General features: G+C 25.6%; 10 protein-coding genes across 21 annotated transcripts; 5 read left to right on the top strand and 5 right to left on the bottom strand.

Annotated features, from left to right (window-relative positions):
• The first annotated feature begins 12,921 nt into the window (after positions 1-12,921).
• On the top strand, positions 12,922-46,201 carry LOC112604059 (protein goliath-like). Of its 4 annotated transcripts, none has more exons than XR_003115199.1 (8): positions 12,922-13,051; positions 26,933-27,050; positions 28,186-28,257; positions 29,450-29,629; positions 37,052-37,171; positions 37,454-37,697; positions 39,905-40,116; positions 45,807-46,201. XR_003115199.1 is itself a non-coding variant. In XM_025352926.1 (7 exons), the coding sequence occupies exons 1-7, from the start codon at positions 12,960-12,962 to the stop codon at positions 45,869-45,871; spliced, it is 891 nt and encodes a 296-aa protein (XP_025208711.1). In that variant the 5' UTR covers positions 12,922-12,959; the 3' UTR covers positions 45,872-46,201. The 4 variants fall into 4 exon arrangements, 2 of the variants coding, with proteins under 2 accessions (XP_025208711.1, XP_025208712.1); XR_003115198.1 differs by having other exon boundaries at positions 39,902-40,116; XM_025352926.1 differs by lacking the exon at positions 39,905-40,116.
• Positions 45,728-49,890, bottom strand: LOC112604058 (NADH dehydrogenase [ubiquinone] 1 alpha subcomplex subunit 9, mitochondrial). The gene is made up of 8 exons (XM_025352925.1): positions 49,710-49,890; positions 49,434-49,645; positions 49,056-49,349; positions 48,617-48,750; positions 46,865-47,026; positions 46,597-46,789; positions 46,311-46,525; positions 45,728-45,867 (listed from the first exon to the last, which is right to left on the bottom strand). The coding sequence occupies exons 1-7, from the start codon at positions 49,747-49,749 to the stop codon at positions 46,325-46,327; spliced, it is 1,236 nt and encodes a 411-aa protein (XP_025208710.1). The 5' UTR covers positions 49,750-49,890; the 3' UTR covers positions 45,728-45,867; positions 46,311-46,324.
• Positions 49,891-50,074: 184 nt separating this feature from the next.
• Positions 50,075-51,082, top strand: LOC112604043 (40S ribosomal protein S25). The gene is made up of 4 exons (XM_025352903.1): positions 50,075-50,187; positions 50,533-50,625; positions 50,709-50,892; positions 50,957-51,082. Exons 1-4 carry the CDS (start codon positions 50,185-50,187, stop codon positions 51,025-51,027), a joined length of 351 nt encoding a protein of 116 aa, XP_025208688.1. The 5' UTR covers positions 50,075-50,184; the 3' UTR covers positions 51,028-51,082.
• Positions 51,083-54,680: 3,598 nt separating this feature from the next.
• Positions 54,681-60,245, bottom strand: LOC112604040 (protein sex-lethal-like). The gene is made up of 5 exons (XM_025352899.1): positions 60,111-60,245; positions 58,608-58,783; positions 58,423-58,536; positions 57,721-57,878; positions 54,681-54,998 (listed from the first exon to the last, which is right to left on the bottom strand). Exons 1-5 carry the CDS (start codon positions 60,243-60,245, stop codon positions 54,793-54,795), a joined length of 789 nt encoding a protein of 262 aa, XP_025208684.1. The 3' UTR covers positions 54,681-54,792.
• A 4,896-nt stretch (positions 60,246-65,141) lies between these two features.
• LOC112604041 lies at positions 65,142-67,113 on the bottom strand. The gene is made up of 4 exons (XM_025352900.1): positions 66,893-67,113; positions 66,198-66,370; positions 65,925-66,130; positions 65,142-65,223 (listed from the first exon to the last, which is right to left on the bottom strand). Exons 1-3 carry the CDS (start codon positions 66,965-66,967, stop codon positions 65,941-65,943), a joined length of 438 nt encoding a protein of 145 aa, XP_025208685.1. The 5' UTR covers positions 66,968-67,113; the 3' UTR covers positions 65,142-65,223; positions 65,925-65,940.
• A 1,840-nt stretch (positions 67,114-68,953) lies between these two features.
• LOC112604035 (40S ribosomal protein S2) lies at positions 68,954-70,735 on the top strand. Its single transcript, XM_025352894.1, has 6 exons — positions 68,954-69,085; positions 69,271-69,477; positions 69,603-69,720; positions 70,055-70,218; positions 70,290-70,449; positions 70,518-70,735. The coding sequence occupies exons 2-6, from the start codon at positions 69,277-69,279 to the stop codon at positions 70,670-70,672; spliced, it is 798 nt and encodes a 265-aa protein (XP_025208679.1). The 5' UTR covers positions 68,954-69,085; positions 69,271-69,276; the 3' UTR covers positions 70,673-70,735.
• A 2,244-nt stretch (positions 70,736-72,979) lies between these two features.
• LOC112604030 (E3 ubiquitin-protein ligase RNF8-like) lies at positions 72,980-81,602 on the bottom strand. 4 transcript variants are annotated; one of them, XM_025352889.1, is made up of 9 exons: positions 81,245-81,601; positions 80,875-81,098; positions 79,842-79,976; positions 79,683-79,778; positions 79,402-79,616; positions 78,607-78,829; positions 78,288-78,520; positions 73,567-73,630; positions 72,980-73,055 (listed from the first exon to the last, which is right to left on the bottom strand). In XM_025352889.1, the coding sequence occupies exons 2-8, from the start codon at positions 80,984-80,986 to the stop codon at positions 73,613-73,615; spliced, it is 1,032 nt and encodes a 343-aa protein (XP_025208674.1). In that variant the 5' UTR covers positions 80,987-81,098; positions 81,245-81,601; the 3' UTR covers positions 72,980-73,055; positions 73,567-73,612. The 4 variants fall into 4 exon arrangements, with proteins under 4 accessions (XP_025208674.1, XP_025208673.1, XP_025208670.1 ...); XM_025352888.1 differs by lacking the exon at positions 72,980-73,055 and having other exon boundaries at positions 73,296-73,630; positions 81,245-81,600; XM_025352885.1 differs by lacking the exons at positions 72,980-73,055; positions 73,567-73,630 and adding an exon at positions 74,464-74,820 and having other exon boundaries at positions 78,289-78,520; positions 79,683-79,776; positions 79,840-79,976; positions 81,245-81,598.
• A 350-nt stretch (positions 81,603-81,952) lies between these two features.
• LOC112604029 (coiled-coil domain-containing protein 186-like) lies at positions 81,953-83,947 on the top strand. The gene has a single exon (XM_025352884.1). It carries the CDS (start codon positions 82,347-82,349, stop codon positions 83,868-83,870), a length of 1,524 nt encoding a protein of 507 aa, XP_025208669.1. The 5' UTR covers positions 81,953-82,346; the 3' UTR covers positions 83,871-83,947.
• A 2,792-nt stretch (positions 83,948-86,739) lies between these two features.
• Positions 86,740-93,272, bottom strand: LOC112604034 (E3 ubiquitin-protein ligase RNF8-like). Its single transcript, XM_025352893.1, has 9 exons — positions 92,585-93,272; positions 92,397-92,507; positions 90,878-91,032; positions 89,367-89,451; positions 88,801-88,917; positions 88,670-88,739; positions 88,487-88,605; positions 87,972-88,170; positions 86,740-87,152 (listed from the first exon to the last, which is right to left on the bottom strand). Exons 1-9 carry the CDS (start codon positions 92,705-92,707, stop codon positions 86,959-86,961), a joined length of 1,173 nt encoding a protein of 390 aa, XP_025208678.1. The 5' UTR covers positions 92,708-93,272; the 3' UTR covers positions 86,740-86,958.
• Positions 93,273-98,896: 5,624 nt separating this feature from the next.
• LOC112604046 lies at positions 98,897-106,994 on the top strand. Of its 6 annotated transcripts, none has more exons than XM_025352909.1 (7): positions 98,897-99,129; positions 104,278-104,388; positions 104,999-105,109; positions 105,198-105,412; positions 105,496-105,528; positions 105,617-105,737; positions 106,894-106,994. In XM_025352909.1, the coding sequence occupies exons 3-7, from the start codon at positions 105,052-105,054 to the stop codon at positions 106,932-106,934; spliced, it is 468 nt and encodes a 155-aa protein (XP_025208694.1). In that variant the 5' UTR covers positions 98,897-99,129; positions 104,278-104,388; positions 104,999-105,051; the 3' UTR covers positions 106,935-106,994. The 6 variants fall into 6 exon arrangements, with proteins under 6 accessions (XP_025208694.1, XP_025208697.1, XP_025208695.1 ...); XM_025352910.1 differs by having other exon boundaries at positions 98,899-99,129; positions 105,617-105,722; XM_025352912.1 differs by lacking the exon at positions 105,496-105,528.
• The last annotated feature ends 5,665 nt before the right edge of the window (positions 106,995-112,659 follow it).

The raw sequence follows: 112,659 nt of genomic DNA, 5'->3' as shown, positions 1-112,659 counted from the left end.
TCGTTTTGTTTACCTTGTAAATAGTGGAAAATCTATTCATTAAATGGCCAGATATATGCCATTATTCAGTAACTGAACAAAGTCATTTGATAACACGGATTATAAGATATATTTTGTGTAGCACTGTAAAATATTTACCAATTATTATCGTATTTATGCCGTGTTGTTATCATATAATTGTTAAGGACACTTTTTCAATATTTTATTGTTAATGTTCAAATTATTTTACACATTTGCTTCCTGCGTCATTAGTGTAGTTTTATTCAATGTTAACATGTAAAATTATGTAACAAGGTTAAAATAAATCCATGTCTCTTGTATTCAAGTGACCATTAATGGAACTCAATTTCTATAAAATCCACCTATGGCTAGCTATGCGATAGCCCGAACATCATGCTGTTTCCTTTATGGCCATTCACGGGCTTATAGCTGAGAACACCACTGTTACCTTTAATAACCATAATGTTACTTATATAACCAATTAAAAGAAAGCAAGTGTTAAATACGTAATCCGAACGAAGTACACCACCCTGGCCATAGATGGGGTATTGGCCATAGGTGGCGACATCACCCTATTATTATTTAAAACAAAATCAGTTATCGAATGAAGTGACCATTTCCTTCGTCGAGTAAGATAAAATAAAATAATGTGAAAATCTTTGTTTAGAGGTGTCCGTTAAGGGAGGTTTCAATGTATTAACTAAAATGATGGCCCTCCCCTCCACGAATACTCTTGACAGAATGACGTTGACGTTGTATATTTATAAATAGCATTTTACTTGATCTTACTAACACTGACGATTCGAACCACTACGCGAACAAATTGTACAAACGGCCCTTTATTCATGCTACACTTGTGTGTTCCATACATTTTAATGAACCAAATTCAAATTGGTTTGCTTTCGTTGTTTAATATAAGTGCACTTTAATGCTACTACTGTTAACGCTGAAACTAATGTGTTAAATATATTTTTTTAAATGTGTAGAAATTAATAATTAGAAATGTCTCTATTTTTTAAACTAATATTAGCTAGATATACTCATCGTTTTAATAAATTATTAGAACAATATGTCCATTTTTTGATGAAATTTAGTTAGCTCCCGTGTCGCAACTACCGGGTGTGCCGTGGGCACTTCACATGGACCTCCGTGTTTTAAAGTATTCCATCTGTAGTTTAAATTTTATACTTTTATAACTTACATTAAGGTACTTATTATATAACCTAATGTAAATTTACTGTGTCTTTATTAATCTGAGAAAGAAACATTATTTTCCATAATAATAATTATTACCAGTAATTGTCCAATGCGATTTTCTAAGAAGCCGAATTATTTAAACGATAAAATTGTATTATTAAAATTATACATATTTAATCACAAACCACGATTATTTTCAATATTGTGGTTACTAATACTATTATCCATTGATCTATTAAGTATAAATTCCTTGTTATCATCAAATTGAACATAATTATCATAATGTGATCACTAAAAAAAGTAAAATAGAAACCTAACAGATTTAATTTTTAATAATTAATATTAGAACAAATAATTTTAAATTAAAATATAATTTTTAAAATAAATGTAATTTTATTTTTATTAATAACATGATATTCAACAATTTTTAGTTTCTAGAAAAATTGTAAAAAGATCAATTTTTGTTCTGTTAATACTTCCCTCCTCCTTCCCAATATGGGTAATAAATAAATCCTTATTAAACAATCTGAAAAAAAATTTACTTACCTATTATCTATTTATTTAGTAAAACTATTGAAATTGAACTATAAACATATAATAAAAAATTTAATTAATTTATGATTGGTAGTCGATAAATTTAAAAAGTTTCACTTAGTGAATTAAAGATTATTAAAATTTAAGATAACTTTAAAAAATGTGTGATTCTTTATTACAAAGTAAAAAAAATAAAAGTCACTTTTTTCATTTTTTAATAAAAAAATAATCAATATAAGTGTTGTATAATTATACATGTATAGTTAATAAGTTAATTTGTAAATTATAATGACTGGTTAGTAGTTGATTAAAGTTCCCCTATTATTCTCTTTTGCTCGGGCCCCTGAATATGTAATTGCAGCACTGTTTATAGCCTCTCGCCCTTGTAAATTTATAGCTCTATGTAAAATTATAGGGCATTGCGTCCAGTTATCATAAGTAATGAAAATAAGACGACGGAAAATAAAACAATTTCCATTTTCTTTAGAGATAAAGTACACTGAAAATTTGATCTCCTATAAAATTACTGTTTTGTTTCATGATGTCTTTTACCTTCAGGATACAGATATATTTTAATTCAAAAGAATTATAAGTACTTTTATAAATTTGATAATTTTACTAAACATTTTTTCCATAATAAACTAGGTACTTAGATTGTTTTTTTTATGCATAAATTATATTATAATTAAGCATAGGATTAAATAAGATCTGTTGGAAAGGACTAGAATACAATTTATTTATATTATTACCTGTATACAGTAAAATTTACACATTTAAATATTATTATTTATTTTTAATTACATTTTACAATATACAAAAGTAACAAATTAAAAATACTTAGGCATACAATAATTTGTTGTAGTTTAGTTTTCAAAATATTTTTGATAATATTTACTATCATCTGATAAGTGATTATTGAAAATTTTAATAACGTAATATTTTCTATTATCATACAATATATTTTACATCTTGGTATTAGAGTAAATTTAGTGAATTTAAGTGATTACACGCAGCTTATCCTGGACTATTCCATATAGCCACAATCTCCAATATAACTCTGTATATAATAATTTATACGTAAATAAATAACTTAATAAGGCAGTGATTATCCTATGCTCTATAACTAATTATACATTTTTAACTTTATAAAAGCTATATAATATCTTATGTTTTAATTATTTCACTTTACATTACAAATATTATATGGATATAAGTATTATTATAGAGGTCGGATTTTTATGATTTTACATATTTGTTTCTAGTTAAATGAGAGTGAAATATATTTACGACCCATGAAGCACAGAATTCATAGAAATAATTTTATTTTTCATAAAGAGCATATTATATTAGGAATTAGAGAATATTCCTAGGAATAATCAATATGTTAAATTATATTTGAGAATAAAAAACAATATTTTTATTTTTGTAAATATTTTTTCAAATAAAATAATTAATGATTATATTACATATTATTTTTATTTATCATGTATACACTAATTAATTTTTATTGCAAACAAAATACTATAAAATAGATTTAAAAGAATATTAAGAGAATATAATATTGCTTGTTTTTAATGATGTAAAAACATCATATTTAAAAGATTTTAAGAGAAATAAATTCGACCTCTAGTTTTAATTTATAGTACGATAAAACTACAATATAATATGTTATTCATATTAACATTAAATATTAAAAATCTATTTATATTGACTTCACAGATAATAGTTGTGTTTCTTTTTGTTCTATTTGAATATTATTATTTATATTGATAAACTATGTTTTACTAAGCAAAGTCACCTTAAGTACACGAGTATTAATAAATGACTTTGCTAACTGTACATTGTACATATCATAAATTACCTACCTACTATATGAAATACTTTGTAATTTTGATATCAATACTTATGTATACCTATAGGATATAAGTATATAACCTGACCGTCCATTTAACACCTAACCATTTAAATATTTTTTTTGATATATATACAATGTAATCACGATTTTAGGTAACACTAAATATTTCAGCCAAATATACAAAAATATCACTTAAAAAAATTTGATATTCAAATAGGTATTTAATATTTTTATTCATAATTTGATGTCTAAAAATGTATCATAAAAATTAAAAACATCCATGTTGTATTGTGAGCATGTGTAAGCCGAAAATGTTAAAAATTTCACAAAATGTGTATTTTAATACTTTTTAGATCCCCCTTCTGAAAAAAACTTAGTTTAACACTAGGTCATCCGTTTGAAATATTTAGTGTCACCTGAGATTGCGATCAATTTGTATACTCATTAGGTAGATATTATAAATTTAAATTTACAGCTGTTTTAATTATTAATTATTATATTTTTATTGGTTGATACAAGAATATAACAGGGATTTAAAATAGTATTTGCATGTTATTTATTAACAGTTAAATGAATATTTTAATAAAAAGGTTTTATTTATTTTAATATAGCTAGATTTATTCTTCATATTATATAGTTTTCTTAGAAATTATTTTACTCTAAATCTCATGTCGACCAGAAATTTTGAACATTACAGTATAGATACAGTCGATTTATTAGTGTTAATTGGTAATACAAACATAATAGATTTAAAACCACATAATAAAATGAAGGATTCTGTTTATAATACGGAAACGATTATTGGATTTCGAATGTGCCAAAAGGTCGGCCGTCTTGTAAACAAATTTGTATCTCCATACGAATATTAACGATAAATTTATGTTTAAAATATATGTAGTATCATACAAATATTTAATTCATCTTTATGTACGTTTTAATTAAAACCTGTTAGACTTAATTTTCGTTGAGTATCTTCTTTTTATTAATATACATTAATTTATACATGATGCTGTGTAATATTATTGGTTAAGTCTTAAAATTAAATAAATTAATTATCATTTAGGTATTATCCCAGAACAAATATAATACTCAGTACTAAGCTGATGTTGATACATAATATGTGTTTACTGTTAAATTTATGCTACATAACTACTGATAATGTTAATCTAAATTTATTTTTAAAGCACTATGTTAAATTGATTTTGCACATCAAATTTATTATTTCATAACAACTAGTAAAATAATTTTTTTTTTTTTTATTAATATATACTCATAAATTAAGTATAAAACTATGTATTTTAGTTAAAAATTGTGAAAAAACATTTACGATAGTAAAAATATATATTTTAAAATAAATTGTTTTTATAAAGAATGAAAACCCTTATTGTCTTGAACATCTTTATAAACTTAAATAAATATAATCGTATATATTGTTTTTTACAATAATAATACATTTTAGTAGATTAAAAGTTATAATGTAATGTTTAAGATAGGTAAATAATTTATGTCACTAACATAAATTAGTGTATTTTACACAATTATCGACTACTTTCGTGCTTATAATACTAATCGGATATCAAACACAATGTTTTACGAAACTTTTGGCTGCTCCCCATTGCCAAGGTTTTGTTTGTAGTGCCAAGCAATCTATTTTCGTATTTTATTATTTTGTACCAAACGAAATAAAGCGGACAGAAAAATAATTTAAATTGTGTTAACAAAATAAAAACCGAAAAACGAGGTCGGCTACTAAAATTTTACACATCTCTGCAGGAAGTCTAAGGTCATAACCTTAAAATAATAATAATCGAAAAAAAATATTTATCTTTTTATTTTTATTTTATTTATCTATTCTCTAAAAATATTAATAAACCTTCGTAAATGTTTTGTTCACTTATTAATTTAATTATATTATTAATGCTTTATTAATGTTCTCCTAGAGTAAACATAATTTCAATCGTTATCATTTTCGTATAGATTTCGTTTTATTTACAAATTATTATAGTTAGGTAAAACATTGTTTGAAAAATATTCTTTTTAATTCTTATGAATAACTTGAATTTTGTCCTCAGTTAAGTTACGTTAGATAAAACCAAAGGTGCATCTTATTTTATACAGTTATTTCCATGCAAATAGAACAAATTAACTCATAAACAAATCATTAAATTTAAAACAGAGATAATAATCTCTTTTGTTTAAAGCTCGTAGCTTACATTTCATACGAAGTCGACAATTTTAATACTCTATACTCTTAAAACCAAATCTGTTTCAATAGTTTGTAATCTAATTGACACATTTCTAAATATTATAAATAGTCAGAGATAGTTTTAAATTAGTAATAATTATATGATAAAATACAAAATTATTGTACAATGTTGGCCTCAATGAATTACATCAGGTTGCATTTAGCAAGTACGCAGAATATATATTTGAATCATGCTATATTATCTATAATATTCCTATCGCATTTAGTTTCTACGTTTAAATATTAGATCATTATTCGTTAGATTTTTCTTCTAAAAATACATATACATATAATATATATATTGTTTATAATCAGATAGATGATGCAAATTAATTAAGATGTGTAGAAATAAATTAATATATCGTATATAATAAAATATGTTAAGGTGAAAATCAAAAGGCTTACGGCTTAAAATTCTTTGTCGCCATCTAAAAACAAATAAGAAATAACTGAAATACTTTTTTTTTTTAATATTATGTGTAAGAAACTCTTTAAATTTAACTTCTAAAGTAATAGACCGATTTTGGTAATTATACTATTTAAGTCAATGGTATGTATATGCAAATTTCTTAATATTGAGAAATAGATAATCGTAAATAATTTATGGGGGCTTTATTCAAGCGTATACCTACGTATTTCTACCCCGATCTTTGCCCCATCAGTTGACTCTCGTATGACATTTCATAGTTTTATTCCGTAAATTTTGATGTTTACCTGCAGAATAAATAAATTTATGGATTATATTGAATTGATAAGTTTTTCAGAAAGTTTTTTGCAAAAAGAAATTTTAAATAAATAAATAGAACGATATGCATGAGGAAAAACATAAAACACGTTCAGTGCCATCTATTGTGGTGACAGTGTTCTGTGTGCATGTTACTATTTGGTTTTTAGTAACTATATAGGATTCAATTACAATATCCCATTACAATGGATTAAAAAAAAGTTTGTTGCTAATTATTACTAAGGTACAAAAATTCAACATTTGGTACATATATTTCAAATCTTTAGCTTTCCTCGTCGTAAACTTATGAAATATTTGTGCGTCAATACAATTTAACTAGTAAATTTCTTAAAAAATTAAATCTCTATAGCTTATTCTCTAGTTGCGATCCGAATTAATAATTGGCCAATTTTTTATAATATACAAATGTTTTAATTTTTAAGATATTTTTAACATAAATGTTCAGTTTATTTTAATTAATAATAATTATTATATTATTTATTAAATGTAAATATGAGAAATACGTAGCACGATGATTCATGATACCATGCAAATAAGGTATTAACTTTTAAAATAGTAATTACTAGGTAGTAATGAGATCGGTATGAAATAAACAAATTTTGGATAAAGGTTAACGTTTTATACAGGAAATTTTAACTGTCTCATCATGGTTTACCTTAAAGTTTATTTTATTAAACAGTCTTACACCATACTCATTTTAACTAATCAATCAAAATTGAGATGATTTAATTTTATTTAAAACTTTATTCCATAATTTTACACGTATACTATCGTCTATCAATTTTTTAACTATAGTCTAAAAATACTTCTATGAATCGTGAAAAATTGGTTAAATCAGATTATTTCATTATACCTATTTATTTTAGACTTAATTATTTTCAAATTTGCTATTTTTAATGCATATTGTTTAAGTATATGTGTATACCAGTGATGGGCAACTGGCGGCCCGCATACCTTTTGTATATGACCAATGCTACATTTTCATATTACTTTATACAATTTTAGCGTTTATCTGTATTTTTTTTTGATTATATATATTTTTTTGACACTAAAACATATTATTAATGTAAAAAATAAATGTTAATTGTAAATATTAAATTTTATTTACCTTTTGTTTTTATTTTTTGAAAGCATAATATAAATGTTGATAATTTGTTTGATTAAGTTTCTAATATTTTAAATTTGTACTTCAAGCCATATAATTTTATTTTATTTTAAGCTTCCTTGTCCTTTTTAAGGATATTATGTAATAAATATATGATTGTTGTTAATCAATAGTTAAAATTATACAAAATGGAAAATTATATTTTGAACATTCCAACAGTATGCCATACAACAAAATATCATAAATCTTTAATTTTTTTTTTTTTTTTTTATATCATAAAAAACATGTTAAATTTAACTATGCATGTTAGTCACTAGTATAACATATTTCAATATTTTATTAATTCTATAAAATAGGAAATTATTCTATATTTTAATCTACTCCATATAATACAGTTTTATATGATTAAGTTTATAATTCGTCAATATATTATATAAATATAAGTTATATATTATATATTACAGAATGTACATTAGTACATTATACGTTTAAACATCCATTAAATATCTTGATTTGGGGCTTCAAGGTGGCGATACCGGTTGTCTATCCGGCTTCCGCATAATATAATTTAATACAGCCGCATGTCTTTATAGCATAGTTAGAATAATCAAAATTTATTGTCTTTAGAGGGATCAAGATAATGTTATTATAACTAGGTAGTTATAGCATTACATATTATATTATTAAGGATATATATATATTTTTGTTATAATATTTTTATGTTATATGGCTAAATATACGTATACTTATTCTGTATTTTTACACGGTTTATTTTTACTCGACATAAGCATTCAAACACCATCATCTATATATTAAAATTCTAAAAATATCACATAGATATAAAGTTTATTATAATTTATATACATTAAGTTCTTACGTATTGTTTAGTGTGTTCTTAAAGATAAAGTAGTCAGAGGTAATTGTTATTTGAATTTCTACTCGAATGATAAAATTCAATTATTATTCATCGCCTGTTAGATTTTTTTTATTAAATATTATTATCGAACGAATCGTCCGAAAATATTCTTGTCGCGTTTTCTTTTGTCTTATACGTTACACAACAAATAATATTTATTCAATATACGGAACATAAATTTCAATTATATAATATGCGCAGTAAAATGGCAACAAAGATAATATCATCGCAGAACTATACACAAAGCGTAATGCGAACATTCATAAAACTATAAGAATTTAAAAACAAAAAGTACAAAACCATTATTTCTTTAGTAATTCCGTCATAATTTAAAATCAACATTTTTAATAATTTTTCATATTAATACTTGTTTGGTTGATTATTCAATATTCCAAAATATTTTATTTTTAAATATAAAAAAAAAAAAAAAAATGCATTAACTTTTTAAATAAATTATTAATGTAATATGTTTTTTGGGATTTTAGAAACATAATAATTCAAATCTGTAAACGACTTTAACTATGTACTTATTTTTTAAAACATAGTTATTCTGTGTATAATTATTGTATTCATTATATTTAATGTTATATGAGCATAGGTAAAAAAAAATGTTTGGAACTATGCACATAAAACTCGAGAGATATTGAGCTTAATTGCGTAAAATCAAAATTATAAAATAACTTCAGATGTTTGTTTATAGGTTTATAATAATAAAATCATACCTAATTTATTTCTTAAAAATAACAGTAAATGCTATAAACTTCTATTATTTTGTTTTAAATGGTATGTAAGTTCTTACGAAAGCATGTACATATTTTAAGCATTTTTTTTCTACAAAGTATATATACGTACAATATATTATCATATAGTATAATAAATTTATTAAAATTAACAATTTTACACAAACTTTACATTATTAGATATTTATTTTATTTTTTTATTTTTTATTTTTGAATTTCTCAGTTAATTTTAAAAATATGAAATATATATATTTTATTTTTATTAAATATTTACGATCCATAAAAAGATGAATTAAGACACTTAACTAAAAAAATATTTATTATTCATTAATCATCAATTATAATAACTAAATACATTTAAATGCATAACAATGTGTTTTATTGTCTATTTAGTAAACAAAATAAATCATAAATATTTATGTTAAATAAAAACACTAATTATGTCCTTTTTTTATATATATATATTCTATTTTTTTTTTAAACCAAATTATACAATAATGCTTATGGAGTATTGTATAAATTCAATAATGGTGTGTGTTAAAATTAAACCTTAGATCTTAATATATTTTAATTTATGCATTTTTTTTTTGTTTCATAACAGTTATATGCTTCTTAATATAATCATAATAAGTCAATTAAATACGTGTATGTAGAAAACGTTCAATGTAAAGAACAAACTGTTTTTATCTGTGAGTTACTGTAGAGTTCACAGCAAAATGCTTATCTGACAATTTACAAATCATAATTCGTTGCAATTCGATTTGCACGATTTATTTTACTGAAACCCACAGTCATGCCATGTTCTCTTTCTCAATAGGTAGTCTACATTGTTAGTGGACCATTGGAAAATTCTTATTCATATACATATCAGTAAACTGCAATTACTTTTACGTCATACTATAACCATTATTTATCACTAAAATAAATATATTTTTAGATACCTAATACCCATACTATTATAATGTGGAATATTTAAGTTAATTAAGAATTAAATTTACTTAATATTTAAATATTATCAGTTATACATATTGAAGTCTATATAGTCTTTTATAACAACTATTGGAACATATTTTAATGCTTTATTATAGTTATGGTCATGACAATGAACCTAACATATTTCATTTATATTTTGAAAAAAAATAATAAATTTAATGTGTTTTAACCACCTATAGGCTACAGCATAACTAAATATTTTGTAAATATATACAGCGGTATAAATAATAAATATTTATTACATTTTTTTGATTTATAATATCAAATTTGTTTAAAATTATATTTAGTCAAATCTGTTATGGCATTGGCGTGTTTATTATTCTAGTTATAAATATTTCTATTGTTGCGTGAACAACGATGCAGAATTTTCAAGTGAGTCTACTGATGTCAACATATTGATGTGATCAACGGACATGGTCACAATATATAGCTTGTAAAAATTATGCACGCGGTCAGTAAACTCTTATTCGGTTTATACAGTTCAAGCGTGAAAAATAAAAATAAATAAATATATTTCGATTTTCTGTTATTATGTTATTGTATTATATTCATAATTAGTTAATAGAAATACAATTTTTGAAGGGATATGTCAATTATTAATATCTGTTATCTTTTAAAATGTATTTAAAAAAAACGTTAATACGATTTTACGTAATCAATTACCCTAATAATTACCGATTAAAAATGATATCTTATTTAGAAGTTTTACTGTATATTGAAATAGGTTCTGCTAATCACGTCATATCTGTTTTATATTCTTAATAGTTTTCTAAGACACAAAGAAAACTGCCAAAGACTGTGAACAAAAATTTATGAAATAGGATTGTGATTACAACATAGATACACCGTACATATTTTTTAATAAAAATGTATTATTTAATTAGTTACGATTTAAATAATATAATAGGTAATCATATGATTGAAAAGTTAAAGAAGAAAATGACTTATTCAATATTTTTTCGAAACTTATTATCCAATTAATATTTATTTTTATTTTTTTCAACAAATTTAAAAACAAATACAACATACAAGTATAAGATTATAACATAAGAGTCATGAGGAGTTTATATGATTACTTAAATATTTTGTAACTCTTAAACTAATTTTACTGATCAAAAATATTTTCACAGAAAAATATATTTTAATGACTTATATATTCTTAGTCGTGTTCATGATGAAAAATAAGTATTACTTACTTAAATTAACTGGTTTAGTAAATAAGTTAATATCGATTTTTTAATTTTTTAATATTGTTTGATTTATAATTTTTACTGTTTGTATATCATGTATAACAAATAAATCTATTAAAAGAAACACTGACGTTGACAATAATGAAACTAAATTTAAGACGCCCTTAATTCAATTGACTTAATTTACACGAGTAAATCTCTGTGAAAATTCTAGTTTAAGCATCTTTTGGAACTTTCTAAGTGTGTATATTGGATAACAGTCTTTTGACAAAATGATTTGAACGAAAATTAAATTTTGAATGAAACATTAGATAGTAAATTGTAGCAATTCCATCTATTATTTTTAAACTTATGTTTGAATAAAAAGATACATTTTAAATAAACTATGAAGCTTTAATGATTAAATGGAGACATATTGACTGAAATGTTTGTAAAGTTATAACTTTTTTGTTGTTGGAGGATTTAGTGGAGTTAAATTAACAAAAATAGTTTAATGTATAAAGTAAAATGATTAATTTTTATCAATATCCCATTCATTCATATTTTTATTTTCGTTTAATCATTTATAAAGATTAAGGACAATGAAACTAAACGTAATATATCTAAGTTGTTTTTTACTTATTCATATTATGTACTCATTTATTTTATTTGTTCTAATTTTGAAAAATCTCGAATAAAACATTTTTATTTAGAATATATAAAATTATAATTATTTATTCTTAAATAAAAATGACTTCGTTTTGAAATGGATTTACTTTATTAAAACAAATTAAATATATCTTACTTTATTTATCACTTTAACTGTCTATTTCAAATATTGTCAGTTATAAACAGTTATCGACACGCACGAAATATCATTTCTCAACCATGCACGTGTTAAATCCCAAACCTAATAGAACTTGCAATTCTATACAAAATTGGTTAGGAGCAACATTAAAAATAAACATGAGTTCGCCGTGGTCCAGTAAAATACACATGCGTGATTATTACATGTTTACTACACGAATATTAGCCATGACCTACATCCAAACTACTATTTCGTTTTGGTTAGTTTGTTGTATTATCATTAGTCCTTTTGTTATCTAAAAAATTGAAAAGGTAAAATACAATAATAATATACATAGTGAGCCACCATATTGACCAGTGTTTTAGATATATGAGAAAATGATTAAATACTGTGGTACGCCCAGCTATATTCTGTAAATATTTAAGCAATAAAAATAATAAAAATTGATCAGACGACGTTGTCAAAAAGTTCTCTCTGTAACCTCTTAACGATTGGCAACTTCCATAGTTATTTAATTAAAATCTACAATCACCCCGGAACACTATACCTGAATTGAGTGTAGTACAATATTATACATATTAAATAACCTTGACTTTATTTTGTTGCAGGAAATATTAGTGCGGTTTTCACATATAAGTGGAAGGGCGAGGACATGGCCCGAATGCTGGATGACATGACCAGGAGGGTGATGGTAAAAATCACAATAGCCAGTCATTGCACCAGGCCATACGGTAACATTAACAGGTATTTATATAAAATTCTACTGAGTTATAGTATACTAATTGATTTTTTTTATCGTATATTATATACGATTCGTTATGAATTTTATTTTTGCTGTGTTAGTTACTATTGTTAACACGTAGAGACAACAAATATGATTTGTTACTAAAATGAATATCCTATTGAGTAAAATATATATATATATATAATATATGAGCCATGAGGTGCCTCTATCTAGTTAGCATTGATACTTGGTCTTATTATGTAAAATGTACAACAAATAATAATATTGTTTATCCTATACATTTCAATTTCTTACATAAAACTCAAGGATATTTTACTTTTTAATTTAATTGGGTAACTAAGAGCTACCAAATCAAAATTAATACTTAATTTTACGATTAAACAATTGTATCCATTATTTATATAAAAAAAACGGTTTATTTTCATCATATAGTTTTTGAAATTAAATACATAATTCAGGAAGTTTAAATTTTAATAAAGCCTAACTTTTCTCAAGAACGTTTTTCCTCTTAAAAAATATACCAATCAAAATCACAACATAATGTAATTCAACGGAAAACCTTTATACTTACTAAATTATTTATATATTATATTGGTTGAGTCATCGTGCAGTTTTTTTTTTCATTTTCCCACGATTCTATAGTACAAGAAAACGAAAAAATGCTATCGCTTATACGTTGTATCATAAGTATTTATATAACATATATTGATAAGGAAATTGTAGAGGATAATCAATAACAACTAAAAAGACACGTGCAACATTAATTTCAATCACAGATGAATAGAAAAAAAAATTAAACAATTGCGAGTTCTTGAACATATAGTGAATTTGACCATGTCAATTCACGCATCCAATTGTATCATAAACTAGTATTATTTTTTTAACTATATTTCGAATTTAATCAATTAAAAAGTAAATTTATATCGTGTACAAGTATAAAATAATCACTACCTATTATTTTTTTGTATCGTAAAGTACATGAAGTTTCAAAAATTACAAAACTCATTTTTATTTGTGTGTTAAATTATTTGTAATTATCATTAGATATTATAATTTTATTATCTCTCTAAGCTTAGCAAAAAATATATTTTTATTTAAAACAATTTTTAAGCTCTTAAGTTTTTAATGTTTAATCAAGTATGGTTATCGATTTCATTGATTTGAGCGTAAGATTTATATTTTACTGCTCTCAATAATTAAGTCAACATTATATTATATACATTAGTTAAAAATTGAAATTAAATATATTTCTTCGTCGACTATTTTTTAATTTACTAAATTATTTAATTATTTCTATGTATTTTAGCACGCTGTCAAACACAACGGATGTAGTTTTATTTTTATAAAATTGTATCAAAAATTTTTAAATTTTTAAATAGAGTTTTAGTTAATTATTACATTACATAAAAAATATTTTAGTTTCACAGAAGTTAAAATTTATGAAAATTTCAATACTGATTACCTATAATATTGATTTATTATTAGTTATCACTCTCCAATTTATTTTACTTAAAGATTACTCTTAGACCATAGTATGGAGATCGTGCTTTTTTTAAATCCTAATAGTGCGTTTAATATTTAGTGACTTAATATTATGAAATCATTTTTCTTTTTTATAATGTTTTATGCACGAAAAACAATGTTATTTATAGATATAAATAATAAACAATGTATAGATAATCTATACATAAATTAAGTTATATGTATATATTGTATTTACTTCTATCTTTAAAATGAATAAATAAAATTTAAAATAATAAATGAGTTAAACTGTATAAAATTAAAAATTAAAATGAAAAATATCAAGAAATTTGCTTTTACTGTAAATAGTAGGTTTTGAACGCACCTTGTCATAGATTATGTCACTGTAATGAATGTTGTACTACATTTTAATTCAGTGATAAAATATTGAATTATTGTATGCAAAAACAAGTTCTAAGCGATTCTCCGTCTCTACATCTAAGAATATTTTAAAATAAATTTATTATTATTATACTATAACATAAATAATTTATTGTTCTGTTAACAACATAGTATATTGAACTTGGCGCTATTTTTTGTCATAATGTTGCGTACATTAATATTATAGTATTGTTGTTAACTTATAACTAAAAAGTTTACTAAGCCAATAATTATAACTAGCTCAGCTAAAGTAAGATTGCGATATCCAAACGTTTACAAAAGTAATGGAATAATTTGAACCATATAATAAATGCAAAGGCAATATCGGGCACTAAAAGAAGTAGAACTATTTTCTTCAAAAATAAACAATCATTTTTTATTAAAACACAAAATATGAACACGGAATTATCTCTCACGTCAATATGCCGGTTTTCTCAAGTCATAAAAATACCGACTGACCGTGACAAAAGCACACACGTCATACACATTTAATTCTTATTATTCTATACCTATGTATATTATTTAATATATTTTATACATCACTATCTTTAGTATACATCAGTATTAATTAATAAACCATACAATGTTGTGTGCCTTGAAAATATCATCATCACCACTGCCACGTGCAATTTTTATGTTTCATTATAATTTACAGCTAACTTAAAAAAAACAACCTATGTACCTAAATTTAAAAAAAAAAAAACAGATAAAATCCATAAACTAGGTATTAAGAACTCTTTTTCATAAGAAATAATTGACATTTATTTAATTGTTTTATAAAAATAAAGTGTATCACATATTGACTAAGAAATAACTGAATAAATATTTTAAGTTCAAGTACAACTTCTTATAATACAATATTCCTATTCAACCGTTTACTGACGTAATTTGTTTAAGGGTTTGTCTAAAATCAATATTTATCTTCTTCGTCTGTCTAGCATATAATACATTAACAAATATATTCTATACTTCCACAGTTATAACTCTTTGGTTTATTTAAAAGCAGAAAGCCTAATTTTGTATAAAAAAAGAGAATTTTCTGTGCATTGATCGAATAGTTTTTTAATATTTTAATTTTTTTATCAAGATAATTAATTTATAATTTAACTTAATTTCTCTTATTTTTAAATTTGAACCATTAATAACTCATTGATATTTTATTTTTTTTATGAACAGTTTAAATACTATCAATAGATACTTAAGTAATATAATATCACATAGTAAGTTCACGTCTATACTTCGCGCGTTTAATGTTGTTCTATCTAAAATTAATAGAAATAATTTTGAGAGCTTTCTAAAGATTTTCGTATTTATTGAATATAATATACTATGATAACGCTTATATTAATGTATTACATAATTTGTTTATCACTACAATAGAAATAAATTGGTAGGGGAATTTAACATATTTATTTGTCAAAAATAGTATATATTAGTCAAGTGCTAAATTTATATGTTAAAAATAAAATTATTAATAAATAAATATAAAAATTATACCTAAATAATAAGTATACCAATGGCGCATCTGAAGTTTAATCAAAGATACCATTTAAACTGTATTAATATATCTAAATCTTGATATTCCTTCGATGTTTCACATTAATTAACTGAGATATACATAAAGTTATAACACACATTGGTTATAAATTAAAATGTTGACATTATAATGGATTTAAACCATCTTTTTTACTACCTTAGACATTTAAATTAGACCCTATCTAACTTTCTGCTATATTTCCACCGTACAATTGTTGTTCATTAATTTTTATATAACTATCATATATGTTATTGTTTAAAACTTATAAATTTTAAATCATTATGTATGCATATACCCCAGTATTTATTGTCTTGTTACGGTAGGTAAATAAGCAAAACAGTTTACTTTATTAAGTCCAAAATAATATAAGCAGTTAATTTTCAAAATACTTTTCATCAACATAATATTTTAATACCATCTAAACTTTTTATGTATAAACATTTTTTTGACGATGTATCAATATTTTACAACCATATAACTATCTATATAAACTATCTACTTTTTTTTACAAAATCGTGACATGAAGTAACACACATACTTATTATATTTCGACGAGTTAACATTATTTAATTTTTACGTTTTATTAATAATTTATATGATATAAAAATCACAAATACTATAGAATTTTTTTTTTATAGCTTATACTACTATGTTATACTCAGCTTTTGAGCCTTAAAGATTGTTAAATATGTGATAATATTAAATTTAATAATAGCCACATATTATTCGATCATCTAAAATGTTATTTGTTATTTAAATGTATTACAGGAATATTAATAATAGTTTTCTACAGAAATTTTAAAACTTTAATCCCTTATTCCAACTATGTTATGTAATATTTTAGAATTAGGATTTGGTGTTTTATATGTATAGTTATGAGACAAAACCCGTTCACATTTGTGTTTCGTTAAAAATATTATCTTTACTCATTGTCTTACCATGTATAGTTTATTATTATGTTATGTAATATTTATTATAGTATACCTACAAAATAACTATGATAATTCCGATAAATTTATAAACTTATAGAATACAACCAATGCTGTTTATATTATCACTTCAAAGCTGAACGACTGCTAAAAATAATAGGTACTTAATCAAATAATAAAATGTTTGAAAAAATCATTCACTCCGATATTAATATTCATGTAAAAATTTGTTTTAGATTTATAATGTTATGTATAATCGTTTTAATTTTTTTATTCGTACCTAAAATTCATTTATTTCATTCTTGATATTATATTAACATTTATATTCGTTCATTTGTCACTGTAGTTATTGACTACCAAGTGTCGTAAGATTTAAAAAATAATGCAACTCCAATCTTCTACGATGAACTGGTGAAAGTTTTAGAATATTTTTATTTCATTATATTACTGAATTAATTATTGTATTAAGAGTATACAAATATTTTTAGTTGACAAGTAATATAATAACCTAACAAAATACGATTTGAAAATAAACAAATACAAAATTTAATTAATATTGCACAATTTAAAGTTTTAAATATTCCGCATTATACTACCCAAAATTGTTTGAGAAAAATTAGCTTTAATATACAGTTAGTGAGAGTGTAATGGATGATGTAGAATCTCGTATGGTTGAGAGACAAGAATAATTAATGACATAAAAAAAGAAAAGGAATAAATAATACTATAATTGTAATGAGAAAAATATTATAAAATGATAAAAAAATAATTAAAAATAAAAATACTATGAAGTGCTATCGAATATTTTAATATTTAGTCATCGGTTCATCGCATTGATAATGTGATTACATGTGACATGTGATCTCCAATTTAAATTTATCGTTTCCAAATTTTCTTGGCACACAGAATTATCGCATATAATACGAATATTTGTATGTAACAGAATTCTAAATTTATATAATTATACGTAAGTATCTTAGGTATTATAAATACTAATTTATTTTCGTTCAGTAATACATTTAAAATATTATATTATCATTTAAATAGCATTTATATATATTATCTGTAGAAAGTCTATTGTCATCATTATAAACTGTTGTAATTCATACGAGTAGAAGCTTCAATCAACTATATTATGTGTACGTGAGTGTGTGTATTTATATGTGAACACCTTTTGAAGAAGTAAAAATGATTTGATTTTTTAACTTTGAGAGTAGTTATTACATTGACTTTCGCTTTTGACTAAATATTTATAATAGCATTTTCCTAATATTACATAATTTTCAAAATATTTTGGATCTTTTGTGGTATACGATAAAGGCATATGAAATTTTCTACATTCTTAAAATATCGAAAATATCTAAACAAATTTATATATATATATAAAAGTTTGAAATAAAATACATATTACCAATGTTCGTTAAACTCGCAAAAACTTATAAATTATTTTGAAGTTAAAAATTTTTCAAATTTTCAATTTTAATAGCCGAAGTTTAAAAATTAAATACAAAGCTCTTAATAAGTTTTCCTATTATAAACCATAAATTTAAAAATATAAAAAATAAATATCCATAATCTATTTTTATAAACATTTTAATTTTGAATTTGAACAAAATTTAATATTAAAATGAAAAATAATGATTTTAATTATTTTCTATCTTGAAGCTTTTTTATTTTACCTATATATTATTATTTTCCATACATAATACAATTATGTAATAAAATATTTAGGTATTATATTAGTCTTTTCATACCATTCTACCGTACATCGATATTGATTTAAAAATTAGTTAAAATAACATGTTATTAAAAGTATATAATATTATAATAACTATTAATAAAATAAATGAAAAAATAAATTAGACCTACCATTACTACTACAAGAAAAATAAATTATTAATAGCAATACAAATAAAATAACATTTCTTTTATAATACAAACATGGGCTGACATTCTCAGCTCAGAATCGTTTTAGTATACAATGAATAATTTATTATTTAATTCAAATTGAATGCGTCCATAGAGAGTATCCATCATATTTAACGAAAATTCCCTAGTTCTTATTTTTATTATTATTCTCACATAGGTATTTATAAGAAAACTATATAACTAAAACCAATTATTAGTAAGTTCAGAATTTCATTAAATTAACAAGAAATAACATAACTTATTTTGTCATATTTTATTATTAAATAACTTAATGTAAAATTTAATGAATTGATGTTTTTATAAGAATTTTTAATATATAACATAAATAATCTTTAAGAATTGTTGAAGAAATCCACTCATTGGTAAAATTTCCAAACGTTAATTTTCGTTTAGTCTCATCAGAGTTTTATTTTGGACATATTTAATAAATTAGATTTTTTAATATTTGGGAGACACCAAAAATTGAATACCAAATAACAAAAAGTCTTATCATTAAATAAAATTTTAGCATTTTGGTTTTTAAATTTAGTTTGAATTTCAAGAGTGGATGGAAATGGTGGAATCTGTTATTGCCAATATTAATGATTGAACATTTTACTGAGTAGAGAGAGAAAGTTGATGATTTAAATTCAAGTTAGTTTTTAAAACATAACTTTCCAACCTTTTAATATATTATTTTATTCCGAATTAATTGTTAATATGTGATCTATAAAAATTTAAATTGGAGTATATTAAAATGTATAAGCATTTTACAAAGCAAAAATAACTGTTTTTCTTTATTTGTTAATGAACATAATATATTTGTATTAAGTGTTTTATTTTCTATTTTATTAGATAAGAATAAGTTGTAGTTCAATGTATTATGCAATATATGAATACTATGTTATTCGTGTCATTAAGTCATTATGTATTATTAGTATTGATAATAATTATAAATACGTACCATTGGATATTATGTTCTATAATAAATGATACATTCTAAAAATAATGCGTAATTCAAGTATTAAAATAATTAAAATTAAATCCTAACTATCGAGTTATTTAATTTAAACTTAATAATTATATTTTTCTATACGTTTTGTTGAAATTGTAATAGGTATGTTGGTTAAATAAAAAAAATTATAATTTTTTATATCACTAGAAAAATATAAATAATATAATTTATTTTTTAATCGAGTGGCTTGCATTTAGATTTATGAATATCTATGTATTTGGATAGTGGTTGCTGTTATAATATTGATATGAGCAATTCCGTGCAATGAAAGTACACACATTTTTTAGAATTACATTTAAAAACTACGTAAGGACTATACTAAACTTGACTCCGCTAAGAAATGTTTTTGTTACAGTAGTAATTTGTAATACATAGGTTACCCAGAAATGAGTAGAACAAATACTCAATATTTGTTCATTTTTATATTCATTCCTTAGGTACAGTTTCAATAATTATTTCTAATATTTATAATATACAGCGCTGTTTTAAAAACATATAGATATTTTAACGTGGGATAAAAAATACAAAATTACAATTATAATTTATAATTTTAAAATTAAAAAAAAAACTATATTTAAGGATTATGGAACTGTTTACTATGATCGAATATAAATTTCATTGATTAGAACGTTTATTTAATAGGATTTATATATTTATCATATAGCATATGGATAAAAAAAGAAAATATTTCGATAAGCGGTGAGAGATAAAACCTGTCAATTTATAATTGTAATTTGTATTAAATACAATCCTAGCCTACCCCTTCTTCCCACTTAACAGGTACAATCCTAATAAATTAATTTTATATGTATACAACAGTTTTTGATTTATTTCACTAAATAATCAAATGAAATAATATTTTATTGCAATACTTTTATAATTATATAATTCTTCTACCTTTCATATTTCTTTTATAACCATTATTTTTATTCATTTATTCCTCATTTTTCATGTCGTATAATGTGTGTAAGTGTGTAAGTATTTATTTTGTACTTTAATAATTATTATTGATGTACGTTATCTTTTTTAAATAAATATCAACTACCTTAATAGTCAAATTATTAAATTATCGTGGATTTTTTTCTAATAAACTCATTTTACCATTTATGATAGGTAGATAATTAATTGTTTAAATATGTATTATACTTTAACTCATTAATAACTTCTATGATATAAAAAATAGGTTTCCCAAGTACGATTATAAAACTGATAAGAATAACGTAAAGTGCAAGGTCATAAGGTTAGTAGTATTCCGGAAGATCATAAACTAACTTACTCATTTGACATATCTAATTATTTCTATAAATCAACTAACTTATCAGGTGATTTTTTTTTTAACCTTAAACTTCTATACAAAAAAAACTTAGGCCCTAGGTTATAAAATCTATTATTTTAATTCCGGTATCTACATATTATGGCCCAACCCCATGTGGTTATAATACTGACATTCAGATGATAATAATAGTTTATAATTGTCAGTAAAAAAAATGTGGAAGTACGTTATGATAGTTTTGATATTGAAAAGTAACAATGAATAAACATGAATCATTTTATTAAAAAATTTAAGTACTAGACTGGATAAAAACTTGACTGTAATAAAAATTTTAAATCAAAATAGTAGTATCTATATAATAAATACAATTATAACAATTATAAAATAATTTAAAATAAGTTCATTAATTATAATAATAAAAAAACCATCATATTTACAAAATTCATTCGAAATTACATTTTTATCTCCATATATATAAAATTATGTATAACACAAAATTCATTTTAAACGATCATCCCTTGATTAATACCTATTCGTTTGGTTTAATTGTAATATTATATAAATATCTTACATGAAATTACTGATCTTATTGTCTATTAAATTATTAAAACAAAAATTATCGTATGATACTAAGGCTGCCCAAGTATTTACAATGTATATTTACTTTTATTTATTTATACCTACGTTAAAATGCGATAAGCAAATACATGTATATCTCGTTAATAATAAAACAAATGTTTACAACTTCAAGATAAGTACTTAGGTCTAAAAAAACAGTTTTTGGCAAAAACATTTAAAATGCGATTTTTAGCTCATGAACTTGTGGCACAAATTTTTTATATTATATTACATATATTTTAATATGCGTTTTACAATTTTACTTTTTTTTTCTTTGTTAGACTTTATTTTAAAATGCTATCTTAAAATATTTATTCAAAACCAACAAAAACGTGACTTTATTGTTTTTTTTTCTTTTCAAATAATTCCAATCTACGTATTATTTTTTTTGTTAAAATATTATATAATAATATTATCATTTCACTTTTTTTATGTATTGTTATATTTATATAACTCTCATATATAGAACAAAAACAATGAACACTAGATATTGTTTCGATTGCCTATGCGATTGTTATTAAGTTATAAGGTTTTGTAGTCGTTACTTATTTGTTGTTTTTATTATATTTTAGTGTCCATCCAGAGAAAATATTTGATGTTGGCACGTATATGTAAATTATTCCTACCTTCATCTGTATTAAACAAATACAAATTAAGATTAAAAAAACCTATAAAATAAATATGAATTATGGGTGTTTAACCTAACTATAACTATAATCTTAAATATTGATTATTTAAATATTTAAAAAATGTATTTTAAGTATCATTTAAAAATCAAAATTTGACTTAACAGAATTTTGAAGAAAAAAAAACTAGGCTTATAAATTAATTTATGTCATAAAACCGATTAATTTGAATTCTCGAGTTTATTTATATTTAAAAACAAAATTGTTTTATTGTATTTCTTTACCTTCTCTTCTAATTATTGTTAACGTTATCACATTGTTATTCCTCGCGTTAAACTGGTTTTAGATAATCATAAACAATTTTATGCGTTAAAATTTTTATGATGCCTATTCAGATACATTAATTTTCAATTTTATTTTAACGTTAAATATCAATGTCAAATAATAACGACAAAAACATTGAAAATCCTTACTTATGGTATACATAAATATAAACTTATTGTGATAAATTATAAAATATAATATAACAATATTATACAGTAATAACGACGAATTATTATAACATTATTATACAATTAATTATGTAATAGCAAAAAATATAGCTTTACTTCGTCTTAGAACAGAATAAAAATGCTTTTCGGATGGTCTATTTAGGAATATTAAACCATAAGTATAGACTATTCGAGCTGTGGTCCATTACACATAATATAATATTTGACCACTGGGCTCTGACCACGCTTAGAACACATTTATTTATCGTTGTTATCTAAAAGTTTCTATTTTGACATATTAATAATTATCATGATTGGTTATTAAACGTCGACAGTAATGCGCGGTCATTGCAATTATGGTTCAGTATAAAAGAGACAATGTCAAACACTGTCACCTCTAATGCTAATCGATTAAATTATTCGAACTTTAACCATGGAGTTTTAAAACTATTTTACAATAATAAATATGAATTTAACTCATTGTTCAGCCATTAAAATTAAGATAGATTTAATTAAGTTTTATACTGTTAAAGTACTGAATTCCAGATCAATTATCAACTGTTGACAATTAAAAATATAATAATATAAATATATATCTAATTTTTAAATAAAGAATTTTAGTTTTGACTATGTGTTAGTTTTGAGTCAAATTTAAAATTTAAAATTAAATAATACATATATATATATATATAGGTAATAAGTATATATCATATATACGTTGAGTTTACTATACACTTACTATTAATAAAATTTCCCAATGACAAATTGACAATTATTTAAATGTCAAAACTACTTTGAGTTAAGAAATTATATTAATTGTTAAATTGCAAAAATTACAGATTGAAAATATTATCAAAACACATGGGTTATAAAAATATATTATTTATCTATATGATACCAAATTATCAATTTATAAAGAGTTTCAAATTTAATATTGTATTCTCATAAGTAAGACCTAATAAAGATATATTTTTATAAATTAATAATTTTATTAATTATTAGTGGCTAAAATTTTTATTAAAAATGTGTATAGTTCATATATAGGTCATAAATCATAGATATACCAAGTTATATAGTGGTGAAGTATTAAAATTTTGAATGACAAACGTATCATGGTTTTTAGTAAAATGTAATATTTAACAATTTTAGTTGGAAATATATTTTAATATATAATTAATTTAATACCGTAAACAAAATTAATCAATAGTTAGATAGAAAATACTTCCAGAATAAAAGGCAAAGTGTTTAAAACCTAAAGTACCTCTATTTAAATTAAAAACTTCAATAGTTTAATACAACCTTTATATATTTTAAGTTTTAAACTACAATATTTTTACAATATTGATAATATTATTGTCAATTTACAGTTTGTGATGAAAGATATTCTATAAAGATACTAATTATTATCGTACACGCCTGATTATATAAGGCAGTTTAATATTAATAATGCTTGACGCGTTAAATGCGATAGACAGACATTTAAAAAAGAAAATAGACTACCTAAACTAGGACACACAAATTTTGATCAAACATAGCATACCAATATTAATAACCTTTTAAAAGTGCAAACATCGAACTCAATGACAAATCAATAATGTAATATCATTTAAGATTAAAATAATTTGCTTCTATTTTATTTTAATTTTTTTATATATAATTTTTTTGTAATTATTATTTTTATTTCTAATCAGAGTTGGTTTGATATTTTTTAAGTTAATTTTGTATTAGTTTATAAACTTTTAAAATATTCGAAAAAAAATAATAAATGCCAGATTAATTATAACATTTTAATAGAAGTATCTATTCAAATACTACAGCAAACGATATTAAAAAGTTGTTACTTATTACATCTTTGATAATCATTTATATTAAGCTGAAAAAAACTGAATAGTTTTATGGTAAAAGTTGTCAATATTAAAGTAATAATTATTTAAATTCGAAGTATCCTCATCCTAGCTTCTGGACTGAAATTCTCCGAAAAATGAACTCGATTAACAAAATAATGAATAATAAAAAAAATTAGCATTGATTTTTAGAATTCAAATAAACGGTTTTTTTATAATACAAAACTCTTTGGTATCAATATTCCTCGATAGTTATCTTAATAATTTTATTGCAATTCCGAGTTATAAACATATTTTTATCGATGAGTGCTGTAATGCCTGATGCAATATTAATACATTTTGAACTATTTGAATGATTTAGTTTACTGTAATTAAATATGTACCTAATAATATTAAGCTACAATAATTGGATAATGAATCAAATTAATAAATGGGCTATAATGAACTTGTAATTTGTCTATAAACATCAAATGGTACATAGATAGACTCTGACACGTGGTAAAAGGTAGCTACTACTAATAATGCTTTGATTAGAATTTGTTTAGGCTGCGATAATAAAACGACTATAATTTCACATTTTACTATTTTAACGTTATCCAATTCAAAATATCGTGTAAGGAAATTGAAATATTATTTTTAAATAATATAATATTCAATGACTGTGTATTATGGCTTTTGTCGTAGTATAACATTTTACACACGCTGTTTAATTATATTAGATACTTATTTATCTCAGAGTCTTACACTTATATTTATTAAAAACTTGATAGCAATACCGTACTAAAAATTTTAACTTTTTTAATGCATAATACATTCATTATTATAGTGAAAACCTAATTAGACGTATCTAATTATAAATGTTTCAATGATATTCAAAATCCAATACGTTAGTGTATCAAATTTCTATTCCTATAAATTAAAATTAATAAATCTTATGAACTAATTTGTAGCCCGTTTAATCATATTTTATTTTATTTTTACGTAAATCATATTTTTAGTTCATTTTTGATATTATACTCAAGTTGAAAAAAGTAATTAATTCTTTAGTAAATAGTAAGCATATGATGTTTCTTTTAAAATTTATAATTTTAAACTCAAATCATGTTAATTATTCTTATCTATGTACTGTTAATTATTACAACTTACAATAAGATTTACACACACTTTTTGAATTAATAGCTAATACACAATATTAAATAATATGTCTATTCTTATAACACTTTATAGACATTTTAATTTGTAAAATCATTTGATGAATTGAAATAAAATTCTATAATTATAATATAAACGTATTCAAATTTTTAATAGTTTCTCAAAAAAACTACATTTATCCATTTTTATTAAATAATTTTAAATTTTAAGCTGAATACAATATTATACGTTTAATAAACAGTATAAAATATTCAAACAAAAAAATAAAAATGTTTTTTTTTAGACTTTTATTATTTTTAAATACAAATATAAAAACGAATTCACTGATTAAACGGTTTTTAATCCACAAACCGTTATTTCATTACAATAAGCTATATAGGTAATTTCAACCATTTACATGGTCTATTTGTCAAAACAGTTGAATGATATTTAAAATTATACGTCCTGACTTAAATAAAATTCTTTATGCTTAAAATAATATTGTAATGACTTTATAAGTAATCAAGTTTATTGGTGAATATTATGAAACAAATAAAATATATTATTCATTTTTAATAAATAACGTAATCTGCATTTATTTTTCAGAACTTCAGTATTGTTCGTAAGCATATCTTTCATAGTGCTTATGGTCATATCATTGGCATGGCTTGTATTCTACTACATACAAAGGTTCCGATATATACACGCTAAAGACCAACTTTCGGTAAGTTATATCACTAAAATAAAATACAAATATATAATTTTTAAATGTTTTATATCCCTCGCTTAAAATACTAACTATTTGAATTTGATCAACTTACTAAGACGGTTATGTTAAACTTGTGCGTTTTGGTATAATGAATCAATAGTAAATTAACTATCTAATCTAAACTATTCTGAACACAATAAAAACAATTGCTTGAACTTTTCTTCGTTTGTTTTACACTTCATATCTTTTTATAATGCATAATGGGACAGCATAGTGAATAATATCAACTAAACTTGATTTTCAATCGATACGTATCTAAGAAATTATTAAGATAGATAATAGTTGAAGTTAAAGTTGAAACTTTTAAAAAACTGTTTTTTGTCTCAACAACATTATCCCGAGAAAAAATAAAACTAAATGAAAAAAACGTAACTGTAAAACTAATATAGGTATTAATCGCTTTATTTAGAATCTAAAAATTCGAATTGTAACTTATAATATTATTCAACAAGCAATGATTATTATCAATGTTGTTCGTTTAGGAGAAAACTTTTTAGTTTTTCTAAACTTAAACAAACATTGTGCAATGTGACGTGTACTGGTAGACGTAAATGTAAATGTGTGCGTATTATAATGATGTGTGTATTACTGTATGAGAGTAAAATAAAAATAATGTCGAATGTTTACAAAGACGAAACAAACCTATCCACTGAGAAATAAGGAAATGAAAGTAGAAGTACATTAAATACTCATTATAGCCGATCGACCAATGTATAAATTATTTTGAATGCGTTGTACAGAAGATCCGCGTGAAAATACTGGTACACCGTAAAACAACTCCCTATGCTATACGTCATTTTATAGGTAAATACGACAACATTTCGACAAGTTGATAAATTTTATTGTTGACAAAATTACAATGATTTGAAATAAATTTTATTCGATGAATATTCGACTTGATCTATTTATTATCGTCTACTTTCATTGTATATGCGTTATGTGCGATTATAAACTGCAACCAAATATACCTACACTTATATCAATAATATTCGAATAATCAATAAGTTTTTCAAATGTGTTACTGAACTATAAGATCTCTTAAAAATATTTACGAATAATAAAACACTTTTGTTTGTATTTTGGTTTCTAGAGACGATTATGTAATGCGGCCAAAAAAGCGTTGTCCAAGATACCTACCAAGCACATCAAAATGGATGACAAGGTAAAATTACATAAAATCACATAAACTATTTACGCGTACTGTTAGCTAAGATCATATTAGCTTTTATATTTATTTAACCAATAGATTCTTGGAACGAATTATGTAAATAATTTCTATATTTTGTTAATAAAACTAATACTTATGTATTCTCAGATAACCTGGTAAATGAACATAATATATATAACATAATAAATAATAATATATTCTGAGTATACGCCGTATACCATCTATTTATTTATAAGCTAGACAAATATATTGGTGAAAACGTTTAATAACATAAAACAAACTAAGTACGAGGTAAATCTTTACAAGTTATGAAAACAAGAACAAGATGAAAAGAAAAAACAGTTAGATATTAATATTTTGATTATTAAACTGTTAATGAATAAAGGTTATTGCCAATTACTACATTTTGAGCTATAAAATATCTATAATATAGTCTAAAAACTTTAAAGCCAATAAATTATTTGGCTTCATGAATTTTTTTTTTATTTATTTATTTGAAATTAAATGTTTTAGCATATTGCATGTTAATAAAAATCTACAAATACTTATTAACTTAATTAATAAATAATAACAATAACATTTTTAAATATTTGTTAAAAATATTAATCTTTATATAGAATGCCAAAATATTTTAAGACAATTCATCTAAATTTGATTTACAACATAATTGTACACATTATTTATGATAGTATAATAAGATATGCGGTAATAAACTTGTTAACAAACTATAAATATGAGATAGAAATATATAGTTGCGAAAATCCATTTGAAGCACACCATAAAAGTACCTATATAATTTTTTATTATATGTCAGCACATATCTTACCTGCATATATATGAAGTTAAATTACATTTTTATATTACTCTTTAATGGATAATGGATATATTGAATGATAGTTAAATGATAAATTTATAAAAAAAAAAAAACCTGAATGTTTAATATATGTACCCAACATTTTTTAGATTCATCAAAAATTATTTAAAAAAAATGTTTTACACTACATTTGTTGCAGTCGCAGCGCTACATCGTCTTACTTTTTATTAACCATTTTTTGTACGTCAAATTTAAAAATTGCAAACAATTAAAGTTTAAACAGCTATTAAATCACGAAATGTATAACTGAAAAATAGCATCTCGCCATCATATTAAAACAAATTATATTACTGAATTATTTATCGTTTTAAGGAGATCGTCGGTGACGGTGACTGTTGTGCAGTGTGCATTGAACCATACAGACCTTCTGAAGTAGTTCGGATATTACCATGCCGACATGAATTCCACAAAAGCTGTGTAGATCCTTGGCTGTTAGAGCACCGAACTTGCCCAATGTGCAAAATGGACATACTCAAACACTATGGGTTTTTGGTGAGTTACTAAATAAATTCGCATTACCATTACAGTACATATTTAAAATTTAAGTCCGAGAGCAGACATAAACGTAGATTTTGATGCGAGCTATAGCCCCCCTTTTCCCCCTTTTTAGCTATGCCACTGTCTGAAAGTACAGATAGTTATAGATTGTGATGAATAATTAATTACAGCGTACCTGTATTAGTGTATTACTATAAACGTATTATAATTATGCGCCTTTGTTACGTTTTAAGTCAAATATTCCTCAGTATAATTATTTAAACAAGAGCAATTCATTATCATTCAAAAACATTAAATTAAATTACAACGAAGTGTATAAAACTATAAAGTACCTATCTAACTATAGCTATTTAAAACACGTTTATCTGAAATTCGAGTCCACTCTCGTGTGACCGATTCCGTAAATAATATACCCATTAGAATTTCAGTGGTCACTGATCAATAAATATTAAAAGGTTTTTTTTCGTTATTTGCAACAATATTTCTACAAATGCTGTTGTTTAAAATTATTCATGTATATTGCACGATCAAAGATAATTTTTGATTGCACGTGCTACCCAAGTATATTAAATATTTTATGATTCGCTAATAATATAACCATTAATATAAACACTTAAATATTATATCCGTACATATTATTACTTGTATTTGAGTATATAGTCGTATAGAATTCTAATGTATAAAGTTATACGACTTGTAGAGCATCGGAATCAATTCTTCATTACAATTAGACAAAACGAATATTTTTTTTTTTTAATTTACACCAAACTATTGTTTGTCTTTGCGTACGATTTCATGTTGAATGCCACCTTATGAAACTTTCGAAACAAAAATTCTTCAACACGGTGATTATTATAAAAAAAAATATCATGGTTTAACATGAATACAGTACATACCAGTACCAGGCTTATATTGTTTTTATAACCATACACTGTATACTGTACATAATATATACAAAATAGGTATAATTCTATGTAATATATTTATATATAATTATATACATAATCATTTATAATATATATATTTACAATTTTCTAGTGTACTATAATATAAAATCAATAATCATGCGTGACGATTTCTACATCGATCAAACCCATTACTCTGCATAGTCTGCATTTATAATCACTTTTGTATAATGTACAAAACATTAAACTGAAAAAAAAATACGAATGAATAATGTATTTTCCTTTTTTAAGTAAAACAATGTGATCAAATATTAACGATAATCGTGACTTTAATGGGTTAGAAAAGTACAATTATATTAAAACAAACTTGGAGATAGTGTTGTAAAATAAACTTTTATAACACTCCGCTATCGCCCGTCATTTGTCTTGTAGCGTAGGTATGTGTCGTACCAATGATCGTCATAACTCATAACCATACACTTTCAAAAATGGTCATCGTCCAAATCTGCACAATTTGTCAAAAGCAAACCTTTTAATACTGCACACACTCATATATATATAAATAACGAACATAATTATCTGAAAAAACATTATCGCTTAAAACCGCACATCAGTTAATCATATTTAATTAAAATCAAAAAATCATAAGCAATGAAATTAATTTTGTAAAATGTTTGAAAACACTAGGATGTAAATTTATTCTGATCTGGGCATTATGTACTATACATACTTTATTTTATCTTATTACAGAAGTATTGAATTATTTTAATTCGCTATAAAAATTATAAGATTTTACATATTAAATTATTTTTACGACGATTTGTTTGATAACAATTAACAATAAATGCTTGATTTTTAACTGCCAATCAAATGTATGGGATTTTAAATTATCTACCTTCCAGATTTTCCTTTTCAACAATAGAATATATGTATGCAATATTGAACGGTCTATAAGACGTGTGGTTATGAATATTAAGTGTGCGGTTATGAACGCCCTGTCGATACGATTATAATGAGAATGTATACCTATACATGATTCCCCCGCATGTTTAACTAAATTTATGCTGCACAAATAAAATTAAATTGCATAAAATAACCCAATATTCTAAAAGATGAGTTCATTATTTTCTTTTTATAGCATAACGTACATAGTATAAACAACTTTAAATACATTTACGTCATTATTATTGTAGTTATACACGTTAAATTTTAATATGTTATTACAAAGTTTTAATTCGGGAATAACATCACTATTATAATATCATTAATGGTTATAAAAGATAATAATATAATTTTATAAAATAACAGTGATAAGATAGTATTAAAATATATTATGTAAATGTAATTATTTGTATTGTACATTATTAATTAAGTATGTTTACTATGAATATAATTAACTAAGATAACTTTGAAATGTTTCCTAAAAATAATATAATAATAAGTTAATACACGTACAAAAAAAATATTTCAAAATAATGAACATAGGTTTTATTAAAATAAGTTAAAATGATGAAAAACTCATCTTAATACTTAGGCATGTTAATCTTTAAAATAGGTAAGCTCTTTCGCTGAAGTTTAAATCTCGGAGACAAACTTCAGCTTTTGTAATTTCTTTGTGATACCTAACATAATATCTAGAATTATAGAAATAAATGATATAGTTATAACTTTAATAATTTTAGACAACATTTTATAGTTAACGATTATGAAAAAAACTATGAATTTATTAGATATATAATGTTTCAAATGTTCTTAGAATTTACTAATATCTTTATTAACAAAACTAATATTATGAGTTACTATTTTAACAGAATATTGAAAATAATATATAACAATAAATATTGATTAAAGAATAATATGATATGACGATATTAGTAACCTTGTATACTCATATTTATTATTTTATTATTGAGTCCTCACATGTTAAACCTACAAATTATATTTATTTTTTAAAATCTTAAAATTATAATTTTATAGTTTTGCTAAATTGCATCATAATTCAAACTTAAAAACGAGTATATAAACAAAAACCTTAATGGCTTGATATACAGGATAAATAGTTAACTATTATTACATAATAGGTATACATTTATTGAAAACTGAGTAAACAACCAGTAAACAAACTGGGTAAAAATAAACTCGTACCTGCTAAAATATCTTCAATATTTTTCAAAAATCACCTGTCATTTTTTCGTGAATTTATGATAACGACACTAAATATTTAAGATTACCTCTAAACTGTTTAATATAGACGATTAGGTTAGGTTAAGTTAAACGATTTTTCAATTATATATAACATTGATGCTTAATTTTATAATTGTTCACAATAGTTAATTCAAAATAAAAAAAACCCACCATATTAGTAGCTAAAAACATATGAATAAAAAATAATACATGCAATTTAAAATGATGTTTAAGATTATTACTTATAGTTTTTTGGACAAAATCGAAAAAGTTTAAACTATTTTAAAACTGATCGCCACTGATTACCTTGATCGAATTAAAAAAAACATCAATTACTAATCTTTAATAAGAATATATAATCAAAATCGCAGCAAAAAATGCCCATTTCATGAACTAAATACGCATATCATGATTTTATCGAAGCTATTTCATGAATATTCTATTTCTACGAAATAAATGTGACATATACGAGTACGTACAACGGCCTATTTTTAATAACCTCAATAAATTAATATCATCCATGAAAAATATGTTTCAAAAAAATCTGTAGGTGTTTAAGAAACAGTTCACTGTCAAAAATCGAATACATGGAGACACGTATTATTCTATATTATATTATGCGAATAAGATATTAGGCATTTACGCATGTAGAGATCGAAGGAAAACAAGTCGCAACTGTTAAAGTGAAGGTTGATTTTGTTGTGTTTACGATTCCTTTCATCTGCACAAATAACATCATATTATTCGAATAATCTTCTGCGAACCTTGGCATTCGTATAATAATATACATTGTACGTGTGCCGATGTGACTACACGTGTAATGTGCGTTGTGCGATAGGTAATGAAACATCATTGTAAATTTAGTCCATAACTGTAAAAAATGATGGAAAATATATGATGATAAATGGCTTTGATGTAATAAATGTAAACCAACCATCTTAACCGGGAATAAAAATTAAAAACGCTAATGGTGATCATGGTTAATACATTTAACGCGATTAATTAATATTTTACCTGCGTGTGTATACAAGCAGGGTACAAAATACCAGCGTAAAAAAATAAATAGATAGATAAAATATACTCTATTCTATATTCTTAATTAACAGTGACGTTGAACAATGATCAATGATAAAATCTATGCAAGTAGAAATTCAGAAGTGCGTTTATACATTATACCTAATAATATATATTACATTTTAGGGCATGTATATTATTATGAACGCTCGTGCGTGAAAGTTTTCAATGTAAAAACACGATAACTCACTTTGAAGATTTTGTACGAAAATTATCCGAGTATTATGATTATAATAGCTGGTTTCTTTTTTTACAAAGTGCTGTGAATACATTTGTAATTATCGATTTCGTATAATTAAACTATATTCACTATTATGCCGTCCATATAAAATACATACAACATTACATTACGCCCGTATTATTTGCAACACAGTTATCTATCCACTATTCCACTAAAAATATTTCTCTATATTATAATTCATATAGTTTTTTTTCAACAAATTAAGGACAAATAGAAGTATTATTTAACATAATATTTTGTGTATTAAGTTTCACAAAATCCTTTTTTTTTTATCTTAATACTTTTTGAGACATAAAAAATTATTTATTACCAATATGTTATACGACAACAGACTATGACATTTCGGGAAGAAATTTTTTTCAATTATCTATTGAAACAAGAAAATTTTAAAAAAAATGTTCCTATATAATAAATCAAGCTTTGCTAAGTTTCATTTTCTGGATGTAATAATTATTAATCTGTCAATTTAATATTTATCATAATTTACAGGTTTTAAATGGTAATGTTTAATATCGACTATTTTTTTTTTGTCTTCTTTGAAAAGATTATATCAATAACAACACCTACTTGATCAACTTGAAAGTGGATTTTTGTTTTTTCAATATTTCTGAGATTTATTTACATACACTTTTATCATATATTATAACAGTACTTATAATAATATGATGTACCTATACCAAACAAACAGTGTTTAATATTATTTATCTATTATAAAGTTATACAACTATATTTCAAATCTATTAAAATTATTTCTAGTAAAAATATTTGAAGGATTTTACTTATGGTAGTCGTGCAAGAAAATTAATATTACGGTCATTGGTACAGTACAATACTACAGTGTATTATATACGTATAATATATAATATACAGACACCATATATGTAGACTTATAAAATTTTTATTTAATAAAAGCTCTTTATAGTTATAGGTACCAATTAAGCAATTTAAACTGAAATTATGAATTATGAAGTAATATTAAGGCCAAAAAATAGTAAATAATTAATGTTGGAAGTTGGAACCTATGTAATTAGGATATATTGTTAATGTTTTTTATTATGACCAATTAGGTTAATGGAATAAAGTTATTTCATCAAAAAATTATAGAATTCTTTCAGCTATAATGAATTTTTATCTTTGGTTAGTTACTCATTATTAGTTAGCACGTCATACGACTATAGTAGGCATTAATGCGTATACGCCGTATACTTATACCTATATGGGTATAAGCTACTACAAACAATGATCAACTTATTATGACTCCGTTATTGTTACGAAATGTCCATTATTTATTGTGCCATAATGAGTATGCAATCGTAGAATTATTTTAAAATAAAATAAAAAAATCATTCAAATCAGTCAAAATATAAAAAAAAAATATTTCGTATAAATTAGATCAATATTTAAGTGAGTGCAAAAGTGCTCTTGATTTATTTTTATGTGATTAGCCTATATATTTTTATTTTTTTAATCATGATAACCCGTTTTTTATATTTAATTATTATGAAATCTATTAAGCATTATCATAGTTATTTATTATGAGGATTAACACAAAAAATAATAAAAATAAAAAATACTTACTGTTGTTAATCGCTATAAATCTATAATAAAAATCAGAATGTAATTACTTTTATCAAACGTAATCTATTTAATTATAACGTACAAGTGAAAAAATATATAGCTACAGAATAATGTCTAATAATTTATCGAATACCATCTAAGTAAATCAAATGTTTATTGTGACTATATAATATATATCTTTATTTAGTTGCCATTTGCCAATAGTGTGTATATTATACAATATGACAGTATGACAAAAAAGCTTTTCTGTTGAAATCTCAAGGAAAAATATATTATTTATGTTCTAATTGAATAGTGTAGTTTTAAAAAAAAATATCTTCAATACTGTTCAAAAATAAAGATAGATATGAATTTAAGTACCTTACAATTTTTATTGTTTTAAAATCATGAACACATTTTGTTGAACATAATATTCAAATATTTTTAGAATAGAAACTGCGCGTTAACTTAAATTTTATTCAAAATGAATACAAAAGAATTATAACTTTTAAATATTCACCAATTTCTCGCTTTATTTATAAATTAAAAATTAAAATCTTGAAAAGTGCAATCCATCGATTGTTTTTATATTTTGTTTGATTATTGTGTTTTAAAATATTTAGGTACAAACTGTTTATTATTATTGTTAAAATGCATTTATCTATCATATTACCACTTATAATTTTGTTATGTAACTCTTGTACCTAAGGGTTTTTCTTTAATATGATCAAGTGGAAAGATGACAGATGCAATAATTTATAAAATACTATATAACTCGTAACTTCGAAAACTGGTTGTAATTTAGTAATATATGTGTTGTTTTGGAATTAGAACCGAGGAGCGCGACGTGCGTATCCGAGAAGGTTGGGATAAAAATACGTTCATCACAATAAAATAGAATGTTCAATCGTATCATAAACACAGCGTTATATACCTATTGCCTATTAATATTGCATTATTATGTTAATCTTTATAATGTGAGAGTAACCTGTATGGGTCTATACATATATACACACCTGCACCTATTCGACTGCATACGAAACTGCACGCGTTTATATTTATTTAAATAATATAAGCGTTCATAATAAGATTTTGAGCAGTAAACAATATCTAACGGTCAATGCCCTATATATAATAATGCATATACAGTACACACGAGTGTACCGATAAATTAGATAGAAAATCTTCTAATACCGTTGTATTAGGTCGATATTTTATATCGTACAAAAAATTAATCACATCATAATATACAACGCGTATATTATGTATATGTAGTATTATAGTTTATAATGATATCCACTACGATGTATTATTATTATTATAGGAACACCTATCTACGCATCACGCCTGTGATATAGGCACCTAATAATATGTATATTTTTTATTCGAGTTTTTTAAATAACCATCGATGGAAAATCTTATTAATTGTGTGCGCTTGTGTGCGTGTGTGTTTAGTTCACAGGCAGTCAAGAGAGTTTCCTGCACGTAGAAGTCGAAGAGGTGACCAACGATTTCGACGTATACCAGTACGCACGTGGTCGGAGTTTCATGGACACGGCGCAAAACTCGAGAACGGTAAATATTGTGAAACAGACGTTCGGGCGCGGACGCGTCACATTTAAATAAACCCATAACGTGTTACCTAATAATAGCTATAGCTATATATAATAATATTATGACGTGTTCTATCGATATAAGATTAAAACCAAAAAAAAATATATATTTAAAGAACGAGAGAACTAGACATTTTTTGCAAACTCCCCCCCCCCCTCCAAAACAAAATAAAAAATTTGAAACTCGAATTCGAATTGACGTGTGGGTGTTTGTGCGTATGTGTGTGTGTGTATGTGTACGCAGATACCGGACGTGGCCGCGGTGGCAGTGGCCGCTGCGACGGCGGTCGTGTGCGAATCGCCCGACAGTAGGTCGTCGACGCCCGACGAACTGACGCCCGCGCTGGCCCAACTCAACGACGACGGCGGCGGCGGCGGCAACGGCAACGGCGACGGCAGTGGCGACGGCCGTACAGACGCCGCCGCCGTCGCCGCCACCACCAACTGTACAACGGTCGCCGCCGGCACCAACCGATCGACGTCATTCGGTGAGTACGCAGCTGAACGCGCGCGCTTTATTCGTACCTTTAACGCAGTGATGCTCCATCGATTTTTCTCAGCGTACGTACTTACTTATTGCTTACACGCGTTTGTGCCCGTCGAGTTTCCGACGACCACCATTGCGGAGGTAGATATATAATGTTGTACAGTTTTTTGTACTCGAGGTTCACAATCATATCGTATTGGGTGCGAAGGGCTGGGGGGGGGGGGGGGGGGGGGGGATACGTAGGGTGTTAAGTGACGTGAGTAAAAAAAAAAAAAAAAAATAATAATAAAAAAAACCTACGTCAAAAATTTGACAGAGCGCCGCCGCCTTTTTTTGCAGAGAAGAAACCTGCAAGTCTGATTGACGTCATTTAATAACATATGTATGGCATTTCCAGCGGCTACCAGCTATACTCGCATACATATATATATATATATACATTATACGCGTGTTATACTGTGAAAAATCATTTGAAATCGTCTATGTACGTCGCGTTACGGGTATAAAAAATACGCATAATGATATCGTCCCACTCAAACGAGATCCGAATTTTTCCGAGGCTTCGATCGCGAAACTCCCGCGACGGGACATCTTCCGGGTCGACGAATTATAATTTTTCTCGCGAATTACTCGAGTGGGAGGGGGGGGTATATTATATTATGTATACCTGCATCGCAGTCGCGCGGGCACCGGCGTATCCTGCACGATTTTTCAACACTCGGTGCGGTGATCTCGCGACGTGTGCTTATATATAATATTTACGTAGGTATAGAATTCACCCGTGGGAGCACCACTGCGGCTTTGTAGCTTTTTAATGTTGTTTTATGAATATTGTGTTTGCTTGTGTATGTATATGCCGCATAATACAGCAGGGGTATATCTCGTATCTATATCTATTTACACGTCAAAGACTTTATTTTCTTCTCTTACATAATACGGCCTTACCCGAGACAGTCACAGGGACCAATCATCTCTCAAAGACGTCCCGAGGGATACGTATTGGATTAGGTATTTATTTTTTTCGTCTCAACCCTCGGTGTGAAGGGAGGGGAAGTGAGATTTGTTATCACGTAAAATCGGGTGTGCACACAATGTGCCACACATGCAGTGTATTTCATGATAAATCATTACACGTGTTTTGACTGTCTTGAAATTTAGTCCCAATTATATATTTTATATAGGTAGTATTTTACATAAGTATATGGTATGTGTTTTGTGTGCGTGTATGTTGTCCTTATGTATATAATATATAAGTGCCTGTCTGCACTACACATTAAACACGGGTTGCACGTGGTGTCGTCGTTTCCAGCTGTCCTATAATAGTCTATTATGCAATAAACTCGTACTTATGGTGTGCAGCAGTGACGACAACGCAAGATTTTTTTTTTTTTTTGAGTATCTGCGCTCACGATGACATATGTATAACGTATGATTCTTTGTGTAAAAAAAAGGGTGTGATATTTTGGAAGGTATTTAGTAGATGACAATTTAGACGGTGTAATTTCACCAAACTGCAGAGCTTTCATTTTTAAAGAGAGGCTACAATTGTTTAGGTTATAATATATATTATAATACACACGTATAGAATGATTTCCTCTCGTCAATAATCATTTTCAAATAACAATAACGACTTAGATTTTATAGGCTAATATTTAAATAACGTATTAAATGTTTTAAACGAAAATAAAAAAATGTTTCAAGCATATAGAAAGAAAATAAATTAGTTTTTTTTCAAGCGAGATTTATTTTTGATTGCGAAGAAAACTATTACAGAAGTTTGTGCCTTATTGTAATACACCGTAGTTAGGTAAATGTCTTCGCCGTGCGATTTATAGTCTTTGCCGCCACTAATACACTAACACGCGCAGATATATATAATATGGTGCGAAATCATTTTAACGTTAACTAAATTTTGTACGTTTTCCGAGCCTGTTAATTATTATTATGTTCTTGTTTTCTACGTCACGAGCTACATAAAGCATGTATATTTATCACGCGAATTCTCAATGGTATAATAGATACAAAAATGTCATTAAATTTATACATGTATGTATATATTCAACTATACATGAAAATAGTACCTAATACCTATAATATCTAAATATTATAATGCCTGTAATTGCACGTTTTTCGGGATATAGCATGTATGTGTTATGCAATGGTGTAAACATTTTAGTAATCTTGTCATTTTTTTTTTCCCACCAGAAGAGCAGCCTCCGGTCCACTCTGTTAGCATACCTACGACAGCTAAATAGTCTGACGACGGCCGACGCACTCACAATCACAACTGTATATTTTATTGAATAACTTTATTTGTTATTTTTACAATATACATCTATTTCGCAAGACCATTTCTGGATAGCGTGTATTTGTGTGCGTGTGTGCTCGGTATATACCACAGGAATCCAAAACAATAATCGGTAAAAAATATTAGCACGTCGTACATTTACTGTGTGTAATATTATCTCGGCATCTGTTGTGATCTTATAGTACGGATGTTTGTTAGCTAGTCTGCGGTTGTAAATCAACGCCTAACTCGATTGCTCTATATACGTATATAGATGGCCGACTTGAGAGGAGCGCAACAGTAAAATCATTATAGTTGTTTTCGTAATAACTCGTAAGCACGCAATTTAAGCAGTGGGTAATTCCGTAACTGATTACACGGTCAAAATTAGAGCGCTTACCTCATTATCTACCATAACGATTAGGTATATAATAAAAATTATCAAAAACAATTTTCTAAGTGTTTGGTTGAAAACTTTTATGAACTTTAATTTATCAGTATGAATTGATAGATAATTTAAAAAAAAAATCACAAAAATATTTAGAATAAACAACAAAAAAAAAACTTCGTTCACGAATAAAATTGTTCTACTGAAAATTATAACACCATAATTCCAACCGTGTACCTAATCATGATCAACATTGTTTAAACTAACTTAATATATACAAGACAAAAAGTAGCAACTAATTATTATTGCGTCCTCTTAAAATTCATTAACCACTCATCATCAATAGAACAATAGTTAACAACTTTAACACAAAATATAAATCTTTACAAAATGTTATGAAATGTTGAAGAAAAACTTGTTGTACTAACTCAGGTGGTTCCTTAATCGAACAACACTTATTATACATTTCAAAATTAATTAACATTATTGAAAATATTTATTTTTACATAATTTTCAATCGAAATAAAACAACATTTTTTTTTTTTTTTATAGTTATACTTTTTTCAAATTTTTACTTTTTTGAATTAAAGCATACATTTTAAAACTCATTCTATAGCAGAATATTTTTCAGAGTATTTTGATACTTAAAAATCTAAATTTGGATGAGTAATTTATGAGTTGTAACTATGTATATTTAAAGCTTAAGTAAACGGCGTAGTGGGCCATTATTACGCAGGGTATCTCTGTACCAATCCATTCCGCTAAACTTTAAATAATTATAACTCTTAAACTACTCGTCTAAGTTTAGATTTTACGTATTGTGATACTCCGAAAATAATTTTGTTTCAGAATATAAATTAAAAAATGTATTTTATCACTCAAAAAATAAAAAACTTAAAAAAATTTAATGATAACAATATTGTTTATTTCAACTGAAAATTATGTAAAAAAAAATTTTTAAAAACGTTAATAAATTTTGAAATAATAAATGTTTTTTGATAAAAAAATCACTCTGAATAGTGAATAGTATGAATTTTAAAGTAATTTAAACGCAAAATTATTTACGTTATTCTTACAATTAATAAATATAGACTATACCTAAAACTTACACAATCACAATTTTTATATAATTTATCAAAATCATAAAAGATTGAAAATTATTGTGTACCTAGTTAAAAATTCATAATTTTTAATTCTCATAGTGAGGCTTATACATTTCACAAAAAATTCAACAGGTTTTTTTTTTTTTATTTAAAAAACTTAACATAAAATCACACACATTTTTTATGAATATTTGAAGTTCAAATTTTAATGACATTGGTATTTATGACTTTAACGTATAATAACGATTTATCCTCCTTTTGATAAACATTTAACTTCTACAATTTACAATTGTTATTTTTTATGCTTATGTAAAAATATTCAAACTAGTTTTAAGTTATTTACAAAAGTTTAAAATTTTCAACTTTTTGGTTTTTTTCTTTAAACATTGGTTAAGGTGTTTGTACTCGGTCAAAATACTCGAAAATTTAAGAAAAAGTTCCTAATTAGTTTTACTTATAAAATTCTAAAAATATCAAAAATACAAACAATCGATATTTTTGTTTACATATATTTTAAGTTTTAATTTTAACAAAGTTGGTTGGGTATTAAACAAACCAAAAAAAAAAAAAAAAAAAAAAAAAATGACGAATTTTTCTCCAATGATTTTAGTCGTATAAGTAATAATTTTGTATCTCAAAAAAATATTTATCACATAGATCAGAAACTTTCTGCGGTTTTTCAGTACCTATAGGTAAGTTTCATCCGTGTAATGCGATAGTATAAAATAAATAATGATACACGGTCTACACAATGGTAATATATTTCATTTATTTAATCTGCGCAATACAATGAGGGCCTCAAAAGACATTGACTCCGGCTGGAGCCCCCATTATTATAATTTATAATGCGCACAGTGTCTGTTTAACCGCAGCCTGCTAACCCGACGTTGTATAGGTACCTACGTACTGCAATTATTATTATAGGTGCGTTACCGCTAACAAGGTCACGATCGCGGTCATCGAACACCCGGTTTGCAATCCACGCAAAACTCCGGCGACTGTACTTCCTACTTCTCGACTTCCGATTTCCTCATCCCGATCTTTCGAACACTGCTCGCTGTTCTATTTGCGACGCGTCCGTTATTACAGTTCGTTAAAGCATCGTATTATCTTAACCAAGACCGGGCCCAATTCGAATATTAAGTAACCCATTTTTGAGCGTTCAATATCTAAATTGTGCTCTAGAACGAATCGCAAACAGAAAGTCTCATAAATATAATTCTTCGCGTAACCAACCGTCGCAGTACTTGGTCTTCTCTCGTATACGAATTTTCAATTATTTACGTTAAAATATTGTGTGCGATACAACAATAACATATGTATATAATATATACATAGGTATACTTACCTATGATTGTGCCAAATATAAATACACGTAGATAATTTTTATTTTGTCATATTTCATAAAAATACGGTAATTATTGTTGTTGTTTTTATTATTTTTCGTGTCCAAAACACAATACAAATACGTTTCTTTTCTTTAAAAAAATATTTGTAACTCTAACCATTCTATAAGTCACTACCGATGAAACGCGAAAACGTGTCTTTTTTTTTTAACAGTTCTATCTATCCTTATTAATGCAACAATCAAATGTAAACAGTGCTGATATTGTACAATTCTTTAAAATTTATCAAAACCGCCTCTTACACTCTGTTTTTTGTTGTCAATATATTATATAACCTGACTCCGATCGGAAAAAAATAACGAACACAAAATCACTAAGATATATCGGTAGGTATATCTCGGTTTAAGCGCAACTCAGTTCTGCTCGGACATATATTGACATCGGCTTATCATCGCTTTGGTCGCTAATTCGACCGAGATGTGCAATCTGTCTTTGGTGAATTGGACATAATACTATAGGTTAGGTCTTTGGACGTGTGTCAAATCATAATCTCCACATCTTTCTCGATAGTTCTAAAAACGACCTCAGCTGAAACCGTTAGCGACGATTTTGCAGAGTGGTTTTTGTTTCGTTAACACTAACATATACAGACATTACATTTTGTTGTACATTTGTATACTAAACAATAAAAATTAAATGAATATTATTTTCTTTGATTTTGAAAAAAAATCCCACAGCAATCCGTTTGAGCAACGGGTCGAATAGTATACATACCAATTTATTCTTTTAAATTTTATTTTTGTAGGTAACCAATTGCCACCTCGTCCAGTCTATATAAATAAAAAAATCTATCGATTTTCGGGAGCCAAAACAAAATGTACAGGCGAGCCATTCTGTAGAGGTTAAAAAACAAAGTTAAAGCATATTCCATGATTCAAACCCCACAACTGGGTGGGAGGTTCAAACCCCCCGTGAAATTTTTACTGAGTACAGCCCTGCCCCGGGTCTTTAGGAATATAATAGTTAGCAGTTGGTTCAGCATGATTTACAAGTTTAAAAGCATGACGCGAACGTTTACCCTATACATTTTTATAATTGAGTATGTAAATTATTATTAATTATTATACAAAACGTCCGTGTTAATAGTTTCCTGATTCCGTTTTACTAGTTTTCTACATTTTACAGTAGTTATGTACTCTTTTAAAATGTTTGGGTGCATACTCGAAAAGTACCTAATTATAAGAATTACCATAAAATTGATTATATATTGTGATGCAGTGGCGTATTTATGGGGGAGGGGGGATCAAGGGGTCAGAGGATAAATCCCCCCATAGGCTATATACACACAAATAATTATAGTCATCATATGAATTAAAAATGATTATTAATATTATTTTCTTTATCAATAATTGATTAAATTAACAAGAATTAAAATATTATAATATATTGTACAATATTCTCATTGGTATCTTCATTTATAAAGTCATATCTTCCCCCCCCCTCATGACAAAAACCTAAATACGTCACTGTTGTGATAATCGGATAACGAATTAAGTAAACCATAAGTACCTAATTCAGCCGTTGTTAATTTGCAAACAGACAATAATTCAATAGCTACGAGCTATACACCTACTTATTACTAGAAAAGAGCTTTAACTCAGGCTCTCTACATGTATATGACTATTATATATGGGCCATGGGCGTCCCCAAGAGGGGGAGGCAAGACGGCAAGACGGAGCACTTAACCCTCTAGAATTTTAAATTTATTACTTAATTATAATAATTTAATGTAATAATGACGAAACATAATTATGTAGGTACTATAAATAAAATGTATAAATAAATTTTCATTTAAGTATTTTTTAAATTAATTTTGCCCCCCCTCCCTTAGAAAAATTTCTGGGGACGCCCATGCTATTATATATAAGAGTAGGTATCTACGTATAAAAACTTATTTTTAATCGTTATCGCTATAAACTTTGACCTTTTCTTCTCGAATAATCATTTCATAAGGTTAACGATATAATTCAACTTGTATTAACATTTAAATGAATAATACGTATCTAGGCAATTGTATTTTAAAATAGCGACCGAGTACAAGACTACCAAATAACAATGTGGATATTATTTAAATTTTCTCAAATTATGAACAAATAACATTTATTCTTTTAATATAAAATCGATAGTGCAAGGTACCTTTTGTAATAGGTTACATGAGTTTTTATTGTTTTTATGTCAATGTTACACATTTTAATGATAAATATGAATTCTTGGTATTTCATGAAACTTTTAATTCTTCTAGTTATGAACTTGATTAATCAAATATTTTACTTATTTTTTATTCTATGGATGTTTTTTCTTAATGATATTTGTTTTTTAAGAAAATAAAATTTAGTGTGCACGGTTTAACGTTGGACTTTAATCTATCGACTACCACATTCACAATAATTAATAATTAACATGCATTATTACAAGACTCGTTATAATATTATAATATCAAATTAGTTGTTTTTCTCATTAATGCTAAATAGATAATTAAACTAAAATTTAATAGATCACAACAGGTAACTGTAATATTTATACTTTTTCTATTGATCAGAGATCCTCAAACATTTCGTGGAGTTTCGACCATGGATTTTGTTTATAAAAATAACATCAACATCATTTACCTCTCCTCTGCTAGAAAATAGAAAAATAAAATAAATAAACCTGTACTCTATCGTACAAAATAAAGAATACACACATGAACTAAGTCCAGTAAAATGTTTGTCTGGTAGATACCTTTTTATTTTTAACAATTCCTTTACAATTTAGATGTTTGATGTATACAATATTTAAACACACAAACATTTATTTAAAACAAAGTATTATACAATTTATTTTATTTTTTTTTTTTTTTTTTTGGTTTTATTTTTTATTTGATAAAATGTTTATTTTACTCTAACACAATTAATATTTATATGCGTATTTTGTTTTTCTTATTTAGACTCTGATTGGTGGCACAGCCGACTAGGTCCACTGCGGCAGACGCGTTCTTCAGATGGTTTCTGAAACATCAAAACAACGATTCAGGACGGATGTGATACTAGCCATTAAGATGACTTAAACTTTGTAATAGAATGTATCTTCAGTTTAAGTCTTATTATTATAGATATTAGGATTAGGTATAAAAAAAATTATATTATATAATTTAACGAAATTGACTTTTCAATTTAAGTTATTAAAACCGTATGAATATACCTAGTCAGTATTCCTATAATATAATATAGCCCTCTGATGATGACTGGATTTAAATGTGAACGGTACTTTTTGTAACTATTTTATAGATAAAAATGTATAATTATGTTATTATATTATTTAATATTTACTATTAAGATAATGATAAATGTCAAGAATTTACAGTTTGTAAATAAAAACAAATATATAGTTAAAATATTATATTTATAAGTATTACATTTTAATAAAATACTTATTATTTCATTTTCTATACCTAATTTTGATGATTTATGTGAAAACACGCTTCGGTGGTGCTATGTAAGCTGGAGGTGGAGGAGGGTTTTCAAATTCACCAATTGTATCCATGTAATACTGGAAAGCTCTTAAAAACTTAAGTTCATGAGGTATTCTCTCTTCTGCCTTAGTTAGTTTTACACCTAGATCTTCCAACGTTGGTAATCTTTCATCAAGTATATCACTTACAAACTCCTACAACAACATACATATGTAATTCATATCACTTAATCCTAATTAAAAAAAAACAAAAAAAAACTAGTTACTCTTTCAAAACGTTCAGCGGTTACATAACCTGGTGGCCAGCTAGGACAGAGTTTGTCTGTTAACCACATTTTGAGTAGATATTGAGGATTCTCCATGATACCAGTGCGTTTATAATCAAAGTTGAATTTATTATCACGTCGTAAAACTGCAAACATCCAATCGATTAAATCGGATAACAAATAGGGAGTTGGCCTGAAAATGTTAAATTTTTTTTTAAAAATTAAATAACATTGCGAAAATATAATCAGGTAATAACAATTGACATACCCCACAGCTTGATAAATTTTTCCTGAAGTTGATTTATCAAGCATAGCATTAACAATGCCATATGCTACATCAGATACTGCAACAGGCTGTTTAACCGTTTGTTCTCCTTTCTGCCATAAGACAATTTTCTGTTGAGAACGACGCCATGCATGGCTGTACATCCTAAAAAAAAGATATTTTACAAATTATATTTAAACTTTAATATAATAAATGTGTACTTATATTTCTAAAGTAAATTACATTTAGTATTAACATAAGAATATCTTTATCATAAAATTTATAGTAATTATCTATTATAATATATTGATATAATAATTTATTAACAAGAATACTTAGGAATTTAAACACATTCATATTTTTTTATTTATAAAATTATTCAAATTTTTACCATTCTCGACTAAAACATTATCTATAATATTTTACCTATGATAAAAGTAGTGATTATTATGAAATAAATCTGTAAATAACGAGGAAAAAAAATGTATCGAATTCAATAATAAAATCAATGCATTAAATTAGTTATCATAGTTTTATCACTTATACTATTTTTTTGTGTAAAGTTGTATAAAAGGAAATAATTGGTTTGAAGGCAAGTCATAAATTTATAAACTACGTTATATGAAGCATGAGTGAGATAAATTTTTAACTGCAATAGAGACAACGATCTTTATTAAAATATAAAAATCAATAAATTATTTTATAGATTTTGGCCTTGCTAAAAAACTATTTTAAGTTTTAATTGATTTGATTCAGGGTTTATAAACAGTTTTAGAAATGTTTAGATTTTAAACCTGAATTTGAAGCTTTAGGTTTTGATAATGCTGATCAAAGAGCAACATAGCTGTAGAAAAATAAGCTATACATATTTAATAATACTAGTGAACATATCTGAAAATATAATTTAAGTGAAAAGGAAATAAATATAAGAATTTAAACAGAAATTTATAATCCAGAAGTCAAGCTTAAACTTTGTAAAAAATTTTTGAAAAATTGTGCAAAAGGTATATTATTTTAGTGCATAAAAATATTAATCTAAAAAATATAACATTTATTATTATGGCTAATTAATAACTATTTTAATGCACATAGAATTTTATACCATAAATATCAAAATGACTAAATATTAGCAATTGCATAACAGTGTAACTGAAAAGTTAAATACCAAAACACAAATGGGATTGAAAGTTAGTAGGTATTTAAGAAGAAATTATACCCACATTTATCATCTATATCTTACTAATGCATACTATACCAAAATATATGCTCAGCAGCAATAATTTTGTGTGCTCAGTATAAATATTGGAGAAAAATAACCTATTATCAAACTTGAAAGTAAGAACAATATCTATAATTTTTCAATGGTTTTTTTAAAAACTTATAATTTCAAAGTGAATAATAAGCATTTTTTAAATATTAATAATTTACATACTTATAACTTGCTTAAAAATTAAAATACTGCATAAACCAGAAAAAAACACAGATAACGTTTTTACCTCTATGCTTGATAATAGTTCATTTTGCTCTAATATTTAAGCTTAACACAAGATTGAAACTGCTGAATACATATTTAAGTAAGGTATGTATTAGCAAGATGTAGACAAGACATATAGATACGACGTACTTTCAATTTATATATTTTTATAAATTAACAAATTATATAACTTGTTTTGAATCTTGAAAGTAGTTATGAACTACATAAATTATTTTAAATTAAAATATTATTAATGTCTGATAATAATACAAAATACTTACAATAAAAATCTATCTCCTTGGCCATAAATGTCTGATGGACGGAAAATAGTAGCATCAGGAAACTCATCAAGTACTGCTTGTTCTCCAACTTTTTTAGATGCCAAAAATCCTGATCCTTTTTTCAAGTAAATAGGCTAGAACAATGAATAACAATTTTTTACCATATATAACAGAGTTATAATATTATTATAAATTACAAATACATTAATAGTTATAAAAATATCTAAGGGAAATGGAAATAATGATAGGTACTAATTTTTTTTTTTTTTATATCCATAAAATAAATTGTCACTTACATTCTTACAATAATGTAAGAAAAATACAATTTTGCAAGAATATAAGTTAAGACAATAGATGATTAGCAGAAATATTGAAGATTTACTTGTAAGATTGGTATACTTAAAAGTATAGTTAATGTGAAATTGCACTAATAACTTACAGCAGGCAATGGATCAACATTAAGTGCAGATACGTGGATTAATCTTTCAACGCCCATCTCACGACTAATGCGTGCGATACGTCTAGCTCCTTCGACGTGGACATCGTTGAATTTGAAATTTTTTGTTTCCCAATCACGTCCCACTAAATTAATGACAACGTTTGAGTATTTCACAGCCTTTCTGATAGATTCTTCATCTTGTAAGTGATATGGTTGAAACAACACTTGACCCAGATCGCCAGCAAGTTTCAACTCCCTTATGAAATAGGCATCTCCTCGGTATGGAATAATTAACTATTTCAACATTCGCCGACGTGTTACTGACTTGGATAAACAGAAACATCTACATCTACACAAACGGTCTAAAAACAAAATTACCTGTGTTCCAATCTTGCCCAATTTGTTGACGAGATAACCGCCCAAAAGTCCGGTCGCTCCAAACACAGTGGCGACCACCCCATTGAAACTCGACCGACCGCCAGTACCCCTTTTCAGCTGCGACAGCGACGGTCTCTGAATAACGCGAGGTTCAGAAGATTCGGTGCTATAGTGCGAAGTCGAACAGATGGCCAATGACAAATTCCGGTTTCCTGCAAACCAAAAATGTTGTGATCACGATCCGATCTACGGCGGTTTAGTAGCAGCCACACGTACTGAGAACCTTTACGTTGTTGTTGAACACGTGCACAGACATGTTAGCACGCGATTAGAGCACTATTTGGAAAAACGGTCGAACTTAGTGCAACATTCCTCGAAGAAAACGATCGACTCAATTGCTCAGACTTGAAAGTCCTACGGTTGTAGCATAAACCATTGGAAAATTATTGTTCCCAATAACGTGATAACTGATAACGAATTGAATTTTTCAAACAGCTGTTGTCGGTAGGACAAAATACATGATAACGGCAAAAAGGAACAGTGCAGTGGCACCAACTGCCCGCACAGAACGAACAAGAAATATCAGTCTAGCAACGCTGAAACATACGTTGGGCACATTGTAAGTTTTGTTTCTCTGTCGCCCGACGTCCGTCACGTCGTGTTTTTGCTTCTTTCTAGTGGAATAAAACACGGTTTGTCGGCGGATTCAGCTCGACATTTATATTTTTTTTTAGGTTTATTCTAACGAAATATGGTGAGTTACTTTTGTTATTATTACTTATTGCATTGACATTCAGTCGTCTTTCTTGCTGATGTTCGTTTCTCCTAGTACGATTGTACGTCGACAAATAACACTTCCAACATCGCTCCCTAAAACCATGTGACTAATACGTTTTTGTGTATATTCTGTTTTACACGATTTTGGTTTTCACGTTAATTCTTTCGTCGCTTGCTATTCATACTTCCCTTCGGCTACTTATACGTATGTCGATTTCCGTATTTATCTACTGAATGTTGATACTATTGTCTTAAAATTGATCCAAAAACCGATCTAACTGCTATATATTCAGTTAACCGTGATTTTTTCTTTATATTATAGCCGCCCAAGAAGGACTCAAAGGGCTCGTCCAAGCAGCCACAAAAAACTCAAAAGAAAAAAGAAGGAGGATCCGGTGGCAAAGCCAAAAAGAAGGTCAGTTTTCTAATCAATACTACCAAATTATAATCATGATTAAGGTTATGTTCTAAGTTATATGTGTGTTTTTATGAGTTTAGAAGTGGTCCAAAGGTAAAGTCCGTGACAAGTTGAACAACCAAGTATTGTTCGACAAGGTATCATACGACAAACTGTTGAAAGAAGTTCCATCGTACAAACTCATTACCCCGTCTGTTGTCAGTGAACGTTTGAAGGTTCGAGGATCATTGGCTAGAAAAGCTTTAGATGAGCTCTGCCAAAAAGGTGAGTAAAGATTACTATACAGTTAAATGTTTTATGGAATATAATTATTGATATATTTATACAGGTCTTATCAAGCAAGTTATACAACACCATGCCCAAGTGATTTACACGAGGGTAACTAAGGGAGACGAATAAGGATGTTTTTGTAAAATAATTATTTTATTAAATATAAAAAAAATTAAATAACAAATTTGAGTTTTGGCTTATTTAAGACTAATGATATAATTCGTTATAGTTAAAATTAGAATAAATTTTACATCATAATGAGCCTTGTATATGTGTATGTGAACACTTGTTCAACTTAATGACAACTTATACTCCTAAATATTTGCTCATAGAAGAAAAAAATGTATTGTTTAGCTTGTAATAGTTAATATGAACAAATATTTTCATGAGAAATTTAAAATTGAAAACAAGTGCAATGCCATATAGATAATAAAAAAATAAAATCTTAGTTTTCAAAATAACAATAGATTTAAATTATTTTATATAACATGAATAGTTAACAATTATATATGTTTTAAAGTTTATTTAAAAAGTAGGAATTTTATTTTTAAATCTTAAAATTTGTAATTGACTATTTCAATTGTAAATTATCCTCTTAATCATTTTACTAGGTCCCAAAACTGAGGAATCTAAACTTGTGTGCATTTTCTCGGTCTTACAAACGCATAGTAAATAATTCTTTCTGAATAAATTGTTTAACTTTTTTATGCTTAAAATTACCATATTAATTCATCTATTTTTTAAGTATTATCTAGAGCTCCACATGGAATGTTTAAATTTTAAATTATGTAGTAATTATATATGCAAGTAAAATACTTAAGAATTAAGATATTTTGTGTATATGAGCAGGTGGTAACTGGTAAGGTTTCATTAATACCTCTGTCACCACTCAACAAATACTTCTAGCATCAACATAACAGAAAGAGAGTCTGTAGTTCTCAATGTTCTCATTCTTAAACTACTAGGTGATTAAGAATCTTATATTTTAAACAAAAGTAAAGACAAGTGCAATGATGTATCTACTGATAATAGTATTAAATATGTTGGTTTCCAAATTTTATACAAAACCTCGTCCGTAAATTTAATATTTATGGATACAACTCATCTTTAAATTTAGGTTGTACTAAAATGATACAAATTATTTTATTTACACTCAAACTTAATTATAAATTACCATATAAAGGCAATTTTCTATGTTATGATTTTAATTAATTTATGTGGACCAACAGTGATCAAATAGTTGGAAAAAACTCAACTTATAATTAATCTTACTAGATTCATATATTACCTTTGTTAAATTGTAATACCTTATCGTAATATTCTGTGCTGAGTGTTATAAAATAAATAATTCATTAAATCTTTTTCAATATTCTCCGATAAATTCAAAAATCATTCTTGTGCCATGCAAGCGCTAACTAAGATGCAGTGATCCTATAGCGTCTTATGCCCTTTATACACATCACTGTTATACCTTACTACTTATTAAAGTATTCTAATAAGTAAAAACAATTGATAATTGAACGAACATAAAGTTAAATATGTCCTTAATAAAATGTTCCATTCATATTTATAGTCCACGCCTTATAATCTACAATAAATGTTTTATTTGTTGCATCATGGAAATTAATAAATTAGAATAAAATTACATAGTTAATTGATCAAATTATTTAAAGATGTAAAAAAAATTATAGGAGGTTACTAAATATTCATAGTTTCCAATGTTTCCATCTACTTGCACCTAAGCATGTCTAGGTATTAAGGTATACTACATTAATTCCTATAACCTGCATGTCTAATTAAAGAACATTAAATTGATATCGATTCAGTAGATATGTAAATAATATGTACTATCTTTGGTATTTTGTTATATTACCGTCTAAATAATTATCAATTTTTAATTCTAACAAACTCAAGACATAATGGACAAGATTCGATTATTTTGTGTATTGAGTAAAGTACAGAAGACCAATATACTTCATTTTCAATTACCGGAATAGTTTGATAGAAAATTAGATCTAATTGGTAGTTTGGGTGCTAAGAAAAAATTAACGAAAAGTGTGGATTTTTTTACTCAAGTCCATTATTTATTTAAATTAATTGTCTATTTATATGATTTAACAACTCAAAAATGAATAACTGTAAATACTTGAAATTTTCCTATTGTCATTTTGATTATTCTTGGGTTTTAATTTTAGGAAATTCAATTTTGATTATTTTTCTTAAAAAAAGTTTTGTACAGTAAAAAACCAAAAAATTATTACTAGATACTTTACGAGTTATTACGAATAGAAATTCAAAAAAGAGTTAGCATAAATCAAGAATATTTATTAGCTTTTGAAGTTGGAAATTTATAAAATGTTATAACATTCATATTTTAAGGTATGAACATTTCTACCAAATTATTTTTTACGTGTAAAAACAAATTCAACCTAATAGTATTGCATCATGCAGTCAATATTAATGTAATAATATGTGGAATATCTCAAGTTATCGGACAAGCTCTGCACAGAATTTTTTTCCGTGTACAACGATAATATAACATTGAATTAATATATAATATTTAATACATCCATTACAGAGACTCTCACTTACTCCTACTGAACATCAGATCGGTATTTACGACCACCTTTTTCTTTTTAATTATGAACAGTATACTAACGTGTACTGGGAGTTAAAGCTTGGTTTTGAAATCTATTAAAATAATTTTATTCCTTAAAATCAGTGGCTGTAATTTTACACAATAAACAAATCGTTTAATCAATGATCAAAATCTTAATGGTTTCCACCTCACACAATAGGACTTATAATTTTCATTTGTTTACCATAACATGAAATTCATGGAGTTACAAAAATAAAATTATCTAGAATTAAAAAAAAAAAAAAAAATTGAGTCAATATTCTCAAAAAAGTGATAGTTACATATAAAGTGCTTCTTTAAATAATTTATGTAAAATGGTATCCTTTATAAATATATTTAATATAAAATAATAATAGCATAAGGTAAACCATCGTAAAAAAAAAAGATAATAGTTAAAAAACAGTCTCATCAAATAATTTATGAAAAATAAAAGATTTATCTACAAATCAAACCGGGTAGTCAATTTTATTTTTTAACGATAATTTTTTCTTTTTTTTATGACTCCCATATGAATTATGATTATTATTTTTATAGATATGTGTCCTCCCTGCACATTAGTTTAATTACAACTTAATTCTATAAATTATATATCAAAAAAAAAATTTCAAATTATGCTGTGTTTAAGAAAAAAAACAAATACCCAACACAGCTTGAAAATCAAATTAAAAAAAAAAAAATAAAAAAAAACAATTTAACTTTTAAATACACATAAACTAATTTATATTGTATTAAATGAACGAAAAAAAATTCTAACACATTAACAACATTAAAAAATGAAAAATATAAATATTAATTCAAAGATAGTATTATAAATTGTGTGGAAAATATTAGTTTTTAAAGACTTCAGTGATCAGTATTATATATACAGACAAGTTATTTTATTTAAAAAAAACATTACAGTAGAAAAACATGAAATATAGGCACACATGCATACATATATTTTATACTAATTAAGATAATTAATTATTATATAAAAGGATAATAATTATATCAAAATTAAATTTATGAGTTTTTCAATATTCCAAAGAATTATAAACATAAACTTTATTTGTTACTTGAAATTATTTACAATACAATTTCTAGACTAAATATAGAAGAAATCTACAACAATTTTTTTTTTTTCATTTCATAAATGTACCGAGCAATTTTAAATTATAGAGATAGGTTATATTATATATATTATATTAATTTAATTTACATTAAAAAGAAAAAAACCTTAAATTTTGTACAAAAGTATTATTAGAAAGTGATGCGTGTTAATACATGTTCCCATTACCGATGCCGACATTGTAGCCATGTGGTGGTGGAAATAGACCAACTGGTGTATGGCGATAACTAGCCCTATCTTGGCGCATAGCACCAATAGTATGTCTTTCAACATGCTGCAACAATGGATTGGGATACTTGTCAATAACATGATTAGCTCTGATTAATTGGTGCATATTTTGTAGATTTTTAGCCCCTAAAGATACAAAAAAATAAAACATTAGTAAACAAATAGGTATCAACAGGTACTGACAAATAACAAATATTAAATAATAAAAAAAAAAAAAACCTTTAAACCGAAATGCAAAAATTATTAAGCTATTGAAAGTTAGGTACAAGGGAGTAGGGAGTACAATAATTAGATGAGTTGATAGTACTGGAAAACACATAATATTAAACATATTTAACTGTTGAATATTTTTAATGGTAAAAAAGCTATAATAGCCAAAAACAAACTACAACTTGTAGCAAAAAAATAAAAGTGCAACTACAAATTTATAATCTAGAAATTTGGACTTATATTTTAAACTGAAAATACAGACATAATATTTATGATTTAGACTCAATATGCTAAATATACTTCAATTACTATTTATATGACAAAATCCTGATAAATACAAATAATTCAGATAAAAATATTACATACCATTATTAAAATAACACAAGAGATTTTTATGATATTTGGGATAAGATCAAGGTTATCCAAATATGACAAATGAAAAAAAAACACAAATTAAAAAAAGTCATATAGAAAAAAGCAGTAAATTTGTTTTTAAATTCTAAAATTAAAAAATATGTTAATTTAATTAAACTCCACTCTATGAAGATTACATTTACTTACATATAATTAAATTCAATGTAAGTAATAAATGTATTCTTCTTAGAGTAGAGTTTACCCTATAGCAAAAATTACAAGTAATTATTTTTAGCTAAAACCCTCCTACCACTCACTCAAAAATTTAAAAAAATATATGCTAAAAACCTACAACTCATTTTTCTACCTTAAGTTTGGGAAGTACTTGAATGTACTCTATTAAAACATACTAAAAATAATTAATCTCAAAGTTAGTAATTTTAAACACTATTTTTAAACCTTATTATGCACATTAACTAAAATAAAAATTGGAAAATGCATTATTTAAAAAAACTTGTAATGAATATTTAGTCAATAAAATCAACCTATTTTTGATTACCATATCTCATACCATGATAAAGTTCAGATGATTAAGTCTAAATTACAATATTATCATATGAAAATTTAATATAATCCCAAAATTACTAAGAATGTCATCTTTTTTTATCAATTATTAAATTTATGTCTTATATAATAATTAATTCAGTAACTCTTGACTAATTAAATGTTTTTAAATTGTAATCAAAACGTGACCTATCTAATGTTATTAGTTATAATCTGTATTGTTTTTTCATACCTGTGCCTTTTTATCATTTAGTTTACTTCCTAAATTTTTAAAATAGTTTCATGCAAAAATTCCCAGTTCAATTAATTAAAAGCATTCTTTAATAGTTTTATATAAAATTAACTCTAATTATATATATCTTCCATCATCATTAAATTATAAAACTATTTATTATGATGAAAACTCGTAAGTAATATAACTTTCAAATACAGACATAAGAAGACTAATAGAAAAGTATTTCTAACTTTTTTTAATTTTATATTTTCTCATTTTAAAGTACAATTTATTTAAAAATTAAACTTTTATACCAATACACATTACATAGTACTTATGTTATATTCGTTCAAAAGATATTTGATATTTGGACAAATAATCTCAGTTATTTAAGATTAAAATACCTAACTAAACCACAACTGTTGTAAAATATATTAAATATTATTTTTAATTATTTGTATTTTGATAATATTATAAGTATTTATCATGAAACATTGATAAAAAATGAAAAGGTTAAGAGTTATTGAAGTTTGGCGCAAATTAAGTGTAAATAATTATAATATATCTTATAACTATAAAATAACTTAAATAATTAAGCAATTATAAAATTATAAACATAATATAAAAACTAAATAGTAGACTTAAATAAAAAGAATTTACTGTTTGACAAGAAATATCTAAAAAGAATCTTAATATTATTAAAGATAATATGTGAAGTGCACAAAATACTTAATACTTTTTTTAAACTTCATATTATATTATAATTTTTAACAATATTAATCACACAAAACACTGTAATTTGCATAATATAAATATCAAATAGATGATGGAAAACAAATGTACATATTAGTTAAAATTATTAATATTTTATTTAATCCAAGTAATTAAATTAAATATCAATGAAATAGAATGCTTACAATTAAAATAAGAACTTTTGCTTATCAATATTAATATAATATAAATATAATAATAAAATAACAAAAATATATATGCAAAAAATTTAAAATAATTTTAACTTATAAATTTATGTTAATGATATTAAGTTACATAATGGTTTGTTAATAATAATTTATATTGTATATACTTTTGTTCAATACATAATTTTCTCATTAGATATATAGTATACAGTGTTTTACATTATTCTTGAATATTTTTACAGCATTGACATGCAATAAATAGTTGTCGACTATTATTTGTATTTAATAGATTAAACAAAAAGTATAAGCTTGTCACTGAATAAATTATATAACTGATAGTTATCCTAATATAAATAATAACCATACATATGTAGTGTATCATAATAGGCCTATGTTTAGATACAATTGATGATACTTACAGAAAACCGAAGCGCCAAAATTCAAGGTATTACATTTTGTTTCTGATCTATGACATGTAACTTCGAAGACATTGAAACAGATTATTGATTGGGGGGGAGGGAATTTTTAGGTTTTTTTCTTTTTTCTTTTGTTATCTAGTAGCTTAAGTATGTGAGGGTGTCATTTGTACCTCTGTGTGCTAAACCAGTTTGCAGACCGGCCAAATATGCTGCCTTTTGTTTGCCATGTTCCTCTGCTATTTTCACTGATAGATGCTCTGTGCATCCTTCCAACAAAACACCATTTAGCTGAATAATTGCTTTTTGGGCATCTTCTTTTTTGTTATAACTATAAAATAATAGAAAAAATAAAAAATATACAAATAATGACATCACAGTGAAATATTCTATAATATAAGTATATAAAGATCAATAGTAATAATAAATATTTAAGTATGTGATATAAAATCAATTCACATGAAATATTTATAAATTATAAGGAAAATGAGAATATAATTTTATTATAAACTTTTAATATTAATATCTGTATTAACAATATTTTTAATAAAAAGAAATAATCCAAAACTTCAATAAAATATTAAAAGCTAGTCCAGTAATTTTTAATATTTAATGAAAACATTTAGAAATATGCTTATAAACATTAGACAATTTTGAATAAATACATACTCAAAACTAAAATTTAACAATGTTCATCCAAAATTAATTTTTAAACATGATTTTATGGCTATGTTCAAATTTATAAAACTAATTTACAATATTCTCATACGCCAAACAAATAGATTCCAAAACCTAATTTATCTGTATTTTGTTCAGTTTTTATTTTGATTAAATTAGTACTTATAATTCATATTATAAAAATATTAATATCTTACCGAACAAAAGCTACTCCTCTAGGAAGTCCACTGTATTTATCCTTAAGTATATTTTTTTGAACAATTTGACCATAAGGAGCAAATAAATCTTCAAGTTCTCTTTCTGTTATTGATCTAAAATTATTTTCGAAATGTCAATATTTACTGTCACAAAAATTATCTTCATTATATTAATTCTTTTTTACCTCGGTAAATTTTGAACATAAAGGTTTGTATCTTTAATATCTTCTCCAGCAGGTCGAGCATAAGATACTTTTAAACGTTTATTTTCAACTTGGAGACCATTCATCACCTCAATAGCTCTAGAAGCATCTTCAGGACGAACAAAGTTGACAAAACCAAAACCAAAACTATAACCAGTCTAAAACAAATAAATTAGGTACTTATTTTATATTTAAATTAAAGGCATTATTATTTGATTTTAGTCTGAATTTGGTAAAGGTATATGTGTTTTAATAAATTTTAATGATATGCCTATTACCTAGGTACCTTCTTTAACATTTTTTTTTAATTAGCTGCCCATTTATTTATTAACATAATGTATCTACAAAGGATAAGAAAACTTTTTTTTATGTTATTTGTTACCAAAAAACTGATAAATAGGTAGTTATAGAATTCCTATTAGTTTTTTGAAATATTGTAAAAATAAATTTAATTTGTCAGTTAATTGATTCTAAAATAGTAGCAATTAAAATACAAATTAAACCTATAACAATTTTTATAGTTAATTATTAGTTAAATAAGTAAAACAAAAAAGATTTTAAGTATAATTTATAAAACTTAAGTTGAATACAAATCACTATGAAATTGGCAATTACTAGTATAAAATACATTAGTTGTTAATTAAAGTACATTAGGTGGGTATTATAACCGTAAAATTATACTAATTTTATCTCTGAACAACAATGTAATCAAAATGAATCTATTCCAGAGTCCAAATTTTGTAACTTACATTAATGTACTTAAAAGACTTAAGTTTTTCTTGAAAATATTTAATTCTAACCCATTAAAATTATGTTAAATCAGATAACATTGCTTAATCCATTATTCTATAAAACAAAATATGTAAATCAATAAGCATTACAGCCAATACATTTGCTTTGATATAAGCTAATATCAACTTATTTTAAACTGATAAAGAAGATAATTTTAAGCAAAATTCATATTCTTATTTAAACGCTATATTTAAATTAAACTAGATACCATACATTCGGAAAAATAATTCCATATTATTGTGATATATTTAGGCAGTCATTAATGGAATAAACAAATAATTTTTAGAACAAATTAAAACCATTCATGTAAGAACAATAAAAACAAATTTTCAAGAATTTATATTAGATTAATTGATTTAAATTTATCTAATATACCCTTAAGCTTAACTAAGAAATATATATCAAATTGTCAATTTATCGGTAATGTTGAATTGGAATGAATTTGTTTGAGTTCACAATGCTAATATTGCTACTTGTTTTTTACCTAGGTAATAAACTCGGTAATAAATCAATTCTAAACAAATGAGGTTCTTAAGAAATTTGTCCATTCAAATAAAACGATATACCCATCATACCTTGTTTTCAAAACCCAGTGCACTTATAAAATTGCAAAAACCCAAAGCCGCCATCATACAACTGTCTCAGCTTTTGGTAAAATCTGAGAACCACAATATCACGATGATAAAAACTTACTTTGACGTCTTTCATCACCCGACACGCTTCGATTTGTCCAATCTGCGTGAACATTTGGTGTAGTTTTTTATCGGTCATCGACTGCGGTAGGTAGTTGATTATCAGGTTCGTCATGCTCGTGTCTTGGGGTTCCATTTCGGCGTCCGTCGAGGGTGCTACTGTCGTTGTTATTGCTGTTGCTGCTGCCGTTGCTGAAGTCGGCACGGCGTTAATCGTATATGGCGTATGGAGGAGGAGACGGCGGCGGCGACGATTACTGGTGGTGCCGTAGTTGTTATTGTCGTTATTGTTGTTGTTGTTGTTTTTATTGTTGGTATAGTTTGTGTTACGACCGCTGGTACTGCCGCTGCTACTGTTACTTCTACTGCTGCTATTGCTTTTACCCTGGTCCTGTTTCACCGGCGCCGACGACGACAACGGACCTTTATCGGGGATGATGAGGGTGACGGCGTTGGATGTCGTGCGCGCGACGAAACGGTTTTGTTTTCGCGGGGCAATGGTTGGTGATTCGCGCGGCGACGGCAGACAGAACGGATTACGACGGTAGGAAGTGCATGAGGGGGGGAATCGCGTATTGAATATGTGGAGAAAAAAATTACAAGAAACGCACAAGGGAAAACGGCCGATAGATTACAACTACGCTCAACGCTCAAAAGTAGTGAGCTTGGCTAGTGGCTACACGGAACCGGGTGTTGACGACGGGGAGTGACGGTTCGTTCGGGCAGGGGTGGCGGGGGCGGGAAACGGATCGATAGAGCTGCGCGAGCGCAGTGGTGCCAACGGCACGGCTAGCAGCCAGCCACCAAGACTACACGCATTATATTAAATTATAATAATACATAATAAATAAATAAATAAATAAATAATAATAAAATGCGGACGGAAAAACGGGACACCGATACCGTGACCGTCTTCGTTGTCCCGTCTGCCCACATTTTGCCCGAGACCCGTCCACCGCCAAAGCGCCAAGCGGCAAGTGCCGACCGACCGATAGAGATTAGACATTTGGAGTATTTAGACAATAGACCGAGACTTCCAAGGTTTCGGGTTGCTTCTCGAGTCGCAACGTCGACGACCGTGTGACGCGCTGAGTGACCGGTGACCGGGTCCAAATCGCGGACCGCGTGTCGAGTGTCCGCCGTCGCAGTGAAAGCCGATAAACGACGACTCGCTGGGACGGCGGACACTCGATTCGGTTATCGGTTATGGTACCGGGGAAGACGACTTCGCGTCGTCTGTTCGCTCATTGCTCAGCACTCGGTACTCGTCGCGTTTACGAACGAGATTTAAATTTATGTCCGGTTAGCGGACGTCAGCGTGATGACGATAAATTTATTTTGTCATCACCGAAGCGTTGAACGCGTTAGTACTTGGTACAATGGTACGTACTACGTCGTTGTCACGGCCAGCGTAACGTTTTTACGATCGGTTTTTTTTTTTTTTTTTTTTGTGTGTGTGTGTGTTTAAAACGAGTTTTAACTTTTATTACGAGGCAAAAGACTCGATTAAGTTATCGTCTAGTTATTATTTGTCTTCGTGTAAACCCACGATAACTCGTTAAACGAAAAAATAAGTTCCCTGAATTTTGTCTTATTGGTGATTACCTGTTTACGACTTGACACGCGGTTAACTATTTTTATTTGTATATAAAAATAGAAATTTATTGAGACTACACGCGGGAATTTGGGATATTAAGTTAAAACCGAGAACGGCTGACTGCTAAAGTGCTAACTGCTGACTACTGTTCGACTGTTCTCCAAACGTTAACAGTTAACATTACTCATAAAACAAATATTTTTTACTCCAGAACACTAAAAATATGTATTTATTAATTATTTATGTATCTATTTTTTTTCCTGAGCATACATTGTCTTGATGATTATTGTTTCTGTTTACTTTGAATTTGAATGTATTGTTAAAAATAAATTATTGCTGTACCCTAAATTCATTCGAGCAATGGGTGCTTCAAAGTAATACCATAAATTCATAATATTCAAATAACAATCATTTTTATCGGACATAGTGTTTGAAAAATTAAGTACTGTTTCAGTGTATGCTTACAAACTAACGATTAGGACTTATTCCAGAATCAATTGACATTAAATAGTCGTGGATTTATGGTATACGGTTTCCATCCATGGCGCCTGGAAAAGTGTAACTTTTTATTATATTAAACCAACAATTTTAAATGTTAATATCTTCCAATCATTTTTTTTCAAATTTTAAATTCATACTAACTAGAGATTAAAGGTATTTTTGTGAACGTTGAAATTTTAGGTATAGAACCTAAAAAACATTAGAACTTTTAACTTGTATAAATCGTTAAATCATTAGTGATTACTAATAAACATGGCGTTAAGAGTTAAGACACAATTATTCATAATTAAAAGTATTTTAATACAATATTAAAAAATAAAAATATTGGAAATAAATTATTATTACATTTTATTACATATTATACAATTTATTATATATAAAATAATAATATAACTAAAATAATTTATTTATACAATTAGGTACCTAATACTTATTTATAATATAGTAATAATTATATATTTATAAAAAAACCAAACCTATTATTGTTGTTTAATAAAATTTGTTTGCAACATCATCTTTTTTTTATATAAATACAAAAATAAGAAATGTATCATTTACTACGGTGTTTAATCTGTTGTATATAAATTTGTGAGTAGTTTTTACAATAATAATTAGTTTTTAATTCTACAAAAAAAATTTTAAATATTATTAGTGCACTATATTACTCATTTAAATTTAATCAAAAAATTAAAATTTATAATGAACTGATGATGATGATGGTGGTATCCAAGGTTTATAAACTGCATTTTGATTTTTTTTTTTTACCTAAAATGTTTAATATTATTAAACATAAATATTTTATTTATACATATATATATATATATATTAAAATACTCCAATATTTAAGTAATGTGTTATAAATATAAGTAAGAGCCAATAAATTACATAAATAGAGTATTTTAAATATAACTTACAAGTCATAACTACTGTCTGTCAATTTATTAAAATTAATTAAATATTATTAAGCAATAAAAATTATATTAGAAGTAGGACAAGTAGGTTCTTTAATTCATATCAAAAAATTTTATATATGTTAACAAACTTAACTTTTCTAACATTTAAGTTGGTAAAATTTTTTACTATTTTATTTATATTTAATTTTTAATTTTTATTTGTTTCAATGTTCAAAAGGGCAATGTTTGATAGTCGATCTTAAATCATTGAATTTCTCGAGTCATTTTTAATAAGACATTAAATTCATTAGAAAATTGAAAAATAACAATATCAACTACTGTTAAAAAAACTAGAACTTTCAAGTTATCTTCTATAACATTTAGTCTCCTATCAGCATAAATATCCTCAAAATGTTTAATAGTAACTTTAGATCAATATTTTATGTAGGGAATATATGTTATAACAAAATAAATACTAATAACACAAACAAACTAAATAGTGCATCATAAAATGTCAGATACTCTGGTGCCCTAGTGTAAGTACCATCTAATATTCTTGTTGCACTACTAGTTTTAAAGTAGGTACTTTTTCTAAGTATATGTGAGCATGGTAGTAGATCAATATTTCAATTCTTGTGAACTGAAATATTCTGCTTCAGAATATAAAATTAAAAATGTATGTAGTTATTCAAAAAAGGTAAAACTTAAAATTTTTTAATGATAAACATTATTTTTTTTTTTTTTTTTAATGATGTTTTATTTAGATAGTAAATTATGTAAAAAAATTCTTAATAGATTTTGAAATAGTGAGTTTTTATCTTGCTAACCCAAAACATAAATATTATATTATATACTAAGCAGTTCCGATTTTGCGTTGTTAGCTTAAATATTAAATTGAGTTAATCTATATTATCTCATTGATTTTTATATATTTCAATTTTTATACAAGTTATGAGTGTATAAAATACTATAATTTAAAAAACTATTATCTTGCTTAAAAACTATTATCTTGCTTAAAAATTAAAATATTAAATATTATAAAAAAACCAACAAGAACATAGATAATATCCTCACAAATAAATTTAATAATTGGTTAATTCATTTTAATAAGAACAGAAAATTAGAACTACTGAATACTAAATTTTCATGTTATCCATTTGTTAAATAGGAACAATTTATGTGGTTGAAATGATTAAATTTAAATTAATATTTATTTAATTTTAATTTATTACCAGTAAATTTAGAAACATTAGTTTTTTTATGTAAATTTAGATGTTTTGTAGCTGTAGTAATATTTTCCGGGTATATAAATGGATTTTCAGTTTTTGATTTATTACCATCAGTAGAAGTCATTGATAATAAATTATTTTGATGATTACAATTTAGTTCATATTTGTTAAAAATATCTGCAATCATAATTTAATACATATATATAAAAACAAATATTTTTTATAAATTAGCCACTAAATATACTTTTTATGAGTATAATTAGTAATTATAAGGTAGGTAATAATAGTAATATACTGATATATATATATATAACATATTATACTTTATAGCCAACAACTTGAGCAACATAGAAACATTTTGTGTAACTGTGTACTACAGTATTATAAAGTGAAGTAAAATAAACAACAGTATAATTTTTTTAAATATGATAATTTACTTACTTAGAGGAATATTTTGAACACAAATACCATCAATTAATGAATCAGCGTGACAATCAAACCAATTTTGACGTCTAAATTCAATAATTTCATTCAACCACTTTTCATTAACATCAGTCAGATCTGGAGTCTTAAAACGCTTTGAACATATTATTTTTGGAAAGAATTCATTTTTTGTCTGTTCCATATTATTACAGTAACATTCATTAATTTTACTATTTGATATTATGGTTGGTGTTAATTTACTATATTCACAATTAACACATTCTTTGTTAAAATCATTATTTTCTAATTTTTTTTTACTAATCCAAGGTTTTGATGATACGTTTTTAACAGAAATATCATTATTGATTTTTTTTTTACATACAGAACAACCCAGGCGGCTTTTTTTTGTATTTTTATCGTTTGGTTTAAAATATCTTTGGACATCCATATCTCTAGTTTATATATCAGCTTCTAAAATTTAAAACATAATTTTATAATTTTATTTATAATGTAGAATATAGCTTATAGAATATAGATATAGTATAACTTGAAAAATTGTTATTTTAATATTTATTCTTTTTAAACTATGAAAATACAATGAAATATAATTATGCGCCTATTAATAAAATATCATAATTTTCTTTTTACTTAAAAAAATATTTTCCATTTATTATAAAATATAAATTACTTTCCAGAGTACAAAATTTTAGATAAATATTTTGGGTTTTTTAAATTGGATATGTAACAAATTTAAATAACTTCTGACTTTAAATATTATGAAGAAATATAGATACATATAAATTAAACAATAATCAAAATTTTTTTAAATTAACAATTTTGGTGTTTTGAAAAATAATGTTTGCATGTAATTCAAAATTCAACACTAAATTGTTCTGAAATACTATAATTATTAAATTAAAAATTACCATATTTTTATTTTATATTTTACGTAACTATTTGATATAATTATATAATTCAAAATATTATTTTAAATGTTATATTTTTAAATATTTTAAACCATTCAAAATTGTTGTTTTTATTTTTTTTATAATTTGGAAAAAGACGCATTATACATTTGTATAGTAATTTACAAATTAAAATTTGTACTAACCTATTTTAAACACAAAAACAATAATACAGTTTACACTTAGTAGATTTAAATTTAACTTTACCTCGAAAAATTATATTTTATAATGAATCAAATTTTTCATCAAGCATATTATCTAATTTTTGATGTCTAGCCATATTTGATAAAACAGCATCTAAACTAGTAGTCTTCTTCTTAGCACTTCCTTTTAATTCTTTTTTGCCATCCATACGATTTAAGTTCATATGTGATATGTCTTCTTGAAAATCAAAATCAGATTGATCCAATGATCTATAATAAATTGTATTTTTCAATATTATAAACAAATGAGTTGAAATATTTAACTAGTCTATCATACTCTGCAATGTCACAAAGTTCATTAGTGGTACTCTGAGATACTTGACTATCATCAGGTGTTAATTCCCTTCGTCCAGGACAAGTCCATTCTAGTTTTAAAGATGCAACATTAGATGACTCTAATGTTTTATACAATGAATAAATTTCAGATGGTTCAGGATAACATTCATTCATCTAGAAATAAACAATATATTTAAATAATAATTTAAGAATTAATTAATAGATTTAACAATTCCCAATATGTTATTAATGTTATCAGTTAAATAAAATAGTTTATAATTTTAAATAAATATTAAATAGTATAAATTTAAAAATTACAAGTATATCTGGCTTTTATAACATTTGTTGCCATAGGTACAGTTGTTGATGTTTTTGTTTATAATAAAAAAATAATTGTATTCAATTATTTATTTTATTCACAGAATTAAAATAGAATTACTAAATTTAATGGTTTTATTTTAAATAACAAAATAAAATGCAGAAACAAATAACTAAGAATTTTTTTTTTAATTTCTTGTTTATTTATTTTGTTTGTAGGTATTGATATTTGTTTAACTCCATTTAAAAATAAATTGAAATCAATAAAATGTTTATTATTTATTATGGTTTCCATAGAAATTAAAACAAACATAAATTTCCTAATCAACTTTATTTCAATTTCTTTTAAAAAAGAATTATAAATTGTTTTATAATTACCTGATTTTGTTTAAAACCATAATTTTCATCATCAGAACATTCTATTATGTCTTGTACATTAAAATTATCAGACATTATTTTTGTAGAAATAAGGAGTAAAAGTTAACATAAAACTAAAAATAGGTATATCAAACAATATTTACAATTGACTCTTTCTCAGATTTAAAATTTAAAGATTAAACTATAAGTGTATTAGGTACAGTGTTATTATATATCATATAAGTTAAATTAAATATTTTTTTAATTATTAATTTGATTAAACAATAACATAAAATATAAATATTTTATATAAATATTAACTACTAATTTATTTTTTTAATATTTATTTAATTGCATAAATATAAACATTAGATAATGATAATAACAGACAATATTATAGTTAAAAATTAAAATCCGAATGGTGTTTCGATACTGGATAAGTGATAAGAAAATACATTCATGACGCTCGTGGGTTGTGGACTTATGGGAGCCCTCAACCTAGTGCACCAATAATCAAGCTAAAATGCATTCAGTGTCATCACAAAGTACAATAAAAAAAAAACAAATGTACATAATTATTTAATAGAATCTCTTTATTCTATTCAACTTAAATGTATAATAATTAAGTATTATCTAAACATATAAATTAATGTTCTTACTTTATCTTTTATGTATACTAATCTATGTTACTGACTGGATTTTTCATCGTCTTGTCAGAACCACTGAAGCTATAACACAATAACACCTATGAAAATGCAATTTGTTCAGTAAACTCATTTTATGATGTTGAAAGCTATTAAGAAAGGATTTTCCAAAATATATCTCCTAAGGGGGTTAAAAGGGAGTAAAAATTAAAAAAAATTTCTTGGTCGGATCTTTTTTAAGCTTTGCATACATATTCTGTAACAGTCATTAAAATTAGTATTTAGTATTTGGTCTAAATCGCTCAAATGATACTGTTTAAAATATGTGAAATTTGAGTAGTTTTTATTCAACTGAGTTTCAATTAGGGTAAATGTAAATTTACTTAATCTCAGTCAACGCTATAGTATTTATTATTTAATATTGACAAGTTAACAGATGATATAAAAATTGATAATAATTGATATACTTTGGAGAAATCGCGAGAAATATACAATCTGTAACTTAACGTATACATTATACAATACTACAATAAGCAAATATGAAAATGGGGAATGTTAACATAATGGAGACATATTATGAGAAGGAACTAAGAAATGCTATCGAATGACAGAATCCTCAAGATATTTAATAATATCATTTATATGTAGGTATTTCAAAACGTTTCGGACGGAGCTCAATTAAATATTACATGTTATATTAAATTGGATTAGATAAACTAGAGTAAAGAGTTTAATTATTATTAGGTTAAGTGAAAAAGATTGATTTTTCATTTAAATAATAACATAATATCATAATAATAATTGTTCACTTCTTCTTTCATATTAGCTTCAAATTTTAAGTTATATGAGCTTTACATTTCTTTTGCATTCTTATTTTATTTCTTTTTTTTTTGTTCAATTTAAATTTATGTGATGGTTTAAAAACAGAATAATTATAGGCTTCCGACAATATAAATTAAATAAATTATGCTTTTCATAAATTATTAGGTGTGTAATATAAATGCGTGACACTCACGTGGACCTTCATTTTTGTAACTATTTTTCTAGGGTGTATATATTTTTTATTTTTTTTTTCCGTTGGAATTTGTTCAAGATTTCAAGAATACACCACAGTTAACGCAAAGTTTAATGTTCCATTTATTGATTGTAATCTTGGAGAGTTTATTTTACCAGCACTCGGGCGCAGATTACGTTTGATGTTCATTCAATATGCATACTTTTTGGTCAGTACTTGTGAAACGATGTAAAATGAATACAAATTATGATTTTTGCAATAATGCCAAATAAGAAAATAATATGTAATTTTGAATGTAGCGGGCAATTCGTGTTTTGATAAGAGGGGGAAAATCAGTGTAGGCAATACGACTATACAGATTTTTACGTACCGATAATTGGCAGATGCACACTGTGCACGACAACATAACCAACAATCTGTCGTACGTTCGTACCGTCTCTTCAGGTTTTCCGTCTTTTATCTGAAAACGGGATTCACACTTCAAGTTCGACACGTTTCCCCGTTTCGTTCCCGTTTACTTACTTTTTTGATTTTTCTGACGGCGTTTCACCAGAGGTAAGTTGTTGTGTCAACACTATTAACCAGCAATCGAATTGCAAGTTATTTAGCGTGCGATCCGATCTTACGCAAATATTTTCACCCCGACGAGCATGTGTGCTTCGTGACGGCGTGTGATGTGACGTTTAATGAATATAAATATTCGTGATTAATCTTACGACCACATTGGTATATGTTCGCAGCTAAATATGGCAGAGACTCGCGGTAATTTCCGCGGTGGATTTGGCAGGGGAGGTTCCCGTGGTAGAGGACGCGGACGCGGTCGTGGTCGTGGTAGAGGCAAGGAAGCCGAAAAGGAATGGGTGCCAGTCACCAAACTCGGCCGTTTAGTAAAGGATGGCAAAATATCTTCGTTGGAAGAGATCTATTTGTTTTCGTTGCCGATCAAGGTGAGCTCAGTCGTCATCTTTTGCCTCCACTCCCTTAAGGGTCTGGCATTATTTTTAGAATGCTGCTCATCATATAGCACTTGTTGTGTTTGATGTGATGTTTATTAATTGTATGTGTTTTTTAGGAATTTGAAATCATCGATTTCTTCATTGGTTCTTCACTCAACGATGAAGTATTGAAAATCATGCCTGTCCAGAAACAAACACGTGCTGGTCAACGTACTAGATTCAAGGCTTTTGTCGGTATGTATGCTTTATAATAATGATGAAAATGTTTTTATAACTCATGTATAGAATAGGATATTATTAGGGTAACTTTTTGTTGAGTTAATTTCACTTTAACAAATTTTACCAATTAAAGATACTTAAAATTATATTATAAAACTTATATTAACTAAATGTATTCTTCAAATATTTTCTCTGCTTAATACATTTATTTTACTAACCAACAATTAATCATTAAACTATATTTAACTAAAGCAACAATTGGTTAATTAATAATCAAATAATTTCTTGTTATCTCATAAACACGATCAAAACTTATATCATTAATACTCATAATATAAATATATTACAGCTATTGGTGACTCCAACGGACACATTGGATTGGGTGTCAAGTGCTCTAAAGAAGTAGCAACGGCCATTCGAGGTGCTATAATTTTAGCCAAATTGTCTGTAGTTCCTGTCCGACGAGGCTACTGGGGAAACAAAATTGGAAAACCACATACAGTACCCTGCAAAGTATGATTTGCTTAGATTTATTTATTTTTTTATTTCATAAATTTATTAACTTTGTTATGTTTTTTATTTAGGTTACTGGAAAGTGTGGATCAGTCGCTGTACGTTTGATCCCAGCTCCAAGAGGAACTGGAATCGTCAGTGCACCTGTCCCAAAAAAATTGTTGACAATGGCAGGAATTGAAGATTGTTACACATCTGCCCGTGGTTCCACTGGTACTCTCGGCAATTTCGGTTAGTCATAAAGATAAAATATCATGTTTTTAGTTAGTTAGTATTAATTATTTGTTTTATTATCATAGCCAAGGCTACTTATGCTGCTATTGCTAAGACATACGCTTATTTGACACCTGATTTATGGAAGGACGTACCACTCAAGAAGACCCCATATTCCGAGTTCGCTGACCATCTTTCCAAATGTCACAAAGTTGTCCAAAACGTCAGGGGAGATGTTTAATTTTATGTTAATGACGTGATTTACATTATTTTGTATGAAATAAAATGATGGAAAACCTTCTTACATATAATTTATTTTTATAGATTATAAACACCTTAGTCCACAATATTCCTTAAAAAAATTGTTAAATTGGTATATTTTTTTTTTTTCTAATATTTTTCATTTTACAAAATAATTTTTTGACTGAAAGATATCATTTTTTTTTGTTGCTTTAGCAAATGTTTTCTGTTGCACACTTTAATTTGTTCCTATAATGATGCTTTATGATTTCAACCAAATTAATTTTTTTAATTAACATCTTAAATTTTTAAGTACATTTAATCCTTGTTTTTACTTTCTTCATGACATTACTACTAGTAAGCACTAATGTATTAAATTCACTAGACTATTATTAATCCTTTTATTTTAACTTATTTATAATCAAACGCAAGTATTAAAATGTTGGTGAGTAAACAAGTTTTCCATTGAATTTTTCAATACATAATTTTATTGAATGCCATTTTTTCCATGACATAGACAGGTTATAGAATAACAGTATTTTAGTACTTTGTTAGCTGTATTTTCCTGTAGAGACTTTGAATTGATGTAATAATGTAATCTATAGGTCTAAATTCTTAATAGTACAAATAATATAAGGTATTTGTTTAAAAGTAAATTGATAGAGTTTGAAACTATGTATTAAAGATTTTTTGGTGGAAGAGACAGCAATGACCAGTGTCTATAAATGTTTATAATGTATATTAAATTAGATCAAATTAGCATGAGAATAATATAATACTTCACCTTTTGCTTATTCTATTAAAATGTAACTACTTGGCCATTCTGCACTCATTTATGAGGTAACTTTTTTAATAAGAAATTTCCATTCTGTATGTGGTAAATAAACAAGCGTCACATATGTGATTACAGAAAGTGCAAATACCATTCCTGTTGCTACTACTACTATCACAGAATAATTTATTACATATTTTATTCCGTGCTACTACTATAGAAGTGGCAGAGTTAAAATGTTTCATTTGAAATACATTTTTTTTTAAATAAGGAAAAATGTTACATGAGATTGATATTGGTGAAAGATTTAAATATTCACAGATTATTAAATAAAACACTCATTGACATTGTCAATATGTTTATTTCAAATAACATTTAGGAATATAATTTAAATTGGATTATAATTATTTTATTTTATTAAAAAAAACTTAAAATATAGCGTTGGAAAGGATTGAGAAGTATTTTTTGTTATTAGAAACACCAAAACAAATATAATGGACAATTTTATGAGTGTTATGAAATTATGTAACTTAAACTTACTTTATATAAATCAATATTGCAGAATAGCTAGTTGGCGACACATACATTAGCTGAGATTTACCAAATCATATTTCTATAATACGTGTAGATAAAAAATATATATTTTTTGTAACATAAATCAGATTGCCATTATTAAGTGATTATTACTTATTAAATGAACTATAATTATTGAATTAATCGTACTAAAATTTTTCTATTTATACACAATAAATAGAAAATAAAATAATATAACTCATTTACTCAATAAAGGCATTGTTATTCAATGATCTATATAATAAATTAATGTGCAATCATAATATTTTCTACCATAACAAATAAAATAAAATTAGATTGATGAGGTAATATTTTTACCATCATTCATAAGTGTACATCGGATCGTAAACATAGTGCCTAAATTTTTTTAAGTCATTTTGCTCAAAATACATCAATCGTCGCATTGCAATTTAATAATTAAGACATTAAAATAATAAAGTAAGAGAAAAACATTATAATACAGGTTTTTGGTCATAATTCACTAGGAATATGTTATGAATGAAGACCAATGAGTTTATAAAATAATAACACATCAGAGAAAATTATTTTAAGAGAACTTAAAATAGTGTTAAATAGAATTTTTACAATTTTGGAGTGCTTAGGTTGGCGACAAAGACATTTGCTGGAAAATGATTAAATCATATTTGTCTTTTGAAATTTAAAAAAAAAATCAAAACCTAAATATTAGTATGGTACCTAAATAGTAAATACTTAATACTAATATAAGTTTTTACTTATAACTTATAATTAATAAATAATAACCAATTGGTTAAAATTTGAATGAATAGTAAAAAAATAGCATAAGTAATATAAAGAATATTATCTATTCTTTAAGTGCAGTTATTCAACCAACACTGATACAAATGTGATAAATTTAATAATTATAAGTCCATTTTATAGTTAAATCATGTATGTATTATCTTTATTACGCATCACATCATATTTGTGTATTATCAGCTGAATAATATTTAAAATAAAGGGTATTTTACAATAAAATAGTTCTAAAATTGGTTTCGTTAGACATTTCCATTGTGTGTCTCTAAAAAACAAACAAAAATAATAAAAACAATAATAAGTTACAAAAATTGATAACTTGTTACCACCCTCAAAAGATATGTATAAAACTAACAACTAAACAAATCTAATTAATATAAAAAAAAAAAAAAAAAAAATATAAATCAATGATAATTTTTCTGAAAATAATTAGAACAATAATAGAGGAGTTATCTTTAATTTTTAAACATATGTTGAAAATAAAACAGAGGAAAAAATTTTTTTTCTGTTAAAATAAAAACTTAATTTAATGTTTAAATAGCGTCAAAAGCAATACAAAATAATTCTACTAGTGATACAACAGCTGTAGAATAGATATTAGAAAAAAAAAATATGATAATTAAGTTACAATTACACAAAAATGACCTAATGCATACAAAACAGGAAGATAAAAATAAACATTATTTAAAAATTAATTATTAAGTCTAGGCACGTAACTGGTTGTTACTTCAATAACATTGGATTTTAATAGTAGTTTTGTAAAGTATATATCATACCATAATCATATACATCAAATCAATTGATATTTGATTTCCAAGTCAGTTATTCAAAAGCAAAAAAACCTGAAACATTTATAAAAATTGTAATAATGTAAGAAATCAATTTTTTAATATTGTTTTGTGATTAATATTAACATCTAATTCTGCTAGAATATTATGTTAACTGATTTATGAGTTATCATAATTCATTACAGATCGAAAAATTAGTTTTTTTGATATAAAAGCACATGAATACAAATGTTATAAAATATTTTAAAAATGTATTCAGAATTTTGACTTTCAACCAGAGTATTATAATGATTTAGCTTCATAACTTGTCAAAATATAATATTAATTTTTTTATTGTTTAAATTTAATGCATATTGACATAAATATTGAAATAAGTATTAAGGTTATAGCAAAATTGTGCAAACATATATCCATATGTATAAGATACAAATAAATATTTTCATTCAAAGACGATTGAATATCCTTTCATATTTAGTATAACTAACTATTAGGGTTATCTTAAATTTAATATAATTCATAAATTTAGCTTACTAAATGTTATTATATTTATAAATAATGCAGTGTTCAAACCTACAATTAAGATTTTACCATTGAAAGCTTATTGTGCTCGTTAATATAAGTGTCGTGTTATGTAAAAGAACATATACAATTTAAGATATTTGTTTAATTATGAATAGGTATATAAATCTATTAAGCATTATAATCAGAAAATAAATAAAATAATCTTACAAATTAATTTCAATAGTATAATTACCTTACATAGTAATATTATTAATCCATGATTTATAATAAAAAAAAAAAAAAAAAAAAAAAACTTAATTATAATAAAAAAAAAAAAATATATTTTAATTTATTTGATATTATATTATTATAATGACCCGGATTATACGAACGAAAAAAAAAAATATACATAAATTCTATAAATCGATTATCTTAGTTGAACAATTAACAATTATAAGTTGAAGACATATGAATGAAACAAGTTTACCCCGATTTATGACATAAACTACTACTAATAATCAAAACAATTACATTACAAGTATAATATAATATATATATATATAAATAGTCCCAGCAAAAAGTGTATTAGGGAAATGTGTCTTCAACGCAAGTATAAATAACGGGATAGTAGAAAAAAGTGGTTAGCTCTACCATATATGATCAGCCTCCTCCATTATGGATATGGGGCAGTTGGAAGCTGAGTGTCCCATATTGTCACAATAAGAACAAATGTACTCATGACTGAAGACCGGAAAAAAAAACATACGAATAGATATTAAATAAAATATACTGAAAAAACAACATATTTCAGTTTGTTTAAGTCATAAATAATCTTCTAAGCATTAAAATCAAATAGATTTCGAATACAATAAAAGCACAATCCTAAAATTGCTTGGTCAGTTTTTTAAATTTAAACAAGGCTCTACATTGCCACATTTATTTTATTAAAACATTATTTCAAATATATATTTTTGCTTCAATGAACAACTAATAACATCCAACTATAATTTAATGAACTTAATTTTTGAACATTAAAGTTTATAATTTTTAATTTTTGGAAGGTGCATTTATTAGTTTTACTCTTTATAATTGTTTGAACTATCAAAATAAAATATCTACAAAAATTATAATCTATAATTTGATTAGGAAAACAAATTATTTGATCAACAAAAATATTTATAAACTTAATTTTGTGTAATTGGCTCTAATATTTAAGTGAAATAACTTATTTTCAAATTCTAAAAAATGAACATTATTTGTATTTTTTTTCGTAATATTTTACATACACATTAAAAATTAAAATATTGTAAAAACATAGATGATATACTTGATAGTAATTTGATAATAAGTCAACTAATTCATTTTACTTTCTTATAATTAAGACAAAGATTACACATATAGGTATGAGATTCTCATAAAAATGCTACAGTTCCTAAAAGTATCAATAAATAACCTATAAAATCTATATAATTCAACATCCATCAAAATTTAATAACATTTTAGCAAATTATGTAGGCAATTTATAACATATTCTTTATATTATGAATAATTCAAAACATAACATTTTTAAATTCATGTTTTCCATAAAATTGTTTTCACTGAATGGGGGGCTGTTTAATATTGTTTAAATATGCTGAATGATATCAATTGGCATCATGTACTTAGTTATTAAATATACTATTTGGTCAGCATTACATATGTTTTTACATTGATATTTTAATTTTTCAATTTTTAAAAGTATGTTTTCATACAAGTATACTTAAATATGATACACAGGAAATGTGTTTTAGTTACTATAGCAATACGTAAATACAAAATAAAAGCTGTTGCTTAATTTTATATTTACATAATAAAATGTACCCACAATTTAAACATTTACAATAAGTAAATTAAAGTACATAGTTAATAAAAATTAATAATTTTATTAACATGGAAAATTAAATTTAAATATCATACATAATTTTAATATAGAAAAATGTGAAGCTATTGAAAAGTTATTAAACTTAAAATAATAATTAATTTTAAGAATGTAAATACCTAACAAGGAAGTTAATATTTTCTTTAATTCAAGAGAGATAAAAATAATTTAAATTTAAATACAGCATACGGCAGGAAAATTTAGAAATTTTTAAATGAGAATAAATTAAGGAGTAGAAATAAAGAACAGAACAGGGAAAAGGATAGAAGTGGATCCCATTTCAGTTGTTTTGGAACTGTGATCAATATATTTTTCAAGGTGTATACTACATAAGGAGGCCGAGAGGCTTCTTGATCGTCAAATCACCCTTAAAATATTTCATAGTCTAAATTTCAATATTGAGGACCTCCTTAATATATTTTTTCGATTCCAACATTTTTTTGATATTTTCTATTTTTAAAAAATTATCAAAGTTTAAAAATATAAAATATTATCTAACCAGTGCATAGGAAGTATAATTATAATAAATTCTTTTAACCTAAAATAAATCAGTTTTAAATGTGGAAGTTATTATATTACATGAGATACGACACACACAGAAAAAATGTTTAAGACCTTTTAACTCAGTTTTTATATAGGTACAAAATAGCAGATATTATAAATTTACATAATTTTTTAATTAATGATTATTGAAGAATTTCATACCTCTTTACCAGACCATGTATGATAAATTTTAAAGATATTTAATTTTAGAAGGAAAATCTTTATAAAAACATACAATTGATTGATTCAAAAATTAAAATTGCAATAATAATTTTAACTTTCATAATGCTTATGTAATTTGATTATATTTTAATAATAAGAAAATAAATTTTGCACATTATATAGATATTGAAAGGATAATTATTTTCATTTATTAGAAGCTAATTATTGCTATATTAATGTTAAAATAGTAAGATTATTTTGTTACGGTTTAAATCATTTAAAATTAATACATATATACTTAAAATTTAATATTATTTGTATTGTATATATCCATCTTTGAAATTAATATATCTCCACGCAAATAAGAGCTCTTATTAGAATTTATTAAAATGCATTATGAATTTAATGGTTATATGTATTAAAATAATAATAAATATTATAGCATTACCACAAAAAACAAATAATGATCACAGTAATCCACAATATGTTAATTTTACTGTATTGTATAAAAACAGATTTTTAAACAGAATAAGACTGCAAGTGAAGTTTTGTAATATATTCAACACAGAGAAACATTATAAATTACTATGAACTTATAATTCTTTAGTTATAGACTACATAAATGGTAAAGTAGATGATTTTGTGCAGATATATATTTTCAAATTGAATACTTGTAAGCTAATCAATTTTTAAGTAAAATAATATTAAGTTAAGCAATAAAAAAATATCCCATATAAATTTTCAAATTCATATTTTTGATAGTAAATAAAATCAAATATTATTCTAGAACTTAACTTTATATAACTACTACAACCTCCATGTTATAATACATTATTAAATAATGTGACTAATAGGGTTCAGATTTCAAAGTATTGGCATATTTTTTCTATCTGAACAAAATACTTTCTAAACTAAAAAGATCATTCTAATACTAAACAAATGTAGAGCATATTTTTTTAAAAAAATATGGGATAAAGAAAAACTTAATATAGTTTTAAATATTAAAATTTGTTTTTTTATCACCTGATCAATTTATCTATTTTATTTCCATTATGAACTTAATTTGCAAAAGGATGAGTCTTGACTATTTTAATAATCATAAAGTAATATAACTATCAATTTATATTGTAGTATATTAATGTCCACATGCATTTTTGATAATTAAAAGATATTAAAATCCAGTCCCAAGTCACTACTTTCAAAAATGAATAAATAGTGGTCGAAGTTATAGTTATTGATTATCAACAATAAATAAATATCTCAAATAATAACACATCCATATATTATAGATATGATCTAATAAAAAATGTATAGAAACAATATGTAATTTGTGGTATAATAATAAAAAAGAAATCTTACTCCATTTGTGCACATTTCAAAGTTATCCACCTTTCAAATAAATAATATCTGTTAGTCTTAACTACCAAAATTATGATAATACTATTAAAATTTTTTCTAGTAAATTAATGTAAGAATTTTCAATGTTCTTAATAATTTGCACATGACTAGATATACCAAAAGAACTACTTATTCAGAGATTAAGCCTAGTTTTAATCTAATTATTATAAGATAATTGTTTATAATACCTGTCATCTAAGGTGCTATCAGACAAATCATCCCAGTCTTCTACTTCGTATCTTCTATCAGTTGGACCACCTAGGTGTATTGGATCAAATAATGCTTCTTCCAATGCAATATTCCATTCAGCACCATCTCGATCTCGTTCACCCCATAATGCGCCTAAAGCTGAACGCATAGATTGGTTGTTTCTATTATTTCTTCTCCTCCTATTATTACTTCGATTTCTATCCATCTCCACTGCAATATTAATTATTATTATAATAAATAATAAAAAATAAAATAAATATTACTTATTCATATATTATATTAATACAATTCATTACCTCTATTAGTTCTGTTATTGTTACGTTCAATTTTTAAAGATTCTCGCCTCACTTTTACTTCTTCTGGTAAACAATCAGATATTTTATCCAAATAGGTATCTAAAGTTAGACAGTATGATCTATTTTTAACATAAACTCGACATGTTGGGCAGTGATTAACTCTTCGGGTCCATGACTCTATGCAATATTGACAAAATGTATGAGTGCAATTTAGCACAGTTGGCTGCAAAAAAAAAAAAAAATTATCTGCTATTAATAATGAAAAAATAATATTAAAAAAAACTCTTGATTTGAATGTGATGATATTGAAATGGATTTTATAAAATTATACGTAAATTATCTATTTAACTAACATTTTTAATATTAGATTGAATTGATCTAATATCAAATTTAAAGGTCCAGGTTTATTGATCCAGTCACATAAAGAATTCTTATATTTTAAAAATATGTAAATAGTTTAATGAGATCCTGGATAATAATATTCTTACCTTTAAATTTACTAATTAATAATAGGTCTATTTATAATCAAACAAAAAAAAAATAAGGATTAAGTGATATGAATTCTTCAAAATGTATAATTTACTGTTATAAAATAGTAATATTAAGTTAAAAAATATGGGTTAGGTATTATAATGTATTTTTAAATTTTACATTATAACAATGACTAGAATAAATAATAATAAATATATTTAAAAATAAAAAATTTAAATATGTTAATTGAAAAATATCTAAGATTCTAAGTAATGAAAACATAAAAAGTAATTAATTATTGTCTATTTTATTAAGCATTATTACCTTGATAAACATTTCGTAACATATGTTACATTGCAGATCACTTTCAATACATTGTTCTATTTGATGTTCAACCCAAGAGAAATTGTCTCCATCATTCTTAATACGTAGCTGTTGGCGAAGTGATATTACTAAATTTTCAGCTTCATTTAATTTTTTTACTGTTTCTACTAGGACACTATCAGGTGTACCTTCTCTTGTCTCTCCAGTATTATTATCTAAAAGCAATATTTTAAAAATTATTTGATAAAAAATTATTTATACGGTAAAAAAAAATTAATTACTTTGTAAACTCCACTTATCTTGTGATACCGTTTCATCTGTTTTATCTGTTTTATCAGTTTTTTCAGTTTTTTCAGTTTTATCAGTTTCAGATGGCTAAAATTAATATGATTTTTTAGTAAAAGACAAAAATAACTAAGAAAAAATAAATATATCATACTTTTTTGCTGAATTGGGAGGAACTTGATTTCTTTGTCTAGGCCTAGAAGCACTACTACTTGGTGAAGAAGTCGATGGAGAAGTATAATCTCTCAATATCACCACAGGCAAGCTCAGTTCATCATCAGAGGAATCTACTATAAAAACAAATATATAATAATATATTAAAAAATTGTAAACTTTTATAGAAGATAATTTAAAATGTTTAATAAGAAACTTTTTTTTGTTCAGAAATATCTAAAATGAATAGTAATTTTTATATATTTATTCAATATTTTAGGAGGAGGAGGTATTTGGAAGTGAATTTAAGAAATTCAAATGAGAATCTATACTTTCTATGCAATCCTGAAGTAAAGAATTTAGACAATTGCTTATTAGGTAAAAACGAAGCTAAAAATATTTAACAGCCAAAAAAAAAAAAATTGCAACATAAATTTTGAATCACTATCATTTAATTTTTAGTTATGCTCCTAGGATAAAAATATAGATAATACATAAGTTATTTAACTACAATTTTAGATGCAAAAAAGATTCAAATATTTTTTAAGTTTCCTTTAAATAAGTTAATATGTTGAGTTCTTATTTATAATATCAGAACACTGCCAATGGTAGATTTTATTGAGTGTAATTTGGAATTAATTTTTTTGATTAAAAAAAAAAATATAGTAATTTAATTAATAATTTTGAAGTATACACATCGGACAGAAGAGATAATAAAATTATTGATTAAAAAGCTTGTAAGGAACAAATTTGAGATAGCAAAATTAAATTTGAACTGAAAGAACTCTTTAATGATTTTTGTATGCTTTACAAGTTCAAAATTATTTTCGAAATCTACAAATAAATGGGAAAAAAATAGACCAAATAAATATTATCGAAATTTACGATGACAATAAAATAACTTTGGTGAAAAGCGAGTAAAAAATACAAAACAACAGTCATCGACAATGACTTTAAGAGAGGAACACACAAAACAGGTACAACACATAAAGTTGTCGTTGAACAGGGGTATTACGCGTGCGGCGGATTACTTACATTGATATTGCAAAGAACTTTGAGAACGGGCGGATCCCAGATCGTGAGAGTTCCAGCAACGGTTGCCAAATCGACATGATCCTCTCATGAAATATAAACACGGTGAAGCCATGGTAGACGTATAATAGTCTTAAGCTGTTGTTGTTTTTATTTTCAAGTCCGCGTACGTCGCTGCTCAAGTTTGTAACGAAGTCTTAGTCATCCAACCGCAGTATTGTGGGATGCTGAAACGAGAAAAGGGGTAATCAGAAACCGACAAAATCGTGTTTGTTGAGAAACGCGCGCGATAAGTCGGCCGGAGACGATTCGACCGTGATCACCGCGCCGATAGAAGGGGACAGGGATGTCGCGTAGCGGACAAATTACTTACATCTGTGGTCGTACCGGCGGCGCGGGTCGCTGAGATAAAGACCCGAATCGGGAGGTTGACGGTACCGACAAAACGCGGAAAACCAAACGGCGGTTCGTTTTAGGAGATAGTTACGCTACCGCAGCATACGGCAAACAGGAGACGGGAAAGAGACGAGTGAGCGACGACCGTCGACCGAACAGTGAACAGTGATCGATGAACGAATAATGGTGATCGCCGATCAGCAAACCAACGACGATCGGTGGCGCGGCGGTGGCTGAGCGGAGCGGTCCCGAATCTATGCAATATGTTCTACGGAATACGGAATTCTCTCTCCCGGCCGGCGACAGCGGTTGCGCGACAAACGAATACGTGGCTTATGCGCAGTTACGCTCTAGTCTCGACGCGGATTGCGAATGGTTTGGGAGGCTGGAGGCGTGTCTTCGGGACCTGTGCACGCGCAATGTTGTCTGACGGTTCGCTATCTTCGAGTGGTGGGGAGCACGCTGACCGACCGGCCGCAATGTTGGTCGGCTGAAGCTCTATAATAATGTTCTCGTGGGGCGAGTGTGACCACCATAAAAAAAAAAAAATCGGTCACGGACGCTGCATGACTATAAACCAAGCAACCGCGGTCGTGGATCACGGACGAGATTACCAAGTGACATCCTCTGCGTTATCAGCAGTTCTGCCGCGTCGAAGCGTTATCGCTCGCCGTTATCGGATACCGGAGCTCGCGCGCTCGTGAATTTTGATTGTATGAACAATATTTACTATACGATTCACGTCTACTTCTGCTGCACTCTGCAGTTCCGTTGCCTAGTTACTGAACGTACTGTAAGTCTGTATTCTGTAACTCATTTTCGCACTTCAAAAACTAGGAAATTCGGTTCAATCACGATTTGTGATTTACCTTTAATCCTACATAAAACGTCGAATTTTGTTGGCGTTCAATTTTTGTTCATAGTTTGTTTCTCCTCTTTCTACAACTGTTTTTCCGAGTGTTCGACAATAGAAGGATTCATTACTAGACTGATGGCTTACCGACGATGATGACGTGCTCCGTTAACACGTCACGCAGCTGTTGTGACCGTTGTCGGTAGCTGTTGTCCGTTGAGCAATCATGGAAATTCCGGAGATTGCGAACGATTCTCCGCCGTCAAAAACGACAGAAAATAGTGATCGTGTCGACAACATCCAGGTAGTGGATGATGACGAGGAGGAAGAAAAAACTTGCATGTCCGTCGTAAACCGACTTGAAGTACCCGGTAATGACCAACTAGAAGTACCCAGTGAAGACCAACTGCAAGTACCCAGTGAAGATCAACAGAAAGTACTCAGCGACGTCGTTCGACAGCAACGAGATGAGCTCGATTATTATCAACGCCAGTTAGCCATCAATGAGCACAAGTACCTGACGGACGTCAGCGATTTGCAATCACAGTTACAGTCATCAAAGAAAATGTATGACACTGCCAAGCATGAGAAGGAAGCGGCATTTATGCGCTATGTACTTAAAGAAAAGGAAATTCTGGATCTAAATACAGAAAAGAAAAAACTTATGGATAACCTAAAGGATAAGGACAAGCAAATTTCAAGGTTGAAAGCCAACTGTAAAGATATGGCTAATTGTACAACCGTATTAGAAACAAAGAACAAAGAAATCAAGGAATACAAGGTTGTAATTGACTTGCTCAAAGATGAAAAGTCAAAAATTTCAAAAGACTTGGAATTCTGGAAAACCAAGTATGAACATGAATCAAAGTGTTCTCATGAAACAGAAAGTAAATTACTACAAGAAATTCAAGAACTGCAAAATAGATTGGAATTATTGACCAAACAAAATGAATCATTTAATGAAGAAAGTAATTTAGAAAAAATAATACTGAATAGTAGAATATATTTGGATTTGAAGCAATGTTCAGAGCAACAACTTAAAGAGATGAACAAATTAAAAAGTGTTATCGAAGATTTGAACAATAAATTAACCAAATGTACTTGTACTGTAAATTCTTTGGAAAATGAAAATATTGATCTTAAAACTTACACACAAAGTTGTGAAATCAAAACCAATGAATTGCTTATGTTCACTGAAAGTTTAAGTTCCCGCAATGCATCACTGCAGTCAGAATGCTTAAATTTACAAACAGCTTTAGAAAAATTAAAAAACGACTGTGATATATTGAAACAAAAAAATAATGATCTCAAGATTGCTTTCAAATCACAAGAGGACAGTATGGAAAAAGAAAAAGAGCTTTACAACCTTGACAAAAAAGAACTAGCAAACCATTTGGCGCATAAAATGCAAATGATTGCAGACTTAAAAACCACATTGGAATGCACTCAAGATGATTTGCATGTTTCTAAACGAAAATTTAAAACTACTGTGTCCGAGTTGACCAAAGAGTTACAGAAAAAAAACATTGTTGATACCTCTGTTGAAATGAAAATGGTTTTAGACAAGATGGTTAAACTGCAGCAAGAAAATGCAAGGATATGTGAAAAACTAGATTTTGTAGAAGACCATAACAAGCATTTGCTATGTGAATTAAAAAAAAAAAGTAGTATTATGCAAAAACATGGTATATCTGGTGGCAAGAATGGCCTAGTGCCGAGTCTAAGTGAACAGAAACCAGAACGTTACTGACAATATATATACTATCAACAGTCGACAACTTAAAACATTAACACTGTACATCTGTACTAATTTATAAGTATTCATTATTGATTTTAACTTTAATACATTCAAAGTATTTAATCTAGTCTTATTAAATTATTATTTATTATCATTACTGTGAACATTGTTACTCTTTATTACATAAATAAAAAATATATTGTATATTTTAAACTAAAATCTTTAGTTTGATGTGACATTTAACTTTTATGCCTAGTAACCTCAGTAAAAATATTTTCAATTCATCATGTACGTACAAGAAAAAAAATATCACCTTGCTGTCATGGGCATTAATTTATGATTTGGTTTAGCAAATCATGTATAGTGTGTTTATTATAATCAGTATTAAACAGCTGTTTGTTTTTTGATTTGTACATTGTTTTCTAGAGTTCATCAAATTTCAAATATGTTATTTTATAAATTTTCTACAAACAAAATGTCAGTTAAATAATAATATTTAATCAGTCAAACAATGCATTTAAGTATAGTTTTATATTATATCGATAGATCTTTAAATTTTTCAGTGAAAATCAACAAGGAATTCAAACTTCAAGCAGGATATAATACAATTTAGAATTAAAAAATCAATAACCCAATTGTGATGTTGTAATTGTGGTTACATTTGAAAATAACATCTATTTACATGAAATATAATTATAATTTAATGAAATAATTATTACCGAAAACTATTAAGAAACTAACACCTAAATAATTGTTTAAAAAACATAGTTAATGTGAACTATGGTATTACACAATCAATGTGTATTATCTTCAAAAGCCAAAATTAGTTATTAAAATTCAAGCACACACATTATTCATCTTTTATTGTTAAATATTATATTTTGTTTTATAAAAATAATTTTTTGTGCTCTACATAAGTATATCTTGCTATTTAACAAACCTGTTAAATTCTTACAAATTACAGATTGGTTTATTATTAAACATAAATAGTTTAAGATAGAGAAAATATAAGCTTTATGCACAATTGTATTGTACCAAGAGTTTTTAACCATTAATATAATTTAACAGCCCTTTTATTAACCTGATATTGTGAATTTTTAGTCACATATTGATTATAAAATAGCTACCAAATACCAATAATTTATACATTTTTAAAAACATAAATAATAATTATTAATTATTTATTTAGCAGAATTAAGGTTTGCAAATTGACATTGCACTGCATCGTCTATCATTAAAGATAAAATTCTAGCTTTGATAGATGAAATCTTTAAAAAATTATAATAATAAAATGTATACTCACTGGATTTAAGAGTATAATTTTTGTGTTCATATTTTAAGTACAATATATTTTGACATGCGACAAGAAGTAAAAATATTAATTATATCAGTTTTAAGATTACAAATATCAAATATAAATATATTTGTCAAGTCATATTCTTAGGGCACACTCTAGTAGTAACTATTGACTAGCCACCGATAAAGCCGATAAAGGCAATAACTATCTAGCTGTGCTATAATCACAATTTATTAAATTTTTAAACAGGTACATACCAGACAATCAAACATTATGCAAGTAATTATTAATTGAAGATTTCAAGAAAAATGTTATCTAAAATTAGATGTTACTATCTAGTTATATTTTTTTTTTTTAGTTTCACTCGGTACCATTAAATGTGGACGTATGATGAAAATAACAAAGATTCCTTAATGATATTTATTTATCAAGATTATATTTTTTTTAATAACCAACTCAATCAGTAAATATAACATGTTTGCCTTAAAAAAATTTTAAATTTTTGAATAATCGTTCATGATTTTTCATAAAATAAAATATAAATACCAATTTAATTAATTATTGTTAAATATATTTTTTTTCTTATTACCTATCTTCAATTAGAATTTTTAAATAGTTTCACTGTAATAATTTAAATTGATTATATAAAAATAAAAGAAAAACATGTAAAGAAGCTTTTATTTCAGTCAAAATTAACAAAAAAAAAATCAATAGAAAATGGATAATATTCAGGTTTCAAATGGTTATAAAAATAAAAATAAGTTTAATCTCAAATACAATACTTGATTAAGTATGAACAATATATATTATACTGGACAACAGATCTTACTATGGATTCTCACCAAATTTAATACAATTATATATATAACTCACAACTGAGAAAGATATTTATTATTTTTAATAAAATTATAATGTACTCATTTAAAGAATAGTATATTTCACTATTTTCATTTTAAAAATATCAAAATTAATTTCAGTTTATAATTTATATGTTCATGTATTGTAGCAGAGTAACCAAAAATGTGTTGATTAACAATATGTCTTATAAACTTTGGATATAGTATAAGAAAAAAAAAATTACATTAATAAACACTTAAACTATAAATATTGATGATAACTGTTTAAAATAATAATAAAATAATTTATAGTTTAAATAATTTTTAATTGAACTCTGGATATCAGATAAAAACACATACAACCCATTTTATTGATATTTAAAAGTATAAAATAAAATCTTTAAGTAAACTTAAAACATTTTAACAGAACGTAATACAATTGTACAACAGAAAAAAACATAATTAAATATTGGATCACTTAATTAAGATTTATATTTAAATTTATTATAATATGTAATACTAAAAAAGATTTTTTTGGGTAATCTATCTAAATGAAAATTAATAACTACATGTTTCAGTCACAGATCTAAATATAATAAAATACTAAGTAAGAATATAAATTTAAAATAGTTATTTTACATTTAATTGAAACTTAATTAATGTATGTTATTATAATGTGAGACTCTTAATAAAACAAAGAACAAAAAGATATTTTATTATAGAATACTTTTATTAAATATTTTATATAAATACAAAAGAATATAGGGTTTCTAATGAATTCTTAGGTCTACATTAAATATAGAACTTATTTTAGAAAAAAAAAATGTTTGAACATTAGTGCCTTATCATAATATAATGCACTAGGATTTCATTGACTTATGAAATTAGTAGATTTAAAAATACAAATGAGTGATCAAAAACATAAAATCATTTAAGTATGCCCAAAATATTTTATGAAATAATAACATTATCGAGATGTATTATTTGTAAGATCTACAATATCAATAATATTAGGTTGGTAGATTTGATACCTAGGGATATTTCTGATAGGCACAGCTGGTGATATTTCACCGCCATCATATATGGGTTCTCTTCTAGAGCGGGTTGATGTATTTGTTCTTCTTCTACCTCTTTTAGCCATTTGAGGTGGATGCCCACTTCCTAAATCAAATAATATATTATGTTGAATAATACATGATTACAGCACTATTATACAGCCAGCAGAAAGTGAGCTGTGATTGTGACGATCACATCTACTACATGTTATCAGGCAGTTCAAATTTTTTTCCTTGTAAAATTATTTCAAACAGTGATTAACATGTAACAATATTTTGGCACTTATTGAAACTAGTTTTTATCATAGAAATCGTTCTAACAATTTCACTGTCAAAATTGTTGTTCAATTCAGTAGTACATTTTGCACAACTCATTACAACAATGACCTTGTAATTTTGTTGAAAAAAAAACCATAAAGTTCTGGTTTGCATTTTAAAGCTCTTGCTTTGGCACTAAAAATTATATTCAAGGTTTGAAAGTGGATACCTCAGAACTAGGCCATAAAAAATTACTATATGTAAATAATAAATTAAAGCTAAACAATAATTCAAATTAAAAAAAAAACCATGTAGGTACACAACAGTTATAATGCTATAAGGTAAGTCAATAATACAATTTGCAAATGAAAAGGTATGGTCACACGTATGTAATTGTAAAACAACTGATGAGTCAAATGTTTACAGAATGTTGGAATGTGGATTGTAGACAACAGTTGCATTAAAATAAAAGTTGTACTCATAAAACTAGTAGAAATTTAAAATATGCAAAAGCGCTAATAGCTGTTGATTTGCTTGTAAACAGAATCTCTGAATATGAAAAAACAGCCTGTAGGAGCGTGATAATTGCAGCTCATTTTTTATTGGCCATACTATCAACATATTAAACTTAAAATAATAATAGAAAAAATGTATTAAAAGTTCTTACTTTCACGTTTTAAAATAACACGTTGTTCCTTTATTGTTCCACCTAGCACATCACATATGTTTGTGATATAATTATCCAAAGCAAGACAATAAGTTATATTCTGCACAACACCCCGGCAAACAGGACAAAATTTGCTTTTAGTTAACCACTTTTTGAGACAGCTTTCGCAGAAAGAGTGATTACAATTTGCTGTACTTGCCTTTATAAAAATATTTAAAAAAATATATATAATAATGAAAATAGCTAAAGCGCGGATTTCTATGTAATCGCTTATTGTTTTTACGAAACTTGAAATATATTGCATATTAAAGTGAATATTTTTTATATTTAAGTATTTAATTATTATAAGTTGTCTAATTTGTGAATTTTAAATAAATAAAAAAAAATGTTCTTGCATATTTTTATAATTTTTACTGCATATTATAAAGATAATTTAGAAATTATTTCGATACTTCTTAGTGCATAAAAATCCGTGCTTTAATAATAACATTACTAAATAAATAAATAGTTTATACCCGATACATCACTTCATTACAAATTGAACATTGAAAATCATTTTCTAAAAGTTTATTGATTTGATTTTTAAATATTTCTACAGGTTCTTCTTTCAGTGCAGTTTTAACATCCAACAATTCTACTTGAACAAATCAAATTTTTAATGACATTTTAAGTATTTAAGAATAATTTCACAATATTACCTTTTTGCATCGCGCATTTTTCGCGACAAATAGTCAACTCGTTATTCAACTCTTGATTGTTATTTTGTAGCTGAAAAAAAAATATTTGTTCATTAATTTACATTCATTAGTATACTATGAATTTTACGTACTTTAATCATTTCTTTATTCATGTTGTCATTCAATTCTGTTGCATCCTTGATCATTTTATTTAATTTATCCATTTCAATTTTGGTATCGTTAATGAACTTTTCATTATCATCTTTTAACTAAAAAATAAATAAAATAATATTCATATAATCAAATATATTACTTTTATCAAAGTTCAAATAAAATACACAGGTGTTTATCACATACAAAATATATGCTGGCTTACAAGAACAAAGATGAAAAATTTGTATATGATGAATTTAAACTGTCACATTATCATTAAAACTATTTAATTTAAATTGAAAACAATCCATAATTAATGAGTATTAGAAAATCAACATATATTATTAATAAATAATCCAATATTTTGGTCAGTTATACACTTTTATGTATAATTTTGCTACTTAGCAGAATTAGTCCTTTTTGGGAACCACCTTAGTTGTAATATCACAGAAAAAAAAAATGTATGATTTTTTACAATATATGTTAATTTGAAAAAGAGTACATAAATTAGTCAACTATATATTCACAATTTTTAATTTATTTTAAGTAAATTAATAATACTTACTTCCTTTACAAGATTCAGAAGCTCATGCATTGATGGGGTTTTTAATTTTTTTAAATCCTCTGTAGCAGAATTTTCTCCATTTAATCTGTAAATAAAAAACATGCTCACCATCTCACCATAAAATAAAAAAAGTACTCTTAATATTTTAAATATCAAAAATTCTGAATGTAAATGCAGGAAATTGTAAGTTTCACAATATATTAATTTTTTACATGTTATTTGTTTTAAAAAATTTAAAATTGAGAAAGTTTTATTTTTTCTAAACATAAAGAAAATTGATCACTCTCCGCTCCACACATCTAAAGACATTTTAAGAAATGCAATTTTAACAAAACTGCTCGGAATAAGTTTTTGATGCAATAATTTATCACTAGAACACATTTAATATAACAATAAACAACTATGAGTTAAGTAAAATGAAAAAAGTTCTTAATATCAAATATTATCTTCTAATTAAGACTCTAAAACCCTATAAAATAACCTCTATGGTTTTACTTCTTATGACAAATATTAAATATATACAATATACATATTAGTATATTATTATTATAAATTTTGGTGAAGACAAATATAATACATTTTTAATATTATTTCATAAAATATTATCAATAACCTGTTCTGCTTAAATTAGTATCTAAATTTTGAAGAAATTTGAACTTGAAATGATTAAAATGTTCATATTTTTGAAAATATTAACTACAATTATTAAAAAAATTATGCCTATTTATTTATGATATTTTTAGATTGCTATTAAACAATTTACATGATATTTGCCTTAAAATTTCAATATTTTTTGACTAAGTTTAAAATTTATTTATAATTGAAAAAAAACTTAACATTTTTAAAAATTTTAAATGCAATAAATAGCTTAAAATAACTTAATAATTTGAAAATATCATAGTTTATAAAAATAATAATTTCAGCTGTAGTGGGATGTTTCAAAATAATACGATGAATAGTTTTTAAATTAACAAAAAATTATTTTACATTTAAATATCAAAGGTGGTGATTATCTGATCAAGCACATAAGAAACATACAAGAAGCTAACACTGAACTTTTATCAAATTTTTAAGCTTTTTGCCTGAGCAATAAACTTGTTTTATAGAAACAAATCATAAATAACAAAAAAATAAAATAATTCATTTTATCCAAAATTGGTATTAAATTTCCTATTTTCCATTATCTTTTTTATAGTATAATATTAAGAAAATTAAAAGAAATATTATCATTTTAATTACCTACAAAATAGAATTTTCTACCTAAAAGACACTAGAAAAAAGTGATAAAAAAAATAAAATACATTTTCTTTTTATTACCAGTGCAATCAATTTTTTACTCAGAATCTAAAAGATACATAAGGTACACATAAGCTCACTAATTGAAATTATTGTTATTTTTTTTATACATACAGAATATTTATTGATATAGTATTTTAAATTTGAGTTAAAAATAATTATTTAATCAATTTGTATTCTTTAACACTATTACATACAAATCAGTATTCATTTACCTGGATTTCTTATTAGGATTTGATACTAAACAAAACTTATATACAAAATCCCAGACTCTTGGTTTATCAGTATATGCAATAAGATCTCCGTGTTTTAATGGAACTTCAGTTTTTGTAATTCTTCTGTAATTCAAATATGTTCCACAGCCTGCATTCTGAAAAAAGAAAAATTTTAAAATGTGAAAACAGAATTGCAAGATTTTTTGTTGATTTATAGTAAGTTATTTGCTATTGTTTATTACTCACTATATTCTACTCTACATTATCTTCAACTATTAAATTTGTGTTGAAATAATAGAAACTCACAATTGATAATATTGTGCATATTAAAAATATATATATATATATTTGATTAATCTTAAAAGAAAACATTAAGAATTATGAATACCTATAGCTTAATAATAGCTACGTAAGGAGCCTACAAACTTAAATGTTTAAAACCTGATTTATGACAATTCACTTTTCATGTAAGATTCCCAAGTGGCAATCCAGAATAGACTTTGAAACTGCATCTCTTAATAAAATTAAACACTAGCTAGTTAGTAACTATTAATAAATGATAATTTAATAAAAATAATTCAAAAGGATATTTTTATTGAAATAAGAAATACATCTGGTTATTTTTTTTAATTTATAAACTATTATACACAATATAATAGTTAATGATGACAATGATTTCCCAAGTATTCTAATTCATGTTTTTCATTTAATTATTAATTTATTGAAATTCTATTTTTTTGGAATTTTTGAATATAAATAGACCATAATCAATTATAACTTTTGGGATTTTTTTGTCCAACTTAAAGAGAGTTCTGTGGTAATATTAACTTTTGTTTTTCAAAAAAAAATCTCTCCTCTTTTTAATGTTAATTATTTAGTGGATAATATTGTTTTTCATTAATAAAATACAAATGAGTAGAAAATGTTAATGTTAATAATGGTCCTCAAAAAATAGTATTACTAAAATATAAAATAGATTTAGTATCAGGTAAATTATTTATCAAACTACTAGTCTACAAAGTTAAATAACTTAAAAACTACTTGTGTACCGATTCATAAAAATTTTTTAGAAAAGAAAGATTTGTCATTAGAAAAAAGAAGTAGTCATATGAAAAATTTAAAAATTCTAAAAACAAATTTTGAATAACTGCATTATTGAAGATAAAAAAGGTGAACATGCTTGATGAATCTTCTTAGTGAAATTGTTATAACAGTCGCCAATTCAGTGAAATTACTACCTATTTTGAATGAATCAATTGTATTTTTATTAAAATTTTTGGAGGACTCAAGAATAAGCCGCAAATTATAGATGGTATTAAAATTTGGTTTATTGAATTGTAAATTTTAACAACTTAATGTATCATCCAATCACTGTACACCCTTCATTATTTATTATTTACCCACAGTACACCTCTGCAACTGATTCTAACTATATTTCAAGGAGTATACTTATACAGTACAAATATCAGTAAAATAATATAACAAACATAAAAAACTATAGATACTTAAATTTACTTACATTGTCCCTAAGGAGATATTGACCATTTTCATATCTGATAAAGGATTGACTGCGAGAAACATATATTTCTCCGATTACTACAGTGGAGCATAATGCACGTCCAATGACAAACTGTTTAAACAGATCAATTTTTGTAATAATTAAAAACAGAAACAAACAGAATAATGGCAGGAAGATACAATACTTACTTCACTGTCAATTTTCACCTCATATAATCTTCCAGTTCTTATTTCTTGAATAAATGCATTCTGTACATTTGAATCACTATTTGGCCTTTTGGAACTCATTACGTTTTTGATATCTTCTAACATAGTGAACAACGCTAATGTATTAAACGTGCATGAGCCATGAATTTTGGATACATTTTATAAAAATTAATTTAAACAGTCATAGGCACACACACAATCTACTAGATAGCAGGTGTGAAAATCTTAAGTGAAAAAGCGCGATTTACTAAATATATTTATATTAAAATGTGATTGGTTCAAATTACACATTACAATATATCGTTCACAAGAGACGTGTCAAGTCGATTATTTTATACTCAATAATAGATGGTTATACAAAAATCACGAATAGTGTGTAAGACATTAGTAAATAACAATATTCATAAGAAAACGACGCGAACGTTTATTGGATCCGTCACATCAGAACAGAACACAACATCGAGTAGCAAGTCTGTAAGCTTAAGTTGTAACTCGTAACAATGATACGGTATACATCAATAGCATTCACCGTTCACCATAATAATATTATGTACTCTTAAAAACAATAAATTGACGAAATACTTTTTACGGATTAATCTAGTATTAGTAACTTTGTAAGTAACTCTATAAAAAAAGTTAAGTTATAGTAAAGTTGACTACAATGGTAGTTGAATACAACCGTCGTAACATCATCAGCTGTGATAAATTCAGTGTGACCACACCACATGTTCCAATAGTCAAATTTCTCGAAAACATTAAAAATGAGATTTTGTGGAGGTAACGAAAACAAGTATATTTGAGCAGCTGATAGTTTACTGAAAATTAAAATACTGATAGGCATAATTTATATCATAACCATAAGTCATAATTTAAGATGTACTACCTAGTACCAAGTATATCTTAAATCGTGAAACATACTTATTTGACGTTTGTCCTTCGGCTTCATCAAAACACTCAAAACATCATTCATAATTATCTGAGATACCATAAAACTAAACCGTTGAAAAAGTCGGTTACTGATAAACGTTTATATTTTAGCAAGTAGTTTTGATCTAGAATTATTGCCAAAACGATTTTTAGTAAATTGTTTGTTTTTTGTTCTCGATACCTCCACGATAAGTGATAACTCATTTATTAATTATTATATTGATAAATACTCATGGATAACAATTAACAAATCCTGACAGTCCCATCTAGAGAGCCTAGATTATATTATCTAGGCTCTCTAGTCCCATCATTACAGAAGCAGAACTTGCTATCACAGAATAAATTCGAAATTTAATAAAATGTACCTAGCTCAGAGCTCTACAAGGTTAAGCCGGTTTAGGTATTTATTGAGTTATGTTCCTGTTAGCAAATTCTCTTACAGACCAGATACCGATTATTAGCCGAGTAAAGAAAGTGAATATTAAAAAAAATATTTTGTATTAATATATTAAAATAATTTAAAAACAAATAATAACAATAAAGATTAATCAACAACAATAGAAAATAGATAAATGACAATATGCAATGTTATTATTTAATTAAATTAATTACTCATTAGTCATTAATAAATATTATGAACTATTAATAATATTATATTATTTATTTTTAAAATAGATTGTTATAATTTAATTTATTTATACTTTATACACACATACATTTTATTTTTGTGATTCATTAAAGAAAACAAAATTTAGTTGAAATAATATGTTTTTTTTAAACTGATCGATTACAAAGTGTATTAAAAATAGTTATGAATTAATTTTATTTTACTCCTATTATATTAACAGGAAATAGGCATATAATATTATTTATATTTACATTAAAATAATCAGAATTTTTCAGATTGGTTGGGTTCTAACAAGTTAATTTTACACTGGGAACCGGATATTTGATGGATCAACATAATATTGTAATGCTCCGATTTCTAAACGTAACATCTAGATCAAGTAATTACTTATAGCATTTTTATTGATGATTATGATTGGGGTTCGGATTTAAGTTTTATATACATTTACATATTTATAATGAGTGTATGCAGTTTAACGGGAATGAGAAATGTAAACTATTAGTGTAGCAGAGAATGCATAGAAAAAAAGTTTATTTTACTTATTAATACGTATTTTAGATAATATAAGAGCATATTTGAAGAATTTGGTATAATCAAGCATATTTTGTATATAATAATTCATTATACCAATAATTATTTTTGTTTATATTTCACCATAGAAACTAGATTTAGGAGTTTGTGAGGTGTTGTAGGGAAATAAATTATTTCCTGTTTTTTATATTTTTGAATAATTTTTGTTGAAATTATATCTCGTTTATCGTAGTGAAGTCATCGACAACAATGAAGACCAGCTATATATAAAATATAAAGTTCCTTTGTGCAATAATTATTGTTTTTAGTCTTATATTATGTAAACACGCCGCCTCATGTTGTCGCCTGTCGAGCATTTTAGTCGGTATTTAATCATCATGCAGTAATCGCCAGTCGGAAATCGTCTTTAGATATAATTTTTTCGTACGTATTTCATATATATTATATACGAATTCGTTTAATAATTTTACGAGTTTTGTAAATTCGTAAATTTCAAAATCCTGAAAAGTCATATATAGTAATGACAGTAGTGTTCAAACTTTATTAAATAATGAATTGCATTGTAAAATATAACAGACTACATAATTTTTATCATATACGGTTCTGTAATTTTTTGTCAATTGTGTGGAAAAAAAAATTCGTTTGTACAAATACTAGTTCCTCTCAATGACGCCTAGTAATCTTTCGATATTAATTTAAATAAATAAAAATAAACATATATTAAGTGATAGAAGGATAAATATGACACCTGAACTGATAGAAAAAAATATTACTGTCAACTCTTTTTATAAAAAGTAAATGTCGATTTTTATTTATTAATCAGAATGTTTTTATTTGTGTTTTTATAAATTATCTTCATTGTATCTATATTTGTTTTCATAAATTTTACCAAAGAAATGTTATAAAAGAATTTAATACATTTTTATTTTTATTTTTAATTAAAGTGTCTACTTTATTTTTTAAATATTTATTGGCCTTAAATTAATGTTGTAATTTGATGTCTCAGTCTGTAATAAAAATATTAAGTTGTATTAATATTTATGGAAAAAATAATAAATTCATATATTTTGGGTAAGAGTATATTTTTGCATATTATTAAAAAAATAAGAGCATATCAAGTGCATATTTAAAGGTTTTTTTGATGCATATTAATATACCATTTTAAGCTTTTTGAGTGCATACAAATCCGGACACTAATTATAGTTTATAATGTTTATGATTTTGGACAAAATATTCTAAGGCCGGTTCTTACAATGTCCGGTTAAGTGCCCGTTAACGGTTAACCGACGGTTAGTGGGCTTTTTACCCGCAGATTTCCGCAGGTTAAGTGTCCGTTAACTTTAATTGAACATTGTAAGAACCGGCTTAAGTCTTAGTCCCTAGATAACAATATGTATCTATATTTTTGACTCGAACGTCCTGTTGCTATGCGAAAATTTTGAACAATTTTACGAAATACTACGAATGTATTGCACATGGTTGTGATCATTAAGAGGACGCCGCACTCGCATATGTTATCTCCGTCTTACATTCATGCCACACCAAATTTTCATTCAGCAGAATCCATTTTGTGTTGTTCGCTTTAATATTAGAGTAAATGTATCTATTATCAAACTTAAAGGTAAGAGTTTTATCTAGGCCATCACATAGGATTTTTAATGTTATAATTTTAAAGTGAGATATGAGCATTTTAAAGTTTTAATATTTTATATAGCTATAACTTAGTTTAAAATAAATATATCAATAAAAACTTATGTGATGGCCTAAATAAAATTCTTACCTTTAAGTTTAATAATAGATAAATTTACTCTAACATTAAAGCTATCATTATAAAATGGATTCTGTTGAACAAAAATATGTTAATGTTAAATGTGTTATAAAAATTGCCATTTTTCCATAATTTTTTGTTTATTTTTCCCGATTATACATAAAAAAAAAGTACTAAACATATTTCATTTTCATTTTTTAAAGTACTAACTAAAACCAAAAGATTTTTTCGACTACTTTATCACGTACCTATACATAGACGCAAAAAATAACAATAACACACATCATTGTAAAACTAATACAGTCATTGCCCCACTTAAAATCTAAGATACCTATAATTATGTTTATATATTTTGAGGAATATTATATTACATTTTTATATCTAAGCTTTAAAAATTGAAAATTTTATAAAATTTAACTACAAAATACTTGTAGTTTGAATAGTTCATGATTTTGAAGAAATTCCTAAGTATTTAAACATCAAATACACATGTAAAAAAAATGCCAATGTATTTTTATACAAATACAAGAAACATTTTTGCGTGATCTTATATTAAATTTTCAAAAATGTTTACCCAGTGAATACTTTTTTATTGAAATTGACAGAAAAAAATAAATGAAAATAATTGAAAATTTTATCAATGATCATACATTGAAAATGATGGTATAAACATTTAGTGAAAATGTGAATATCTACAGACTACAGTTATTCATTTTCGAATTATAACAAAAAACGAAAAAAAGTTGTTGAAAAAAATTGTTATATAGGTACTGTTGAATATTTACCATAGTAAACGTTTTCAAAAATATTTTTAATTTTGACTTCTCCAAAGTACAAAACAAAACCAATTACTATCCACAACCATCCTTAAACCTAAAAACTAAAGATTGTTGTTGTGTACATTATTCGTATAAAAAAACATCCACGTTGTAAAATCAATACATTCATCGCTCCACTCGGACTTAAAAAGTATCGAAGTACATATTACAGTCTATATTGTTTTGCGCTTCTGGAATATTGGCTAGTGATTCTAAGTTTTAACTTTTAAACTTATGATACCTACTTATATAACATATCTTTGTTTTATGGATACTCAGTAAGTTAACAAAGAAATTAACAAAATTAAAATGTATAAAAATCGATAATATTTTTTTAAATGTGTGAAAATATATATAAGGTAAGTTTAATAAAGTATTAGTATATGATTATATATTTATCATTAATTGCACTAAAATTAAGTACTTTAAATTTAATTATTTGGTTTTAAATTTAAACACAATTTGTCACGTACAATATTTTAGATGCTTAGTAAAGTAATGTATAGAATGTATTAGTGGTTTTTTTTTTTTTGTTTTTTTATTAATGGCTTTTTCATATCATTAACATTACTTATTAGTCATTAAGTAAAAATGTAATACTTTTACGTTTTAATAATAAATAATACAATTATTTTATTACATATTTTTAAAATATGTAGTTAATTACTAGATTCAACATAACTTAAAATTTGTCTGAATAAAACTTCATAAAATTATAATCGAGCAATGATTGAAGAAATTCCAGTATGTATTAATTTAATTAGTTGTATGAATTAAAAAATAAATAACTATTGATAAAACAATATTAACTTTGACGTTAAAGTTCATCAAAATTTGTGAGTTAAGTTGTTAAAGATATTTTGTAAAATAAAACATGAATGGTATATAAAATATTATTATTAGATACACATTATTTAAGAGAACAGAAAAAAAAGTTTATACTAAAATTTATTTGCATTTAAATCAGACAAATCACTTCATATCAATTTTTAATTCACAAAAATTAGTTATTATGATTTTAGAAAAAGATTTTATTATTAATTTTAGAGAAATAATTAAACATGGATTATCTATTATCGCGTTAACCAGGCACGTAGCTAAGGGGGGGCCAGGGTGTGCCTGGCCCACCCTATTATATGTCTGATCTTAGGCCAGCCCACCCAAAGTATTCAGAAGGGCCCATTATTATACAGTTACTTAATTTTTACCAAATTTTTATCTAAATATGATTACAGCCAAATATATCGGGTTTTAATTAGAATGTAATATACTTATAAGTAATGTAACTAAATTCAATCTCTTTCTGTTTCCTGGAATAAAATATTACGTATTATGTTTTTGTTATACTAATAAATTCTGTTGCTACCAAGAATTGGTGATGATTTATTTTTATAATAAGCCATAATATCGTCAACGATCGATTAGGAAATAATTGCTATTTAAAGCCCAATACCGGTACCATAGTCCATATTACCCATGTCATGTTATTCTTATCTTCTAGACAGTGACTGTTGTATATTTTTATTTTTGTGTATATTTTTAAAATACTTTTGAGTGAGGGTATTGTCATTATATTAATTCATATATAATTTTATTATGCTCGACTGTCGGTTATTAACATTTAGCGCACGCCGTACGTATGCCAATGTCGTCTACGATTCTTACAATTTATATATTTAAAATATTTATCTGAATTTTAAAATGGCTCCTCTAAGTGGATGTGCAAAAAGAAAATTAAAACTACGAAGAGAAGAGCAAACAAAAAAATTAGCTGGATTATTAATTCGATTTGTGAAACCAAATGACTTGGTGATCTCCGATACGTTGCCTGCAGTAAATAATAATGCTTGTATTGGTAAGTAAAAACTGAAATAAAAAACATTAGTTTTACACGTTTTTTTCAATGTTCTATAATTTTATTTAAATATATATATATATAGTCTGTAAGATAGGTAGTTATAGCTAAAATTAATTTGTTTTTTTTGGAATTTAGGTATTAAAAATGAAGACATTAATTTAGATACTAAAATATAAAATTGTATTTAATGAAACTTATAAATTAACCATACTATCAATCACTATTCCGGTATCCAGTGCAGCATGTGAAAGGACATTTTCTTGTTTAAGACGATTAAAAAACTATATGAGAAATTGTATGTCAAATGACCGACTTGTCAGTTTGTCAAGTATTTTTATAGAAAAAAAAAATTGCTAAAAGTTTGGACCTAGATGAATTTGTTAATAGGTTCTCTATAAAGCTTAAAAATAGAAAAATACTTTTATATTAGTACTTCAATTATATTCATTATATTTCATTTAAAAATTGTGTCTAATATTTGATAGTGGATTTTATTGTTTTTATTATTATTAAAAGTACAGTAAAACTCGCTTAAGACGCTTTCCCGCATAAGACGCTGTTTTTAGTCGGTCCCTAGACATTTCCTATACTAGTCAATGTAAAAATCACCTGTTAAGACGCTCAGTTTTTCTCTGTCTAATCGGGTAAAACGCTTTTTTTTTCAGCAGATTACGATAAATTTTAGTAGTTTTGTGAAAATAAAAATAGAATTTTTAGTACTATACGTGTTCTTATCGTTTTATTTTATCGCTATACCTATTTTATCATTACTTATTATAACAGTTTTAATGTATTTCATCGTCTACTCCTACAATAACTACTGGTTTGCAACATTTATCGGAAATTCGGAAAGTATTATCCTGTGTTGAAAATTCCGAAGAAATGTTAGGTTATCTTAATAAAATTGAAAACTTTCTTGCTGAAACACATTGTCAGAACCTTAAACAATCAAAAATAGATCATTTTTTTAATAAACAATAATAAAATATGTATGTATATTGTAATTATAATTAATTTATAAGTGTATTTCTCATTAAATTATGTTTAATAATAAAAAATAAACTCGATATTTCAACCACATCATTTTGTTTCATTCCCGCATAAGACGCTTTCCCGCATAAGACGTTTTAAAGAGCTGGTCCTTTAAAGAGCGTCTTAAGCGAGTTTTACTGTATTTGTATTTGATTTTTTTTCATAAATTTAATTATTTATGTATTTTATCTTATTTTTTTTAAAAATTATAATTATTAGTTATTTGAAAAATGATAAAATATGGAATTATTAGGTTATATTCTTATATATTTGTAGTAATAATATGCTGATTTTATAATATAAAAATGTCATGATGGAGAGGAGGGCCCTCCTAACATTGGCCCACCTAGTCAATATTTTCTGACTACGTGCCTGGCGTTAACTACTATAAACAATAAACTTAAACAGCTTAATAATAATGCTTTAAATGATAATACAATAAGTAAGCTTAAAAGAGTTGGAATAAATTAAAGAAAAGTATTCTTGTAACTTGTGCAACTGTTTATATGAAAAACTAGAATGAAAAAGAATATATAATTTAAATTAGTAGAAAATGACAATAATTCAATGAAACATTTTAAGAAATATAAAAATTGTTTTTTGTGCAGTTACACTGTTTTAGCAAAATATAATTTATATTGTCAAACATACAGAAATCTATTATCTTGCATATGAATATGTGCTTACCTTACCTTCAACACAAGTAACATATAAATAATCATTTTTTCAATTAACTGATATAAAGCTTAAAGCTTTCATTATGATAGACATAATAAAAGAAAAATTGGCCATGGTAGGATGATTAACCATGATCACTCAACAAAGTAACTTGTTATATAAAATCTCAATATTTTAATAAGTTATAATTTTAAAATGTCTAACTTTTTACTATGGTATAAAATGATTAGTTAAAAAATTGTTATTAGTATAATCAACGATTTAAGTCTGTTATTTTGTTTAAAATTATGTTTAAAGTTAATATTATAAATAATTAAACAATAATTGTAATTTTACTATTACGATTTTATGAATTTATAGTTTTATAGTAAATTACTAAGCATTTTAGTTAATACGTTTTTCAATACAAGTGGCAGCTGTATTTATGAAAATTTGATCCCAATTCGTCTTTGGCGCTAGGTATATATAATTAAAAACAATTATCTCTAAATGAGTCTATAATTATAATTAAATAATTTTAAGATTTTTGCAAATAATGTATTTAATTATATTATGATCTATAAAAAACAAACAATTAATATAATATTTTTTTTATCTATTTAAAATCAATTATTATTGCTATAATGACATAACAGGGCGGGGAGCGGCTGAGGGGGTTGCAGCCCTCCTCTCACCAAAGAAAAGTTCTGGCTACGCCACTGTTTAATTGCCTACGTAGTATACCTGTGTACTTAAAAGATTTTAAACAACTTGCGACTAATAACAAATATCTTCTGTCACCATTTAGTAATTATCAGTGTTGGGAAATATCTTTTCGAATTGATTTATCTTATCTAGATAATTCTTGACTCATTTATATTTATCTTCATCAAGATACAATTCTAGTTATCTATGAGTACCAATCTAGATAAGTAATTTTTATGGGCTAAAAAAAAAAAATTAAAATTAAAAATATTATTTTTTTTAAATGCAATTTTTTTTTTCGTTTTATTAACTCAGAGATTGACTTGTTATCTTCTAATAAAGTTAATTCAAAAATTAATTTTTTTAAACTTTTTATGTATTGATAAATTGGAGAATGACTTTTCATATGTTCTAATGAATAAACTATTTTATTTTATGTTTATGTTTTAAAATATTTTAAATAATATATTTTTTTACTTATAACCTGTACCTATTGACTAAATATTTGCAAAATTAATGAAATTATTTATTATTTATCTAGATAAAACGTATTAATTTTTATCTTTATCTAGATAAAATTTAGTGTAATTATCTTTATCTAGATAAATTATTATTTATCTATTCCCAACACTGGACTAATTATAGTAGAATTGAATTAACAGTAAAAATAAAATATAATATATAGTATAGGTACAAAAAGTACATTCTTATAATAGGCAACTATATATACATTTATGGATACTATTGTACTATACCAAAAATTAGTAGGTGCTCTATAAATTTTTCAAAAAATGCGTTTTCAAGTTTTCATGAAACGCCTTTGGGCAAACATTGGTCTATTAGAATATTAGATATGCCTAATAAGTTAATCAAACAAAACTGTCCGTCTATCATTATATTACAATTAATATAGAATATCAAGAAAATATCTACAAATTTATCAGTAAACATGGATTGTGTATGTGGCTCATAGTAGATAAGTCGTATAAAACACTTGGGTATCTTAACATACATAAAATGTAGATAATAGCATAGATATTTTCAGCTTTTCAACTAAAAAAAGAAATGTATTTACTAAATATTAATTAAAAAAAGCGAAAAAAAATAATTTATCCAGAAGACTTCATCGTTTCTTCGTAAAATATTTTAATTTACAATAACAATACAATTTAAAATAATTGTAATAACTAAATGTTCTTGAAACGCCCGTGCACCACACACGCACACACACACACACCCCACACCCCACACAATATTTTTTTCACAGACTTAAAGAGTGACTATATAAGACTTATGTTTATGATAAAAATCAATTAACTATCAGTATAAGTATTATAATAAATAAATAAATAATACGATAGGTGTAAAAACTTTTTAAATCCTAAACATCAATATTCGGTCAATTTAATTTTTGGTATCAAAACAGCCAAAAAAAAATAAATAATAATAATAATTAAATTATTGACTTTGTTCATTCGTTTAAAACAATTGAAATTTATAAAGATAACAATTTTTTTATCATCACCCTACACCCAAAACTATAAAGTCCATAGGTTTTTCTTCTACGTTCCCTCTGTTTCATATCGCATATAGGTATGTAAAATTATGTATCATACGCGTAGTATCCATAATTAGCGATTTAGATGATTCAGCAAACCTTGAATTTATTAAGATTTAAATGCATTAAATTCAAAATAATAATTGCTAACCATTTGTGATTATTATAAATAATACTATTCTTTCAAAATGTATGCGCTTATGTTATGATGGTGATTATTACCTATTTACAAAATAAATTATCACGAAGATTTTGAAAATATAAATAACAGCAATATAAGGTATTCTGTAAAAAATTAGACGAAGACTGATTTACCTATTTAATAATATTAATAATAATGCTATTAATAATTTAAATGTATGACTTTTTTCTTTTAATCGTTTAATAAATTACTTGTTGAAAGCATATGTTTGAATCAATAGATGTGGGATATATAGGTATACTCACCAATCCACTTATTAAATTGAATGAGCGACCTTTGGTCCCTTTCGTCCCTCTTTCAAAAAAAAAAAAAAAATTAAAACCTTAATTTTCAGCTAAATTATATTACATTGGATGGGTAACAAACAGACAGAATACTTACTGTAACAAAGCAAAAATCAAAAATTTTGATTGATTATTCAATAGGGCTTCAAAATTCCACGATGATCTTTAATGACGTCTGATAGTATCTTGCGTTATATCCATTAGCCATAGACTGATAAACAGAGGGATAAATAATTTTTATTTTGTATTTAAAAAAAGTGCCGTGTACACCTACGAACCCGGCGGCTACAAGTGTACCAACATTGCGAAAAAGCATAATATACCATCTTTTTCTAAAACTATTGATTAAATTGACTTGCTTTCTCTGTTCCACCAGCTTACAATGGGCGTTAAAGAGGTAGCCCGAATTGTATGTCATCTCTTTCTATCGATGTCGGCTCCGAACCTCACTCTCTCTATCATTCCGCGTTGTTACCGGCAACGATCAAATATGCCGGAACAAGGCGGAGTTTAGATTGGCGACGAGAGGACGCGCGCGTGTCACGTTGTCAACACTGCGTGCTCGATTGTTAAGACCGTGGCCATCGATCGACGAGTACGCTCTGGCCCACGGATAATATACTATATTATTATCTATATCAACTGCGCACCTGCCCCACCCCACGATAGTGTAGGAAATCAAATAATTTCTGTTGTATTTGTTTTAGTGTTCGAGCGGCAATATGGCGTTTTCAATTTTTGAATATGCGCAGTAATTTGATTCGCCGTCATTTAAATAGATCGCAGCGACCGTACACTTGGTAACTGGTTTAGAGCAGGTATTATAATCTGGTTTTGTTATGTTTATAATAATTTTATCTTAGTTTACGAGTAAAACGATGGTTTAAATTTACATTTTTATACGCTAAAAGGTATAATGATGTGACATCGTTACATAGTATACCATTTTTTTATATACGTATATTTATTATTTTAATCTTAGAATTTATTTACAATAAGCTTAAGATATTATATAATTTAGTTTAGTTGGACAATCTTGAAGGGAGAAACTGGCCAGCGACGACATTCCTTTGCTTACCTATATTCCTAAAATATTAACAATAACATTCGAGGTTGACCATGCTTAACAGTTTTTTTGTTTCGTCGAAATGCTTTCAAGTAGGTACACGTAAAGTGTATCTATTTCAACTTTTCGTTCAGTGTTCAGGATATTGTACACATCAGATGGTCATTTAATGGGTGTGCCAGTGGCAATTATAGAGTTAAATTTTGAAATAAATCAAACTTTTTTCGATTTTTAAAATATAATGTGATGTTTATGAAGTATATTAAATTTGTTATGTTGTGAAAGATGGAGGAGTTCATAAATAATTTATTAATATAGCACGAAAATAATATAATGTTCATTTTTTTTCCTGTTACCTGTAGATTTGTTAACAATCAACTATATAGTGTTATATTTTGATCGTTGCTGATTAACAATGGACGGAAACACTAGAAACAACTCTTGGAATAGGTTCCTTGAAGAAAATGTAACAAGTACACAGCATAATGCGATAATACTATTTTTATTTTTTTTTTTTTTTATGTTATTGAATAGACATGTTTTAATGAGTTTTAATTTTAGGAGCATCGGTCAAAATTAAACAAGAAGATGAAGAACATATGTTAGATATGCCAAGTGATAAAATTAAACAAGAAGATGAAGAATATATGTTAGATATGCCAAGTGTTTCAGAACAATCTGCACTGCCAAGTGTTCCGGAACAACCTGCACAGCTACCTGTGACTTTATTTGTCATAGGTTTTGAGTGTGCCATGTGCCATGAAAAAGTTATGGAGGTAAGAGTTTTGGTTTATTTGTTCACATATTCCCACACATAAAAATCAACTGTATATATATTTGTTTGTATTTTACAACACAGATACGCTCGTTTCCATGTGAGCACTCAGTCTGTGTAAGTTGTGCCCCAACACAGTGTTCCGTAGCCTGCAGAAAATCGTTCCTAGACATAATAAAAGACAATCCTGATTTGTATGATAAAGTTTCAGCTGGATACCAATTGTCTGGTGGCGAATTATTGCGGATGGTGGTATCAAAAAATTGTCCTAAGAAAAAACGCCGTTCTTCATTGGATTAAAGAACTATCAAGTATAACTGATTCTTGTAAATACATATTATACTATACAAGTACATGCATATATTGATATATATATATAGTGTGTTTTGAACTGAAATTTTTACAATTATGAGTGTTACGTGAGCTCAAATGCTGCAAAATATTTGCTTATTCGTTTACCGTGATTATCTGTACGATATTCCTGTAAACCTATTTTATATTATTGTGACTATCACAAGTTAACATCACGTTATATTATTCAAAAACAATAAATGTGTAAATCGCAAGTCAATGTAATATAAATATATCTGCCTAGCAAAACTTAACCATAGTGTCAATACTCTGTCGAGAAATCGCTGCACTATTTTCCGTATAGCTCTCCAGACTTTTGAGGTTGCTTTTTTTGTTTTTATATATTTGTGCATTAGTTCTGTTATTTTGTGCTTAAAGTTTAGCGTCTCGTGATTACTAAGTCGTCGTAAAATAATATAACGTAGTATAAGTGGTGGCTGTAATTTTAATAAAAATAATAAAAGAATTGAGTTTACCAAAAAAATTAAAAATAATTTATTTTATTTATAATTTTTAAATAATATTAAAAATAACCAATAAGTACCTACCAAATAATCATTTTATTTTAAGCTGTGCCATGTATAAGTAACATTTGAAATTATAGAAATCAAAGTTTAATAACAGGCACATAATTATAAAATCCAACATATCTATTTACATCATCTCAAACATCATTAAATGTTTATATTACCCTCTTAAATTTATGTAATATAATTCATATTTAAGTATATAATCTTTACGAGTTTAACGATTGCAAGTAGGATACTTATTAAGTATTTCTAAAGAAATAAATTTGCAAATTACATAACAATTTACAAGGATTAGTATTAATAAATTTGTGTAACATTGTTGTTTCATAGGTGTTTTGTATATTTTCCAGTTTTTTAAACGGCGCATCTAAAAAAAGCTTCTTTTACATGTATTGTAGATCACCAACATATTGTTAGAGTTTTTGTAACTATTCTTATACGCTTAAATCTTTTAAAAAATAACACTAGGTACTGAAAATAAATGAACCGCTCTTTTTAATAATTTTAACAACACCCCATAATTGCATTTATGCTTATGACTTAATAATATTGTGTTGAATGTTTTTATTAATACACTCACTTTTACATTTTATTTTTACAGTTTATTCAAATAAACGAAAACAGAAGAAAAGTCTGTATTAATGATGTGAACAGTTATTTTCTTAAAAAGAATTACTACTGCACACCAATATAAAATTAAGCTTCAAGTACAATATAATTTTATTAATTAAATACATATTAATTATTATATTGCATATTTCATATGTCTTATATTATAATCCTTATTATTTATGTGTAGGTAATAATATAAATATGGTTTGTAATATGTATTGTATATTATATTAATTATGTACCTATAATTTTTTTTTAACTATTTCTGAACAATAAATACACTTACTCATTTTATATCAGTATTTTCTATTTGCGTTTAATTTTTATTTATTATTTTTATTTTGTTTGATTTGTAACTGTTTTCGACCATAATGATAACCAATAAAAAAATCGAATTGGTACCTATACATTTGTCGATTTTGGAATATTATAACCGACTAAGAATTAAGATCAACACTCAATGCGGAGATGCCCAATTGTGTCGAATATACCTACATTAAAATCTTGCAGTTTATAAGTTTTCTTTAAAGTATTTCCTAATTGTATTTAACGGGCTGCAATCCAAGTGTGATAGAGGGAAAAAAGTTCCTTGTTGGCGCAATTGGGTATCATAAATAATGTAAAAAAAAAAAAAAATATCCAAATTACATTTCATATAAAATTTTACTTTTCATACATTTATGTGTGTACATTACTAAATTTTTTTTTACTAGTAAAAAAAAAACATTGTTGTGATTGATAAAATTATACATAATATATAATTCGGACAAAACCTTGTAAAATTCGACATTAAATCTTAACAGACACCATTTAAAAGAGAGCATATGGCATACCATCTCTTTGCCATCTAAAGTCTAGACATAATGATTTATGAAAAGGAATATACAGAAATAAGTGCATAATACCTAAATGAGTTGCTAATATATAAATTTTTAAAACTGTTATTAAACATTGCTTATTGATTGTCACTTATTAATTACACTTTAATTTAAGTTATAAACATATATAAATAATTTCAATTTATATTGCTGCTATATTTTAAACTGATAATATTTTGTCATAAATCATAATGTTTTACTGCTGCTACATTAAATATTTGAGACACGCTGGTTTCAATATATTTTAGTGGTGCTATATTGTCAACGATTCTGCTGGTTAAATATTAAACAATATTATTGAGTGAATTGTTGTTGATTGGAAAAGTTGGATTTTCTGTAAATTTGAATGTTTGGAGTGTTTGGACGTTGTAGAACTGTACCTTATCTGTTATCAGCAGTGTTGTATATAGAACTGTATTTTATCAGCAGCAATGTTGTACATAGAACTGTATTTTATCAGCAGTGTTGTACATATGACTAATTTGTTCTTTAAATTTATCTTTGAACATAGGGGTGATGGTCAGTCCCCTCCCCCCCCCCGAAATTTTAACAAATTTATCAAAAAAGTATTGCTTAATATTTGTATACATAATATTTTGAAATGCGTGTTAATAAAAAATATTGAGCTCTCACCGAAAAACATTTTTAGGCACGCCTCTGTCTTTGAACTACTATTTAAAAGAAATTAAAGATTATATTTTTCTTATTTAAGTCAAATATCTCGGAAGTATGTACCTATTGTTTACAGGGATAGTAAAAAAAAGTTGACAGAGTGGTATATTAATATGTATAGAAATAGTTAAACTGCCAATACAAAATTTGAATTTTAATGAGTATAATTATTATATATAATATATTTATATACCTATATTGATCCTTTTTTTTTAACGAAGATCATTCATTGTTTTAAAAACTACAAAATAAAACTGTTATAATAATGTTATAAAAAATATTTGTTTACATTTAATTCATTATCATTTTTATTTAATTTTTACTTTTTTTGAACAACATAAATTTTTAATTTTATATTTTGAAACAGAATATTATCCTGAGTATTCCAATCTATAAAATTTAAAATTTACACAAGTAGTTTATTAGTTCTAAGTAGGGATTTAAAGTTTTATTGAAGGAAATAGTGTGGAAAATTAATTTAAAATAATATTCCACAAGTTATCTTTGTGTCAATCATGCTAGTCTGCTTATTTAAATTTTAAATATTTATATCTCGTAATTTAGTTGTTCAAAATTCATTAATATACAACGTCACAACGATGTACCAAAAAAGTAAAAAATATCCTGTTTTGGAATACCTAATGAATAAAAAATGTATTTTATCATTAAAAATAGTAAAAAACGTATTCACATTTATTTTAAACGATGTTTTGAAATTAATTAATTATATGTTAATATTATTAAAAGAATAATGACGTTCTTCGATGAATTTAAAATGCAATATCAAGTTGTTAAGTATTTCTTTGAAAAACCATTTTACTTAAAATGTGTTGTATTAAATAATTATTTTTCATTCGTGAATTTAAAAAGTATTTTAAAAACCGGTATTGGCTTATTGATGAGTTTACTAGACATGTATCCAATGATACAATATTAGGCCCGTTTCACACGGGCGCGTAACGTATGCGACGTCCGTATACGCGCGCGGTTTTAGTTTACATTGTATAAGTTCATACGCACCACTCCGGCGATGGTTCCCATGGGAGGAAGAGGGGGGAAGACGAGGCAGTTGCCTTTCCTCTGAAAAAATAATATGATCTTATAATAAGTACCTAATACCATTATAGATATTATCTAATCAGGTACTTATAAAGAGCATAAAAATTATTTTTTCTTTATCACTATAGGGATTTAAAATAAAAAAATACACACACACACACACACATATATATAGTCGTATTGACGACTTGGTAGGTATACACAATAAGATTAAACGTTTATTTAGTTTATATGTTGAGACTTTTTTTTGACATATTTGCTTCCTCCTTAAAATTGAATTAATGGGCGCGTATGAGCTTATTCAATGGAAACTAAAAACGCACGCGTAAGATACGCGCCCATGTGAAACGTACCTTAAGGTAAATCTATTAAAAAAAAAAAAATTAATGTTAAGACAGTACTAATGTATATATAAATATTTTTTTTCATAAATATTAAATATTAATGCGTCTAGAAAATGTTCTTCTTACCAGTAGACCAGAATTTGATCAGAAGTCTGGTATAATAATTAACGTATAATAGGAATAACATGGTATCTATAGGCTGGTAGGCAACATAATTTACGTATATTACATATATTTCTTAAATTTGAGAACAAATCAGTTTCAGACAGTTTTTTTTTTTAAATAGGTACATTTAGTTTTTTCTATTAAGTGTGTGAAAAAAAAATATCGATAGTAACTGTAGAAAAATATAAAAGAAATAATTGCTTAACCCTGATAAACAATAATAAGCCATAATTATAATGTTTGACGAATTATTGTGATAATATTTAATTGTTACTGTATATATATACGCATTTCGTTAGAAATCTATGGTTACATAATAGTTGATCTGGACTAAAATTTATGTGTTCCTACTGGACAGTATGCTATGAGTATTTAATTTTATTGACTAATTATTATAATTATTGTATTTTAATTGTCATCGATTATACGCACTTTAGCGATGAAATTTATAATATTGTTTAACTGTAAAAAAAAAATTGATTTTACCACGTAAGTTTATAGTAAGTAATTATAATATGATGGTACGCATTATCATAGTTCGATATAACCATCATAATAATTATAGAATTATACGATAAAGCTTCCGAAATGCTTGCACTTGTCACGTATTATTGTTTATTAGTGTGTTACATAAAAAATGATGTACACGCCGTTTAAATGTTTTTACTCGCAGACAGAATAAAATTTTAATATTGGTATGATCGGTAAATTATTGTATATTATTATTGTCATGTAAAAATAAAGACGTAAAACTTTTGCTGTCAATAATTGTCGTACATCCACAAACTATAATATTCAAACCATCATCGTATCGACTAAATCAAGGCGTATAACTAACTATATACATTTGTCAGGATATTGAATACAATGATATATGTGCCTGCTGTATGGTATTAATGGTTTCGTATAATTTCGTTTTACATTCTACCAGATTTTTATCACACGTAGGCATAGGTTTTTTTAAATAATAATAATGGTGTGTAAAGTCCGATTGGGTTATTTGAATCACAAAACAAGTTGTACGAGGTTAAATGTCACGGCGCCAGGGGTCGGCCACTCTCGCGCGCGTCGATTCTGCGTTTCTATTACAACACAAACGATATATAAGTATTGTAATATTATTATTACCACCCAAAAAATATTACCACACATTCCAGAAACTCGATATTTTTTCATTTCGTTTGCTATACAACTACTTTTATATTCATGATATTTTTACTGTTTTAATACTATTAGGATATAATATGTAGGTTTAACGTGCGTTTACATGACATAATATTCTACCTGCTGTAAATTGTACGCTGTACATGTACCATAAATGTTGCACAATATATGATGATATTATTTTGGACTTAATTCCATCACAAGCCCTGTAATTAATAGACAAACAAAACAGAAAGGCTGGGCAAGTTAACTCATTCTTCAAAACTATAATTTATTTTACTATTAGTATTACGTGGATCGATTTATTTTTTTTCCGAAAAAATTACGACTATTTTAAAGTTAATATTTAATTATTATTATATATTATATTCTATACCATATATTTTATCATTGTCATTAAATTTTCAGGCAATACCACTTTACTGGAAAATTTTATCAATAAGTTTATTACATTAGATATAAATATATAATAATATGAGATATTATTTTAAAATAAATCTACTTATTTTGAAAATTTCATTACTTAAAGTAAAATTCATAATATATGTAAAAATTTTAAAATCTCGCTAATGATGTTTTTATATTACGACAAAATAATTTGAAAATTCATCATTCAAGTACCTAAGTAATTTTTCCAAATCTTAACTTCAAATATCTATTAAAAATAATTATGTTTATACATTCTAAAATTGTTTGAATACACTATGAACTAATAAGAAGTTTTTTATTAAATTTTCAAAATTTTTTGATACAGCAAAAACATTCTACTAATTATTTAAAAAAAAAAACTATATATTTTTTAATCTAAAGTTCATATCTAATATATTATTATGTAAGATATGAATATTTCATAAACGTTTAATATGGAATATAAAAATAAAAAATAATATACGTATCAGTATTATAGAACAAAAAAAAAAAAAAAAAATAGAGAGATCATTCAAGGATAAATCTATATACATACAAAAGTTATTAATTATTTAGATATTAGGTTCTTTTCCTGTCAGTAAATTGTGCAAGAGATTACAAAACCAATGTATTTATAAACTTTGAACTATAGTTTATCTGAAATTATTTAGAGTTTTGATAGTGACTTAATGATTTTTTATGGAAATACGTTAATTATTTTTAGTTTGATTCACATTAAAATCCAGAACTAGTATATTTAATGTTTCAACAAGGCTTATAATTTTGTAGACAATACTATAACATCAACAAAATGCATTTTAAATTTCTGGAGAGTATATATTATAAACGTAATTTTATACATTGTAGCGGAGTTTAAGGATGGTACCCGTGTCATCATTTTGGCGCCGACAATGACGTCGTTCCCAAAGTATTGATTATATTTTGTCTTTGTTTGCGCTTCTCGGAATCCCGGCTAGGGGTGCGACAAAAAAAAGGGAGCTGAGCTGCTGCAGCTGCTCCCGCTCTGGGTGTTCTACCCAGCCTCGGAATCCGAAGGTTATGAGG

The sequence above is a fragment of the Melanaphis sacchari genome, unplaced genomic scaffold (assembly GCF_002803265.2).
Source record: "Melanaphis sacchari strain LSU unplaced genomic scaffold, SCAv2.0 Contig118_pilon_pilon, whole genome shotgun sequence".
NCBI lineage: Eukaryota > Metazoa > Arthropoda > Insecta > Hemiptera > Aphididae > Melanaphis > Melanaphis sacchari.
This window is presented reverse-complemented; position numbering and strand designations above follow the sequence as displayed.

Bases quoted from the DNA above. Each gene is read 5' to 3' on its own strand.
- LOC112604059 (XM_025352926.1), top strand. From the start codon at position 12,960: ATGGCCCGAATGCTGGATGACATGACCAGGAGGGTGATGGTAAAAATC. The intron at 37,172-37,453 runs GTAAATATTGTG...ATGTGTACGCAG, and splicing joins CGGCGCAAAACTCGAGAACG to ATACCGGACGTGGCCGCGGT. The intron at 37,698-45,806 runs GTGAGTACGCAG...TTTCTTATTTAG, and splicing joins CAACCGATCGACGTCATTCG to ACTCTGATTGGTGGCACAGC.
- LOC112604058 (XM_025352925.1), bottom strand. From the start codon at position 49,749: ATGTCTGTGCACGTGTTCAACAACAACGTAAAGGTTCTCA. The intron at 49,646-49,709 runs GTACGTGTGGCT...TTTGGTTTGCAG, and splicing joins CAACAACGTAAAGGTTCTCA to GAAACCGGAATTTGTCATTG. The intron at 46,790-46,864 runs GTATGTCAATTG...TAACATTTTCAG, and splicing joins AAAATTTATCAAGCTGTGGG to GCCAACTCCCTATTTGTTAT.
- LOC112604043 (XM_025352903.1), top strand. The intron at 50,626-50,708 runs GTCAGTTTTCTA...TTATGAGTTTAG, and splicing joins GTGGCAAAGCCAAAAAGAAG to AAGTGGTCCAAAGGTAAAGT. The intron at 50,893-50,956 runs GTGAGTAAAGAT...ATATTTATACAG, and splicing joins AGATGAGCTCTGCCAAAAAG to GTCTTATCAAGCAAGTTATA.
- LOC112604040 (XM_025352899.1), bottom strand. From the start codon at position 60,245: ATGGAACCCCAAGACACGAGCATGACGAACCTGATAATCAACTACCTA. The intron at 58,784-60,110 runs GTAAGTTTTTAT...TATTTGTTTTAG, and splicing joins GGGTGATGAAAGACGTCAAA to ACTGGTTATAGTTTTGGTTT. The intron at 54,999-57,720 runs GTACAAATGACA...TTGTATCTTTAG, and splicing joins AACTGGTTTAGCACACAGAG to GGGCTAAAAATCTACAAAAT.
- LOC112604041 (XM_025352900.1), bottom strand. From the start codon at position 66,967: ATGTCTGATAATTTTAATGTACAAGACATAATAGAATGTTCTGATGAT. The intron at 66,371-66,892 runs GTAATTATAAAA...GTTTATTTCTAG, and splicing joins ATGGTTTTAAACAAAATCAG to ATGAATGAATGTTATCCTGA. The intron at 66,131-66,197 runs GTATGATAGACT...AATTTATTATAG, and splicing joins GAACTTTGTGACATTGCAGA to ATCATTGGATCAATCTGATT.
- LOC112604035 (XM_025352894.1), top strand. From the start codon at position 69,277: ATGGCAGAGACTCGCGGTAATTTCCGCGGTGGATTTGGCAGGGGAGGT. The intron at 69,721-70,054 runs GTATGTATGCTT...AATATATTACAG, and splicing joins TAGATTCAAGGCTTTTGTCG to CTATTGGTGACTCCAACGGA. The intron at 70,450-70,517 runs GTTAGTCATAAA...TTATTATCATAG, and splicing joins TGGTACTCTCGGCAATTTCG to CCAAGGCTACTTATGCTGCT.
- LOC112604030 (XM_025352885.1), bottom strand. From the start codon at position 80,986: ATGGCTTCACCGTGTTTATATTTCATGAGAGGATCATGTCGATTTGGC. The intron at 79,977-80,874 runs GTAAGTAATCCG...TTGTTTTTATAG, and splicing joins AAGTTCTTTGCAATATCAAT to TAGATTCCTCTGATGATGAA. The intron at 78,830-79,401 runs GTAATAATGCTT...TTTTTTTTGCAG, and splicing joins GTTACGAAATGTTTATCAAG to CCAACTGTGCTAAATTGCAC.
- LOC112604029 (XM_025352884.1), top strand. From the start codon at position 82,347: ATGGAAATTCCGGAGATTGCGAACGATTCTCCGCCGTCAAAAACGACA.
- LOC112604034 (XM_025352893.1), bottom strand. From the start codon at position 92,707: ATGTTAGAAGATATCAAAAACGTAATGAGTTCCAAAAGGCCAAATAGT. The intron at 91,033-92,396 runs GTAAGTAAATTT...TTCTTTTTTCAG, and splicing joins AATATCTCCTTAGGGACAAT to AATGCAGGCTGTGGAACATA. The intron at 88,606-88,669 runs GTAATATTGTGA...TTGTTCAAGTAG, and splicing joins AAAATGCGCGATGCAAAAAG to AATTGTTGGATGTTAAAACT.
- LOC112604046 (XM_025352906.1), top strand. From the start codon at position 105,052: ATGGACGGAAACACTAGAAACAACTCTTGGAATAGGTTCCTTGAAGAA. The intron at 105,110-105,197 runs GTACACAGCATA...TTTTAATTTTAG, and splicing joins CCTTGAAGAAAATGTAACAA to GAGCATCGGTCAAAATTAAA. The intron at 105,413-105,495 runs GTAAGAGTTTTG...TTTACAACACAG, and splicing joins GCCATGAAAAAGTTATGGAG to ATACGCTCGTTTCCATGTGA.